Here is a 144,179-nt window from a genome sequence, read left to right as displayed (position 1 = left end):
TTCAATATATGCAAATCAATAAATGTGATATACCACATTAATTGAATGAAGGAAAAAAATCATATGATTCCCCACAATAGGCACAGGAAAAGCACTTGAAAGAATCAACCCCTTTTCATGATAACAGCCATTAAAAAGTTGGGTGTAGAAGGAACACATGGCAACATAATAAAGGCCATATATTACAAGCCCAAAGATAACATCATACTTGTTGGTGAAAGATTAAAAGCTTTTACTTCAAAATTAGAAACAGGACAAGAATGCCCACTCTCAGGACTACTATTTAAGATAGTCTGCGGGTGTTGGAGAAATTAGGCAAGAAAAAGAAATAAAAGGCATCTTAAAAAAAGGGAGGAAGTAAAATTGTCCCTGTTTTTAGATGACCTAAACTTATATAGAGAAAACCCTATAAACTCCATCAAAAAATTTAGAATTAATAAGCAAATTCAGCAAAGTTGAAGAATACAAAATAAATATACAAAAGTCAGTAGCATTTCTATACACTAACAACAAACCATCTGAAGAAAAAATTAAAATAATCCCATTTACAATGGTATCAAAAGAATAAAATAGTAATAAGTTTAACCAAGAACATGAAAGATCTACACAATGAAAACTGTAAGATATTGATGAAAAAACTGAAGACAGAGATAAATGGAAAGATATCCAATGTTCTTGGATCAAAATAATTAATATTGTTAAAATGTCCATACTACTCAAAGTGATACATAAAGTGTAATCCTTGTCAAAATTCCAATGACATTGTCACAGAAAAATATATCTTGAAATTCATATAGAACCACAAAATAATAGCATATAGACCCAAAAGAGCCAAAGCAATCCTGAGGCAAAAAAAAGAACAGAGATGGAAGTATCATACTTCCTTATCTCAAACTACATTACAAAGTTATAGTAATCAAAACAACATGGTAGTAACATAAAAATGGACACATAGCTCAATGCAAAAGAATTGAGATCCCAGAAATAAACCCATGCATATGCAATCAACTTATGTTTGACAAGGGATCCAAGAATACTCAATGGAGGAAGGTCTCTTTCATGAATGGTGTTGGGGAATCTGTACAACTTCATGCAAAAGAATGAAATTTAATCCTCATTTTACGAAGGACCATACAGTTGCCAGCAGAGTGGATGCTGTCAGCTCCTACTCTCAGTCTTGGCTACAAAGCAGTTACTGTTATGCTAGCTGTCTCATAATGCAATGGAGCTGAGCTGGACATGATGTTGTCCCTGCTAGTGGTTTTAAAAGCTCTTATATAGCTTCATACCAAAGGGTTAGAATATTTGAAGGAATTAAATTCTTAATGCAAGTTTTAGTGACACTAACAATTGGCCACTTCCATGGGGTCAGCCTACCCAGTCCTTTTGGTTCCATAATTTCTCTCCCTGCTATGTCTTGGATTTCATCAGGCATCTTGTTCTGTACCTAAGCCAATTGGCTGGGACTTTTTTTCTCATTCCTGCCAAGTTTTGTTTCCGTGGACTCATCTCTATTTTGAGTATTCCATGGTTCATCTCAGAGAGAGATTATCCAGGGCATGTCTCTGCTGTCTGGCTGCCATGTCTTTCTCTGCTCTGACCTCCTGGCATCAAACTTTTGTTTTGTTTGTTGAACTGAAAGCTTTGCTACTTGATGTGAGCCCTGGTGGTCACTCTTTCTTAGGATCAAACATTTCTACCCCTGGTGGTGTTCTTCATTTACGCTAATTCTCTTCTTCCTCGTAAGTCTTCTTGAATTGAGAGAACACAGGTGGGAGCAAGCAACTGAAGTGGTTAAAGCATGCTCTTAGCATTCAGGTTTTCTGTGGCTGAATACTTCTTATGTGATTACTTAGTTAATCAGTATTATTGAGCCTCTGTCCACACTGTGCCAAATGCCATGAAGGAGATGTAAGAAAGACACTCACAGATCCAGATTTTAAACAGTTTATGATCTAATGAATACATATGTAAACAAGTAAAAATGAGTGAAAAGTAATTACACTTTAGTTCCAATCTGGACGTCACTAACCGTGTGACTTTGTGGCATAGAGAGATGAATACTTTCCTTTTCTATAGCATGCAAATATAAAACCCACACCTTTGGAGTGTTGTAAGGATTCAATAAGAATGTGAACATATAAAGTATAGCACCTGACAGACAAATAGTGAAAAACTCCTCTTATTGCAGTACAATAAGGGTCCAACCAGATAAACAGAAACCACTTTGAGATTTTGGAATAGGAAATGTAATGCTCACAATTAGTTACTTAAGTGGGTAGAAAACCTGCAGAGACCATAGAGGGGAGGGTCAAGGCTGTCTAAAGATTAGCAGCAGCAGGAAGCCACTACCATTATTAGGCTGGAAGGGGAATGAAGGAGTCTAAGTCGTAATCAGGGTCACCCAGTGAAAGATGGAACTACAGTGGGCACAGGGAGCAGGAACTGGAGTCACAGAGAAGCTGCCTTTGATACTGGAGAAGGAGCCCTTGGCACGAAGAAAGGGAGAGAAATAACTTGGTCTCTCTTTTCCTCTACCAACACCCAAGTTTAGGGAATGCCTTTGCTTGGAAAGCTTCATTCCTCTTCCCCAGCTCCCCCAGGTAATACAGGCATATAAGAAGAAGGGTTAGAAAAAGATTTAAGGGCAAGCAAGACTTCATTGGCATAAGCGCCTGCTGTGAGTATGTGTGTGTTATGTGTCCAGTAAGGTAGGGACAGGTAGTGTGTGCTAGAGAGAGGAATGACATGGCTAGGGGCGCAGAAGTCCTGTGGGAGTCCTACGGAGAGTAAATCTCGGCTAGTAGCCAGCGGTCATGTATAAGAAAACCAAATTGAAGGAATGTAGATTGCTGAGCAAGAGCAGTGCCAGGGTAAGTACAGTGTGTATGCCAGGGCCTGTCAAGCACTGATTGCCTTTTAGAGCCCAGCGAATTTAGTACTTAAAATTTAAATGAGGTCTATTCTTAATAACCTACCTGCTGGTCTCTGGGTAGTAAGAAACTAAAACCCATACTTTTTTTTAAAGACAATTTTTTAAGAGCAATTTCAAGTTCAAAAAAAATATACTTTATATGGGAAGAATATATGACTCTTACAAGAATTTTCATGATTTAGCTATTATTAAAATTTACTGCCTTTACTCAGTAAATAATAGGACAGGATTAATTATTATTTTAATTAATAGGTTACTTATAGAACTTTTTATAGTTTCTTTGAAAGTTTACAGTATCATAAAGTTAAACTCTATTTTTAATGAATTTTCTTAGATTTAAACTGATTTATATTTGTTTAATATATATCAGATATCTCATATGGCAGACTATAAAGCAGAAAAACACATGTTCCTTGCCACACAGTAAATTGGTGGTGATGATTCATACTGAAGAGTGTCTGTGTTACTCTATGACAGCGATTTTCAACCAGTGTGCTGCAGCAGGCACACTGGCGTGCTGCAGAATTTTAAAAACATGCAATACCTGACTAGTTAGTTAGGGGCACTGACCTCTTTTCTCTTAGATTGTCAAATAAAAAAATGACAACAGCCAATACAACAATAGCTGTCTGGTGTGAATGAATCAAAATTACACCTATTTTTGTCAGATTAGCCAAAAATATAATATTTTTTGGTGTGCTGCGGAATTTTGGTAATTAGCTTAGGCGTGCTGCAAGATGAAAAAGTTTGAAAATCACTGCTCTATACAGGGTTGTCTCCTTAACATTTATGTTACTCATCCACTAGCTGCTGAGCTCCTCTGGGGATGGATGCATCTAATTTATTTTCTGATGCCCTGGACCTAGCACAATATCTGGCACACAGTAGAGGCCAATGAATACTTGCCAAGTGGCTATCATTCAATTAGCTGCTGAATATCCCTACCAATGAGGCCACAAGGAGATTCTGTTTCTGCCTCTTCTGTTTCTCTGATAATTACCCGAAAGGGACTTGAAGCAGTGCTTCCGACAAGGGCAGGCTCATGTGTCCTCTCATGCTCTCTGACCTGTGTTCTGATTTCGGCTGTAGCATGTGAAATTCATCTCTAGTCATGTGAAATTATCTTCTCTGAACCTCAGTTTTCACATTTATAAAGTGAGCTACCCATAACTACATTCAGAGAGTTGTAAAAGTAAAAGAAAATCAATTGCTGAATGTGAATAGTAATTTTTAAGCACCTCCTATGAGCCTGGCACTGTGTCACTTAGCCAATAATCTGCTAGAACACTGGTTATTCTTATTGGGGCTACACTTTGGATTGCTTTGTTCATGATGATATGGAAGTCTCACTGAATTTGAAGCTACTGAAATACACCCTACATCTCATCCCTTCTTTATATACCCTTTGCCACCATATAACTATCGAATCTTAACCCCATGCTGGTTACTGCAATAATTTCTTCACCATCTCTCCAACACCACTATTTCTGTCCTTCCATTTATATACATGTCTCTTAGAATTATCTCACTGAATCCTCTGCTCCCTACCTTATTTTGGTGAGAACTATGGTTATAAAGCTTTAGGATTTCAAAGTGTTTCCACTCAGCCTCAAAAACAAACAAATAAAAATAATAAAAGCTAAAAACTATTTTTGCTTTTTTTACTTAACATTTATACAGTGATTTTTGAAAATGGCAGAATAGACATCTTTCAGAATATAGTATATTCTACCTACCTGACACTTTTAGTTTAATGTAAAATTCATTAATGTCCTTATTTTTATTTCCTAACTGGGATCATTGAAATTTTTACCATACATCAGTATTCAGAAACTTTAAATTATACATCTTTCAATAGGTGTTTGGAAGCAAGAGCAATTTCTAAAGCCAAGCCACAATAAGTAGTTGAAGAAGAGGAAGGGGAAGGCAAAATAAGCAAAGGAAACAATCTTTCCTGTAAATTTTACTAAACTAGTCTCTTTGTCATCTTCCTCCCCCCACCTCTCAAATCTAATGAAATGTCCCATTTTGCCACTCACCTACTGCTGTTGGGAAGATTTCCATCTCTCGCTGTCCCTGACCATATACACCTTGCCTAATTCATCATTTGGATTGGAGTAAACAAATATGGAAGAACTATGGTTCTTCCCATAGTTCTATCCCAGTTTAGGGGCTTTGAACTCAAGTAGCTCTGTGCTAGAAATCTCAGGTCTACTGCTTGTCTGATAGGTAATTTCTTAAAATATCAGGGTATAAGTGTCCAGTACACATTGTTCCTGATAAATCACAATTGCTCAATAACTGGTAGCTCTTGTATCATGATTTTATTTTAGGACATGAGAACAGGAATGTAAAAGGGAAAAGTGTTGTTTCAAAGCTTTTTGGAGTCATGAACAAAATAGAATTAAAGATTCTGAGTCACCTTGTTTACTTTCTCTTAAACCATTTTGCTCTTACTCTGTCTGTTATTATACAGAGCAGAAATTGTATGTCCTCTCATTGATATGTAGAGAATAAGTTCCTAATTTTTTCTAACATCTATGTCATTAGAGCTCTGACTTGTTAATTGAATGCAGGGTGGGGTAAAAGCAGGTTTACAAGTTGTTCATATGGAAACTAATACAATAATTAATAAATAATAATACAAAAGTAAACTCTATTTTGCATACAACTGTAGACCTACTTTTGCCCCACCCTGTATGTCACATCATTTCTGAAAAACAAAAATTAATCTAAAATCCTCTCTTCACTATTAATGCCTTGTGTATGAAAAGACAAACCTAGGAAGATGGAAGCAGGTATGAGATCAGGATCAGAGAACTAATGGGGGAACATCCAGTAGGTCCTCAGAGGGAGGCTCAATGGAAACATGTTCTGCTTAAGCAAAATAGTAAAGGTCACCCTTGCTTATTTTTTTCTGCTTAGAGCAAAGAATAGAGGCAGACTTAAATATAGTTAAGGGCTTAAAACAGAATGAAGTTGAGACTATCTGGGTTATCTGACTACTGGAGTTTCTCAGTTCTACTGGATTCTAAACAGAGTCCATCTGTGTGAGGTGTTCAGAACTCATGCTGAGAAAACAGACAGAGGACACAGAACCACAAAGATTCATGAAAAACAAATGAAAATTTAAAAAGCTCACATGCAGGGTTTATGACCTGGCATATGTAAATATCATCTGTAAATGTCACAAAACAAGATACATCCTGAATCTGGCACCTTCTAAAGTTGGTTTAACTCTTTTTCTGAAATCTGTGAATATATGGGCTTCTGATGCAAAACCTAAGAAAGCAAATTTTAAAAACATGGAAACATAATATTAAATTTCTCTTTTAAATATTTTGGTGTGAAGAAGCTTGATCTGATATAATTGATCAGGCACAAATTTGTCCAATATGTAACTTGAGATATTTACATAATAGTGTATTTCTTTAAATGTGTGTGTATGTCCCATACATTACCAAAATGCCTGATGGTGAAGACTGGATGGTAAGGGAAATATTGGTGGCTAATTTCCTCACCAGCAGGAAAGCTACCAAGTATAAAAAACATCTCAGGAGACTTACTTTAGCTTTAAGGACAAATATAAGTTGAAAATGAAGGGATGGAAAAAAATATTACAAGCAAATGGCAACTAAACAAGAGCCAGAGAGGCTCTCTTATATCATATAAAATAGACTTGAGGTAAAAAGTTGTCACAAGAGACGAAGAAGGCCATTATATATATTATGATAAAAGTGTCAATTCATCAAGAGGATATAATAATTGTCAATATATGTACTCAACATCGAAAGACCTAATTAAGCAAACATTAACAGAACTGAAGGAAGAAAAAACAGTGGTACAATAGTAGTAAGGGATATCAATACCCCATTTTCAACATTGGCTACATTATACGGAGAGAAAATCGATAAGGAAACAACAGACCTGAATAACACTATAGGCAAAATGGTCTAACAAACATATGCAGAACAGTACATCCAACAACACCAGAATATACATTCTTTTCCAGTAAACATAAAACATTTCCAGGATAGACCATATATTAGACCAAAAACAAGTCTTAATAAAATAAAGAAGATTGAAATCTTATCAGGCATCTTTTCTGACCACAATGAAGTAGAAATAAATAACTGGATAAAAACTGGAAAATTTATAAATATGCAGAAGATCAACATGCTCCTGAACAACCAATGAGTCAAAAAAGAAATAAGAAAGAGAATTAAAAAAAATCTTAAGACAAATGAAAATGGAAACACAACATACCAAAACTTAAGGGATGCAGCAGAAGCAGTTATAACAGGAAAATTTATAGCTATAAATGTCTACATTAAAAAAAGATTTCAAATAAACAACTTAACTTTATATCTCAAAGAAATAGAAAAATAACAAACTAAGCCCAAAATTAAAAGAAGGAAAGAAATAATAAAGACTAGGGCAGAAATAAATGAAATAGAGAATAGAAAAATAATAAAAAAGATCAACAAAACTAGAATGGGTTTTTTGAAAAGAAAAAAATAAACAAAATTTTAGCTAGATTAACCAAGAAATAAAAGAAGAATCATATAAATAAAATTGTAAAGGAAAGAGGACACATTACATTTGACACTATAGAAATACAAAGGATCATAAGTGATTGCTATGAATAATTTTACACCAACAAATTGGACAATTAGAAGAAATAGATAAATTCCTAGAAATATACAACCTTCTAACTCTGAATCATGAAGAAATAGAAAACCTGAGCAGACCAGTAATGAGTACAAAGATTGATTTAGTAATAATAATAATTAGAAAAACTTCTCAAGGAAGAAAAGCAGTAAACCATATGGATTCACAGGAAAACTTTACAAGATATTTCAAGATGAATTAATATCAATCTTTCTCAAACTTTTCCAAAAAATTGAAGAGAAAGGAACACTCCTAAACTCATTTTATGAGGCCATGATTGCCCTGATACTTTTACCAGTTACCCTGATACTAAAGCCAGATGAAGACACAGCAAGAAATGAAAACTACAGGCCAATATCCCCAATGGCTATAAATGCAAACATTCTCAACACAAGACTAGCATACATACAATGGAATATTATTCAGCATGTGTCAAAAAGAAATTTTGACACATGCAGCAAATTGGACAAACCTTAAAGACATTGTGCTGAATGAAATAAGCTGGGCACAGAAGGACAAAAATTAAATGATTCTACTTATATGAGGTAACTAGAGTTGTCAGACTTATAGAGACAGAAAATAGAACAATGGTTGCTGGGGACTGAGGGATGAGGAGTATTTTTTTAATGAGCGTGGAGTTTCAGTTTTGCAAGATGAAAAGTTCTGGAAATGGATGGTGATGATGGTTGCCCAAGACAGTATGGCTAGAGTAGGCTGGAGTGGAGTATTATTCCCTTTTCCCCAGGTCAGCTGAGCTCTGATAAAACACCAGCAAGTTAAGCTCTAGTTAACTAGTTTCTCCTGAGCACAGACCTTATTAAGAAGAACAGAAGGCTCTGGCATATTTCAAAATGGTTCCTTTGCCTCTCCCTTTACAGGAATTGCTGGGTCATTTTTCTCTGATATTCACTGTGAGAACCAGGCAGAGTTTCAGAAGGTAAAATTTGCAAAGGCGTGGCAGCCCACTGATGACTGAGTCCCTGTAGTTTTTATCTCTCAGACTTGTCAGCACTGTGTCTCCAACAATTTGTTCATTGCAGTTCAGATTTTCCTACCTCAGCAGTGGTTCCCGTGAAGGTGTCTGCTCCAGTGAATTGTGACTCTGGTGATTTGTTCTCAGACCTCACTTCTCTTATGGATCAAAGAAAAGTTGTTGATTTTTCAGTTTGCTTGAACTTTTTTGTGAGGAAGATGTGGTAACTTCCAAGCTTCTCACACGCTGGGCCAGAAAATGGAAGTCTCAATACCTTGAAAAACATATATTGGATAAATGATGTTGGACTAAAAACCACCTGAACTTGGATTTGAGAAGGTAATCAGAATTAGACAGACAGATAAAATTTAAAAGATTTTTTACCAAACTGAGCCAAGCCAGATTTTTTGTTTAACTTCCAGATGCTTCATTTACACTGACATTCCTATCTATTTGTACTGCCTATAGCGAGAGGCGGTAGTCACACTGGAGAGGGCCGACTGGAGGAAATGTTGTATCATAAAAATAAACTTTCCACATTTTCATTTTCTCTGTGACTGACAGAAACTGAGTTATCTTTGGAACGTAAAGCCTTTTAAAATGTATTTCAAGAATATCTTGGTATCATTCAGCTGGGAAAAAAACAAATTTTCTCTCTTTATATTTCCCTTCAATTCCCGGGGGCCTGTTAGCACAGAATCATGGGCTAAAAATAGCTTAGACTGATTTAGGCTCAGTTAGACAAGCTATTTACCCTGTTGTACATAGTTGTTTTTTTTTTTCCTTTGCAAACATCTAGTCACGCTATTAATGCAATGAAAGCATCTCTATGGTATGAACAAGACGACTGTACATCCTGAGTCACTTGATTGAAAATAATTCCCAAAATTCAACTTTTGTTGAGCATGTATGGTCTGTCACTCTACTCGTTTTTTATTATATGCTGTTACTATGTTATAACCATAAATCCTTTATTATCTGCCTAATTACTGAACAACATATTCAGTTATGTAAGCATTATGGTTGTAACTAAAGAAAATCAGGTACTCTTTTAACCATATTTTAAGTAACCATTCCACCTTTTAGCAGCTTTTAACTCCCATCTCTCTCCATCACTCCCGCCCCTGAAGTGTCAGGTTCAGGTGCATTATACTTTGCTAAATTAATAAAGCTTAGAGTGGTTGAATCAGTAAGACCTAAGGTGTATTTTTTATGTTACAAATAATCCTTGAGTACTAACTATATTCTAGGCACTAAGAATTCAGTGGTAAGATAGAAAAAGATCCTGTACTCATGGATCTCATAATCCAGTCAGGAGAGACAACCAGTGAACAAATCAGCATTAGGTGCTCTGAGTTTCTTCTTTGTGGTTATACTACTTTAACAGGGATATTCAGGGAAGTTTGCTCTGATGAGGTGACAAGCAGAGACAGGAATGAAGGAAAGGGATTGGCTGTGCAGATAATGTACAGGGAAGATCATTCCAGATAGAGCAGGAAGGACAAAGGTCTGAGGGCGGAAGCACTCTTGGTATCTTTGAGGAACAGTAAGAGAGGAAGTGGACATGGAGAATCATATTTGCAAGTCTCTGAAGGAATCACATCTGCTAATATCCCCTGGCCAAAACAAGTCACACAGCCAGCCTCAGAATCAAGGGGTGAGGAACTGTGAAGTCACATGGCAAAGTACACACACAGAGAAATCGGTGAAAAATTGGGACTGTTTAAAAAAATCTTTACCCACATCCTTAATTATTCACGTGTAATACAAACCAAAAACAAGAATTAAAGGACAAATAAACTTTTGAGTTTTCTTATTTAAACTGTTAATGTGGAAAATAACTTGTTGGAATTTTTTAAGTTAAATCTCCCTTACATGTCTAGGATAAAGTGAATTTCTTCATTCTATGCATGACTTTTAGGTGTTTATGTATTTGGCCTGCTCATATGTGTTTGGGCTTCTGGGTGGACTTTAACAGATTCATGAGTGCATAGCAATGAGTGAGATTGGCCCATAGTTTTCTTTTCTTACATTGTCTAGCTTGTTTTGATATTAAGACTCAGATATCCCACGCAGCAATTTTTTCACCGATATGTCTCCTAAAGCAAGGCACATAAAGGAAAGAATAAACAAGTGGGACCTCATCAAAACAAGAAGCTTCTGCACGGCAAAAGAAAACATCAGCAAAATGAAAAGGGAGCCAACCCTATGGGAAAATATATTCGCTAATGATACATCAGATAGAGGTTTGATCTCCAAGATATATAAAGAACTCACTCCAAGGAGACACTCCACTCCACTCCAAGAAGACAAACGATCCAATCAAAAAATGGGCAAAGGACCTGGGCAGATGCTTTTCCAAGGAGGAGATACAGAGGGCCCAGAGGCATTTGAAAGGATGCTCAGCCTCACTAGCCATCAGAGAAATGCAGATCAAAACCACCATGAGGTACCACCTCACACCGGCCAGAATGGCCATCATAAACAGATCCACAAACAACAGGTGCTGGCGAGGCTGTGGAGAAAAGGGAACCCTAGTCCACTGTTGGTGGGAATGCAGACTGGTGCAGCCACTGTGGAAAGCAGTGTGGAATTTCCTCAGAAAGCTGAAAATGGAACTGCCTTTTGAGCCAGTGATTCCCCTGCTGGGACTATACCCTAAGAACACCAAAACGCCAATACAAAAGAACCTATGCACCCCAATGTTCATAGCAGCACAATTTACAATAGCCAAGTGTTGGAAGCAACCTAAATGCCCATCAGTAGATGACTGGATCAAAAATGAATGGTACATATACACAATGGAATACTACGCAGCAGAAAGGAAAAAAGAACTACTAAACTTCACGACAGCATTATGCTAAGCGAAATAAGCCAGGGGGCGAAAGACAAATACCATATGATCTCACCTATAAGTGGAACCTAACCAACAATACAAAGATGCAAGGAAAATAAGACCGGCAACACTGAAAGGAAAAGAAATCAACAGAGACAAGAGGGAAGGAGGGAGGAGGGGGTGCAGGGAAAGGGAAGGGAAGGGGAAAGTCAAGGAACATATAGCAAGGACTCATGGACAAAACCAAAGGGGAAGAGCTGAGGGAGGGAAGGAGGGAGGGGGCCGGGGACAAGGAAGGGAAGGGGCAATTCAAGGAACATATAGCAAGGACTCATGGACAAAACCAAAGGGGAAGAGCTGAGGGAGGGAAGGAGGGAGGGGGCCAGGGAAAGTGGTGCGGGGGAGGCAGAGACAAATGTATTTAAAAAAATAAAAATAAAAATAAAAAATAAATAAATAAAATAAAAATTGTTTTAGATATTCCAAAAAAAAAAGAGACTATATTAGTTATGAAAGTAATTGGGAAAATACATTTAAAATTCTTTTAATATTTTATGGATAAGTTGGTATAAAATTGGACTCTGCTTCTTGAAATGCTTGGTAGAATTTTCCAGTGAAGTCATTTGGTGCTGTATTTTTTTTTTATGAGACGGTTTTAAATGCTGATACTATACCTTAATAATATAGGATAAGTCAGATGTCCTACTTCTTCTTGTACTTTGATAAGATGCATTTTTTCTAGGATTTTTTAGCTTTTATATGGGTATAACTTTATTTATGATATTTGTCAATTATCTCTCAATGTAATGTGTACAGTCATATTCCTCTTTGCAGTTCTGCAAGTTGCTTTCTTTCACTTTTGCTCTTCTTGATAAGTCTTGTGTTAGGTTTATGAATTCCATTAATTTAAAAAATAAATTTTAATTGTTTGCTTTTAATGTTGAATTATATTTTTTATTTCCTGCTCTTATTATTTATTTTTTTCTATATTATTTGGGTTTATTTTGCTTTTGTTTTATTGCATCTTGAAACAGATGCTTGGATCATTAATTTCTCAACATTCTCCTTTCATGATACATGATATTAAAGCTAATTCTCCTCCAAATTCTGCTTCAGGTTCATTTCTAAAATTACAAAATGTATTTGTGACAGTAGGATAGAATGGACAATTAATCTGAATATCAGTGACTCAAAGCATTAAAAATTTTTTTACTTGTGTATCAGTCTAATATGGGTCAAGTAATTCTCTAGCCAAAGAACTTCTACAGGTGGTTTCCAAAAATCTAGGCTTCTTTGATCTTATCATGATGCCAACAAAACCTTCTGTTCTAGGAGACTCACTATGGAAGAGAATTTAAGAGTTAGAGGGCCTAAGCCTAGGCCTAGAAGTGGCATATATAATTCCCATCCCTATTCCACCAGTTAGTGTTCTAGTTACCATTGCTGCATAACAAGCTACCCCAAAACTTAGTGGCATGAAATCACCATTTTATTACATTCACAGATTCTGTGGGTTAGGTATTCAGATGAATATTTATGTATTTGCAATATTCACAATACCTGGGGCCTCAACTTGTAAGTCTTGATGGCTGGGAGTCACTTCAAGAGTAAGGGCTGATTTCACAAGAGTGTTCACACATATGTCTGGCTGTTGGTGCTGGTTCTCAGCTGGAATTTCAGCTGGAACTTTCAGCCAGAATACCTACATGTAGCCTTTTCATGGTCTGTGTTCTTCACAGCATGAAGGCCACAAGGTATTTGGACTTCCAATAGAGTGGCTCCAAAGACAAGTGACTCAAGAGATCGAAGTGAAAAGAGTAAGGCCTTTATAACTTTGCTTTGGAAGTTACACATTGTTTCTGTTGCATTTTAATTGTTATGAGTCATTATAGTTAATCCCAATTCAAGCGGAGGAAAATATTGACCCTGCATGGAAGAGTGTTAATTATTGTGCAGAAATGTTTAGAATTGATCATAGCCAGTTATATGTCCCCAGCCTAAATGCAGGAGAATCTGGCAAATATGTCTTTTTTTTTTTAGGTGTGACAGTGATATTGGAACTATTTTAATTTTTTTAATTAAAAATTTTTAAAAAGATTTTATTTATTTTCATATTTATTTATTTATTTCTAGACAGAGGGGAAGGGGAGAAGAAAGGGAGTGAGGGAAACATCATTGTGCGTTTGCTGTTCACACACCTGCCTCTGGGGACCTGGCTGGCAACCCAGGCATGTGCTCTGACTGGGAATCGAACTAGAGACCCTTTGGTTTTTAGGCCGGCACTTAATCCACTGAGCCACACCAAGTAGGACAAATTTTAAAAATTTTTGAAATACAGTTTATATTCAATATTATTTTGTATTAATTTCAGGTATACAGCATAGTGGTTAGACAATTGAATACTTTACAAAGTATTCCCCAGGATATTTTCAGTAGCCAATTGGCACCATACGTAGTATTATAATATTTTGACTATATTTTCTAAGCTGTACTTTACATCTTCATGACTATTTTGTGACTACCAATCTGTACCTTTCAATTCTTTTAGTTTTTTCACCCAGTCCCCTGTGCTCCCTCCTCTCTGACAACCGTAATTCTGTTCTCTGAATCTATGAATCTGTCTCAGTTTTGTTTGTTTATTTATTCCACATATAAGTGGAACCACATATAGTATTTGCCTTTCTTTGAATGACTCATTTCACTTATCATAATACCCTCTAGGCCCATCCATGCTGTCACAAATGGCTAAATTTTGTCATTTTTTATGGCTGAGTAATATTGCATTTTATATATGTACCACCACTTCTTTATCCATTTGTCTATTGATGGGTGCTTGGGTTGCTTCCATAGCTTGGCTATTGTAAATAATGCTGCAATGAACATAGGGGTGCATATATTCTTTCAAATTAACGTTTTGAACTTCTTCAGGTATATACCCAGAAGCAGAATTGCTGGGTCAAAAGACAGTTCCATTTTTCATTTTCTGGGGACCTTGTATACTGTTTTCCACAGTGGCTGCACCCATTTTCATTCTTGTCTGCAGTGCACGAGGGTCCCCTTTTCTCTACATCACAGCCAGCACTTGTTGTTAGTTGATTTATTGACGATAACCATTCTGAGAGGTGTGAAGTCATATCTCATTGTGGTTTTAATATACATCCCTCTGATGATTAGTAACTTGGAACATTTTTTCATCTATTGGCCATCTGTATGTCTTCTTTGTTGAGTGTCTTTTCAGGTCCTTTACCTATTTTTTAAAATTGATTTGTTTATTATTATTATCTTTTTTGGTGTTGAGTTGTGTGAGTTCTTTACAAATTTTGGATAATAATCCCTTATCAGATATATCATTGGCAAAAATATTGTCTCATTTAGTGGGTTATCTTTTTGTTTTGTTGATGATTTTTTTTGCTGTGCAAAACCTTTTTAAATTTTAATGTAGTCCCATTTGTCTATTTTTCCTTTTGTTTCCCTTGTCTGAAGAGATATATCAGAAAATAATATACTAAAAGAAATGTCTCAGATTTCATGGCCTTATATTTTCTTCTAGGATTTCTATGGTATTGAGTTCTACATTTAAGTCTTTAATCCATTCTGAGTTTATTCTTGTATATGGTGTAAAAAGTTGGCCTAGTTTCTTTTCTTTTTTTTGCATATATCTTCCAATTTTTCCAACTTAAACAAATGTTACTTTCTTACATGCTCAGGAGGAGAAAAATGAAACAGAGTTGGGTGAACACATTACATGTAGAAAAAGTATCATTTTTGTCATTTATTTAAAAGCTTATTCTAAATTTCACTATGGGTTCTTCTTTTGCATTTTAATAGTCCAGGTATGCTTATAAAGGGTGTATTGTACAGTTTTTTTTAGTGTAGGGGCCATCAAAATTTATGTAGAGCCAAACAGTAAATATTTTAGTAAATATCTTTACTAAATAAATAGTAAATAATAAATATCTTTAGTAAATAAATGGTAAATATATTTGTGGGCCACAATATGGTCCTTATAGCACATATGTCTTTACTTTTTTCATAACTCTTTTAAAATATAAAAACCATTCTTAGCCAACATTTCATTTAAAAACTGGCCACAGGCAGAATCTGGCCCACTTTGCTGGCCCCTGCTCCAATGAATTGTTCTATATTTGACTATTAGGTGAGTTTGCCAATTGCATTCAAATCTTTTATATCTCTCAATATAGATATAAAATATAGAAAGATTTTCCATATCAAATATAAAAAGAGGCATGTTAAAACCTCTGAGATTGTACATTTATTTCTACTTGTAAATCTATTAGTTTTTACTTTATACATTTTGAAGTCTAATTGAGAATTTTTATACAAGTAGTTTCTGCTTAACATCAGTAATAGATCCATGAAAAATAACATTATATGCAAAAAACACTAACGAGGAGCCTATTTATCATTATTTTAAATGGAAAAAAGCTATAGTGCATTTATGTCAATGCCAACCCCCCAACCAATCTCCTAAAACGTAACTAAAACACAGTAAAGAACTTATTTGCAGCTATCTATATGTTTATAAACTAACATGTTAGGGTAAAAAAATGTTCAAAATATCACTTCCTAATCACCAAACAACTTTTATTTGTTAACTGATATCTGCTTTATATGAAGTAACATAGCCTCTTTTGGCATCAACCGTGTCTCAAACAAACATCCCCTCTGTTGACACTCTTAATGTTTTTCAAGACATCTACTTTTAAAATCACCACCTCTTGTGAATATTGGTGCAAAAATCCTAAACAAAATATTAGCAAGCTAAATCCTGTGTCTTATTTAGAAAACAATATATAATGATCAAATAAGATTTATAATCCATTAAAATAATGGGTTATATTAATAAACATAGGGAGAAAAATAATGATTATCTCCATAGTTGTTTGGAAACTTCTTTTTAAAAAAGAATTAAAAACATCAGGAAAATAGGAACTGGTGGATATTTTCCTCATGTGCCCACACATTTGTATGTATTTATATATTATATACATATATGTACATATATTTAATCAACACACTGTTTTATAGTGTATTGAGGGTATTCATCAATGCAATTAAACAACAGGAAACAAATAGAGTCATAGTAATTTGAAAAAATAGAAAACTCTCTTAAGTTTAAATGATATGATGATATTCCCAGGAAACTCTAAAGGATCAATGATAAAATGAAACAATAAAAGAATTCAGTGAGGTATCGAGTTATAAAATTAACATATAAATTAATGGACTTCATGAAAGCCAAAATAACTATTTAGATAATAAAATGGAAGAAAGACTATGTATAAAATTGGGTGATAAAATTTTAAAACTTGGACATATACTTAGCAAAAATTTGTAAAAACTGTATAAAAACTTTAAAACAACTCTGCAAGATACAAAAATAGATATAAGCAAATAAAAAGGCGTTCCTTGTATTTGGATATGATATGTAAAGATTTCAGTTTTGCTTAAATTAATTTGTAAGTTTAATATGATCCCAATAAAAATTCCAACAAACATTTATTTTGGAGTTAGAAAAGTTGATACCAAAGTTCATATGTAAAAATAAGCATAGAGAATAACTAGAAAAATACAGGAAAGAAAAGCTAAAAGAAGGGACTAGTCTGACAATGTATTAAAATATATTATAAATCCTCTATAATTAAAACTGTTTGGAACTCAAATACTAATGGAAAAGAATAGTAATTCTTGTAATAGACCCAAGTACACATGGAAGTTTTATATATGAAACTTTATATATGAAGGGTAATAATATATGAAAACACTGGGACAAAGTGAAGTTTCTAATAAACAATGTTGGGATAAGTGAATAGCCATGTGAAAGAGGATAAAAGTGGATCCATATCTCACACCATACATGAGAATAAACTTCAAATGGACCAAATATACAGATTTAAAAATAAAATCATGCAAGTCCTAGGAAGGGTAACTTCCTCTACACCCCATCCCATCTAACTCTGACTCAAAATTCAGATTTGATAAGATTTAAAGATGTACTACTCTCCTATGACTCACTAAGGAGAAATCATTAGTTAATTGAACTATAGTTTCCCTGTGTATAATCCATCTTTTTCCATTGGCTTCTTTCAAAATTGCCTCATTATCTTATCTTTGTTTTTCAGTAGTTAAACTGTGATGTGCCTGCTTCCACATCACAAATTAAATTCCTATGAGACTCAAACCTACCATATGTAATGACTATGAATCTGGATTTCCTCCTCCAACAGAAGTGATGCCTTTTATTTCTGTCACAAAAATTAGTAACTAGAGAGCTGGTGGTTTTGTAAACAAAACTAACTAGTAAAGTAATGGTACTAAAATGTGTGACATTTTTCTCTGATGCCAGGTGGTGATTGAAAAACAATCTGTTATCAGATGCTGGAAAGAGGACAGTTCCATTACTTGGTATTACGTGGCAGAAAAAAATGGCAAAAACTATCATTTTCAATTACTTGGACGACAGACAATGTACATAATAAGGTTTTAATTGAATGGAAAAAAACAAATGTTTATAGCAAATGTTGGTTGCTGTTGGCTATATTTGGTAATTTAACACAAGAAAGAGATAAACTCCAAATAGTGTTGGAAAGTTTGCAAACAAAATGCAAGACAATAGAGAATTCTGAACTTCAAAGACCTTTAAGGGATGAAGAGGCTGCTGCTTTTCATTTCTAAATAGTAAAAAATAAAATTGTGAAATTATTTTAAGCACAAGCATCTATAGATCTGTCTCACATTGAAGGTCATATCAAAGATGTGGCCATATCCTGATAAGATTATCTGCACAAAATACATCCCTTTAAGTGAAGGGAATGGCTAAAGGTGTGGAGCTCCCACTGCAGCCTGATGTGGGCAAGGTATCTGCTCTTGTGAAATATAGTGAGGGAGTGGAAAAGAGCCATGGGGGTGAAGTATTAATGAAATATGGCAAATCTAAGACATGTGAAAAGAAAAAATGTGTTGTGATCATTGGCACATGAAGCTGACTGGAGTCAAATAGAAAGAAATTTTCTAAATTTCAAGAAGAGTGTCTTCCTGCCAAAAGGAACCATGAGCTTACAGTAAAGCTTGAACTTTCAGCTGCTTCTTCTTTGAATACCACTAGGGATAAACTGGTTTGGATGGGTGGCATTGCTTCAACTCTATGAGCTGTATATATTGACATATGTAAACTTTTGCTTTTATTAGTTGATTCTATAAATCTTTTCCTTTATTGTTTCATCTTTTGGTGACTGCCTAGAATGGTGCTATCCACCTGAAGATTACATTAAAAAATGTTTACCTGTGTCTTTCTCTAGTAGGTTTTATGGTTTTAAAAATTACATTTAATGTTCTGATGAATTCTATTTATTTTGACAACAATGGAGACAGAAATCTCTTAACCAGTTCCATTTATTCAACATTCTTTCACTGAATGTGAACATTCCTTCACATTCCTTTACTGAATTAAGATGTATTCTTTTAGAACAGTTTCCTTTTATTTTTTAATTATATTTTATTGTTTATGCTATTATAGTTGTCTGAGTATTTCTCTCTTTGCCCCCCTCCACCCAGCCTTCCCATTCCCTGAGGCAATCCTCACCACGTTGCCTGTGTCCATGGGTCATAGATATATGTTCCTTGGCTGATCCCTTCACTTTCTTCCATCCACTCTCCCCATCCCCAGTCCCCTTTGATAGTTGTCAGTCTGATCCATGTTTCTATGCTTCTGATTCTATTTTGCTCTTTAGTTTATTTTGTTCATTAGATTCCACATGTAAGGTCATATTTTGTCTTTTACTGAGTGGCTTACTTCACTTACCATAATAGTCTCCAGTTCCATCCATGTTGTTGCAGAAGGTAAGAGTTCCTTTTTTTTAACTGCCGTGTAGTATTCCATTGTGTAAATGTACCACAGCTTTTTTATCCACTCACCTACTGATGGGCACTTGAGCTGTTTCCACATCTAGTCTGTAAATAATGCTGCTATAAACATAGGGGTGAATATATTCTTTTGAATTAGTATTTCAAAATTCTTAAGATATATTCCCAGAAGTGGAATCACTGGGTCAACAGTCTCCTTTTAGTATTCAATTTGCTTTTCATTGTGTGAAACCTCTTGTGCCCTGACTGGGGATTGAACCTGCAACCTAGCTATGTGCCCTGACCCTGAATGGAACCCTCAACCTTTTGGTGTACACTCCAAACCAACTGAGTCACACTGGCCAGGGCTTAAGATGTATTCTTTATCATACTATAAATCTTTTTATCTTCTAAAGTCTCTGTATTATAATCTTTCAATGTTCCTATTTTGTTAATACCAATTTACTTATTGTGGTTTCACTAAATCATTTAATGTTTTATAAGGGAAGTTCCTTTCATTCATTTTTTAAAATGATTTAAAAAAATTTTTTTGCCTTTGTCACATTTTTTTTCCGCAGAAAAAATAAATAGTAGAGAAAAACCTATCAGTAGAGGGTAGGACAATATTAAAAATACTACATTCTACCCAAATTAAGCTATAAATTTAATACCCATTTCATCAAACTATCAAAATAGATTGGATAATCTGATGTAGACCTTTGACTTTAAATTAGTTCTTAGTAAAACTATAATTTCATTTACATAGATCTTATAATTCTTGGTGCAATTTGTTTGGTTTAAAAAAATTTTTTTTCATCATCTGAGGACATCTTTTCCATTGCTTTTAGAGAGAGAGGAAGGTAGAGAGAGGTACATCAATTGATTGCCTCCCATACATGCCAGGACTGGGGGATCATTTGTGCTTTGATGGGGAATCAAACCCTCAATCTTTCAGTTATGGGATGATGCTACAACCAACTGAGCCACACCGACTAGGGCTTGGTTCAATTTGTTTTTGTTTATTTTATATGTTGTAGCTCTTACTGTATTTTATTGGCTATTGCTGGTACATAGAAAAATGACTGAATTTTCCATTTTTATAATCTAACGCTGTTCAAACAGATTTCTTACTCCTCGTTCTAATAATTTCCAGTTTAAAATCTTGGATTTTTTATAATAGACAACTATATCATCTGTAAACTATTAACTTTTTCCTCTATCATTGTTTATTTAGGTTATTGTAGAAGTTCTTAGCTAATGAATAATAGTAATGATAGTAATATCTCTATTCTATTTTTACATTGATGGAAGCATCTGTAGAATTCTTCATGTCATTTTATATGAAATAGATCTTCCTTGCCATGTTAAAGATATGTCTGTTATTCTTAGTTTATTGAGATTTTTAAAAAATAAGTCAGGAATGGATATTTAGATTTACTAACAGTGCATTTTGGATCCATGGCAATGGTGATGAATTTTTTACTTCTTCTTAAAGGATCTTAGTGTTCATTTAATTTACCACCAAAAATTCATTCGCTTTATACCATGTATAGAAAACTGAGGTCCAGCCTGCCTTTGAATCTGTCTGGTGATAGGAAACTACCTATAAAGCAGCTCCATCCATTCTTCATAAGTCTCTAGTTACTGAGCCTGGGTGATACTGATCCATAGATCAGTAGTCTTCTCAACAGTGTTCTTACAATTTATGAATCAACCCTCTGTTACCCAGTCCATATTTTTCAATCTTGCTGACAAACTTATTAAGCGATGCCCTTGGCCAATTGTTTATTTAAAGCATTCTAATAATTCTATCAAAGAGATTAATTTATTCCAAGATAACTTATTCTAAGTGAAACCATGGTAATCACGAGTGCTTACAGAATACCCATATAATATTAGAATTTTGCACATATATGTTAAGTTCAAATTAGAAAAAAATTAAAATAGTTACTATTTAAAATTTATATTTTAGTATTTAACAAAGTTTCAGCTGCAACAGAGGTATTAACTGTAGCTATTACAACCCCTTTAAAAATTAAGAAATTTAGGTTCAAAGATCTGGTAGCACTGGCAACTATTTCTCTCAAGTCAGAATTTACAGGGGACCTTCATTCATTAGAAGATCAGGCCTCCTGAAGCTTTTGGAGTGTTTTGATTTTTTCCCTCCCCTGTGGATTCTACAGGACACATGTTGGGAGTTAGGGCTCAGGGTCTCCATGCTTTAAATTATCCAGATGAATTCCTGACTAAATTGCTATTTGTAGCTGTCAGCCAGCTAACCCCAAACTGCATTTCCCAGAAAGTCCCTGTGCCAGTGGCTTCCCATTATCAACAGCATCTCATGAACTGCAGCTGCCCTAAGTCTTCCATGTAACACCCTCTTAGCTTCTTCTTGAGTCATCAAGCACCTAATAATGCTTTCTCAACCTTTCAACCCTGATGCCAGTAGCAATTTTGTTTTCTTTCCTTTTGGGCCCCTAGTGTGAGACCTTGTAGAGGCCAACCCTTACTCTTTACTTTACTGCAACTGAATTTTCAAAATCCTGTGTTATAATAATAAACCAGTAATTGTAAAATCAAACAGTGCAGACATGTGTAATGAGGCAAAAGTCTTCTCTTAATGGCTTCCTTCCCTCCAAAAAGACCCACAGCTCACCTTCCTCCCCTCATCTCAGAGTTACAACAGAGTGCTCTTTTGTAATTCAGTACCATAAATACACTATGCAAACCTAAATAACATAAAATTATGTAACAATTTTTAACTCTGTGAAAATTATAATTCCTTCAGTCATCTACCCATGTTTTACTTTGAGAATTATAATTTCTTCATTCACCTAACTTCCTTCATTACTTCAGATCTACTCAACACTGCTGTACTTGATTTAAAAACATGTCAATCAGTTGAAAAGTTGTCTTCTTGTTTCACTGTGTTTTCAAATGTAATTGAAAAGATAAAACTGCATAATCATATAATCATCATAAAATGCGGGAAGGTAGAAATTGAGGGATCCTAATATTATATATCCACTTACTGGTGGATAAATGAGGTAGAGGGAGATAAAATGTCCTCTCTTAAGGTTAGAACAAGAATTCAGTCTTTCATATTTCCAACCTAATGCTCTTTCCACTTTGCCATATCATCAGCTTTCAGAATCCTCTAATTATTTGCATATCACCTTTTCTCTCTTGGGGGAAGTATCCCTGGGACTTATTGGTCTAGCACTAACTATATTTCAAATAATAGAGAAAAGCATGTCTTATCTTGCAAAATGATAAACTGATGTCACATTATAAATTTGCTATAATAATTTTTTCAGTGTAAATGTTGTTACCTGAGGAAAAAAAACCAGTGTTGTGAGAAAGGGTTGCAAACATTTCAATTAACTATCACAATAAAAAATTGTTTTGATTTTTGTTTTTTAAGTTACAGACTAATACTTCAGCTAACATCACAGGCCCTTTCTAACTGCTTTAACTCATGGAATTTGAGTCAGGTCAAAAACATCTGAACTGTTACTTTCCCTACTAAATTGTTTCCAATACTTGATTTTCCCAAAATGATTAACTTGGCACTACTTAAACACATATTAACTAATTCATTCAAGCATCAAAGCTGATGAGTCTGACAGACAGAAATTGCTATAAACAAACAAATTTCAAGCAGAGTATCTCATTGCTATGTATAATTACTAGGGAATAATAAGATTTTAAAAGCATGGCTCCACATGTTCAGAGATTAAAAAAGGAGATTCTTAAATCAGGGACAACATACCTTGGAATGATTAGTTTTAGTTTTTCAAGGATGTTCTTTTAGTGGACAAGATTATGTTCTCTCTCTCTTTTTATATTTCATCCATCCTTCCATCCACTCATTCCTTTCACATACCTGTGCCAAATATAGAACTAGGTTCTCAGAATACAATGGTTTCTGTCTTCTCTGAGCTTTAGTTCTCAGTACACCAGCTAAGTCACAAGCTCTAAATTTGTGACCTTTTTTCCCCTCTATCTAGTTGATTGCTGTTGCTCACACTTTTAACACCTATTTTATTGCCCACCCAAACAAAGTTACCTTAGGAAGAGGATTTTAGACAGTCTGGCTTTCTGTAGTCCATTTGCAACAGGGCTTCTGATCTTTTCAGGTCTGGCCCTTTGCCAATGAACATCACTTAAACTAGCACCTCTTAAAAACCTCTTAAAAAAAGGCCTCTTAAAAACACCTAATCTTAAGTAGTCAGTCCCCAGTTACTGTCTTATTTTCACTGTACCTTTTGACTCTGATATCTTCTCATTTGCTTCTTTAATCTCCGTCTCCCTCTCTTCCATGAAGACTGTGATGGCAGAGAGGAGCCTTATCTGGCTAGTTTGCCTCCGACTCCTAAAATGGTGCTTGACACACAGTTGGCATTGATTAAATATTTGTTGAAGGAATGAATGGATTCCTAATTGACTACTGTTTGTACTGCAGATATTGATTCATCTTTCTTGAGAAGTTTTTAAAACTCACCTTTAGGAAGATTAAATCAGAATTTAAAACTAAGTCTTAAAATTAAAAACAGTTTGGAACTGTGGGGAACATCTGGCAGAGAAATAATTCTGGTATTTGCAGTGATGGAAGGAAAGTTTTTCTTCCGATAGAGGTTGTTGGCCTCTGTTGGTATTAGTGGAAAATGCATGCCTATTTTTGTTGGTTTTCTCAGGGACTGGGAACATCTGGCACTGGGATCATTGAAGTTGTTCATTTTAAAGTGAAGAGTTGTAAGAACTTTGGAGGTTGGAAACGGGAGAGAAAATGCCTTAAGAAAATGAAAGCAGTCTAGAGAAAGGAGAGGCTCATTTCTCTTATTTTTTTAATTTTTAAACAGTTTATTTTTAAATTATAGTTTACATTCCATATTATTTTGTATTAGTTTCAGATGTACAGTATAGTGGTTAGACATACTTTACAAGATGGTCCCACGATATTTCCAATACCCACCTGGCCTCAGTACATAGTTACATAGTTATGATATCGTATCTCTTTTAAAAAACAGGTTTCCTTGGTTCTTCAAGAGTCTTACTTAAGGAAAGCTTCCTAGAAAGTTCTTCATTTGTATGGTTTCTAAATAAGCAGACTCTTGGGGTAGGGGGAAGGAGGGAGGGGCAGCGTGTGTCGCTCCGCCTTTTAGGTTCATCCTGGCCCAGAAAGTTGTGTTTACAGGACCGGCTTTGGAGGCTGCTTTCTAGAACATCGTTCTGATCCCTTTAAAGGTGGAGATCATGACGGAGGATGTGGAGGAAGAAGGCGGGAGCCAGCCGAAGGCTGAGAATCTCCGTTGACATAGTAACTCTTCAGCTCCAACTCCCTTGCTCTGGGCCCTCAGGCGCCGCTGCCACCCGCCGCTCCGCCTGTACTCACTCAGCCCGGGAGCCAGGGCCTCCTCCTTTCTGGGTCCCCTTTGTGGTTCCCTAAGTGGTGACTTCTCTCCGAATTAACATCAAAGCCGCTCTCGGAGCTCAGATCATCAGGCGTCCTCAACCCCTGCCTCACACTCGTCCCCTGGGCACCTGTGTGCCCCGGGACAGTCCGGCCAGTGACGCGCACACCGCCTAGGCATCCGCCTGGAACTGCCTAGGCGCCTCCCCCCGGAGCGGGACCTGGGGCCGGTCTGGCGTTGCAGCTATGAACCAGAGCCCAGCGTTCGGGCCCCGGAGGGGCGGCTCTCCCCAAGTCATGGCTGGGGCCGGCGCGCGGCGCAACGAGAGCCAGGACTATCTGCTCATGGACTCCGAGCTGGGAGAGGACGGCTGTTCGCAGCCCCCGCTGCCTCCTTACGGCTACTACCCCTGCTAGTAAGTGCGGGCCGCGCGGACGGGCGGGTTGCCGGCTGTGCAGCTGAACGCTGCGCGCTCGCAGGGGCGTACGATCCAGATCTGTGTGCGTCTGAACACGCATGTCCCTCCGAGGACCGCGAGAGTCTGGTCTGGGACCCCAGGGAACAGAGGGGCGTGTGCGGATCTAGGTTGCTCCTGGTGAGCAAGCATGGGTACGTTCGCCTGCGAGAGTGGGACTGCGGGCCGTCAGCAACACTAAGGGTGATCGAGTGCCTCGTCCATTTCTTCAGTTCGGGTGCCACCCGGTGCCCTCATAGACACTCAGTGTTGCTGCCCCAAAGGCATGTTCTGGGCAGGGGACTGATTCAAATTTGCCCCCCTGTTACTCAGCCTCTGTGGGAGAGATGAGTACAACACTAAAGGTCCTTGGTGCTGTCTTGGTGCGTCCGGGAAACTCGGGAACTAGTGCGCCCGTTATTTTCTGCACGCTCTGCCTGCTTTAGCCCTTCAGGTGGCGCGCACAGGTCCTTAGGGCCCCAGAAAGCGGGGCAGTTCGAAGGTGTGCCTGGGAAGGTATGGACTTGCCCTGGGGACATCCTCTTCCCCGCCTTGGAGTCACGGGGTTAAGTCTGGGAAATAGAACTCCTAGGCTTCCCTACCCGCAGCACTGAAGCTTTTACCAAAGGGGTCCAGTGGAGATGAGCCTGATAGGGTGCGGACCAGGAATCGACTGAATTGTAGAAGCGAGGGGACAGGTCGTTTGCAGTGTATTCTAACTAATTAAGAGATTTTTACTGGAGAACGTCGATTTTGTTTTTGTTTTTGTTTTTTGTTGTTTCTTTTTTGGAGAGAGATCGTTAGCAGAGTCAGGTAGAAGGCAGAATGAATGAGGGTGAAGTCTCCCCTCCCCCTACTCCTGGGCCCACACGTGCAGCTGGTAGATAGCATTTCTGCCCCATCGCTGGTTCGATTGGGTACCCTGGTTTCCTGATCTGTCACACAATCCATCCAGATGCGGTTTTCCTCCTGAGGAAAGCAGTTCTCAGTAGCAGTTGTGTAAGCAGCTCGGGGGGTGGGTGGGTGTGTGTGTGTGTGTGTGTGTGTGTGTGTGTGTGTCTCCGCCCCCATGGGCTCCTGGCAGACCCTCATGATAGATGAATGGGCACTCCAGTCTTTGGTCAGGACTGCTCACAGTCAAGTCCTGCTGTGGTTCCCTTTCACAGTAAGACGTGAACCCTAGGAAATTGAGAATCTAATTTTTTCGCGAAATAAAAAGAAATAATTGCAACTAGTTCCATTAATCTATGTGTTGTGCAATTTGAAAGCATTTACTATTTCTTATCTTTTTTTCCTTTTTAAAAATTAAGGCATACTTCACATCCCATACAATTCATTTTAAGTTGTACAGTTCAGTGATGTTTAGTATATCACAAAGTTATGAAACCATCATGTCTGTCTAATTCCAGGACGTTGCCATATCCCCAAAAGAAATCTTGTATTTGACTTTATACTGCAGAATATTCTTTTGTTTTACAGTACAGAGCTTCTCAAACTTTAATGGACATATGACTTACCTAGGGGTCTTGTTAAAATGTAGATTGATTCAGTTGGCTCTAGGTGTGGCCCAAGACTCTGCATTTCTAACAATGTCTGAGAAGTATGGAGACTGCTGGTCCATGGACCACACTCTGAGTAGCAAGAACATATATACCAAGAAAAAAACAGAAAAATAAATCAATCTTGGATATTATGAATACAGGTATTCTCAAATTTTATTTGAGAGTAAATATTTAAAACATAGACTCTTTTTATTGGCTTAGACTTGAGATTTACTAAGATGGCAATGTTACCTGTGGTTAAGTTAAGCAACTTGAAAAAGCTATACTGCTTTTTAAAAATTAGGCTGTCTCATAGACAAAAAACTTGTCTACTGTTTACCATCTGATTAGTCTATAATCACTTGTTACTGTCGGTGGGAAAAATAATTTGATTTATAAAACTTGTGGTAATATATTAGTAGTGAGAAAAACTAAAGAAAGTAGTAAGATCATGTCCTGAAATCTGTCCCCAATGCTTTCTTCAAATGTGGTTTACTGCCTTACTTATTTTTTTAGTTTTTACATCATCTTCTATTTAGAGGATATTTTCCTCCCTTAGTCCTGGAATTCCAGATCAGTCTTAATGGCTAGACCTGGGCAGCAGGGAGATGAAAACAATATTTGAATGAGCTTCTATTCATACCAAGCACCCTCTCATGTCATGTCAGAGGTACTAGATAATAAATTAAAGAGTGAGTCTTGTTCCAGGAGTAGAGTCTGGTCTTGTCTAAGTCTAGTATTTCCAGGAGGTTTTATAGTTTTTATTCTTTTTATCACTGTTTACTCAAAGGTTTTTATTTTCCACAGTTAATAAATCAAGTAACTGAAAAATTTTAATCAATAAACAACAGTGCTTCACACCTATGATATAAGAGAAAGAGCTAAAGAAAATTACTTTCCTCTGGTAGAGAGTACAAATAAACTCTTCTATATGCTCTTGATTTGTGATTTAAACAATTTCATATATTTTCCCAGAGTGGGAGGTGTATTATTGGTGAAAGCAATTTTTTTCAAATCACTGAGATTTTTGCCTTATAAGATCACAAAATGTTGCAAGTTGTCATTTTTGCGAGATAAATTCAATTACTCTTGCTAAAAAAATCTGTTTCATAGTTCACTGACGTAGAAAGATTTTTTTAGATATATTTATGAGGCTTTTACTATTGAAAATAGTGGCAAATTTTCTTGTTGGGGAACAGTAACATATTCTCAGAACTTCATAGAGTTAGCAGTAACATTTTAAAATGATGTCTAGAAGAAAAAGATTCAAATTCTTCCTTTTTCTAGTTTTTAATCAGAAATCAATGAATACACTGTATTTTGATCTATTTGTAAGGATGAATAGCATGAAATGGTCCATGTTCTGCCAGTATTTTAGGAGGTGTATCATTTAGAAATTAAAATTATGTCTCTTGTTTATCACTTCTCAACATGGGGAGGAATTCTGGCCATAAAAACAGTAATGTTAGGGGTTTCTAAATTCTCAAGACCTGAAACACAGTCAAACTAAACATTCTATTTGGGGAAGACTGACTAAATAATTAAGAATAAGACACAGTAAGCTGTTCGTAAACTAAAGCTCTGGTGATAGAGTAAACTGAGACAATTTAAAAAATTATGGTTACTATTACCTAGAAATACTGGATAAAGTATTTAAAATAATTTTAAAACATTACTTAGTTTTGTGAAAAGTAAAATGGTTTACCATGTGCCAAAAGCAAAGAAATTAAAAACCAGAGGATAGCTGATATTGTGGCATCCATGGGGTTTATGGATCTGAGTGACTAGGAGGCTGGAGCCTAGTGCCCGTATGAACTAGAGAGAAGCTAAGGCCTTGGCTCCAGATTAGGCAGAGAGTTGGGACTGAGACGTCTGTGCCCCAGCATAAATTCAGGATCCTTATTTGTATGAGAAGTTAGGTTAGAAAAATAGGCCACGAGCACAGAGTGAGAACAAGAAACTTTATTAGTAAGTGGAAAAGAAGTCTTCCCCTAAGAATTTCATTTTTCGGCTTGCATGTTATGTGTTTTTGTTTTTGTTTTTATTTTTTTACACTGCTTGCTGACCTGGAAGTCTTCAAGCTGAAAAATATTCTTGGTGTTCCTAGAAGAGTAAAACACAAAACTGTTTTGAAAGAATAGTATCAACCATCTCAACTGCAAGGATTTTCAAGAAAATGGCAAAAGAGGAAAGAGCACAGCTAAAGATAAGCTCACTATATAATACGTGACACAGCACATAAGGAAATAGTCAACCAAGAATGAGTGTCAGCAGAGGATACAATCCATGAGGGAGAGTCAGCATATGATACAACAGCCTTACTGGATCTTTAAGAATTTAAGATAGTGTCACAACTATCTTAATAGAATATAGAAGACTCATGAGAATATAGAAGACTCATGAAAGAGAATATAGTCTTCTTTAGATTTTACATATAAGTGAAATCAAATGGTATTTATCTTTGTCTGAATGACTTACTTCACTTAGCATAATACCCTGTAGGTCCATCCAGGCTGTTGCAAATGGTAAGATTTCATTCTTTTTTATGGCCAAGTAATATTCCATCGTGCAAATGTACCACCACTTTTTTTATCCACGTCTGTTGATATGCATTTAGGTTGTTTCCATAGCTTGGCTGTTGTATATAATGCTGCAATGAAAACAGGGTTGTGTGTATTCTTTCAAATTAGTGTTTTGAGTTTCTTCAGATATGTACTCAGAAGTGGAATTGCTGAGTCATAAGGCGTTTCATTTTTAAATTTTGGGGGAACTCCTGTACTGTTTTCCATAGTGCATGCACCAATTTGCATTCCTACCAATAGTGCACAAAGGTTCCCTTTTCTCTCCATCCTTGCCAAAACTCATTTGTTGATTTAGTACTGTTAGCCATTCTGATAGGTGTGAGGTAATATCTATCTCATTGTGATTTTAATTTATATTTCTTTTATGATTAGTGAAGCTGAGCATCTTTTTATGTCTATTGGCCATGTATAAGTCCTCTTTGGAGAAGTCTTTGTTCAGGTCTTTGCCCAATTTTAAACTGGGTTATTTGTTTTTTTTGGCATTGAGCTCTTTATAAATTTTGGATATTAACTCCTTATCAAGTGTGTCATTGTCAAATATGTTCTCCCATTCAGTGGATTGTCTTCTCATTTAGTTGATGGTTTCCTCTGCTGTACGAAAACTTTTTTTATTTTGATGTAGACCCACTTATTTATTTTTTCTTTTGCTTCCCTTGCCTGAGGAGATATATCAGAAAAAATATTACTACAAAGAATGTCCAAGATTTGACTGCCTATGTTTTCATCAAGAATTTTTATGGTATTGAGTCTTACATTTAAATCCTTAATTAATTTTGAATTTATTCTTATATATGGTATATGAAGGTGGTTTAGTTTCACTTTTGTCACTTACCTGTGCAATTTTCCCAACATCATTTATTGAATACTTCCTTTACCCATTGTATGTTTTTGCCTCGTTTGTCAAATAGTAATTGACCATATAGGTGTGAGTTTGATTCTTTTCCATTGACCTGTATGTCTGTATTTATGCCAGTACCATGATGTTTTGAATACTATGGTCTTGTAGTATAGTTTAATGTCAGGTACTTTCAATTTTGTTTTTCTTTCTCAAGGTTGTTGTGGTTATTTGGGGTCTTTTGTGGTTCCATATAAATTTTTAGAATATTTGTTCTAGTTCTGTGAAATACACCATCAGTATTTTGATAGGAATTGCATTGAACCTACAGATTGCTTTGGGGAGGATGGACATTTTAACAATGTTACTTTTTCCTATCCATAATGGAAGCACTGTATATGCTTCCATTAAATTGTATCAGTGTCATATAGCTTCTGAGTACAGAAAATTTGATTAAATTTATTCCTAGTATAGTATTATTTTTTGATGCACTTGTAAATGGGATTGTCTTCTTAGTTCCCTTTTTAATAGTTCAAATTTGTGTATAAAAATGCCACTGATTTCTGAATATTGATTTTGTGTCCCACTACTTTACTGAATTCATTTATTAGTTCTAGCAGTTTTGTGGTGAAACCTTTAGGATTCTCTATATACAGGATCATACCATTTACAAACTTTTACTTCTTCCTTTCCAATCTGTATGCCTTTTATTCCTTCTTCCTGTCTGATTGCTGTGGCTAGGACTATCAGTACGATGTTGAATAAAGATTGTGAAAGCGGACATCCCTGCTTTGTTCCCTATGTTAAGGGAAACACTTTTAGTTCTTGCCCATTGAGTATGATGTTAGTTGTGGGTTTGTCATACATAGCCTTAATTGCGTTGAGATATATTCTCTGTCTTCTTACTTTACTGAGGATTTTGATTATAAATAGGTGCTGGATTTTGTCAAAAGATTTTTTGTGCATTTATGGGTATGATCATGTGATTTTTATTTTTCATTTGTTTATGTGGTGTGTCACGTTAATTGATATGTCGATATTATACCAACCTTGCAGCCCAGGCATAAATCCTACTTGATTATGTTGTATGATCTTTATAATGTATTGCTGGATCTGGCTTGCTAATATTTTGTTGAGGATTTTTACATATGTTTATCATGGATATTGACCTACAATTTTTTTTACTTTGTAGTGTCTTTACCTGGTTTTGGAATTAGGATAGTGCTAGCCTTATAAAATAAGCATGGGAGTCTACTCTCTTGAATATTTTGAAGTAGTTTGAGAAGGACGGTGTTAGTTCATTTTTGAATGGTTGGTAATATTCACCTGTCGGTCCATCTAGTCCAGGACTTTTGTTCGTTGGAAGTTTTTTGATTACTGCTTTAGTTTCATTAGTTGTAATTTGTTCAGATTTTCTGTTTCTCCTTGATTCAGTTTTGGGTTACTGCATTTTTCTAGGAATTTATCCATTTCTTCCAGATAGTAAAGTTTGTCAGCATGCTGTTGTTTGTAATATTATAATTCATTGTATTTCTGTAATGTCAGTTGCTACTACCCTTCTTTATTTCTGATTTTATTTATTTGGGTCCCCTCTTTCCTCTCTCAATGAGTCTGGTTAAAGGTTTATCAATCTTGTTTATCTTTTCAAAGAACCAGGCCTTGGTTTCATTGATCTTTTGTACTATTTTTTAGACTCTATTTTGTTTATTTATGTTCTGATCTTTATTATTTTCTTTCTTCTACTCACTTTTGGCTTCTTTTACTTTTTCTTTTTCTAGTTGCTTAAGTGTAAGGTTAGATTGCTTACTTGAGATTTTTCTTGTTTTTGAGGTAGGCTTATAATGCTATGGATTTCACACTTATGACTACTTTTGCTGTGTCCCATAGATTTTGGGTTGTTGCATTTCAAGGTATCTTTTTTTTTTAAAAAAAATATACTTTATTGATTATGCTATTATGGTTGTCCCAATTTTCCCCCCTTTAACCCCTCTGCCTGGTACCCCCCATTCCCATCAGCAGTCCCCTCCTTTGGTTCATGTCCATGGGTCATGCATACAAGTTATTTGGCTACTCCATTTCCTACTCTGTTCTTATCACCCCCCTGTCTATTTTGTACCCACCAATTTGTACTTCTTAATCCCTGCACCTTTTCCCCCATTCTCTCTTCCTCACTTCCAGCTGATAATCCTCCAAATGATCTCCCTATCTGTGATTCTATTCCTGTTCTGCTTGTTTGCTTAGTTTGTTTTTTAGATTCAGTTGTTGATAGTTGTGCATTTGTTGCTATTTTAATGTTCAATAGTTTTGGTCTTGTTTTCTTTACATAGTTTCCTTTAACATTTCATATAAGAATGGCTCGGTGATGATGATGAACTTTTTTTTAGTTTTACCTTGTCTGGGAATCACTTTACCTGCACTTCAATTCTAAATGATAACTTTGCTGGATAGAGTACTCTAAGTTGTAGGTCCTCGCTTTTCAACACCTTGAATACTTCTTCCCAGTCCCTTCTAGCCTGCAAAGTTTCTTTTGACAAATCAGCTACCAGTCTTAGGGGAATTACTTTGTAGGCAACTCTGCTTTTCTCTTGCTGTTTTTAAGAAATCTCCCTTTATCTTTAACCTTCGTCATTTTAATTATAACATGTCTTGGTGTGGTCCTATTTGGATTCATCTTCTTTGGGACTTTCTGTGCTTCCTGGACTTGTCTATTTCCTTCACCAAATTAGGGAAGTTTCCTTTTATTATTTTTTCAAATAAGTTTACAATTTCTTGCTCTTCCCCTTCTCCTCTGGCACCCCTATGACTAGGATTTTGGTACATTTGGAGATGCCTGAGAGGCTCCTTAGATTGTCTTTGTTGTTTTGAATTATTTTTTCTCCTTGCTGTTCTGATTGCACGCTTTTTTATCCATCATGTTCCAAATTGTTGATTTAAAGCTTGACTTCATTCCCTCCACTGTTGGTTCCCTGTGGATTTTTTTTTTTTATTTCACCTAATGTAACCTTTAATTCTGCTTGGGTCTTTTTTATGCTATTGCAGTACCCAATGATTTCTTTGTGCATCCTGATAACCAGTGCTTTGAACTCTGCATCCGATGTTTTGTTTATCTCCATTTCATTTAGTTATTTTCCAGGAGTTTTGTTCTGTTCTTTTATTTGGGCCATATTTCTTTGTCTCCCCAATTTGGCAGCCTCTCTGTGTTTGTTTCTGTGTATTAGGTAGAGCTGCTTTGACTCCCTGTCTTAGTAATGTGTCCTGTTGTAGAAAAGGCACCTGTAAATTGTGTGGGGCAGAGCCTTAGGTAATTGCCAGGGTGGGGCAACCCATTTCACTGCTTTGTGGCCCTGTGGGCAGGTGGGCTCAGAGAGGGGACAACGTTGCTGCTGTTTCCCTGGCCTTTGCCCCTTTGCCAGTCACTTCACTTTCTCTCCATATGCCACTTGTGCCCCTTCAGTTGTTGCTCTGTGCTGATCCCATAGTGGGTGAGTCTGTGTGAGTCCTAAGTCCATTGTGGGCCCTTTAAGAGAAGTCTGTTGAGAATCCTGCAGTTTCTTCTATTGCCCCAACTCCCAGTGATTTTTGCAGCCAGAAGTTATGGGGACTTATCCTCTTGGTGCTGAAACTCTGAGTTAGGTGGTCTGGTCTGGGACAGGGATTGTTCACTCCCGAGGTATCTCTCCCAATTTTTATTCACCACATGTGACTGTAGGACTGCCCATTCTGCTGCTTCTCTGTGCCTCTATGTGCCTCTGCAATTCTGCCCCTCTTCCCTGTCTGAATGAATGTGGTTTCCTTAAATCCTTGGTTGCCAGATTTTCGTACAGCTCGATTTTCTGATGAATCTGGGTGATATTTGTTTTGTAGTCTAGTGATAATTTTTGCTGTAGTTGTGCACAGAGGTGAAGCATGTTTACCTATGCCTTCATCTTGGCTGGAAGTCTGAAGTTATCTTTTGATTTCTTTCTTTATCTCATTGTTAACCCATCATTGTTTAGTAACAAAATTATTTAGCCTCCATGTGTTTGTGTGGTTTTTTAGTTTTTTTCCTTGTGATTGATTTCTAGTTTCATACTATTATGGTCAGAGAAGATGCTTGATGTGATTTCACTCTTTTAAATTTATTGAGACTTGTTTTGTGTCCTAACATGTGGTTTATCCTAGAAAATGTTTCCTGTGCATTTGTAAAGAATGTATTTGAATGTTTTAAAATTGAAAATATATACAGTGAAAATATACTCATAATGTATCTTGAAACCTAGGTTATATAATGTGTAAGAACTATGTTTTTTGTTTTACATAAAGGTATTATTTACCCTTTAGGTATTGTAATGTTTTATACAACATTGGTGTTCCAGTGCTGATACAGTGTTTGTTTCTTTAAACAAAGATACAGTCAAAAAAAGAGATTTCTCTTTAAAGGTTGACTTATCATGAATCAAAGTTATAAGAAAAACCCAGAGAGACTCTCAATTCTATTCATTTGACATGATAAAAACAAAAACAACTTTTTTCATTATGTTTATTTTTTTAACCCATGAGTTCCATAAAACCTTTTAGTTTTATAAAATAGTTTAAGTTAAATAGTAATTATTATTATTTAATGATTTAAAAATGTTAGACATTCTCTGAATGAAGATTTTTAGATTATTTTTACTGCCTATTTGGAAGATAAAGTTATTCCATATATGTGGTTAAGCAATAACGAATGCATACTGAAGAAAGAGACTGTAACAGCATAACAGCTGTTTAAACTCAAAGTATATTACTTTATTAATGATCAAAGTTAAAAACTTGAATAATGTGGCATAAACATGACATTGAATTATAAACATTGTCACAATAATATTTCTATGATGTTTATTTGTAGGCCATAATAGTATTTAAAATTACATGTTATGGAGAACCTACTATTAAAGATACATGGAAAATTTCTTCAATATATGTTACTTCATTTTTTAAAACATTTTTTTTCAATTACAGTTAAAAATGACATTTTTATGGGTCATGGATTCTTTAACATTTTTTTGACATCAGGATAGTTTTCGATGAAACTTGTCTCTTCACCTTAGGGCCCAGACTCTTAATTCCTAATTTAAGTGAGGTAACCTAATACCAGAGACCACAGATAAATAAAATCTCCAAACATAGTCTTCTTTTCTCCAGACAAAATAAAATGTGTCTTCAACACATTTATGTATAAATAAGCTAATGAGAAATTCAGGTTGTAGGCTGGAAAATGTTTTGTGACATTAATTACTGATAGGGCACACTTACTCACTTGAAGAAGTTTAAGACTGAAGTTAGCATATGGACTCAGGCCTATGAAAATATTAAATTTTTATGTTTCTCCCTCATTTTGCATTCATATGTCTGATAAATATGTATGTTCAAACATCCATTATGGTTTTTACACTTACTTTTTCATATGTGTCTTTCTCTTTACTAGACTGTAAGCCTCTAGAGGTAGGGCGATCCTTTATCTCTTTACATGTAGCACAGTGTGTAACAAAGAGAAAGTACAAATTAATTTATTCCTTAATAAAGATATGATCTTTTATTACTGTATACCTCAGAGGTGTGGCTTCACTCCCTGACCCACAAAAGGACAGACACATCAGAACACGACACCCAACAGCAGTATAAGGGTAAAATCGAGTGGTTCATTTCCTTACAAAAATATATTTATCAAAAGATAAATAAAATCTGCCCTGGCTGGGTGCTCAGTTAGTTGGAACATCATCCCATACACCAAAAGGTTGCAGGTTCGATCTCTGGTCAAGGCACATACCCAGGTAGCAGGTTCAATCCCTGGTAGGGGTAGATATGGGAGGTAACAGATGGATATTTCTCTCTCACATCAATATCTCTCTCTCTCTCCCCCCCTCTTTCTCTCTCTTCCTCTCTCTCTATAAAGTCAATAAACATATCCTTGGGTAAGGACTAAAAAAATAAATAAATGAAAAAAGATAAATAAAATCAATCAAAGGGAGCATGTATAATACCATGATTTCTTTTTAAGATTTTATGTATTTCTTTTTAGAGAGAGGGGAAAGGAGGGAGAAATAGACAGAGAGAAGCATCAGTGTGTAAGATACATCAATCAGTTGCCTCTCGCATGCCCCCAGCTGGGGACCTGGCCCGCAAGCCAGGCATGTGCCCTGACTGGGAATTGAACCAGCGACCTTTCAGTTCACAGGCCAGCACTCAATCCACTGAGCCACACCAGCCAGTGCTGATTGCATGATTTCTTATATATATATGTAGTGGTTTAGAATTCAGAGATCATCCTAGTGTTATGTCCTTTGAAGTAATGTTTATAACCATAAAGCAAAGACCTGGACCTTGATAAAGAGTTCGCATCAAAGCTGTTCTCAGGTGAAAAGAACATGTAACTCACCTTTGAATCTGCTTCCCCTTCTTCATTTAAGAATCAAAATTTCCCCTAGTGACTTGGATTAATGGTGGGTCTCTTTCAATCGACCACTTTGGCGATCTGTGTTCTGCATGACAGAAAGCACCTATTTTGATTCCAAACCTACCCTGCCTTGAAGTAATCAACATCCACTGATAACAAATGATTATCAGGAAACATTTTTTTAAAGAAATAGATCCTGTAGGTTGTGGAGTTATCACAAGATGTGCCGAAACGTCTACATATATTCTATAACAGGATGTTGGTTTACCTCTAGGAAGACATTGCATAATTTTTTTCTCTAGGCAGTTAGGTATGTTCCTTGAGCTATAAGAAGTAACTCCATAAGGCAATTCCTCTTTGCTTTTTAGAAAGTAAATAATAAAAGGAAAACATTTTCTTAAAGTCCATTCTTGTTTTTCTCCCTCTTCCATAAAAAAATGCTAAATATGAGCATAAGCAGATCCAGTTGGGTAAAATTACCATCTGTGACTGCTCTTTGTTTAGGAATCATCTGCTTGCTCTCAGCACATTGAGAAGTGCTTATCTATATGTCAAATTTCAATTAAACTTTGGAACTTAAAATTTGGCATGCTGTCCAAGACTCTTAAGCCATTGGAATTGACTGAATCACATTTCTTATAGAATGTCTGTTTGGAACAGAATATAGAAATGAATATTACAGATACTCGTACAACACATATGAGTGTGGTGTAACTGTTATCTACCTAATTCAGATAACCCAGCCAGGACCAAGAGTAGAATTGATGTTAATGAGAGTTACAGTTCAATGCAAGTTGTTGTTTCTGTAGAGGACTCATCTAAACTCTTTACGTATATTTGTGGGGACTAACACCTTTTGAATACCTACTCTGTAGCAGGTCCTTTTCTATGTGTTATACAAATGTAATTTGCTCTTTAGAGCAGGCACTTGGCCCTGTTAAATGTCCATTTTATAAATGATAATACTGAAATTTAAAGATGTTAAGCAATGTGCAGAAAATGACACAGCCGGTAAATTGTTGTTGAGAAGACAAAAACCAATGCATCTCAGATAGCACAGGCTGGAACGCATGGGCAGAAGGGCTGGCAGGCTGCAGTTCCCTGTGCTTTCAGCGTTCCACACAGTCATGCTTGTCCTGGCACAGCTGGGTACTCGGTGGGATGTGCTCCTGGAGAGCATATTTGTTATTCCTTTTTCTCTTTCCACAGCTACTTGAGAGGCCACAGGTTGGCTCTGATCTACTGAACCAAGGTTTTTTGTTCTGTGCTCATTGTAACTAAGTCATACTCTGGGTGAGGGGAGAAGACACGAGAAAGGCTATGAATAGTAGTAATAAGTATGTTTAACCTCCACCTTCTCTTTCCATTGAAATCTTAACTATCTTTGAAGGTCAAGCCTTATATTGCACTTCTTTCACTGATTCACTAATCTACTTATTCCATTCTTCTTTTATATGATTATTTCCAGGAATAATAAAAATAATAGCTAGATTTATTAGGGGCTTCTCTGTAGTAGGCCCTCCTGTAAATGTTTTATAAATATTAATCATTTAATACTGCATGCCTTATATGAGGCATGCAATTTTATATCCCATTTTACTGATAAGAAAGAAAAATGTACCACAGCAACATGAGGTTAAGTGCCTTCCCAAAGATTACACAACTAGTAGTTGAGAGAAATGAGAAGAAAGAAAGGAAGCAAAAGACTCTGTTTTATCGCTTATCTAGAAGAACAGTGACAGGTTTTGAAAAACTTCCAATCTTTGTCACCAAAGGAATATTATGAATGTATCAAAACTAGGTAATCTGCAGATTATTTTATCAAGTAGTCCACACACTTTTATGACTCTAAGGATTACAAATGGTGAAGTTTTCTTTTACTGTTGATTTCTATCATATGGATGAAATTGCTTCTATGCTATAATGCAATTGTATCAGAAAAATGGACCTGACTCAAATGGTAGTGTGAAACTGGAGGATATGCATAATTTTTAAGAGCATTTTACATGATATTTATCTGAAAGTGTATATTGTCAGACATCAATTACAGTGTGGATAGTCATGTAAAGATTGATGGCATATACTCGTGGCAGATTTCATGCTATCAATTACAGCATCTCTGGTTTTGCAGCACAGAGAGCATTTTGGCTTGACATGTAGTGGGTCAGCACAAAATTCTCACAGAGAACTGGGAGAAGTTCTCTTCATGGGAATTACTAACAAAATTATATTGAGAGTTAAAATAAGAATTGGAAAAGACATGATTTCTGAAGCTCTTTTGAAAGACTTTCCGTTGATAAACTGTTATAGATAATCTCGTTTTTATTATTACTATGTTAATGTCTTTGAAACAGAATTTTGCATTGCCTAGGGCAAGGGTGGCAGTGGTGACTGTGGAAAGCTGATCTCTGAGCAATGTGACAATCCCCACTGTTGCCCAGGAAAAGGTGTTCTGCAGGATCCCTTTGCTGTGAGGGGCGTGCAGGGCCAGACACTATATTTCATCTTGAGAGATGCATTAATTGCTTTTAACAATATTTGTTTAAGCTCCTTTGATATGCCATGCACCATATTTGGGAATCACAAACACTATATTTTATCGAATCTAAGGTTCTATCCATTGTAACCTGCTCTGATATTAGATATATCTTAAAAAAGAAGCAAAAAAATGCTATCGATTAAATGATACCTTTGATTTTTATTTTTTACCTATTGAAGCAGCTCTTTATAGATAATTAGATACGGATTTGAGTCATATATAATTCTTATGCACATATGAAAAAAGAAAATCTAAACAAAATAAATTTGGTTAAGGTATTCCTAATGCTCCTTCACATTTAGAGATGGACTTTTCTGGCCACTTTTCAACTCAGAATCTTCAATGCTCATGTTTTTCCACATGGCATTGTCCTCCCTGCCAAAATGAACAGTGGTGATGCAGCATTTCTTTGGAGAACCCACGATACACACAAAGCTTTTGGTGCTAGGTAATTAAACTGACTTTGCAATTATGTAGAGCAAGATTATTTTGATTAACAGTTCCTGAATGTTGCTAAACAAATGATTCACCACTATTCCTCATGTATGTCCCACCCTCCCCAACACACACACACGCGCGCGCGCGCTCGCACACACACACGTATTTGTGTTTTAGGCTTGAAAGGAATGCTCAGTTACTGTTTCCAGGATTTATTTTCCAGCCTCTGTCATCCATTCTCAAACTTTGGATGCCATTGCTTTTAATGACTGTACATGCACTGTGAATGAAAACTATGTTACGGTAATGACTGACACTTGAGAGCAGCAATTGCAAGAAGCCCTAGATGGCAAGATACAGTCTATTCCAGACAAATTAAAATGGGAGAGACATGTGCTTAAAATCAATGAAATATGGTTTTTTTTGTGTGCTAGAGTTAAGGTAAATGAAAGAGAAGATGCAATATGAAAGAGTACAAGGCACACAGATATTCTTTATGATCTGTCTAGAATTTGAGATTTAAACTTTATTCTCTAGCTGACTTTAATACATAGATAAGACTATGACAGCCTTTTGCTTTATTTATATTAGCTTATCTGATCCTCACAGCAAGCCTGTGTGACATGTACTATTATTGTTGCTTATAAATGAGGAAACAGAAGTTCTGAAACACAAAAAGTAACTTGCCTATAACTTGCCCAAGAATTTATGGCTCTCGAGCATCTGCGCCAGAACTTGAACACATTTGACTCTTTGGCTTGTTTGCTGGCTTGTTTGTTTTTGACCCTCATTGTCTGTACTTTCTCCCTTTCAGTGGAATGACAGCTTCCCAAGGGCAAGGAGCTAGTCTGTAAACATGACTAGCATGTGGTGGGATTCAGTAACTGTCCGTTGGATGAATGAATCAATGTCTCCCTTATAAAAAGTGATTTCGGTGGATTGGCCTTATCTCTAAAATTCTTTCCTCTCTGGGACTCACATGGTATTGTTAGACTTTGCCTTTACCATGTTTTTATCATAGCCTTTTCAGAAACAATATTGGGGTTTTATATACTTTCATCTTAGGTCATTTAAAGAATGCTAAGAGCTTTCCATACATGCTTGATTCCTAAAATGGTGCTTGTTAAATATTTTTAAATAATTCTACAAACAAGAATATATGAATATACATTCTTTAGTTACATCATGTTGATGTAATATCCATGGGGATTTATCTTTTTTGTTGCTGTTTCTATTAAAATAACAAAAAGAAAGGTACTTTCTATTTAATAAGTTGAAAGAATTTGTGAAAGCTCATTATATCCAGGAAAGTCTTAAATATTTAAATGAAATTGTTTGGCTTAAAACCAAGAAAGTGAGAAAAGAATGTTAGGAGAAGATGGCTTAAAAGTTATGTTATATTGATAAAGTAACTTTGATTTGGACCAAGTTGTGCCTGGGTAAAACTTATAGTCAAAGTCATGCAGCTGATTTTCATTGTAATTTATCTTTCAGAAATTAATAATTTTCAAGTTGGATTACAATTTCTCATATACCCAGAAAGGCTTAGAAATGATCCCTTTTCTTACATGCAATAGTCTTATATACCATCACTGGAAAATTATAGTGAGAGATATTACTAAAGGAAAAGTGTTGCATATTAAATGGTATAAACATAGAGAAAATATTAGCAACCTCTTTTTTACACATGTACACCAGTAGATGACAAAAGTTTTTAATCAGTTATTTGCAAATCTGCTTATACACGGTGAGCAAAAGTAGGTTTTCAGTTGTCAGTATTCAAAACACAGAGTTTATTCTTGCATTATTATTTATTAATCATTGTATTATTTTCCATATGAACAATGGTAAATCTACTTTTGTCCCACTCTGCATATCAGAATCACCTGAATGATTTTTAAAAATATAGATTACCTAAGAATTACAAGAGCTTAAATCAGAATTTGAGGTTGAGATATGGCCTAGGAATAACATTAAAAAAAAGCCCCAGATGATTTTAATATGTAAGCAGTTTGGGAAACCTATTGTTTCAGATATTTTAGATTCACTATAAAAACCAGAGTTAGCAACTGAATCTAATTTCAATCAAGAAAACCATTACTGTATTCATCCAAGAATAAAAATATGAGATTAAAAACCTCAAATTTTTGGAAGATATAATCAGATAAACTGAGAAATAGTATATTTTAATAAAGAAAATTCTCATGAGATACCTACCACCACACATCTTTAACTTAGTATCTAAAGTTTTTCATCATAAGTGTAAAGAGTTGCAAAGGATGCCAATATATTGTGAAAATTAACATTTAAAATAGAATTAACCCATCACTTTTAAAAGTATATTTTATTTACTATAATGCTAGCAATGTAATATTCATCATCACTGATTTAAAAATACATAAACCCCTATAATATATTTTACTTCCTTTTACTTGAACTTATATTTTCACATAACTTAAATATCACATTACACAATATTTTTCTTAAAAGCTTTTTATTGATTTATATAGATAAGTTTCCTAAAACAAAGGAAAACCTATATAAGCTTAAAAATTAAAAAAAATTCTTCTGAGTTATTATTACAATTAATACAATTACAACAATACAACAATAACAATGATACCTAACACACAGAGCATTTCCTATGTGCCAAGCACAATTCTAAGCACTTTACATGTATTAGCTCATTTAATATGATAATTCTAAAGGAACTTAATATTATTATCTGAATTTTATAGAAGAGGAACTTGAGGCACAGGGAGATTAACTTTCTCAAGATTTCACAGCTAGTAAGTAGTGGAATCAAAATCGGATCCTAGACATGTTGATCCTGGACATTCTAGACCTTTTTGCATCAAAATCTCACACATTTTGGTCAGTTATAGTTTATTTTCTTGTTTAATAATTAATAAAATGTGTTTGTTAAAAAGGATGCATGGGGAGACATAGTACCTTGATTACAGGAAGCCTAGTTTGAACTTTGAGACATTTATTTAATGTTCAAGAGGCTTTTACACATTAGAGCAATGCTAGGGATGGGTGAGGGTTATACTTTTCTTTTGTAAAGTGAGGGAAGGGAGATTGTGAAATGGAAAGTGAGAAAGGGGAACCAGTTTGACCAATTGACTGCATGGGTGTTTTAAGGGAAACCGAAGGGAAGTTTTAGAAAGGAATACATATGGACATGGAGGACTTGAACATAGATTTCAGTGAAACAATTTCTGTCTATGTAATTCTTGCAAAGATGTGTGTGTTCCATGGGTATGGATTCTCCAATTTAAAGACAGTTTCCTTACAGCCAGGACTTTTCAAGGTGTGTGCCCCCAGCATCATCTGGGAACCTGCTAGAAACTTAGATCACTGCGCCCTGCTCCAGACCTACTGAATCAGAAACGTGGAGGGTGGAGTCCAGCAACCTATTTTCTTTCTTTCTTTCTTTCTTTCTTTCTTTCTTTCTTTCTTTCTTTCTTTCTTTCTTTCTTTCTTTCTTTCTTTCTTTCTTCCTTTCTTCCTTTCTTCCTTTCTTCCTTTCTTCCTTTCTTCCTTTCTTCCTTTCTTCCTTTCTTCCTTCCTTTCTTCCTTTCTTCCTTTCTTCCTTTCTTCCTTTCTTCCTTTCTTCCTTTCTTCCTTTCTTTCTTTCTTTCTTTCTTTCTTTCTTTCTTTCTTTCCTTTCTTTCTTTTCAAATGTGCATCTAGACTTTGAACAACTGGTCTAACTGCAACGGGTCTACACAGCTCCCTGAGCATGATGCTCCTTTGTGCTATTATCGCTATATTTTATCCAGTAAGAGGCATCATCATTGTTAGATAAAGTCCAGTTTTAAAGATATTTAAGTGTGAAAAAATGGGTGTCTTCCATTGAATGAGATATGGTCTTGCCTTGCCTACAAGATTGGGCCTCCCTAATGTCAAAGATAGGGCTCCCTCACCACTGTGTTCCTCTCAGCTTTCAGTGCTTAGCCAGGAGTGAAGTGTTTAGTAAATACTTGCTGAGTGCACATCAACATTGGGCTGCTTTGTTTATTGAATGTTCTCTGGGTTTTTCATTTTCTCTTCCCTCTATAGGGGACTCTAGCTGGTGAGGTCCCCCTCTTCTCCATGGATGGAAGAGTTGTTCCAGACACCATTTGCCTGTCAAGGAAAGGGGAAGATGATTCCTTCTAGTGGGGAATGCCCCAGGCCCCCAAGCTCGATGGCTTTTATTGAGAGGGTTACAAGCAGGGGATAGGTAGCAGGAATGTATAGGTAATCTAATTACATCAGTAACTTAAGTTTACAGAGAATAGGTGATGTTTAAAGAAGACAATGGCAGGAACACCGAATTGCTTGGATCCGAGATGAGCAAATATTATGGTGCCAGATGGGATTTCTGTCAGGGTCCAGGAGTTTTGTAAATTTCTGAACCAGTCTCGAGCTGGTTAACTGGTATATGATTAACAGACCTTGAGGGAGAAACAAAGCATGCTTCAAGGAGTGTAATTTACTTCTAGGCCTGATTTACCCCTGGGTCCCTCGGAGTTATTATCGACATCATTACCAGTGTTCCAGCCAAGTCTTATGGTTCCTCTCCCAGGCCCCAGCTTGCGCAAGACTACAGTCCCTGACACTACTCAAAGCAGCCACCTACATCCCTCTTTTAACATAAATACTCAGGAGGGCCAGCCTACTTTTATTTTTATTATTTTCCCTCTGCACAACCAACCCATGATACGCTCAGCACCGCCTGGCCCATCCTTTCCCTGCCCTTCTGTGAAGACTCACACCTACTCTACCGACTCACCTCAAGTCACATAGTTACCCTGCAGCCTCCCACTGTGCTCTGTTTGACAATCTGGGAAATCCCACACTCCACTACATGCAGACCATTATCTTCATTTTGCGGATTATAAAATGTAAACCCAACACCTAAAGTAACTTTAATAAAGTCTAATAGGTAATTGGCAGGTCAGGGATTCAAACCCAAGCAGTTGGACTCCAGAGTTTATATCCTAAATCCCTACTTTTTACCCTCTTAAGTAAGGCATTTTATTACTCGATTCCAGTATCGTATTCCAAAGGGACAAAAACAGAGACAAAGGAACTTTTCCCATTATTTTTTAACTCACAACTAGGTGGGTAGCTACATATGGGTATGAATCTTATTTTACAGTGTAAACAAGAATTTTTGATAGGACTATCTAGAACAAAATTTAAGTCACTTATTCTAAGATTTCAGGTTGTAGAGAAAGAAGTGTCTTCTTATAATGAAAAGAGTAAAAAGGAAGTATAGTAGAGAAGGAATTTTAAAGATGTGATTTGCAAAAGGATTTACCTTGAGGTATTTTGGGACTTGGGATGAAGTCATAAGCTTCTTGAATTTAGAGACTGCCCCAAAGTGATGGGTACTAAATATATAACTGGTCATTCAAATCCTGGCAAGTCCCATTGAAATAGGGTATGTACCCTGTTTTCTTCCGTGCACCCCTTTCTTTCTTTAGTTATGATCTTTATTTTTAAATCCCTTATGTGTATTTTTGTTCCCTTTTATGACTGGGCCTATCCATTTTCAGAAGGGTCAGGGGAAGAATAGAAATCAGAATTAGGAACCACCCATAGACAAAGCAGGTTTGGATTTCTGGTACATCAAGGTAATTATTTTACCACAGGTTACTTCACTCATCCCAGCAACTGAGCTCATCTTTTTGTGATGCTATGGTGTATGTTAGGCATTTGTGAGGTGTGCCCTAGGCAATTTATTAGTAACTAGAGTTAAAGGACGAAACTCTCAAAGGAAATTGCTTTTAAAAAAAATTAAATTTAGTCAATTTAATATAGCCCCTAGAAACCCCTGATATTGACATGTCTTTCTGTATGTTTTCCTGAGTGGAAGAGAGGAGTGGGGCGTGTGTGTAACCCGTCCTATACCACCTACATCGAGCCTCAGGTAGCTTCTCTCCCTTTTGACGTCCCCCTGAATCAGATGCAGAGTCGAGGGATAAAAAGGATGATGGCTGCTGTTCTAGGATGTGTTTTTGTGTGTGCGTGTTGGGGGCGGAGGGCTTCTGAGTTGGTGTGAAGGTTATGAATACAATTTATGAGCACTCATCCCAACCTAAATTAAAGAATTACTGTATATACTTCTAATGAGCTTGATCCTTTACTTTTAACTTATAGTGTATCGTAAACAACAAATGAGAAGTGGCAGACAGTACCTGAGATGTCTTACTTTTCTGTCAATTGCTGTCAGTTTGGCTAATGGCTTTATATAAAAAAGATGAGTTGCTCAAATAGAATATTATTAGTATAAGAGGAAATGTCCTATAACCCTCAAACTCACAGCATTGATATTTTATTGGCAACATGGTATAAGGATTGACATTATGGTGCCCTTGAGTCATTAAAAGAGACTTATACAATGCATTTTAGAAAGATTTTAAATCCAATTTAGTTAACAAAAATGTTCGTGCTGTAAGGCATGATAGTAAACTGGAATGGTCCTTTATGTGGATTAGCTCATTGACAACAATTAAATAAAATCTGAGGCCCTCCTGTGGGACAACTCAGAACACTGGCTTCTACAATCTGACTTCCTTCTCCAACATCCACTCTCCCCATCTTCGTCCTGATCTTCATGTTCTCACAATAAACGTAATGATGCTTTTGACTATTGTGCCTTTCTTTAGACAATTCACTCTGCCTTGATTACCATTGCCTCCTTTTTAATCAGGCACACGCATTCAGAGAATCCTTCCCTGGACCCTCCCCACCCCTCCAAGCTCCAGTTGCTTCACCTTAGAGCTCTCACCATGTTCTGAGCAGATTTCTCTCATTGTTCTTAACAATGCTGTCATTCAATGACTCATTTCTGTGACTGCTGTATGGGGCTTTTGGGTATTCCATGGCAGGGGCTAGGGCTTAGTAATACACTTGTTAGTTGCAGAACAGTGTGTCATACACAATAGCTAAAAATATCTGATGCGTGGAAGCATGGCTGAATGAATCAATCTTGCCAACTCAAATGCTTAGGCAAGAAATAAAAACAAGTAAAGGCAGGGTGAGTTGGGGATGTAGTGAACTTGAGAAGATGCCCTACAAAAAAATGGCAGTCTCCACTTTGCCCTGACCAATTATTAGCGGTGAGCACTAGATGGCTGTGGTCCTAAATTCTCTGATTTTTAAAGAAAAGCCGGAAGAAAGATTTTATATGTGAAATGTTCTGATTTTTAAAGCATAAAATAGTCTAAAAAGACTAGAGACCAGATCTAAGTCTTAGGCTGAAAATTTTTAAAGATTTAGAGTACATAAAAAGGTCAGTTTCTGTGATACCCTAGTTACAAGTTGAACAAAGTTTGTTCACTAATATACCATTATAATGAAACCTACCACTCTAAGGATGATATATATGTGTGTGTGTGTATACACAAACACACACACACACACATATATACAGAGAGAGAATGTTATCTTTGTCAAACAAGTATTAATTTTATTTCTGAGCTTGAGCTGGTAGATGTTACTTTTTCACAAGATAGTCAGTTATTGCTTTACAAAAGAAATGTAAAAAAGACGTTGATTTGATAGAGGACATTTTCATGTTTATAGAGAAATAAATTTTGAAAAAAAATTCACTGCAATAAAAATCCTTTCAAATTATCAAAAAATTCTGTTAATTCTCTCTTAAAAAGCAGTTCATCTTTACTTAGAAGTATGTGCATGATATGCCATGATTATTAAAGCTTAAAGTATTTGCTCTGTTAAAAAGCCATAGGGATAACTGTCTAGGGACTAGGAAGCTAACATACTGCTCTTCAAAGTTTTATAAATAAAATTTTATATAAGTAAATTTTATTTATATTTATCATATTCCAGATGCCAACCCCACAGCAGTAGGACATAGACAAAGGCAAATAAGGCACTTGTAGAAAGAAGCATTTTGTAAATCCTGTAAAGCTGGAAACTATTATAGGAACATCATCTAGGGGATTCTAAAGTATTGATCAGCAGTCTAGACCATACAGTCCAAAGGCAAAATAAAAAAAATTATTTATATAAAATTTTTAGCATCACATATCATGACCACAGGAAAAAAATGACTGGTTCTTACAAGTTCTGATACAGCCCACTGTAAACACAAATATTCTTTCATATCTGTCTTACATTAAAAGTTTGCATCCTGTTTCATAATATTCCCATGTTTATCTAAAAAGAAAATAGTTTCCCACCACCCTTTTCCCCAAAATATGTAATATGTTTACTTATAACTTTGCATGCCATTGCCATTAGGTCTTACCACATCCTTAGGATTACTCATCACAGGATGGGGAAAAGCTGATTCGCATCAGCGATTATGAGCAGAAAAAGTCCACTCAACTACTCCTCAAACTCAGATCATGAGCAAATACACTGAACATATGGGTCCTTCCTAGAAAGGAAAAGGTAGGGGAGCAAGAGAAAGATTTTCTTAAAACAATGGGCTAAAAGGAAGATTCATTTCAACACAGTGAAAGAGTAGGATGCCACGTGGCAATGTTGAAAACAGAGGTATTTGGAACGGAAGAATTAAGATGGATTCCCCCAATGTGTTCCATGACCAGTTGACACCAAGTCCAAAGTATGTTGCCTTTGAATAATAGGTGAAGAAAGTTTGTTTCACAAAAAAGAGAGTCAGTCATAACACCCAGTAAATGCACACTTCACATCCAGAACAAATCACAGAGAATCACAGAGAATTGGCCGTAAAGCCTGAACTCAGAAATATCTCTATGGCCTAGCATAGGGGTTGGTACAGCATGAGGGCTCAGTGAATATCAGGCCACACTGTCCTGGCAATAAAAATCATAAACAGTAGGAAGCAACCACTAATACAGCCTGGAGCAACCTGAACCTGTAGAATAGAATCTCTGTGGTCTGTTTTTAGACCCTGAAGTACAGAGAACATGGCAGGCTTGGGGAGGACAGTGAGGGGAGGCAGCAAGGGGGCTAGTGCTCACACCTGGGCTGAGGAAGTAGGGCCGGGACCTAGGGAAGGAGCATCGAGCTCTGAGAGCTGCTATCTGTCTGAGCTTGAAGAGTATAGTAACTCTCTAATTTTTAGTTAAGAAAGAATTTTGTTGATTGGTTGTATTTCATTTTTGTTTTTTAACTTTTTCCTCATTATTTGTGTAAAACAGAAAAAGGGATGCAGTGAGATGGATAACTTACGTCTTCTTGTTGCCTGGCCGCGGGCAGCCACGGGTGAAACTGGCCAGGACTCTGAGGGGTACTGCAGAGGTCAGTGTCTCTCTTTGGAACCAGGGAGCCTACTATATTCCCAATCTATATGTATTTTACACACAGAGTCATGCAGGCATGGAAACATGAAAAATTTCAGAATAATAGGTTCATGTTTTTATTGCTTCATTGCTCAACTTTTGGAAAAGATTGAGTACCTAGTTAATACACCAAGCATACCATAATGCAAACAAAAGTTTAAAAACATGAATATATGCAAATAAAAACTTTTGTGTACTGCATCTGTGAAACTGGTCCCCTAATAAAAGAAACAGAAGTAAAAAGGAACAATTTCACTTTCCATCCTTCCTTTTGAAATGACACAGTCTGCAGTCTCATACATCCTTTTCATTGCACATACTGGTCAATCTGCCTGGAATGCAGATTCTTCCTTCCTCTTCACTCATGGAACCTCTTTGCATCCTGTCAATGTACTTTAAAATCACTTCCCTGTGAATTCAGATCCGACACAGACCCAGTTCCGTGTGTCTGTTTTTATATTTTCATGTGCATTATACATACCTCTAATATGGCATTTAAACCAAATGTGTGAAGTGTTCATATGAACATTTCTCCTGCCAAACTATGAACACAACAGTATTTAGTGTAGGGGAGGGATTTACAAAATGCTTCTTTCTACAAGTGCCTTATTTCCCTTTGTCTATGTCCTACTGGCTGGAATATGATAAATGTTAAGCAAACTTTTTTGGAGAGAATGATGTATGGGTGCATATACTTTTCTATAACTCATTATAGTAGCCAAAGGAGATATAAATAAAATAAAGGAGCTTTTCCCTATACATGTGGTGGACTATTTTATAATTCTTAGTGGACTTGATCCATGGTAAGTTGAGGTCTCCGCAGTTGAGTTGGTTGAGAACGGAAGAGAGCTGGAAACTATTATAGGAACATGATCTAGGGGATTCTAAAGTATGGATCAGCAGTCTAGACCTTACAGTCCAAAGGCATGAGACTGATATTACTTGGTTTAGGCTTACATTGGCATGTGAATGACCTGATCAGGTAGGTGGCAAGACAGCAGGAATTAACTGGTAGTGAGATACCGGGATTCATCTTATGGTGTCATCTGAATTATTTTTTATTTATCCAGTTTGAAATAGGATACCAACTGTATATAATAAAGGTTCAGAGAGAGGGTTACAAAACCTAGTCAGGGAGAAACGAAAGCAAAAAAATAAAAGGCTAGTATCAGGGCTGGCAGATGTAAGATAGGTTACAGGGAAGGGTACAGCTCGGGAAGATTTGGTTTCTGTGCTAAGTCTGTTTCAATTCTAAACTTGTCAGTCTAGCATAATTGCATTGGTCAAGACTAGCTTAGGGTCTTGGTCTTGAGCTCCCGCTGCTGACTCAGGCACAGGAAGAAGGGACTGACAGTCTCTTTTTGATTAAGCTTAACCCTATGACCTTATCGTACTTCCTAATAATACCACACTTCCCGAATTTCTGCAAACTCAGACTTTAAGGAAGCTTCTCTTTTCACATTAACTGAATACAACTTAGTTTATTCTCCAGTTTTGGAGAAAAGAGTAATTTCCCAGTGCTGATATTTTCATTTCAGTTTTGCCATGCAAAACAGAAAAAACACACTAGATATAGTCCAACATTGTTTGTTACTATCATTCATGTTCATACCATCGCATTTACACATGTCTTTCTAGGAGCTTTCCAGAACTCATAATTAGATCAGATCCCCATTCACTGTGGTAAGCTAAATACTCAGTGCTAATAGAAAAATAATAATGCAGGAATTATAGAAAAAATATGCAGAGTTTGAGACATTTATAATCTTACTTAGACAGAATTTTAAAAATTAGGTTATCTGATAGCTAAAACTGAATTTCTTTTAGAATTTGTTTTTGTACTATTGGCCATTACTCTTTTTGTGTGGGACAACAAATAAACAAACCTAAATGGGCAGAAGAGAAGGTGTCTCAAAAGCAAAACGCTGTTTCTAATTCAACTCCTTAGTTCCTGTTTTGTGCTAGAATGGGTTGACTAAAGTTTTATTATTTGGTCAGAATGCTTCCTGGACCATTCTGGTTCTTGATATGTAAATCGCAGAGACAGAAGGTGATAAAAGCATTTAGAGCCAAGCAATTTCAGATAATTAGAAAATTCTGCCTCATGTGGCTTTGTAATTTTTTTTCAAATATAGGTCATTGTGTGTTTCGAATGTGGGTTATGTTGATTTCTCTTCATTATCTATTTCTCTTGTCTCTTTACGGCTAAAGGTGATGTGGTCAATGGAAAACGAGCAATGAGTGGCCCTGGCTTTACTTAGTTAGAGAAAATTATAACCCTAGGGCCTGGAAATAATTTATAAATTGTAAATAAATTATAAGATGTTATTGCTGTCCAGAACTGCGAAGGGTCTAAGACTTTACTTCACCTGCTAACTTACAAGATAGCCTGTCACAATTTCATGGATACTGGTGGGAGACACAAACCTCCTGGGTCAGAGTCAAAGAGCAGTTTATTACCTTAGCAATAACAGTAGCCACTCTATTCTTATTTTTGGATCAGTTCCCCAACCCACAGTTTTCATAAGGAGGCATGAAAAGATAAGGTGGCAGTGCACTCACAGTGAACTGTGTTATAGGAGAGCAACTCTGAGTTTAGGGAACCTAAATCCTTTGTGATGGGGCAATAACCAAGCTGGCCCTGTGTTTGGGAAGGAGACGCTACCTCTGTCTTTCAAGGCTGTTTGTTATACTAACATCCTTGAAATTATTGGTTGGAAAAAGGACAATCGTTGCCTTGCACATGAGAAACTTTAGACCCATCTGTGAATAATTTGATTTTAGGAGTTTTTCTGTGTCAGTAATTGGTAGAGAAAATATATTGAAGGAAAAATTGATTTAAAAATTATTCACAACTACAGAAAAATAGCAGAATATGGCTGTGTGAGGAAGTAATGAAAAGCAATTTAACTAAGGTTTCAAAATGGTAAACCAGGTTTTTCTAAATGTTATTTCTTGGGAGAGTAATTTAATAACATTACTTATTTTTAAAAAAGAGAAGTTATGCCAAAAAAGAAAAATAGTTTAAATGGTCATATCTAACATATTTTTGGCTTTTTTTGATAAAGTGTTTATAAAAATATTTATGTATTAAGGTTGTCACTCTGAATTGGCCATAAATAATTTAAAAAAATATGTAATCTTTATTATATTTTTTCCATTACCACTTAGTCCCCTTATACCCCCTCCTCTGTAGTCACCACACTGTTGTCCATGTCCGTGGGTCCTTTTTCCTTTCTGCTCATCCCCTCCACCCTCTGCCCTCCCCATTCCCACTAGCTGTCATCTGTTCTTCATCTATGAGTCTGTCTCTGTTTTGCTTGTTATTTTAGTTTGTTCATTAGATTTTACATATAAGTGAAGTCATGTGGTATTTGTGTTTCTCTGACTGGCTTATTTCACCTAGCATAATGTTCTCCAGGTCCATCCATACTGTTGCAAAGTGTAAAATTTTCTTCTATTTTACAGCTGACTAGATCTATTGTAAATGTCCCATGATTGTTTTATCCACTGATCTATTGATAGACGCTAGGGCTGCTTCCATATCTTGGTGATTGTAAAGAACACTGCACTGAACATGGAGTGCTTATGTCCTTTCAAATTAGTGTTTTGGGTTCCTTTGGATATATTCCCAGAAGTGGGATTGCTGGGGAAAAAAAGGCAGATCCATTTTTCATTTTTGAGGTATCTCCATACTGCTTTCCACAGTGGCTGCCCCAGTCTGCATTCCCACCAACAGTACAAAAGGCCTCCCCTTTCTCCACATCCTTGCCAGCACTTGTTTGTTGATTTATCAATGATAGCCATTCTGACAGGTGTAAGACGGTATCTCATTGTGGGTTTTTTTTTGCATTTCTCTGATGATTACTAATGTTGAGCATCTTTTCATATGTCTATTGGCCATCTCTATGTCCTCTTTGGAGAAGTGTCTATTCAGGTCGTTTTCCCATTTTTTAATTGGGTTGTTTGTTTTTTTTTTTTGGTGTTGAGTTTTATAAGTACTGTATTAATTTTGGTTATTGATTCTTTATCAGGTGTATCAGTGAATACGTTCTCCCATTCTGTGGGTTGTCTTTTTATTTTGTTGATGATTTCCTTTGCTGTGCAAAAACTTTTTAGTTTGATATAGTCCAATTTATTTATTTTTTCTTTCATTTCCATTGCCTGGGGAGGTATATCTGATAAAAAAAATTTCTATGAGCAGTGTTCAAGATTTTGCTGTCTTTGTTTTCTTCTAGAATATTTATATTTTCGGGTCTAACATTTAAGTCCTTGATCCATTTTGAATTTATTCTTGTGTGTGATGTGAGAAGGTGGTCTAGTTTCATTTTCCTGCATATATCTGTCCAATTTTCCCAACACCATTTATTGAATAAACTATCTTTAGCTCATTGTATGTGCTTGCTACCTCTGTTGAGTATTAATTCACTATAAAGGTGTGGACTTATTTCTAAGCTCTCTATTCTGTTCCATTGATCTATGTGTCTGTTTTTATGCCAGTATCAGGCTGTTTTAATTACTATGGCCTTGTAGTATAGTTTGGTATCGCCTCCAGCTTTATTCTTCTTTCTCAGGATTGCTGTTGTTTGGGGCCTTTTGTGGTAACATAAATTTATGAAATATTTGTTCTAGTTCTGTGAAATATGTCATTGGAATCTTGATAGGAATTGTGTTGAATCTATAGATTGCTTTGGGCAGTATAGATATTTTAATGATGTTAATTTGTCTTATCCATGAACATAGTATATGCTTCCACTTATTTGTATCTTCTTCTATTTCTTTCTTTAATGTCTTGTTATTTTTAGAGCACAGGTCTTTTATATCCTTGGTTAAGTTTATTCTTAGGTATTTTACTCTTTTTGAAGTAATTGTGAAAGGAGTTGTTTTCTTAATTTCTCTTTCCATTAGTTCATAATATAAAAATGCAACTGATTTCTGGATATTGATTTTGTATCCTGCTACTCTGCTGAATTCACTTACCACTTCTAGTAGATTCTTTGTGGAATCTTTGGGGTTCTCTGTGTCAGTATCATGTCATCTGTAAATAAAGACAGTTTTACTTCTTCCTTTCCAATTTGGATGCCTTTTATTTCTTCTCCCTGTCTGTTGTGGCTAGGACTTCCAATACTATATTGAATAAGAAAGGTGAAAGCAGACACCCCTGTATCGTTCCCAATTTTAAGGGGAACATTTGTAGTTTTTGCACCTTGAGTGTGATACTGACAGTGGGTTTATCATATATGGCCTTTATTATGTTTAGGTATATTCACTCTATTCCTACTTTGCTGAGAGTTTTTATCACAAATGGGTGCTGGATTTTACCAAAAGCTTTTTCTGCACTATTGATATAATCACGTGGTTTTTATTCCTCTTTTTGTTTATGTGGTGAGTCACATTCATTGATTTATGAATGTTGTGCCATCTTTACATTCCCAAAATAAATCCCACTTGATCATGGTGTATGATCTTTTTGATGCATTGCTGTATTCAGTTTGCTAATACTTTGTTGAGGATTTTAGCATCTATGTTCCACAGGGATACTGATCTATAATTTTCTTTTTTTGTAGTGTCTTTTTATGGTTTTGGAATTAGGATAATGCTGGCCTCATAGAATGAGTTTGGGAGCTTTCTCTCCTCTTGAATTTTATGAAATAGTTTGAGAAACAGAAATGTTAGTTCTTCTTGCAATGTTTGGTAAAATTCACTTGTGAAGCCATCCAGTCCAGGGCTTTTGTTTGTTGGGAGTCTTTTGATTACTGCTTCAATTTCATTGGGCGTAATCTGTCTATTCAGGTTCTCTGATTTTTCCTGATTTAGTTTTTGAAGATTGTATATGTTTAGAAATTTACCCATTTCATCCAGGTTGTCCAGTTTGTTGGCATATAATTGTTCATAATATTTTCTTACAATCCTTTGTATTTCTTTGGTGTCAGTTGTTATTTCTCCTCTTTCTTGGTTTTATTTATTTGGGGCCTTTCTCTTTTTCTCCTGATGAGTCTGGTTAAAGGTTTGTCAATCTTGTTTATCTTTTCAAAGAACCAGCTCTTGGTTTCATTGACCTTTTGTATCATTTATTAGACTCTATTTCATTTATTTTTGCTCTGATCTTAATTATTTTCTTCCTTCTACTCACATTGGGCTTTGTTTGTTATTCTTTTTCAAGTTGCTTTTATTGTGAATTTAGATTATTTATTTGATCTTTTTCTTATTTTTTTGCGGTAGGCCTGTAATACTATGAATTTTCCTCTTAAGATTGCTTTCCCAGTGTCCCACAGATTTTGGATTGTTATGTCCTAATTTTCATTTGTTTCAGGGTATATTTTGATTTCTTCCTTGGTCTTGTCGACCCGTTCATTGTTTAATGACATGTTATTTAGCTTCCATGTCTTTGAGTGTTTTTCACTGTTCTTCTTGTGATTGATTTCTAGTTTCATAGCATTGTAGTCAGAGAAAATGCTTGATATGATTTCAGTCTTCTAAAACTTACTGAGACTTGTTCTGTGTCCTAGCATATGGTCTATCCTAGAAAGTGGTCCATGTGTACTTGAAAAATATGCATATTCTACTACTTTGGGGTGAAATGCTCTAACAATATCAATTAAATCCATTTGATTTAGTGTATCATTTAAGGCTGCTGTCTCCTTGTTGATTTTCTGCCTGGAAAGTCTGTCCATTGAAGTCAATGGGGTATTAAAATCCCCAACTAGGACTGTATTTCTGTCTGTCTCTCCTTTTATGTTCACCAAGATATGCTTTACATATTTAGGTGCTCCTATGTTGGGTGCATAAAAGTTTACTAGGGTTATATCCTCTTGTTGGATTGTTCCCTTTATCATTATATAGTTTCCCTCTTTGTCTCTTACTATCATTATGTAGTCTCCTTCTTTGTTTTTAAGTATTAAAGTCTATTTTGTCAGATATAAGTACTGCTACCTCTTTTTTTCTTTTCTATTTGCACGAAATGTCTTTTTCCAACCCTTTACTTTTAGTCTGTGTGTATCTTTCAATCTGAGATGGGTCTCTTGGAGGCAGCATATATGTGGGTCTTATTTTCTTATCCATTCAGCAATCCTCTGTCTTTTGGTTGGAGCATTTAAACCATTTACATTTAAGGTGATTACTGATAGATGTATGTAGTGCCATTTTATTGTTAGACTGTTTTCCTCTGTTTTTCTTTTCCTTTCTCTTTTTTTCCTTCTTTTTCTTAAAGCAAGCCCTTTAACATTTGTTTCAGTATTGGTTTGGTGTTAACAAAATCCTTTAGCTTTTTCTTGTCTGGGAAGCTCCTTATATCGCCTTTGATTTTAAATGATAGCCTTGCTGGGTCCCTTGATTGAACACCTTGAATATTTCATGCCATTCCCTTCCAGCCTGGCATGTTTCTGATGAGTAATCAGATGACAGTCTAATTGGTGCTCCTTTGTAGGTAACTACTGTATTTTGCTGTGTATAATGGGAACCTATGTTTTTGGACCAAACTTTCAGGAAAAAAAAGTCTTTTGTTTTAGTTTTAATTCAATTATTTATTTATTTATATTTAGATACTTGTTTTGTTTTTTTTTTGTATTATAAATGGTATTATTTTGCATATGGATATCATTTTACTTTATAGAGTTATACATTTAATGCATAAGCATAAACAAAATAATTAAAAATATTTATATAGATACAGAATTAGTACTACCATGTATAATGTTCATCCTTAATTTTCCCTCAAAAATTTGCATAAAAATTGTGCATTATGCATGGTGAAATACCATACCTGCCTTTCTCTTGTGGTTGTTAGGATTCTTTCATTACCTTTAAGCCTTATTATTTTAACTATGATGTGTCTTGGTGTAGGCCTCCTTGGGTTCCACTTGTTTGGAACTCTCTGAGCTCTCTGGACTTGTGGAACTTTTTCCTTCACCAGATTAGGGAAGTTTTCAGTTATTATTTCTTCAAATGGGTTCTTAAACCTTCATCACTATCTTCTCCTTCTGGTATTCCTATGATATGGATGTTGTTATGCTTCATGTTGCCCAAGGTGTTTCTTAACCTCTCCTCATTTTTAATTTTTTTTTTTCTTTTTGCTGCTTGGCCTGATTTTTTTTTCTACCTTGTCTTCCAAAACACTAATTTGATCCTCTATTTCATATAACCTACTGTTTATTCCATCTAGTGTATTATTTATCTCAGATATTGCATTCTTTATTTTTGACTGATCATTTTGTGTGGTTCCTCTGTCTTTTTTCATGCTGTTGAATATCCTTATAATCATTACTCTAAACTCCCTATCTAATAAATTGCTTGCCTCCATTTCACCTAGCTCTTCTAGAGAATTCTCTTGTTCTTTTATTTGGAGTCTATTTCTTTGTCTTCCCATTTCGGCTGCTGCTTTGTATTTTCTGCCTTAGATGTTAAACTACGCAGTGATTAAACTGATCAGTTTTTAAACTAATTAAGCTGTAATCAGCAGTTTGGTTTAAGTACCATAGGGTGGGGCAGAGTAATTCCTGTGAGTAGGGCTCTTGCTTCCCCTCAGGCTGGTGCCATTCAGAGAGGAGTGTCTGCCTGAGAGCAGTGGCTCCTACAGCAAAGGGAATGACTCAGCACAGGGATCCTGGCAGCTCTTCCTTCAGTTCTCTCCCCACAGCCACTAACCCCAGATTCTCCTCAAGCATCAGCAGTCCATTCTGCCTCTCCTCTGTGGGCATCCAGGATAAATGGCTGCCAATGAAATGTTGTGTATTGGCCCTTTAAGAGGCTCTCTGCTTTTCCCCCTGTCTCTCCCTACCAGAGAGAACCCCTGCTGCTTTCCACAGGTGGATGTTATCTGGGTTCCTTTATGGCTATGGTGTTGTAGTCTGGGGAGCCTGGCTTGGGGTTTAGACCCCACACTTCTCAGTGGGCATCCCTGGGCCACTGAAATATCCCTCCATCATTTCAGCTGCTGCCCTGTGGGAGGCTAGCCAGACCTCTCAAGGTTCTGCAGTCCCTACCAGTCTCATTGTGGTAAAGTGTTTCCTTCTGTCTGTCTTAAGGCTTTTAAGGCTTCTCTTCAGTTAGTGTTCAGTTGGTTATTCAAGATGATTTCTCTACAATTTAGTTGTCATTCCAGATGGTCCTGGGAGGAAGTTAGTGTAGCTTTCACTCACTCCTCTGCCATCTTGGATCCCAGTTTACCCTTTAATGCTTTAAAGTATGTCATGTTTAATGAGTGCCAATTCATGATTTTCATTTAGTCATTTTAATTCTTTTAGTAGTTTTGCTGAATGTATTTAATGATTAAATACAAAATGCTCATTCCCAGGAAATTTAAAATTGAAATATTTTTTTAATTAATTAATTAATTAATTAACTTATTTTTTAAATACATTTGTCTCTGCCTCCCCCTCACCACTTTCCCTTGCCCCCTCCCTCCTTCCCTCCCTCAGCTCTTCCCCTTTGGTTTTGTCCATGAGTCCTTGCTATATGTTCCTTGACTTTCCCCTTCCCTTCCTTTTCCCCGCACCCCTCCCTCCTTCCCTCTTGTCTCTGTTGGTTTCTTTTCTTTTCAGTGTTGCTGGTCTTATTTTCCTTGCATCTTTGTATTGTTGGTTAGGTTCCGCTTATAGGTGAGATCATATGGTATTTGTCTTTCGCCCCCTGGCTTATTTCGCTTAGCATAATGCTCTCCAGTTCCATCCATGCTTGCTTCGTGAATAAGCATTTTCAGATTTTTAAGTGGAGACCCTGCGAAGGATTGAGAGATCAAATGGTAGTTCTAGTCTTAATTTTTTGAGGAAACCCCACACTGTTTTCCATACTGGCTGTACCAGTTTACATTCACACCAGCAATATTCAAGAGTTCCCTTTTTTCCACATCCTCTCCAACACTTATTGATGTCTTATTGATAGTAACCATTCTCACAAGTGCAAGGTGGTATCTAATTGTGCTTTTGATCTGCATTTACCTTATAACTAGTGATGTTGAGCATCTTTTCATTTATCTGCTGGCCATCTGTATATCTTCCTTGGAAAAGAGTTTATTTTGGTCCTGTCCTCATTTTAAATAAACTGTTTGTTTGTTTTTATTGAGTTGTTATTAAAATATATTTTGGATACTAGGCACTTTTTGGAGTTATCATTTGCAAATATCTTCTCCCATTCCTTTGGTTCCCTTTTTGTTTTGTTTATGGTTTCTTTTTCTGTGCAGAAGCTTTTTAGTTTAATATAGTCTCATTTATTTATTTCTTGTTTTACTTCTCTTGCTTTTGGGGTCAAGTTCACAAAAACTTCTCCGAATCAAGATCTATAAGTTTAGTGCCTATGTTTTCTTTTATGTGTTTTATTGTTTCAAGTCTTATATTCAAGTGTTTAATACATTTTGAGTTTATTCTTGTGTATGGTGCCAGATAGCAGTCTAGTTTCATTCTCTCTTTTATTCATTTTTTTATCTCTCCCTTTTTCTCACACTCCAGCCTCTGGTAAATTACCATTCTACCCTCTGTTACTATGCATATATCTTTAAGAATAAATATTCCACATAAGTGAGGTCATGCCTTTTGTCTTTCTGTACCTGATTTATTTCACTTAGCATAATGACCTCAAACTTCATTCATGTTGTTGGATTTTGTTATTTTTTAAGGTTCGATAACTTTCACATATATATTTATATCTTTATCCATTTATCCACTGATGGGTATAAAGGTTATTTCTGTATTTTGGCTGTTATAAATAATACTGCAATGAACATTGAGTGCAAATATCTATTCCAGGTACTGATTTTACTTCCTGTGGGTATATAATCTGAAGTGGGATTGAAGGATCAACTGCTAGTTGTAGTTTTAATTTTGAGGAGCCTTCATAGTGATTTTCCATATGTCTGTACCAATTTTCATTCCCATTAGCAACTTACAACGGTTTGCTTTTCTTCACATCCTCAAGAATTCTGTTAACTCTTGACTTTTTGGTAATAGTTATTCTGACATGCCTGAGGTAATTTATGATTTTAATTAGCATTCTCAAGTGACTAATGATGTTGAGCATTTTTTCATATTGTCTCCGGTGGCTATTTTATGTTTCCTTTGGGAAAATGTTTATTTAGTTCCTTTGACCATTTTCTTTTGCAATTGAATTGTAAGAATTCCTTCTATATTTTGGATTTTAACAATTTATCAGATAGATGGTTTTCAAATATTATCCCCCTTTCTGTATGTTCCCTTTTGTATTCCCACTAGTTTATTTTTACTTTTGTTGCCTGTACTTTTTGTGTCAGATCCAAAAAATCATTGCCAGTACCAGTGTCAGGGAGATTTACCCTGTGTTTTCTTCTAAAGATTTTATGGTTTCAGGTCTTACATTTAAGTCTTTAATCTACTTTCATTTGGTTTTTGTGTATGGCATAAGGGTCCGGTTTCATTCTTTTGTCTGCAAATATGTAACTTTCCAACATAATTTACTGAAGAGAGACTATTCTTTCCCCATGTGTATTCTTTTTGAAAATTAGATGACTGCATAGAATGGGTTTATTTCTGGGGTCTCTATTCTGTTCCATTGACCTATGTGTCTGTTTTTATTAAAATACCATACTGTTCTTTTTATTGCTGTTCAATTACAATCGTCTCCATTACTCTCTCCTGCCCTCACACCCCACCTCCCACACCCAGTCCTCCTCCCCCGATTGTCCTTGTCCAGGGGTCCTTTATACTTGTTCCGTGACTTGACCCTTCCCCACCATACTGTTTTGATTACTATTGATTTGTAATATAACTTGAAATCAGGAATTGTGATGCCTCCAGTTTTGCTCTTCCTGCTCAAGATTGCTTTGGCAATTTGGGGTTTTTAGGTGGTTCCATAAAAATTTTAGGATTTTTTTTATTTCTGTGGAAAATGCATTGAAATTTTGATAAAGATTGCACTAAATTGATAGATGAGTTTGGGTATTATGTAAATTTTAATAATAAAATTCTTCTAATCCATGAATATGGGATATCTTCCCACTTATTTGTGTCATCTTCAATGTTTTTCATTAATGTTTTATAGTTTTCAGTGAATAGGTCTTTCTCTTCCTTGGTTAAAATTTTTTCTAAGTATTTTATTCTTTCTGGTGGAGTCTTTAGGGTTTTCTACATATAAGATTATGTTTAAGTTAATTAAGAAAATAAAAAAGAAGACTCAAGTAAATAAAATTATAAATAAAAGATGAGACATTACAACTGATACCACAGAAATACAAAGGATTATAAGACACTACTATAAACAATTATGTGCCAGCAAGTAGGATACTGTAGAAGAAATAGATGAATTCCTAGTAACATACAACCAAGTCTAAATCCTGAAGAAATAGAAAATCTGAACATGCTGATAACAAGTCAGGAGATGGATTCAACAATCAAAAATCTCCCAAAAAAGAAGAGTCCAGGACAAGATGGCTTGACTGGTAAATTCTACCAAACATTTAAAGAAGAATCTTTACCAATACTTCATGACCTTTTCCAAAAAATTCTAAGGAACACTTTCAGACTCACATTTTCAGGCAGATTTACCCTAATACAAAAGCCAGACAAGGACACTACAAGGAAAGAAAATTATAGGCCACTATATGCCTGCTGAATGTTGATTTAAAACTCTTTAATGGAATATTAGCAAACTGAATTCAACAGCAAATTACAAAGATCATACACCATGATTAAGTGGGATTTATCCCTGGGATGCAAAGATGGTTCAACATATGCAAATCAATAAATGTGATACAACACATTAAAAAAATGAAGAATAAAGTGATCATCTCAGCAGATGCAGAAAAAGCATTTGACAAAATTTAATATGCATTCATGATTTAAAACTCTCAACAAGTTAGGTATAGAAAGAATATACCTCAGCATAATAAACACCATACATGACAAATCCAATTACATCATACTCATGGGTGTAAAGCTGAAAGTTTTTTTTTTTTTAAGATCAAGAACAAGACAAGGATGCCCACTCTTACCAGTTCTATTAAACATAGTTCTGGAAGTTCTAGTGATGGCAATCAGACAAGAAAAAATATAAAAGGCATCCAAATTGAAAAGGAGGAAATAAAATATCCTCACATAATTTCAGTAAATAAATTTTTGTTTTAAAATCAAACTGTAAGATAAATCAGTTGTGCTTCTAGGCTTAAGTTTTCACCTAACATTGGTGTTTCACTTTTTATCTTGCTTGCTCTTTGATCATTTCAGGCGATTAAAACAGCCATATGTAGTATTCAGTTCCTCCTACTAGTAGACCTATCTCCTGATATGAATATAACACCATTTAAAAAAAAATCAGGTTGTTCTTTAATAAAAAATTGATATTTGAGCCTGAAACAAACAAACTATAGAAAGGTAAAATTTAAATCTCCCTGTATAAGCCCTATTCTCAGTACTGCTTCCCAGTTACCCTGATACTTTTCAGTTACACTGATATTTTCTTATATGTACTTTCAGAAAATGTCTATACATATGCAAGCCTATATGTACATGTGTTATGTATTTATATATAAAAATATGTATGTGTTATATTTATATAAATCATATTATTTTTCTTACCTTTCTACACCATATATTTTAACTCAATTGCATGTGTTTTGTAGATTCTTGCATTTTAGCAACTTTAGATTTCTTCCCTTCTTTCTTGTAGCTGAATTGTATTCCATTGTATGGAAATAATTTCTCAAAAGTTTGAATAGTTCTTTCATTTCAGTCTTCTTTTTATAAACAAGCATGATTCTTCACAAATGCAGCATATCCTGCAATAGAAAGTATATTGGCTTTGCTGTCACATGGAATTGAAGTCTAACCTTGATTAAATGGCTTGTCTCATCCAGGGACAAGCTATTTGATTTATTTAAATTTCACTTTTCTCATCTGTGATATAAGTATAAAACCCATTTTTTAGGCTGTTGGAAAGATTAAATGAGGTGATAAGTTTTAAATGCCTGATATATAGTACAAGATAGGAGAAAACTGTATAATAGAAAGTCTACTTTGTTGAAATTTACTTGGATTATGGTTGGTTTTATAGAAATCCTATTTTAGTCCCATTATTGAAATAATAGCTTCGTTATTGCTTTTAATAATATAATAATAATAATAATAATAATAATATAATATAATAGCTAAGTATATGGCATAACTTTAAGGAATCTTAAAGTCTTAATTGGCATCTGCTAAAGGCAGTTTATTTTTGAGAAACATGTGTGAATATATTTGAATGTAGCATACATATTGACATAACAGTTACAGTTTGGTGTCTGAATTGACTAATAGCCTCATTTTCATGTTCCTTAGTTTGCTTGTAATCCTGAATATTGGAAATTAATTAGGAGGAGAAGAGAGGCAGCAGGCTAGGACCATGCGGTGCCTCCTGAGACCAAAGGAAATATAACCATATCTACCTGTTTCATTCTCCCTCTCCTCTGTTAGTGTATCTCTGGTCTTTGGGCAGTCTCTGAGGACACAGGTCAGAAACACAGAAATAGCAGCACCTGGATGCCTGTTAGGAAGGTCTGTTTTCTGTGCAAAGTTTCAGTACAAACTCACCACTTTCTAAATGACAGATAGGAAGAGACCATCTGAAGACTGAGCTATAACAGAAATTGATGAATCCCTCGGGATATGCTTGAATCAAGGAGGCTTTGGGGATTTCTAAATCACGTACTAGGATCCAAAAAAATGTTCTTGGCAACAAAGGTTTTTGCTGTATGCCGTTGTTCCCATGCACACTTTGGAAAACTTGAGCTGGTTTAATATCTCCCATATAAGAAAGAAAAATTTTACTATATTAATATTTGTAAGTACCTGAGAATTTTAGGGTCCACCTAGCTCCTAGGTATAAAAGATACTTTGGGGATACCGAGTAAAATCCTGGATGTAAAATCCTGATTAGAATACATCAAGGAGAGTATAGGGTTGAGAAGATAGAGACAGATCTATACAAGACTTTTGAAACTTTTGCTATCTAGGGGAGTGTTTTTGAAGCCAACTTCCAGTGCCCTTCTCTTACACCTTTTTGCATACACTAACCTATTGAAAATATAATACAAATACTCTCTTATCTGATCCTGTTGGGACTAGTAGTTAATAGTTTAATTGAAAGAGTGAATTGAAGCACAGAATTATGAAAGATGTTTTACCCATGGCTTAATACTTTCGGGTAAAGTTTACATTAGGATTATATGGTCACCAATATTTTGATGTAGTGCTAAGGTTTTTCCTGAGCATATGCAAGACTTAGGCCCAATGATTGCTGCTTCATGTCTTTCTCCTATCAACCACAGTACAATGCATACATTTTGATTTACAATATCATTTTTAAGTGTAGAATGACAAGGTAAAAATTCCAAAACAATTGCAGTATAAAATTTTTAAGATTCCATCATTATAGTTGCTTTGCTCAATCTAATTATAGAGCATTCTTTTCTTAATAGACTCTCCCTTATCAAGTTTTCCCAAAGAGTACAATTTACTCTTCATAAAATTGACAAATCTCATTTTACATTCTTACCCTATTAATAAAAATACATAACTGATTTTTGTTGAAGCTGTTGGAGCAGTAGTGTTGTGTACAGTAGCCACAAGCACTCAGCGTGGTAAAAGCATCAGGGAGTTTGTTTTCTAAATATACCATATTGGTTCATCTATGGCTTAGGTAAGAGGAAGCATATGAAGTGTGTTGTATATGGTAATATTGTGCCTTTAAATTGAAGAATTCAGATATATTAAAGAACTTAAGGATTTGGATTTCTACTAAAAATATCTGACTATGATTTCATATATACATATTAAATATGTTTGGGAAAAAAAGCAACATTAAAACAATGCCTAAGAGTAATGATAATTAATTTTGTTCTCATTCTTTATTGAGGAACATTGCATATACAGAAAAATAAATAAAACATACATGGTATAAGTTAACTAATAATTGTAAAATGAACTCTTTGTAACCAATGCCATGGTCAAGAAAGACATTTGCAAAACCCAGAAGACTCCCAGGGCTTCTTTCCAACCTGACTTTTGTAATGATCATTTTTTTGTTTTTCTTTATTGTTTACCACCTATATTTTATCCTGAAACAACATACTGTATGAACTTTATATAAATGGGTTATTCCCTTTGTATTTCTTTTTAAAAAGATTTTATTTATTTATTTTTAGAGAGAGGGGAAGTGAAGAAGAGAGGGAGAGAAACATCAATGTGTGTTTGCCTTTCGCTCACCACCCACTGGGAACCTGGTCCGCAACTCAGGCATGTGTCCCAAATGGGAATCGAATGAGCAACCCTTTATTTCACAGGCCAGTGCTCAGTGCACTGAGCCACATTAGCTGGGGCCCACTTGTATTCTTTTATTTCTTACTTTATTTAATCATATTATGATTTTGAGAGTCATCACTTTGGTGTGTAGCTCTAGATCATTTGTTTTCATTACTGTACAGTATCACATTGTATAAATATACCATAATTTATTTTATTATCATATTATTGATAGACATTTGTGTTCTTTGTAGGTTTGGACTATTATAATCAATACTACTATAAACATCCTTATATGCATGTTTATTTGAGTTGCTGTAGGGCTGCATCATCAATCATCACAAGAACTAGACAGTGACTATTTAAATTTAAATTAGTCAAGGTTAAATAAAATTAAACATTTACTTCTTCACTTGTGTTAACTGCATTTCAAGGGTTCAACAGCAACATGTGACTTATAGGGATAATATTGGTCAGCACCAACTACAGAACATTTCCATCATTCCAGAAAGTTCTATTGAATAGCCCAGCTCTAGGGCATGTACCTGAGTGGAATTGTTAGGACCTGATATAAACTTATCTTCAACCTTACCAGATAAGGCCAAACTGGTTTCAAAGTGATTGTACTAGTTTATATTCCATTCAATTAGACTTGAGTGTCCTGCTCCTATTTAGTCTTCTATAGCCTCAACAACACTTGGTTTTGATATTGTATTACTTAGCTAGGGTTGCTGAACAAAGTACCACAAACGGAGCTGCAGAAACAATAGGAATTTATTGTCTCACAGTTCTGGAGGCTAGTCTGAGATTAGGTTGTCAGCAGGCTTAGTTCCTTCACAGAGTTGTGAAAGAAGAATCTGTTCCAGGCTTCTCTCCTTGGCTTGTCAGTGGAGTCTTCTCCTTGTGATTTACATTGTCTTCCCTTCATATGTATTTTTGGGTCCGAATTTTTCCTTTTGATAAGAATAGCATCATATTGGATTAGAAGCCCACCCTAATGATGTCATCTTGACTTGATTACCTATCTCCAAATAACATTACAATCTGAGGTCCTGGGGTTTAGAATCTCAACATATGAATTTAGAAGGGAGGGGTACAATTCAGCCAATAACACATATTTTAATGTCTTAATATTTGTGAATCTGTTAGAAGTATAATAGTGTTGCATTTTAATATTAATTTTATTTTATTTTTTCCCTTAATTATTAAAGAAGTTGAACACATTTTTCACATATTTATTGCCCATTTGTTATTTCTCTTTTTTTAAGTGCCTGGCCAAGGTTTCTACCTTTTTTTTCTCTATTGGGGTGCTTACTTTTGTTATATTGCTTTATAGAAGTTATTTTGCTCTTCGGGACATGTGCTTTTTTTTAAGTGTTGCAATTATGTTCTATTCTGTGGTTTGCCTTTAACTTATTTTTTATCCTCATCTGAAGATATATTTATTGATTTTTGAGAGAGAGGAGAGAGAGAGAGAGAGAGAGGGGAAACATCAAACATGTGGGAGCAGGGGGCATGCTCCCCATCATTCAGGGATCAAATCTGCCACATTGCGGTGTGTGGGATGACACTCCAACCAGCTGAACCATCCAGCCAGAGTATCTTTTACTTATTTTTTACTAATAGTTCTTAAATCTAACATTTCTAATTTAATAAACATTTTCTTTGTGCTTGGTACTTTTGTGTTTTTTTAAGAAATCCTTCCTTATCCAGAGGGTATGAAGATTTTTTTTCTATATTGTCTTTCCATAGCTTCATAGTTCTGTTTTTCTCATTTAGGTCATTTTTCTACCTGGGATTGTTTTTTATTTATGTTAGGTAGGGATAAACTTTTTTTTTCAATAAAGAAAACCAATTTTCTCAGCATCATTTATTGAAAATTTTATTCTTTCTCCATGAATCTGTAATATCAGCCTGACTATATAAAAAAGTGTCTGTATGTCTGTTAAAGCTACCATATTTTTAAATTTTCTTCTGTTTATCTACCACTATGCCAATGTTATACTTTATTTCCAATGCCTTGTAATAAGTCTTATCTAATAGGGCAAGTCTTTTTTAGTGGTTCTTTTCTTCAACAATTTCTCAGCTACAATTGGCTCTTTGCATTTCCTAGTTTTTTTATAGCTATGTTTTGTCAGACTAAGTTCCCTTCTATTCCTGGTTTGCTAAGAGACTTCTTTTTTTAAATCATAAATAGAAGTTGAATTTGGTCAAACATTTTTCCTGCAGCTGCACTGTACTTTTTTGAACATCCCCTGCTTCCCAAATGATGTGCTGGATGCTTCATGTACATCATATCTGATCTTCAGATCAGTTTTGCAAAGTGAGTATTATTATTTCCATCTTATAAATGAATAAAGCAAAGCTCAGTAAGGCTGTATAGCCTGCCCAAATATTTAGGTGCTCAGTGGAAGAGCTAGGACTCAAACTCAGGTTTCCCTGGCCACTTCATTTACTTGTCCATTAATTTATGCATGTATTTATTCAATAAATTGTTACCAAGGAACATTTATGTTCCCTTGGAATCTTTGTAGTTGCTATCTTTCTCTTTTTATCACCTGAGTCTGAATATAAAATCCTCTAAAATGCAATCCTAATCCATCACTTTTCTGTTTCCTGGAAACTCAAATAATTCATCTTCACTTTCCTCTCTTCTTTATTGCCCTATTCATAGAATGGAACAAGTGAGTAGTCCTATGCGAAACAAATAAATGGAAGGCCTTTCTGTGTGGAAACTAGATGGTGCTGGGGATTTTACAAGGACAAATGGGTCAGGTAAAATTGATGTCTATGTTTAGCAGCTGATGTGAAAAATAAAGTTTATCTCAGTAGAATAAGGCAAATGGAGAAATGTGGTAGTCAAAGGAAGAAAAGATGATAAAGGCCTCCAACATCTGCTTAAACATAATTTTAAGCATTGGTGAAAAACTTTTAATGTGTTAACTAAATTATAAGAAAGGTGTCAGGGCTGAATGAATGTTGAATAAATAAAGCTAAATAAATAAAGCTAGATGAGTGCTCTATCTGACTGTTGGCTTTTCGTCAAGACACTCTGTGATGGTTAACAGAGTTAGATTAGCAGTCAAAAGACCCAGGCACACTATTAAACACTAGGATCCAAGAAAGCTAGTTTATGGATTATAGACAGAGGCCAGTCTCCCTTGTAAACATATTAATTTTGTTTTCTGTCAAATATGGTAGCAATATTATGGGTACAGGTAGGTACATGATATGGATGTGTGTAAAGACTAGTACAGACCTATTTCTCATTCAGAAGCACAACTCTTACAGGAGTCACATACTTAAAAGTGATCTTCATGAATCCAACCCAACAAATTCCTAAGATACTGATAGGGCAGAGTTTCTACCCTCAGAAGATTGCTGGTGCTTCCACTCCATTCCCTGAAAGTTCACAAAGTATGAAGTAATTTGAAGACCTGGGCAAATATCTGTTTTCTATAGTATTATATGGCACTGGGCATTGATGTGTGAGGTCTAGACAAGCTAATAATTTGAATTTTCTTCAAAAATTGTTCTTAAATCTAATAAACATGTCATTTATTGAAATTAACTGTGTATGGCTCATTGGATACATGTTAATTTACAGCAATATTTGAACAAAGTAAATCCCCATGGCATTTAAAAAAATCTCAATGATTCAGTTGGCATGAAACCTAATTTTTGAAAAACTTGTACAGAGTAATAAGTTACATACAATAAAATTCACCTCTCTTAAGCATACAGTTCAATAAGTTTTGGAAAATGTATACAGTCATGAAACTACCACCAAAATAAAAATATAGAACATTTTATCACCCCCAAGTTTTCCTCTCTTGATCCCATCACCTTTTCATCACTGACTTATTTTTTTTGTTGTTCCTGTAATTTTGCCTTTCTTAGAATGTCATATAAATGGAATTACATATGCTTTTTTTTTTCTCGTTCTTTAACTTAACAGAATGCTTTTAAGGTATATTCATGTTATTGCCTGTTTCAGTAGCTCATTCATTTTTATTGATGAGTAGTATTTTGTTGGATAGATTACCATAATTTATTTATTCATTCACAAGTTAATGGACATTTGGATTTTTCCCAGGTTTTTTTATTGTGAATAAAGTTACTCTGAACATTTGCATACAGATATTTGTGTAAACGTATGTTTTCATTTATCCTGGAGTAGGATTGCTGGATCATAGGGTACATGTAGGTTTAACTTTATCAGAAACTGCCAAAGGGCTTTTCAAAATGGCTGTACAAGTTTGCATTCTTAACGACAATGTATGAGTTCTGGGTTCTCCACACCCTTGACAAACTTGATATTGTCAGTCTTTTTAATTGTTCTTTTGATGATTGCTTAAGCTGAGTTTTTCATGTGTTATTTGGCCATTTGTATATTTGCTTTGTTGAAGTATCTTTTAGCCCTGGCTGGTGTGGCTCAGTGGATTGAGCACCGGCCTGCAAACCAAAGGGTTACAGGTTCTATTTCCAATTAGGGCACATGCCTGGGTTGTGGGCCAGGTCCCCAGTAGGGAGTGCATGAGAGGTAAACACACATTAATCCTTCTCTCCCTCTTTCTCCCTTCTCCTTTGTGTAAAAATAAAATAAATAAATATTGTTATTTGTGTCTTTTAAATCTTTTGTCCTTTTGTTTCTGTAATTGTCTTACTGAGTGGTAAGAGTTCTATATATGTATATTCTGGATATGAGGCCTTTATCACCTGTGTTTTGTAAATATTTTCCCCCTGTCTGCAGTTTCTCTTTTCATTTTCTGAGTGTTTATGAAAGAATAGAAGTATTTCAATTTTGCTGAAGTATAACATATTGTTTTTTGATGGTTTCAAGCTATTTAAGAAATATTTGTCTAATCTAAAGATATAAAGGTTTTCTCACATGTTTACTTTTAAATTTTTATCCCTTTCCATTGAGGTCTAATATCCACAGCATGTAAATCTGTTTAGATTTATATTTAATTCCCATTTTTTATCATTTAGAATTATACCTATATCACATTGACTAAGCATAGTGGTCGCATATCCAAATCTAGCTATTAAGACTTGTTCAAAACATTTGTTTAGATACTTTATTTCATGGCATCAATGGCAAAATATTACTTTTTGGTAGATACTATTCTCTCTTGAGTTTTGTTTTGTGTTTTTCTGAGAAGTGTGTTTTTTAGGACTCATCAGAAAGGGTTTAAATTTTAGATAATGAAGTACTCACCCATGGTAAAACTATGATACAGGAATCATTTGGTTTCTGAATATCAACTGAGCTTGACTGCTGACTTTAATAGTGGTTATTAGCCAGTTGAAATATGTGTTCACACAAGACAAACTTGCAAAACTACCTAAGACAGTTAGGTCTGTTACAGTAAGATGTGGTTTAGATTGTCAAGTAAAAGCACTGTCTTCATCAGTGGGACTGAGTAAGTGACCAGTTTACACATTTTTTTCAGTCATGAGTTTTTTGGCACCCTATTTATGATTGATTTTAGCATTAATTTATTACCTGCTTAGACAGGTGTCTCAGAAGGGTGCCAAACAGACCCTGCATTTCCAATTGACTCTGTATCTCAGATTGTGCCCTTGAATTACAAGGCACTAGACACTGGAGAAAATCAATAAGCTAAAGACAATAATGCTTTCAATTTTAATTATTTTAAGAGTTTATCTAGGGCTGTCTTCTCTTTTAATAAGAGCATCCAACAGCTAGTCTACCAGTAACACTTTAGACCTGACAATTGCTGATCCTAACCTGAAGAGTCTAAGAATGGCCTGGTATTTTCCGATACTCCAGACTTCCAGACACAGTATATTTTTCAAGATAATGGAAACTTCATGGATAGTTCCTGGTTGGAGTTCTGCTTTACATCCTCACTCTTGTCCACTTGAGAACACATTGTCATTAACAGTGATAAATATGCATGCATGTTAGCGCTCTCTGATATTTAACCCTTGAATTATTGAGAATACTACTAGGGTAATTTTGTTTTTTTTTTGTCTCTGAGTGACAAATTCAAACACCATCCTTTAGTCTAAAATCCTTCGCGGTGGTTTACAGTCCTTGGCAAAGTAGGCATGAGTGGAACATCTAATCAGAACTTGTGCATGAAGAATTCCCTCATCATATGCCATCCATTCAGCTTGACCCTGGCCTTAGTTTCCTGTTTCATAGAAACTATGAGAAATACAGTCATTTTTATATGTGAAAACTCAGTTAAACAAGAAATGAACTTCAACATATTCCAGGCATGTATGATAAATGCAGACATTTAACACTACATAAGCCTTGGAAAATGCATATAATAATTCTTAAAAATATATGTACTGTGTATAATATCACCTTTTCCTTTATTTCATGTCTTTATGAATAATAACAATTAAAATGATAACTGCTTTGAGTGCCTAAATCTACTCAGTTCTCAAATTATTCTTTAGACCCTGCATTGCTTTCCATCTGCTGTTGATCACGGGTTCCCTTCCGACCGCAGCTGTGTAACAGAAGCCTTAGGCAGCCTTTCATGTGTCAGCCCCCATGGTGTTACCTCATTTCCACTGCTGATAATTGTTTCAGCATTTCCTAGAAAATAGTAAGTTTTACAAATATGCATTGCTCAGTGTTAGGAGGAACTAAAAAAGTTTTGAATAACTTTTTAATCTTCTTATATAACTCATTCAATTTCTTGCTGTATTTTGACATACCTGAAAGCTTAAAGAGCAATTTCATAGTTCAAATCTACAATTAATAACAGAGAAAAATAAATGATCATATTGAAATGGATCCATGATTGACTCCAAACGGTTGTTGCTTCCTCACCTGCCAATTTCTCAGCATTGATGCACCCAGTCTGTATTATGCAGGTTAGCCTCACTTTCAAACACCTCAGATTCATACAACGGAAAGCCTAGGACATCATATATTTTAGGCAACCCTCTTTAAAGAGAAACTTATTGCTAAATTCACTTACAAGAGGAGATTCCATTAGGTGATTGAAATATGACCCAGTTGTTAAGAATAATATTTGAGAGCAATTTTTTAAAAATATGTCTAAATTAGGCCCAGGATTCTGGAAAGATAGTGACAACAGAAGCAGCAATTTTTTTTTAAATGTCTTCAAATTCCCACATATAAACAACTAAAGCAACTATTTAACAAAACCAAAAACCAGTGGCCAATATTTACAACAAAATTGGTGACAGAGTATCACCACAAACCCCCTGAATGCTGTCTGATGGGATAAGCCAGCAGTAGCCATAAGGCCTGCTTGCTGTCAGCATCTGAACTGCAGAAAACAGAGGGATGCTCAGTGTGGTATCTGAGAAACTGAGAACAGGTTAGCTCACAGCAGCCAATAGGTATTTACTAGAATACCTATTGTTCTAGGTCCAGGCTGATCTGAGAAAAATAGCTGAAACTGGGAGGGTTTTGCTCACTCCAGTAGCAAGAGCGTAAGGCACTTATGGTAAATACTAACCTTTAGAGCAGCCTAACCCTTGTAAAATCTCAACACTGAGCTTTTAGAGCTTCTTTCTGGGAGCAGACCTCAAAATAAGCTGTGGGGCCAACACTAAGAATGGTAAGGATGACAGAGAGAAAGGAAAAAGAAGGTTCAACTAAAAGTGGGTGAGCCATGAAAGACATGAAGGAAACTTAAATGCATATTACTAAGTGAAAGAAGACAACCTGAAATGATTCCAGCATTATGATATTTTGGAAAAAACAAAACTATGGAGATAGTAAAGAGATCAGTAGTTGCAGGGGCTGAGGTACAGCGAGGGATGAATAGTAAGAGCACAGAAGACTTTTAAGGTAATGAAACTACTCTGTATGATATTATAATCATGGATATGTGTCATTATGCATTTATTTAAGCTCATAGAATGTACAACACCAATAGTGAATGCTAATGTAAAGTATGGTCTTTGGGTGTCAGTGTAGGTTCATCTATTGTAATAATTGTATGGCTCTGGTGGAGAATGCTGGTAATTGAGGAGGCTATGCATGAACGGGGGTAGGGAATACATGGGAAATTTCTGTGCCTCCCACTCAATTTTGCTGTGACTCTAAAACTGCTAAAAATAAATTCTATTTAAAAAGTGGATTTATTTGTTTTCAATTACTACTGTAAAACATTGCCAAGAATTTAGTGACTTAAAACAACTTTAATATATTATCTCATGGTTATATAGGTCAGAATTCTGGATGGTCTTGTATGGTTCTCTGTTCTGAGTCTGAAACGAAGGTATTCAGCTGTCTGGGCTTTTATTGGGAGATTCTAGGAAGAATTCACTTCCGTGTTCATTCAGGCTGTGGGCAGCATTTAGTACCACGCGGTTGTAGGACGGAGGTTCCCGTTTCCTTGCCATCTATTCTGAGGATCATTGTCAGCTTCTAGAGCCTGCCTGCATTCCCTAGTTCAGGGCCCTCTTCATCTTAAATGACAATAACAGTGGTCTTTCCATGTAGGTTGAGTCCTTCTGTCTCACATTTGTCTGAGCTCTGGTTCTGCTGCATCTCTCCTGCCTTCCGCTGGAGAGAGTCCTTTGCTTTTATAGGCTCACAGGTTTAGACTGGTTTTATACAGATAATCCAGAATATCTCCTTGGATTTTATATTGTGGTCCATAACATCTGTATTTTATATTATGGTCCTCGATTACATCTGTAGAGTCCCTTTTGCTATGTAACATATATGTTCACAGGTTCCAAGAATTAGGATGAAGACATTTTAAAGGACCATTTAGCCAATCCCGCTGTGGGAGGGACTCAGAAAGGAAATCTCAGGAAGCAAGGCACTGCACAAAAGTGACAGAAGAGGGAGCTCTGTGACATTAGAAAACATCCTCAAAGAACATGTATAAAGGACCTATGTATGGACAAAGCCAAAGTAGAGAAGGATTGAGGGCAGGAGGTGGGGGTGGGAGGGGCAGAGGAAAGTGGTGCTGGGAAAATGGAGACAAATGTATTTGAACAATAAAAAAAAAAAGAAAAGTTATCCTCAACTATGCCTCCTAAAAGCACAAAGAAACCAATTTTACTTAAAAACAGGAAAGAGCAAAGCATAGACATAGTCATTTATTTAAAAAACAAGCTTCAAGACAGAAGTGTGACACGTGAAAGAAGAATATGCATCAGAATGAGAAAAATTCAGAAAGAAGATAACAGCACTAAGATATTAGAAATAAAAGAAAAAAATCGACATGAGAGAATGAACATAAGTGAGTGCTTTAAGAGAAACAGCAGGTGGAAAAGTACAACATGGTGAATATAAAAATGAAGAAATTTAAGGAAGGATTAGAGAGAAATTTAAAAACATTGAGAATGGGTAATGAATATTCAACAGTTATATTAAGTTTTCTGGAAAAAATTAAGAACAAACAAAGAGACAAAAAAAATCACTAACAACAGTAATTTAAGAAAATTTTTCTATGAATATGAGTATTTGAAATTATATATGGAGAGCACCCTGAATACCTAAGAATATAAACCAAGAATGACCAACATTAAGATATATTCTAGTACAATTATTGCACTTTAAGTATAAACTAATTGAGCATCTGGGAAAAACCAGCAAGTGATTAATAAAGGAAAGAAAATTATATTACCTTCAGACATTTTTTGATAGCAATATTTTATGCTAGCAGAAAATGGAGTAATATATTTAAGATACTCAAGGAAAGAAATTTTAGCCAAGGCTTTTATATTTAGCAAACTAACCTTCAAATATAAAGAGTAAAGATAAACTGAATAATAACAAGAACTAAGGGAAATAGTTCTCAAGATTCCTCCCTGAATATGTTTTTAACTACCAAATGACAGAGAAACATCAATATAAGGCTGCATAGTGGCATTAAATTATAATTATTTAAAGAACTCAGACTAAATAATATTGAAGGGGAGAGAGTATGATATACAATGGCTCTTTGCTCAGAAAAAATATAGTCCAACGGCTACAAAGTAGAAGTAGAATGAAAAGCACATATGCAAAAAAAAATTTAACCCATTCACAGTAATTACTATATAAGAGATAGTAGTAGCAGTAGTATTGTGGGACCATTTTTTTGTATAATGTGTAATAAAATAAAAATAATATATATGGGATAGTCTGTCATTTCTTGTATCCTTGAGACATGGAGTCATTGGTATAGATAAAAGAGATATGGATATGAGAGGTTAAGTAAAAAACTCTGTAGTCCTAAATTTGAATTCAAATTGGAACTATCAGTATGATTTTATCTTAAAACATGAAATCAAAAGATTTCCTAAAAGAAGTGACACTTAGTGACTGCATTATGTTATACCACCTGCTGTTTCTCCAAGTATAGATTGTAGCCTTACGGCCCTTGATTTTCAGTCCAGAGACTTGATAAGCATACTTATCCCTTAAAATCCTCTACTCCTCCCTCATCTACACTGTTAAGCCATTCAGCCTGCCAATCCTATCAGTTCTACCTTTCAAGTGTTTCTCAAACCTTCTCTCCATGCTAGCAATGTCATTGTCTCTCACCTGGAGTATTGCAATAGTCTCCTACCTGGTCTCCTTGCCATGCTCCAATCCATTCCTTACACTGACAAGTCATCTCTATAAACAAGCGTCATCCATCACACCACTCCAGTGGCTTTGCAGAGCCCTAAGAATGGCTGTAATGTCCTGCAGGATAGAGCCCTTGGCTAAGGCTGGAGTTCTCAGGGGCGCCATTCTCCTCTGGCGCTCTGATTCTCTCTCCCTCCTGGTGTTCTTGTGGCTACTCAAACATGCCAGAGCCTTAAGGGTCATCACTTTGTTGTCTCTTCCTGAAATATCATTTTCTTCCTGCTACTACATCTTATTCTTCCATCAGGTTTCAGCTTAAATACCACCTTCTCCAGGAAAACACTCCTGATCCCTACCCTCCACCAGAGAATGAACCCCGAAGTGCATAGCACACTGTGCTTCTTAGTAACACTCTGAGCACTTGTACTCAAAATTTCAATGCTGTTTTTTTCCCCATCAACATGGAAGTTCCATGAAGAGAGAAATCTACCTATTTCCTATATCATCCCCATTTCCTAGCAAGTAACAAATATTGATTAAATATTTAGCAAGTGGATAAGAGAATGTCTAAATATATTGGATTGAAACATAAAAGAGGCTGCTATCTTATTTGCTCTAATTTTTGCATTTATTAAAACCAAGTGTGATGTCATCTGTTTTTATATTTATAGGGATATTATCTATAGGATATTCTCACATTCCACAGCCACTAATCTGGCTATCGCTTATTTAATTAAAACGTTTCCAGGCAGGTCATTTATCTGCAAAATATTTCATTCTTTCTATCTTTACTTATAAATACAATAAAAACTGATTAATTTGTTCCCCCAATTAATAATGATTTTATTACTGTTAGTAAAGAGAATACAAAATTACAAATGCAAACTTACTAGAGTTCCTTGGAAGTGAACTTGGAAGGCCTGGAAGGGACCTGTGCAAGTGAGAGGCTCTGAAGGCTGAGCTTCTCAGCTTTGGGCTGAACATGCTCTGGGTTCAGCTATACAGTGTGGTTGCTTAATGTGACCTCTGACTTTGCTTTTGCTTTAACGCCATGAATGCTTTGTCTGATACTGGTTCTTGTCTATCCAACTATGTCTCTATCCTAGGATAGAGCTTGTTTCAACTCCAGCCTGCAGAGCTGTCTCCTTCTTAGGTCCCCCTGACCAGCCCACCGCCTGTATGCCTCAGACAGGCAGGCAGGAGGTGGAGAGGTCACTTAGGACACTTCTGCAATAATTTGGTGATAAGGGAGTTTGAATTGCAGTGGAACTGAGAATATGGGGAGAAGAGAGAAGGAACTAGATCAGTTACAAGAGACAAAAAAAAGAAAAATAGTACATAATGCCAACACCAATTAATGTAGAAAAGTTGCTGATTTGGTCCTGCATATTTAGATTCATTGTAAATATGACAGACAGTAAAATTGTGTTAAGAACAAAAAGCCTCAAATTCTGCTTATTTTATTCATCAGATCTATGGGATTCAGGAAGAGTTATTGGAAAATAACTCTTCCTGAAGTACAACCAAACAGGTTTTTTTAAGAATCAAGATTATAATAAAAATATTTCTTAGAATAGAAGCTGTGTATGTTGCCCATCACTCTGTCACAGCCTTTCAAGCTAGAAAAAGTAATGCTGTGCGCCTACCTAGACAAAAGACATTGTATTAAAGAGGTAAAGGGTGCAGACGCTGGGGCCAGACTTCCTGAGGTCAGATCCTTGCTCTGCCACGTAGGAGCTGTGTGACCAAGAGCAAGTTACTTATGTTCTTGTTTCTCAGTTTTCCCATCTGTACAAATAGTGTGTACCTCAGAGTATTGTTCTGAGGATCGGGTTACTATTTATAAAATAATGTTTAGAATTGCACCTATCATGTACAGAGTAAGTGGTATGTAAGTATTACATAAATGTTTTCTAAGATCCCTTCTAATTGTGAGATTATTCAATTCTATAGAATAATCTTGACTTCCCAGTCTTCAGCATTGTTTTATTTTGCCTTCATATAATTCTGTATTAAGACAAACAATTTGAAAAACACCATGTATGTCAGAGGATCTTACTAAAGGACACAAACTGGTCAGTGCACACTCCTGCTTCCACCCAGGCCACTTAATTCCTTTAAGGAGGCAGCAGCCTGTGGGGCTCCTTCAGGACAGCACTCCCAGTCCGGATGCTGCCCTGCCCTCTTTAGCCACGACGTCATCTCCTGGGTGTCACTCCATCCTTCCCTAATCCCATCTTTAGCAGTATGTGAACTCCTTTAATCCTTCCTGATTTTTCTAGGCTTTTGGAGAAGTTTGAAGCCTTTTCTAATCTTTTGATCTGTAAACCTCTGTGTTACAAAATAAAGTTTTGTGGCTCCACAAGTCTGGTATTTAAAGTACATGAGAATTCTTTAGAAAATGTACTTGTTATTTCTTACTTTCAACTGAGGTTCGGTTCATTAGTAGTTAATCAGAGGAAAATGGTGTCTGTCCATGGTTCATGTCTCCCCCTTGCTAAAAGGGCTCTTCATTCATTTGCTGGAAATTCCAGGATATATGGCTTGGAAATAATGTTTAATACTTTCAAGATTCTAGATACCAATTGGCCTGTGGCATTGTTTTGTAATTATTGTATGCATTCTTAGGGCAACTTAGTCTTTCAGAAAATATCTAAGACAGTTTTTTGTCAAAATTCTGCTTGGCTCAAATAAATTTTTATTGATACATTTACTTATGACCTCACACTCCTAAGCATGTTTATATTTTTCTAATATGCGCAGGCTAAGAAAGGACAATCGGGCAAAGGCAATGGGCCTGCATGCTTATAGATTTCTACGATAAGAGAAAGCAGAATACATATTAGTTAATAACAATTATAAAATAATAGTAACAGTATTAAATTCATGCTTATTGTGTGCGAAGTGCCAAGCTAAGCAGCTCTTTATGATATGTTACTCACATACAGAGGTCAACAACATTCAAAGGTAATATCGGAATTTTAAAGATAACTTTTAACCAAAGTATTTCATAGTCAATTTATATTAGTAAGTAAGATCATATTGCCTATATTGCTCTGTGACCTGCATTGTGTTTGAAGGTCATATATGGTTGACATTTTGGCATGTCAGTATTTCAGGATCTAATATTTGGATAATACTTCATTAATTTGACTTTTACCTTTTCCATCAAACATGCTTAAAATAATAAAGAATACATAAGTATAACAAATTTACTTATTTAAACAGATATAAATCTGGCTACAGATATAACAGAGACAGACATAGATAAAAATATTTTACATTCTACGGCCTTTAAGAAAGGATTTAGGGTGCTGGTAATTTAAACAAAGAACTTAAAACAACATAAAAGGAGTAACTATTTAGTTACTTCATTTTAAAACATATCCTTTTGTAAATAAATAATTTCATAAAGTTAGTTAATTAGTAAATTTCAAATTGTGTACCATTATTCTTATAAAAGTTGCAAAGTGTCCATAAAAATAATCAATAAGGTATTACATATTCACACATACTCTTACACATATACACTGTACTTTACAAATGCATATAGTGTCTGCCTAACCTAGTATGTAACACTGGAACTGTTTCATGAAAAAATGTAAATTGTGAAATCCATGTTTTCCCTATGTTATATAAGAACACTTGCTTTCTCAGTCCAATTATTATGAACATAAAATGATAAGCCAAAATACTTTGGAGGATCCAAGATGGTGGAAAATTAAGTGGAAGTTATACTAACTTCCTCCCAGGACCAATCTGGAATAACAACTAAATTGTAGAGGAAGCATCCTGAATGCCTTCTGAACTGATCACTAGCTGGAGAGAAGCCTTAAAACCACAGACAGACAGACAGAAGAAACCACTTTACCACAATGAGATGGGTAGGAAGTGTGGAGCAGCTAGAGGGCAGGCTGGATTCCCACGGGCAGCAGCTAAAGTTCTGAAGGGATATTTCAGCAGCCAGGGGGTTGCTCACAAGAAGTGTGGGGTCAAAACTCCAAGCTTGCTCCCTAGCCTACAGTACCAGAGCCAGAAGTGAACTCAGATAACATTCACCTGTGAAAAGCATCAGGGATTCTTTCTGGCAGGGAGAGACAGAGGGAGAAGCAGAGAGCCTCTTAAAGGGCCAACACACAGTTTCATTGGCAGCCATTTATCCTGGATGCCCACAGTGGAGGGGCAGAATGGACTGCCGATGCTTGAGAAGAGTCTGGGGTTAGTGGCTCTGGGAAGAGAACTGAAGGAAGAACTGCCAGGATCCCTGTGCTGAGTCATTCCCTTTGCTGTAGGAGCCACCGCTCTCAGGCAGACACTTCCTCTGAATGGCACCAGCCTCAGGGGAAGCAAAAGCCCCACCCACAGGAATTACTCTGCCTCACCCTGTGGAGCTTAAGCCAGACTGCTGCTTACAGATTGATTAGATTAACAAACTAATCAGTTAAATGGTTGATTAACAGCTAAGGTGGAAAATACAAAGCAGCAGTCAAAATGGGAGGAGAAAGAAACAGACTCCAAGTGAAAGAACAAGAGAGTTCTCTAGAAGAACTAGATGAAATAAGACATAGAAACCATAAAAAAGGATGATTCAGAAATAAAGAATGCAATATCTGAAATAAATAATATACCAGAAGGGATGAACAGTAGGTTAGATGAAGCAGAGGCTCACATCAGTGATTTGGAAGACAAAGTAGGAAAAATCACCTGGGCAGAGCAGCAAAAAGAGAAAAAGAGTTTTAAAAAATGAGGAGAGCTTAAGAAACGCTTTGGACAACATGAAGCAGAACAACATTCACATCATGGGGAAGGGGAAGAGAGCAAGCAAAGGATTGAGAATTTATTTGAAGAAATAATGACTGAAAAATTCCCTAATCTGGTGATGGAAAAAGATACACAAATCCAGGAAGCTCAGAGAGTCTCAAACATGTTGGTCTCCAAGAGGCCTACTCTGAGACACATCAAAATTAAAATGACAAGGCTTAAAGACAAGGAGAGAATCCTAAAAGCCACAAGGAAAAGCAGAGAGTTATCTACACGGGGCTGGCCACCTATTGGACTGTCATATGATTACTCAGCAGAAACATTATAGGCCAAATGGGTGTGGTGTGAAATATTCAAGGTGCTGAAAAGCAAGGACCTATAACCAAGACTATTTTACCCAGCAGGGCTATCATTTAAAATCATAGGAGAAATAAGGAGCTTCCCAGACAAGGAAAAGCTAAAGGAGTTTGTTAACATCAAACCAATTCTGCAATAAATGTTGAAGGGCTTGCTTTAAGAAGAAAAATAAGAAAAAAGAAAACAGAGAAAACAATCTAATAATAAAGTGGCTCTCCATATGTATCCATCAATAATCACCTTAAATGCAAATGACTTAAATGCTCCAACCAAAAGATATAGGGTAGCTGAATGATAAGAAAAGACCCATATGTATGCTGCCTCCAAGAGACGCTTCTCAGATTGAAAGATACACACACACTGAAAGTAAAGGGCTGGAAAAAGATATTTCATGAAAATGGAAAAGAAGAAAAGCTGGGGTAGCAGTACTTATAACTGACAAAATAGACTTTAAAACCAAAGCTATAGTAAGAGACAAAGAAGGACACTACATAATGATAAAGGGAACAATCCAATATAGGATTTAACACTAATAAACCCTAGTAGGAGTGTCAGAGACCCCGCATACATGACAAGTTCAGAGACAGAAAGGAACATGGATGTATAAGACATTCTGAGTTAGGGATGAGGTAAGGGGTTCTGGGGTTTCAGAAGATTACTGCAGGGAGAGCATATGTTCAGAAATTATTGGTTTGCCCTTTCATATAGATAGGTTAAAAGTCATTTCTGGTTATAACTCTTATCATCGGCCAGGTTTCTAATTTAAATTCTAGATAGCTAAGGTAAGGGGTAAATGTTTCTCTTGAGCCCCCAGGGTCTCAGTTGCCTTTAGCTCAAAATAATCTTCATACAACTGATGCACATCTTGGGGTGGCTTGCTCTGACCCCCTACACTTCATAAATACAAGATGCACTTTATTTTTTTCCAAAATGTAACTCTCTGACAGAAGAGGGAGTTGTGTAGTATGGTTGGTAAAAATTAGTAATTGATGATAAGTGACATTCTAACTGTAGTAAAATATAGGTTCTTGATATGGAATATAATAGTTTGGGAAACTCCTAAAAATGTCAAACCCAAGGTTTTCTCTATTCATTTTTCTATTCGAACCCTTTTCTTTTTATTGCTTTTCATCCATTTACAGATTCCTAAGACATTTTATGCTTGGCCTTGTATTTGGTACTGGAATATGAAGATGAGTTCAGATTTTAAGAGCCCATGCATACAGGAAGGGTCAGGGAAATATTAATATACAATCAGGGGATGAAGAGAAAAGAGAAAAGAGTGGAACAAAGTTTAAGAACAATGCTAGCAAGGCTGAAACACAGAATATGCTGAAGATTTTAAAAAACACTAAGGTAATGAAAATTCCTTTTTAGCCATGTGGATGTACAGAGCAAAAAAAAAAAAAAAATGGAAGTCAATCTGTTGTTTTAGGCACATGGTACAAATGTAAGAGATGGTGTTGCGGAAAGAGAAGCTATTTAATAGCTACTTAGCTTTCGTTTTTTTATTAAGAAGAACACCTTCAAACTGGAAAGCAGCAAATAATTATGATTTAGGAGGATTTGAAATCCATAATAGATGAGGGGTCGAATTACTTTAAGCTGAATTTCAATAAATCACCAATTACATAGTAACCCTGCAAAGTACTATCCCTTCCCTGCCTCACCCATCCATTTTACAACTAAGAAATCTGCGGCTCAGAGAGATGACACAGCTCATTTGTGGCAGAGTCAGGATTCCCTATAAAGCCTGTCCTTCTTCAAAGCTGTGTTCTTCCCAATATTTCCCATGGCTCCCCAGAGTTGCCTCAAGTCCTAATCCCTAAGGACTCAGTTCTCAGCAACCCTAAATTTATTCTTATTTTTTTCTAAACTTAGGACTTTGAATTATATAAGCTCTAAAAAGCCTCAGAACATAACTCCTTGAGCCGAAGACCCAATGCTTGAGTCCTGAAGCTTGAATCTTCTAAAGTGGAATCTTTAGCCCTTTGAGAGTTACCTAAATTTTCACATCTCAGCCCTAAGGTATAAGTCATAAGTGCTGAACTGAGAACAGCAATGGAATTCAGAATCCAGCTTCTAATCCTGAGCCTTCAACCTTCCATTAAACTGAGCCAGGAATCAGAAGTCCCTCGTGGGAGGGAACTCCTGTACATTCCAGCCATAATGGACATCTTTCTGTTGTCTCTGGATTATCGATTTACACAAGTGTGGTTCTCTCTGCTTAGAAGACTTCCTTTCTTCTTTCCTCTGTGCCAACTTCTCCTTCATTCTTGGAATAAGAGACATCTATTTAAAAGTCTTTCCCTGACCCATTGACTGTGTTGAAAAGTATTTGTTATTCATTTATGTAGTGTATTTACACCTTTCCTTTGATAAGATTTACTGCCCTGCAATCTTTTGTTTACTTCCTTTTCTGCTATACTTAAGTGTCTTTTCCTGTTATATTCATCACTGTGCCTAGTGCAGTGCTTAGAACTGTAAATATTTGAACTAATAAATTAGTGAATAAATACATGAAAGATTGAATGAATGAATTGTTAAGTTTCTGATGATGGATGTGAGATTTGATAGTAGTATCTAAAATCATACCTCATCAGCAAAGAAAGGCACACCACAACTTTTATTTCTGAATAAATTAAGCAATGCCTTGCATTGTCCAACCTTCTCTTTCTCTGCATCTGTACTCTCTTCAACATGACAGGCTCACATAGACTTAAACCTGCACTGTGAACAGTTGGATCTAGCCCCTGTGCTAGAGGTTGAGAACATGTTCCAGAGCTATTATTTAAACCCATTTCTTTAGCAACATTATCTCTAACAGCCAGCAGCTTCGGCTTGTACTATGTGCAGTTTCAGTAATTCTGAATGTTTCTGTGACATCACACCCTCCTTCTCACCCTCAGAATCAGAGCTGTTCACTCTAAGTCTCACATGCATTTCAACATAAAATGCAGATAGATAAAATTTAAAGGTGCATTATTTAAAGATAATGGACTGCCTCAAATTGAATGTAGGTGTCTTTCTGACAGCTTAGAGATGGGAAAAATAAGCTCAGAGAGGTGAGAACTGATGATGCATTAGTGACTCATAATAAAAAATAATATACACTTACCATTTTCTCTGTGCAAATGTTTCATCCGTGATTCTGAAGGGATTAATCATGGCAGTCTAGTCACTAATAGATCATGTGCTGGATTTTGTTTTATTGGTTTCCTGGTCCACTCTCCAGCATTTGCATACTGCTCTCTGCCTGGGTGAATATTAGTGCTGCCTTTAAGGACAAGAAAATCTCCATTTCTGGATCAAAGACAGCTCATAAAGGTGTCATTAAAAGAGATGCCTCTTACATCTGTATGGACTATGTGAGTATACTCCTCTGTCCCAAGATTTTGGTTGGCTGCATACAACTCATGGGAGGCCACTGTGGGATAGTAGAGGACAGGAGAATGAGGCCAGGGCGTCACTTCCCCTGGCTGTCTCCTTGAGGGTTGGCTGTTACCCTCTATTAAATATCAGACACTTTGTCAAGTGGCCCTTGCCTTGCAGTTATCCTGTTTAACTTCTGGCAACTGCTCCCTCCTTATGCCTCTTTAGGTCTAGGCTTATACTGGCCTAGACCTGGGGATTGCAGGCCACCACATTGAATTTCCCTAACTCCTGCCCTCATATTCCTAGAATCTCTTCAGTAAACTTCTCAGATTACCCCATTTAAGTGTGCTATCTTTTTCCTGCCTGGAATCTGTCTTACACAGAAGTTGTTTGTGGAATGGGAAAATATGCTTTATGATGGTTGATGATAATAGAAGGAAAGCATTTAAACTTCTTTCTCTGATGCTATAATTGGGATATATTTTGATTGTATTATACACAAACTTTTTAATATTCCTAAATACTTTATTAAAATAGATTAAAATAAATGCACACACCTGGAGATCTACTCAAGAGCATTTTAAAGAAGGAAGATGTGACACATGAAATAAATTAAACCACAAACAGCATACCAAAAAGAAACAATGATATTTCACACTTAGTTGTTTTATAAAAAGCCATGTTTCTATAACTGTTCCATTATTTACTCATGTTTTTATTCTCTCACATAGTTAGGTTTCTAATTTATACATGAATTGGTGACAAAAATATGTAACATGCACAAGACATTTTTCAGTCACACTTCTGCTGGTTCCCAACTAAAGGTGACAAGCAGTTCAGGATCCTTTGCTTGTGAAGTAATAAGGCAATGGTGCGATGTGTGACTGATCAAATGGAAAGTTAGTCTTTGATGAAATGAGAGGAGTCCATTGGGAAAACTCAGGGCTAATTGAATCAAAATAAAGGATTGCTATCAAGAAAACCATCTGGAGGTTAAAGGGGTTTAGTAACACATTGTGAAGATGGGTAATTATGCTCTAAATGCAATGTCAAGAGTAGGCAGAGAGGGCAGGAGAAATGAGAGAATATTAGTGCTGCCATTAAGGACAAGAAAATCTCCACTTCTGGATCAAAGACAAGTCACAAGGATGTCATTAAAAAATATGCCTTTTAACTTTCTTTGTTCCCTGTTGAGCTTGCTACCTATTTGAAATGAATACAGAATACTATGTATACATCAGGAAACACTATGGTTCAAACTTTATGTTTTGTTTCTTTTTGTTTTTATGGTTGTACATCGTAGTGATTTGCTGTTGGCTTAATAGGGAACAAACAGGCTTTGAACTTTATTCCTTTGACAAGAGGGATCCATACATTTGACAGTTATATTCAAAGAGCTTGCAACATGCTTTTCTGCTGAGCACTGAGGATGCAGTGGTGAGTAAGGTAAAATAGTCCTTGTTCTCATGAGATGAAGGAAAACCACTTTAAATGGTTAGTGCCCACTCCACCCTGGAGGAAGGGAGATGAGTATGTGGCCAGAGATTAAGTAGACAGTAATAATGGTCTCATTTTTATAAAATTAGAATAAAACTCTTCTTATCATTCATCCCCCTAAAGCAGCCTATGAAATTGCTAGATGTACTGATTCTTAATTTCTAAATAAACAAGTCCATTCTTTTTTTCCCATGGAAGATTGTGTATGTAATAAAACACATATTCTGGAGTTTCCTTTATATTTCACTTTCCTAGGATGAATTTAAAAGTCTACTCTTCTGGCTTTTCCACGCTGCCTGGAATAGTTACATGCCATACACGTTTCTAACACTTCTGATTTAGTAGAATTGTGGTTTGACTCAAATATTTTTAAGTATTCTTGAGGCAAAGAATAAAAGTTAAGATAGATGCTTCACATGAAGTTTAGCTTGTACAGGAGCAGCTCCATTTGGTAAAGGTGCTTCATGTTTTGAAAAGGAAGTACAGGAAATTACTGCACACGCTCTGGACTCAAGCTCGCAGTCCATTTGATTTAGAAGCTAATTGGTATTGCTGGCATTTTCAAGAGAGATGGATTATTCCGTCTCTCACTATCTCACCAGCAAAAAGATTCGGGAAAATGAGGTATGTAAAAACTGTTGATTTCATGACCTAATCAATACTTAAGTACTATGGGGGCAGTAGCTAGTGACTCTTTGTTCTAGAACTGGTATTTATTATATATATTTTGTGTGTGATTAAACAAATTTTAAAAATACACACATGAAAATGTAGGTGACTAAATATTCAACCATACCAAATACGGCTAAATGGAGGAAGAAAAGTTCTTTGTAAATACTTTTCTTAAATAGAAGTGTGGACTGCAAAATTGTGCCTTTAGCTGGAATGACATTACCTCTTTTCTTGACATAGTGCTTTGTATAATTCTTTCTAATAGAAGATTTTCTAGGTTACAGAGGCTATTAATGTAGGATGCTATAATACATAGCCTTTTGAAATCCATTCTCAAAGAGATAATATAACCTAGTGACATCTAGTATTTTTCTTGAAAGGCTTCAAATATTTGTTACTTAAAAAGTTGTTTTATACATTTTGCTTTTGCATCTGAAAGTCATGGATTAAGCAACAGCACTTGTGACAAATAATATACGTGGAGCCTTTTGTTCTTCTTAGGGAAGACAAGGAGGCAGCAAAGCATGCAGCTTGCTCTGTCAAATGCCGGCAGCTTTGCTGTTCTCTCAGTACTGCCTTCACTGTGCAAGCCATAGTCCTTTTGCAAACGCAATTGTAACTACCCCTATAAACACTCTGCATCTTGCTTTACTGTTGACAGTGCTAAGAAGAGTATGATAATCTGGGCCTGTAAAGAAAATATCATGATGTCTGTGCATGAGATTAACACTTGTGGTCCCAATGAGAGAGACAGGAGATGCTTTATAACTGGATAACATTTTCTATGGAAATGTCTTTGCTGTTCCTTCAAAAAGATGCAAGTTATAGATATGAAAGCCATGATAGTTTAGAAGGAAATAGGAAAGACCATTAAGATTAGTGGCTTGCTAAAATAGAACTTGTCATTATTCAAATAAATAGGCATTTAAATCATAAATTTTTACATTAAGATTTTAGAGTTAAAGATGTCACAACTCAGGCATATTCTATCTCAGTGTAAATTTTGAAGCATTATATGAAGAAATAAAACTTTGGAAACCAGATTAAAAATTGAGATAGTAGTAAAGCTACTGATTATACTTGTTCTCTCTACAAAAAGACAAAAACAATTTACACCAATTACCATTGCAATTCTTGCCTTTTCATGGGTTTTCTAATTGAATACCAGCTAAAAATGATAAAGCCAGTGTCTTCTTGTTTATATAAATGCACATTCTCTTAGCTATGAAAAACAATGAAATCTAAATTTAAGCACTTTCTGTAATTTCAATTGATCCTGGAAATAATCCTGTGACATAGGCTGGAACAATTATTTCTCCCATTTTTAGCAAGAAAGGGAGCAAAAAACAGGCTTGGTTTTTTTGCATCTGATTTGGTCTTTTGGTACATAAAATTTTGTGTCAATTTTATGTCTTTTTTTTTTTTAGTTACACAAGAACACTTCTTGCAAGTTCTCTTAGCACTTTCTTCTCACTTTTATAAATCTCCTAATACTTGCTCTTCTCTCCCTAAATTTTTTATAGTTTTTTAAAGCATTATCTGTTTAGCAGACACTTCCCCTCCCCCTAATTACTGAACTTCCTCTTGTGTACAACCCAAACTATAGAATATAATATATAGAGAAGACAAAAAAAGAAGTGAAAAGCTAAAGAGGTTATCAGAAGTCAGAAAAGTGACTGACAGAGAGAAAGGAAGAGAGCTCAGAAATTCAGAAGGAAGATGATGGATGGTTGCTCATGTAAGGAAATTTTGGGGATCTCTTGTCTCTTCTACCTCATCCATCCTGCTAATTCAGAAAGAATGCTGCCATTCCAGAAACTCACCGCTAAGAATCACCTTCTGCTAAAGTCAACACTACAGTCTGGCTAATTCTGAGGGAAAATTTCACTGTCTTTGAAAAATATTAGAATTAATAATTATTTTTTTATAAATGGAAAGAATAGTATAGAGAACAAAGGAAACTAACAAAAAAGGAACTTAGGAGTAAATTCTCTGAAGTGTTCTGATCTGTGTAGTATTTATCACAATATCTCCAGAATTAGATAAGACAAGGTACTATGTTTTTGAAGGCAAAAAAAATTGTTATATTAGGAAACATTTGAAGAACAAAAAGATGTTTTTGAAAATTAAAAACAACAGCAGAAATATTTTTCAAAAGATATATTAGAGCATAAAATTAAAGCAGTACTCCAGAGTATAATGTAAACAATAATTAGAAAATAGAAAAAAAAAGATATAAAATTAAAAAATAAATCCAGAATGTGTGACATCCAAAAGGGAGTTCCAGAAACAACATTGAAAGCAGGAAACAAAATTATTATAAAATAAGCAAAAAATGTTTCCCAGAAAAGGACTCACTTTTCTAGATTAAAAGGCTTACTGAATGTCCAGGACTATGGGGGAAAAGAGATTTCCTCCAACAAAAATTCATGTAATTTTTGATCAACACACAAAAAAAATCCAGAATCATATTTCCCAATAACAACTATAAAAACAAGAATCTAGCAGAACAGGACTTTCAAAGTTATTGTCAACCTAGAATTCTCTACCCAGCCAAACTACTAATTAAGGATGGTAATAGTACAAAGTCATTTTTAGACATGCAAAATCTCAAGAAATGTACCCCACCCCCCATGCATGATTTCTCAGTCAGCTACTGAAGGATATGCTGGACTAGATGTGGGAATAAACTGAGAAAAAGGAGGATCTGGGATACAGAAAACAAGAAACCCAACATAGAAGCAAAATAATGAGAATTCTTGGGATGATGCCAAAAGGAAGATTCAAAGAAAACATCCACTCCTCAAATCTAGACTGCAACAGTCCCAATTAGAGGCAGATTAGCAGATTACAGAAGAGATCTTTCAAGACGCTAAAACTGAAAAAACACAAAGTATGTGGAATGTATTAAAAGATTTACACTGACGAAAAGAATTTTGTTGAATTCATCATAAATATCTAGAACATTAAGCATATCAGTATAGAAAGAGAATTTTTAACTACTGGGTTTCAGGACATAGGGAAGCTATACAAGAAAAGACATAGTATACTACTTGCTATGACTAGCATTTGCATTGCCCTAATGTAAATAGTTATCTAACAAAAGTTATAATGTGACTATACTGGAATGGTAAAGGACTATGAGGTTGGTTTGCGTGTGTCTATGTGAGTCTGAAGGCATGGTGGGAGATTGGGAAAGTGAGCTAAATCCTGAACTTTCATAATGGGAAGTCCATAGATAATGCCAAATCTAGAAAATAAAGAAATAGCAATATTAGCAAGTCATGTGTGTATAAGGATTTAAATTATCAAATAATCAGCTAAAATAGTTGAAATTTATTGTTACTGGGGATCTGGAAATGGAGAAAGTGATGGACAAGGGCCTGGCTGGTTTTTGTAACAAGCTTATAAGTCCTTAAACTATGCACATGCATAACTGATAAAATTAAAAAGGGAATTGAAAACAAAAAATAGCTAGAGAAAGCAAAATAGCTGTAGAAATTATTCCCTTTTTACTTAATAAAAATTACATATACATTATCTAAAGATCCATCTTCGAATTCATTAATGTCTGGCTGTAGGCCCTTCATGTCATTTATAAAGTTGTCTCTTTTATAAAACATCAGGCCTGGTTGTTTTTGAAGAAGCCTGGGATGGCTAAAGGATTTAGTGTTGAATGAAAATCTATGAAAAACATTTGTGAATATGGCAGCATACTCTTCAAGCTCCCTGGAGAACCATAATTTATTTCCGAGTTGCTGAAATGTTGCTAACTTATTTGTGCATCACTCTACCCTAGACAACGTTGCCTGGAGATTTGGTATCAAGATGGCCTGGCCACATTGTATGGGAATATGGTTTATGGGGTCTTTGGATCTAGTTAAATTCTCTTCATACTGGGGAGTTTGCGAGTATCTTTAAAGTGAACAGGCTCTTATAAAGAGAGGGGGCATTAATCACATCAATAATCAATCACAATTTTTCCTTCTTTTCAGTCTCCCCTAAAACTGGATATTTTTCTATTCTGTAGGAATTTGTCCTTTTTGGGTTTCCAGTTAGTGCTAGTGATAAGCCTTGAGCCCTTCAAGCTCAAAAAGACATTAAGACAAAAAGTTATGACTCAATAAGAAAAAAATTGTAGAATTTTGATTACAGGAGAAATCACTTTCTCTTCATATCACAGACTGAAGGACCACTTTGAAGACTGGCTACCCCTTTGAAAACTCTCTCCATCACAGAAGAATTCCTTCCCACCTTCAATCTTGATCACAATTGTCTTAAATTTTCAATAATGTTTAAAACAACACCTGGCAGAGTCAAACATTAATATTCCCTGTTAATGAAATCTATGCAGTAGCATATAGTTGATCCCTCTCCTGGAGAAAGCGCTCCATCTGCACCTGACCCCTGTTTCACCTTTCTGAACACACTCTCACCTGACTCCTACTCATCTTTTTATTTTTGGCAAGTTGTCTTCTCCTATAAGCTAAGATAGAGGACCCTGCTATAGGTTTATCATGACAATTAAACAGCTGATAACAAGGTATTGTGGTAATTGCCCATTTTCCCTTTAGACTACAAGAGTTAAAAGGTCAGAAAAATTTCTTTTTTTCACATTGGTTGTTCTGGGCCTTATATATTGTCTGGCCCTGACATAGGGGGGACTCAATAAGTATACGTTGAGTTGAATGGAATTGTTATTTTTTGACATTTTAAAAAATATTTTCACACTCCATATCATAATGGTGACTGATCATGGGTCTTTCTTATGTCTATGCCATCTGTGATTGAAAAACACATATTAATCTCTATGTGAATGGCACAGAGAGATTATGGGAATTGCTGGTCCTCACCCTAAATTGAAATGTTAAAATGCTTGGCTTTCTTAAAGGAAATGTTCTTGGAATCCATTAACAAATAAATGCATCTTCATTTTGTATTAGAGTTGGTCTAGAGACAATGAGACAACATCTAATATACTGGAGGATTGCATTAGATGGTAAGTCATTTGGCACACTAAATTGTTCTTAATATGATTTGTTAACAATTTTTCTATTTTATTACAGTCGAGGCGCCGACAACAGACTGGCCCACCGGGGGCAGACAATTCTCCGTGAGAAGGGGAGAAGGTTAGCTAACCGAGGACCAGCGTACATGTTTAACGATCATTCAACAAGCCTATCTGCTGAGGAGGAGCGCTTTTTAGATGCAGCTGAATATGGCAACATCCCAGTGGTGAGGAAGATGTTGGAAGAATGCCTCTCCCTCAATGTTAACTGTGTGGATTACATGGGCCAGAATGCCTTGCAGTTGGCTGTGGCCAATGAGCATCTGGAAATTACAGAACTTCTACTCAGGAAAGAAAATCTCTCTCGTGTTGGGGATGCCTTGCTTCTAGCTATTAGTAAAGGTTACGTTCGGATCGTGGAAGCCATTCTCAATCATCCAGCTTTTGCTGAAGGAAAGAGGTTAGCAACCAGCCCCAGCCAGTCTGAACTCCAGCAAGATGATTTTTATGCCTATGATGAAGATGGCACACGGTTCTCCCATGATGTGACTCCGATCGTTCTGGCTGCCCACTGCCAGGAGTATGAGATTGTGCATACCCTCTTGCGGAAGGGGGCTCGGATTGAACGGCCTCATGACTATTTCTGCAAATGCAGTGAATGCAACCAGAAACAGAAACATGATTCCTTTAGCCACTCCAGATCTAGGATTAATGCCTATAAAGGTCTGGCAAGTCCAGCTTATCTGTCATTATCTAGTGAAGATCCAGTCATGACAGCTTTAGAGCTTAGTAATGAGCTAGCAGTGCTGGCCAACATTGAGAAAGAGTTCAAGGTACGTCTTTAACATAAGGACTTCACCCTTCACAAGTCAAAGTCAAGGTATATTTACAAGCTTCCACTGTGTGCTCAGCACTATGCTAGTTACTGTAGTTGGGGAATTTTATGTTTTTTCCAACAAGCTTTTTGTTATAATTATATGTAGTAAAAGTTATGACTGTTACCATTTAGAGATATTCTAGACATTTTATAGTTGTTATTTCCAATCTTTATCACAACCTTGAGAAGATATTAGTTCCTTTTCAGTTGGAGAAATGGAGATATAGACAGGTTAAATAAGGCCAAAGATCAACAACTGGTAAATGACAGAGCTGGGATCAGAATCCAGGTATGCTGTACTCTAAAACCCAGGTTCTTTCTCCTATAAAACACTGTGTTTGTATTCAGAGGATGGTGATCCATGATGTTGAGGTCAGGAAGATGAACAAGCTGAGGGAAGTCACCATTTGATTAGAGAGGTGCATGCATACTCTCTGCAGGGTATAAATACTAACATTTAAAGATAAAATTCTTAAATTGCTCTGTCAGATATATCCAGAGGCCTCTAAATGCTGTAATGGTGTGATGTCCTTCAACAGCTATTTTAAAAATAAGTGAACAACCTCTAATTTAACATTCAGAATAGCTACATCTTTCCTTTTTCAGTCCAACTTCCTCCACAAATGTGATTTCTAATGTAATAGCTTTTACTGTAGTCTCTCATAATCAGTACATATACACAATTTTATACATGTATATACCTATATATGTTTATGTAAAATATGTATATGAAATATATATATATTTGACTTTTTAGTTTCCTATCATAATAAGGCTCTGGGTATTAAAAATATTCTGGAAAGAGTTAATTTCACATCTATTATTTGTGCATTTGAACAAAATTACATAAATTAAACATCATTGTTTAATATAACAAATACATGCAACTTTTGAAAAATAAGTTTTACTATATGACACAGTTCTCACTGGAAATAAATTTTTAGTGGGATTAATCATGTCTATACTTTTGTTATATATTCAATGAAAGAAAAATGTGTATCCTGCTAAAAATATCTTGGTAAGGAAGCCAGCATGTTACTTTAGTTTTTGTTAATAAGCTATATAAATTATTAAAGATTGTATGGAATAAAATTAAAAGATGGTTGTAGGTGGAATAAATATTTCTTGATATGGTTTGATAACTACCTTAGTCAATTACACATACTGAATCTGAAAAAAAAAATCACATAAAAGTTTTATCCATGTGTGTAAGCCAATGTCCTATGGAGAATTTGAGTCCTGGAATCCATTCCAAGTTGTATTAAAAAGAATCATCCTCACTAGTTTTTTTGTACCTTGGTCATTTCAGATGCCTTTCATTTTAGCTAATGATATATCCTAAAGATGAGTATTCAGACTAGTTTAAAAGAATCACACATTTAAGTACATGAAAAATTTATTTCTGTATTCAGTAGTTTCTACTGAAGTTTTCTTTTCCTTTGTTCTCACTGACTGTCATTCAAGAGGGTTGTATTTTTTGATGATTTTTGGATAATGAAGAGGGAAGTATATTAAGCAAAAGTTATTATTGTTCCTATCACTACACTGTAGCATATTTCTAAATTCATAACATCATAACATGAATCAGCACATTGTATTTCTATTACTAAGCCTCATCTTCAACAGAAATGTGCACTAGGGCAGGGCAATTCAGGGACCCCTCAGGGTCTATGGTACCAGGATTAATCATTAAAAGGAGATCCCTTATTGCTGGCTACATGGGTAGGCAAAAGTGGAGAATTCCTTTGTAAGAGGGCAAAAGACATATTTTTAAGGAAATAGGTTTTAGGAAAGTTGAGGATCTGGAAATTGATTCCCTAAAGGCTATCAATATTCTGTGGCCCCTTGGAAACACTCTGCATCTCTGTTTCAAGGCAAATAATCTATTTTGTGAGTCAGAGAATGTGAACTTTCACAAAAATTTCTGTAAGATCTGACATATAGCTTCTCTAAGCTCCTCCCAGTTCCTCCCCTTTCATTAATAAGGGGACGGATGAATTGCTACTGAGTTCCATGGGCAATTTTAGGTTTGCTCCTTGAATCTCCTAAACCAAACAAAATGCATTTATCACCAGGTCTGTAGCTGGCCCCATGCATAAGTACAACCAGACCAGAGCACAGAAATCTAACAATTAGGTGAAGTCACAGGAATAAAAAGAATACTAATAGGCCTGAATAACTGCATGTCTTTAAAGAGAATGGGGAGAAACCAGATTCAAAATTTTTCACCCATTCAAATTCAATTTTTTTATTTAAATTTTTTCAGCCACCTTAAACTTTGGCTAAGCCTAATTTTTGCAACAAATATCAAGTCAACAACAACAACAACAAAATGGAACACCCAGAACTTAACTTTTCGATGTCAAGAGAACATGACTGCTGGCTCATCTCCTTGACTCCAGATGAAATTCAGACAAGGTAGAATAATCTTACAGACAAGGAGATCAACACCAGGGATGGTTTTGTCGGCAAATATGTTCTCCCAAATTTCTAATTTCCTTCTAGTGTCTCATTACATGCCTATGACTTATGTCTCTAAACCCCTTTTGAACTTACTGATATTTTAGGTTGCTTGTGGCAACAAATTTTTTTTACCCTAAAGTAACCTCTTTTATACTTCAGGGATTGTCATCTTCTCTGTCACACTGGAGAAGCAACTTTTCTGGAGCTTCTGCAGATCCTTCATGTCTTCCCAGGGATCTGTGCCTGAACATGTACATGGCCCTCCAGACGCCTCTGCTGTTGACTTTGAGAAAGGGGAACGCAGAGCAACTCCTGCTTCATCTCTTTTTAAACCATTGCTATGTTCTGGTGTTCCGATGCTCAAAAATGTCTGGCATTGTTTGAAAGAAATATTCTTTAAGAAACTGACTGGTCTGAAAAATAGTTTTTGTTAGCAGAAAGGCAGTGTGACTGTTATCAGACCTTAGCAGAGTGACAAAGGATGTCACTTTGTAATGAGAGTGCTAAGTAGCCTACAAGGCAAATTACAGTATCAGAAGCACAGGGCTGGGATCAAGACCAAAGAGGAAGGAGGACAGGTACCATTATTGAACTTTATGAATTATTCTAAGTGATTTACACTCTAACTTTGTGATGTAGCAACATTTAAGTTCTCCATAATTAGGGGAAATTAGCAGAAAGCTAGAAAATACTGTGACCTTTCTAAGGTTACATAAATATTAAGTAGCAGAGCAAAAATTAAAATCCCAGGTATGTTTTATTCCCAGCCATGTTCCTATCTTTACATCAGTCAATAACATTTTTGATTATCTACCATGTGACACACTCTATGCTAGGTTGTAACCACTCAGAGATGAGTAAGATCCATAGTAGTCTTTGCTTTGAAGGATATTTGAATCTACTCAAGAGAGGCAGATACATAAACAAATAAATGTTCTAAAGCATATGAGTGTGTATGTATGTTCTTGCCTTTGAATTCTGATCCCAATTTGAAATAGATGGACAGAGAAAATCTCATTGTGGCAGGATTTTAGATCTAAGGCAAGTCAGCAGTTAGGGAGGGAAGTTCAGTGCAGCAATTTGCATAAGAGGCCTCAGCCCCTGGAGCCACCTGTTTGCTTCACTGCTGCTTTGCCAGCTTCAGTGGACCTGAGAATTTCTATGTAAAGGGAACAATAAAGGCTGGTTATCAAACACTGTGTTAAATTAAATATGTAGCCACTGATGATGGCCAACAATCAACATGAAAGTTAGTAGTATCTCTCATATCTAAGAAAATGTCTTTAATTTACATTTGAAATTGTATTTCATCTCTTTACCTTTTCTGAACAGTAGCGTAACTTATATACCCTTACAATCCTACCTAGTAGGTTCTGTGTAAATACTTGTAAATCATCACATCTGCTTTAACAGATCTCAGTGATCAACATGACACTTAGTGACAGTAATTCTAAGAACAGGAAAGACCCAGTGTTACATGTGGTCCCAAGAAGCATGGCTGGCTAACAGATAATAATATTCAATATTTACCTTAATCTTCAAGCATATAATGACATTTTACAAAACAACTGTCTCAGCAAGACTATGGTATCTCTCACACAACTGGTGCATAGAAAGTTTGTTAAAGAATGTATGATGCTGCCCAGGAATCCCAACGTGCTTTGTATTTGTTAGCACAACTTTGTGCTGAGGGGATGAGAACATCTGAATATTGTTTATGAAAACAATAATCCTAATAATTACCAAGAAGTTGGCATTCATATTTAGTAAAATCTTCACAACAACCCTGAAAATGGGTACTGGTATTATCTTCATTTTATACATGAGGATTTTCAGGCTTTTATGGGGGTAAATCATTTGCCCAAAGCCAACACAACTAGTTTCAAGGTGATTGCTCCTAATTTTGAACCCAGGTCTGCCCTTCTCCAAAGGCCAGACTGTTGATTAGTAAAAGAATTAAGGCATGCTTTTTCTCTGTTAATTTCTATGACTCAAACTTCATTCTTTGTACAGACAGAAGAGCCAGACATTACAGTTACAGATCTTAACATCTCTTCTACTTTGTAATATGCAACTAAGATGACCCTTTGAAAAGATAATTTTAACAGGGACATTTTTATGTTTTATAATCTCTAAACTCTGTCCTATTAGCCCATTATCAGTTCATCTTTTTTTCAACTCAAATATTAATAGGCAAGCACTCACTTCTGATTTTATACTGTATTGTACGGTGTGGGTATGTGACACAGAGACATGACCCAGAATTAAATCAACATGCCAGTTTCACTTTTCTTTCCAAGGAACCAAAACACTGTTGCATCTGGCTAATGAACTGCTGCCAACATTTCATTGTAAATGAGTTTACATGTCCATTTGAGAGATCTTAAAATATGAAAACCTTTGTAAATGGATTCCCAAGGTGAAAAAAAAAGCATGTATTTCTAAAAGCAGAATCTTATTCTTTCCTTTTTTTTCCCTACTAAAATGGGTTTTTAATTTCCTTGAGAATTAGCCATAAATTGGAAACAAGGTATGGAACAGCACAAAATATTTTTACTTGCTTTTTCAGTCCATGTGGTTCACAGTTGATGGATCATACTCTCTTTTTCAATGTCCTCATTGATTTCAACCATCAATGATGGTTACTGTGAGCCTTTTGAGAATTTTACAGAGGATTGATTTTGATCATTACATTTTTGACTTTAAAATGACTAAGGATACATCCAGGATTGAGCACTACAGAAGGGAGAGGTTAGGTGCATTAGATTTTGTCACAGCTCCACAAGTTCTTAGGAATGTCAGGAAATGGCCTGTTTTCAGATCTTGCCTTTGATGATATAAAATAAAATAATTATGTTTTATTGAATGTTTGCTAAATGCTCATCACTATGCTATGAGCTTTGCATGTTTCATCTTGTTACACTTGTTTAATTTCACTAAGCCTTAGTTTTCTCATCTTAAAATAAGACCAACAATAGCACCTGCTTCATAGCATAATTTTAATGTATTTCAGACCACATGGCTAAAAAATGGAAGATCTGGGATATGATTAAAGGTACACTTAGTTCTAAAAGTCCAAGTTTTGACTAGGATATAGTAGATCCATAACATCTGCACATTCACACCTCAGTGTTTGTCCCCATGACCTTTACTGATTATTTTACAGATAAACGGTGAAGCTGTTTCCTTGTAACTCTGCTTATACTAACTGACCAGATACTTTTTTAGAACTGGTTTGAGCCATTTTCAGCTAAGACATAATTTGTTTTTATCAGTTTGTTTTTAAAGAAACAGTTTAGACTTGCAGTTAGCAAAGTATAGCCTATTTATAAGTTCCTAAATGCATTGAAAGGTCACTTGGCATGATTTACAGAGAGGAGCCTTAGTAGGTACTCTACACATACCGACTATGTGGTTATTTTCTTATAGCCTTCTCCAAAATATTACCATATTGACCGATACCCAGAGCTTATCGTATTTCTCCAACATACTCTCTTGATCTCTCCAAGGGATCTTTTTATTCCAAAACATATTGGTGGCTTTACGATGGAAGAGACAGCTAACTGTGAATCTGCAAAGCTGGTTTTCAGAGAATACTCTGCCACTGAAGCTGTAACACTCAGGAGGCCTTAGTTTTTTCATGTGCAATATGGGAATAGTATTTGTCCTGCTTGCCTCCTAGTTTTTCAAGATAAAAATAGAAAATATTTTATAAAGAAGAGGCAAAGTGGCATCATTTTTAAAGGCAAAGGGTTTGGGCTCAAACAGGCTTAAAACTTGATTTTGACTCTTAGTGGCTGCAGGGTGTCGGACACATTATTTAACATAACAGAGCAAGAGATTATGAAGATGAAATGAGATAATATAATCCACTTGCAATGCAACAAGTGCTAACTCGTTGGCTGTCTTGATTAACACTGGGTTATAAATGGTCTTATTTCAATGTAAGAGAGTAAAGAGGAAGGAAATATTAGAAAGACCTGGGTGAATGTGTGAATTCATGCTGTGTATAAGTTTGACATGAGTTTTGGTGTTTAAATAAGATCTGCAGTCTCTAAATCTTGCTAGCATTTACTAGAACATCAGTGATAAATTACAATGAAAGCATTTTCATTAAACTTTCTTTTCTCTGAAGAAAAGAATCTGTAGACTTTATATTACACTTGCCTTTTGGCTCCATGTTTGGCACATGAAGTTCCTCAATAACTATTTATTAAATATATAAGCGATATGTGTTTGTTTTTCTCCAGAACTTCTCCAAATGTCCTCTTTCTCAAGTTAACCAACACGATTCACACAGTCTTCCAAAGATCTACCAAATGTCTATTAAGTGCCTAGCTGATGAAGTATGAACATAAGAGATACGATGTATGCAAAGTAGTGAGAAAGTTGCTTATTTTATTTTTCTCCTGAATCAACAGGTGAATTTGATCATGCCTTAGACAAATTTCCTTTTTTAGAATATGAAGAAAATATTTATGGTGCTAAGATATTTCAGAGATCACTCAGCAGGACAGCAATTTAAGCATATTAAAAGAAGAGTAAACCTAAAAAATAAGTTTGCTCTCTGTTTCCTCTGCAAACCAAGTTACTGTTAAATTCCCCTGGGGATCATAGTAAAAGGTGCTACTTCTACATTATTTTTTTGTTCTTTCTGTTTCCTAGAATGACTACAAGAAACTGTCAATGCAGTGCAAAGATTTTGTTGTCGGACTCCTTGATCTGTGCAGAAATACTGAAGAAGTTGAGGCCATTCTGAATGGGGATGTTGAAACACACCACAGTGGTGGAGAGCATGGTCGACCAAATCTCAGCCGTTTAAAACTTGCCATTAAATATGAAGTAAAAAAAGTAAGGTCAGGCATGAAGCCCATTTACATTATTTTGGTTTGTATTGGTGTTAAATAAGGATGAAGCTTTGGCACAGTTAAATGAACTGGGTTTTTCTAATTAACAATTGCATCAGACAGACGAATCCTAAGGGCCTAGTTAGGAGGTATCTCACCTGCACGGAATGCCAGTCTTTAAAATCTTGATTTCCTCATGCAGTGATGTCACTCCTGTCCTTAACTAATGACATAACCATGACTTTTGTGCATCTAAATTTCAAGGCATTTGTTATATGATGGGAACATCATTATTTAAGACTCAACTGCATTTGTTACATTCCAATTCCTTCTTCAGTGCAATTGAATCTCCTCCAACTATGTCTTTATTTGTGGAATATTTTTACTCTGTCTCTATATAGTTGCCCCCCGCCCATATCCTTTACTGCTTTCTTAGGTTATACATGATACCTTTAAAAATTTTTTTGAAGCTAAGTTTAGTAATAAAGGTACTACATGCTTATGGTAAGTTTCCAAACAGTAAAGATATACCTCCTTTCTGTCTTCCCAGGTCTTATAGAAAATAGTCAATCACTAGTATATTTTTTCCACAAATTTATATCTTAGACATCTTCACAGTAAATAAACATCCACTTCATCTTTTCAAAGGATGCATCGGTATATCATTCCAATCATTTAATCAGTTTATTGTTTAAGGAAGTTCATTATTTTCTTTAGGTTGGTTATTGTTATTACAGGGTGCTACAGTAAACATACTTGTTTATATAGCTTGCTCACTTGCATGAGTTTTATCTGTAGAAAAAATTCCCAAGTGTGCAATTAATATGGCAAATTTCTATTTTTAATTTCAAAGCATCTGCTAAGTTTCTCTTCAGAAAAGATGCACCAGTATACACAGGCCAATAATGGTGTATAACAGGGCTTATTTCTTCCCCTCCCAGCAGGTATTATTAAACTTTACCATTCTGAGAAGATAAACATCAGATCTTGTATTATCTTCAGGGTTAACAACATCCTTAAGAATCATTTGCAGTTCCTTTACGTAACTCATCCTTTATTAATCCTTCAATATTCTTTATCAATGTTTTAAATTTTAGATTATTGCTTTTTGTATATTAAAGTTGTCCCCTGTCCTATGTAGAGATCATTTTTAAAAATAAATATGTAAAACACATTCACAGACACAGATAACAGTATGATGGTTACCAGAAGGGAAGGGGGTGGGGAGAGAATGAAGGAGAGAAAGGGGGCCAAATATATGGTTGATGGAAGGAGTCTGGACTTTGGGTGTTAAGTGCACAATGCAATGTACAGAGGGTGTATTATAGAATTTTACACCTGAAACTTACATAATGATATTAACCAGTGCTACCATGATCAATTTAATAAATTAAATATATGAGAACTAAAAAAATCTGAAAATTTTTTTTTGATTGAAAGCGTTTATGGCACAGAAATAGAATAGGCAGTCCATAAACAGACTCATATATACAAATGAGAATTTCATATAAAATAACTTTAGTGTTTTATGTCAGTACAGAAAGATGGTATACTTCTTTTAAAAAGTATTTAAACATCTGGACTAGCAGGGTCTGTATGTTGTTCTTCCTAGATGGAAAAAAAACACATAATTATAAAAGTCCTTGTATAAAACATTGATGAATCTTTTTATAATATTAAATTTCAAAAAATGTTCTTTGCTTTGAAAGAAAGCCCCTTTGTTATAAAGCAAAAGTTTAATAAATTGGAATCTTCTAATTTATGTAATACGCATTAGAACACCCTGCCATCCTGCTTGGTGCCTATCAACTATAGGCACCACCTATCAACTAGATGTCTTATGTTTGTTCTTTAATTCTAATAATATTTTTCATGGGAAAGCACAGAACAAAATATTAGAAAAAAATAAAATAGTTTATATTAAACTTTTCTTTAATTAAGCTGCTAAATGTTTTGTCATTTTCTTGCTAGTTTGTAGCTCATCCAAATTGTCAACAGCAGCTTCTCTCCATATGGTATGAGAACCTTTCTGGTTTGCGGCAGCAGACGATGGCGGTCAAGTTTCTCGTGGTCCTTGCCGTTGCCATTGGACTGCCTTTCCTGGCTCTCATTTACTGGTTTGCTCCATGCAGCAAGGTATGTCTGTGAAATCTGGACCTCTGTTATCTGCTAGAAGCATGTCTAATTGCATAACATAGAGTCAGTTATGCATGGAAAGTTATATTCCCCAAATGAAAATTTTACAAAGGTCAGATTTGGCTTAAATAATCTTATTATTTTTAATGTTGCAAAAATAACATCTATTAACTAGGAAATTGAGAAAGAAATGGAAAGAATGGAAAATTCACCTATAATACCATCATTGTTAACATGCAAAAGAAAGACTCAGTTATTATGTTAGTGCATTTCCCTTTTGTCTTCTCTCTAGTTATGTCTATGCATATGTTTAAATGAGGTTATAGCATGTATTGAGCAGATATTTCAAATAACATTCTAAAAGATAAACATGCTTTCTCTCTTTATTTTTTCCTCTGGCAAAATTTGAGATAAAAATTTTTGTTTTGCATTTGTTTTTGCTAATATGACCAGATAAATCTTAATTTAAATAAGGGGCAGTCATAGTAAAACTAAAGTAATGGTACTTTCAGTGAAGAATATTTATTTTAGGGCTGGCATACATTGTAACCTGACAGCAAAGACAGTCTTTTTTTTTTTTTCCCCAAAATCTGTCTGCCCAGGCTTTGGTGAAAATATGTTCAAATGGACCTAGCCTTTCATTAGCATGACAGAACAAGTCTGAAAATGTTCAGGTGTTTGAATTCTGTTAACAGGCACAGACATTTGTCTGTCTTGCACTGCCAACAATCTTATTTTCCATGCTTTTGAAGCCACATTTCTGGACCTATTTAAGTTATAATTCTGAGAGTCAGACTGAAATAGTTCTAAAGTTATATGGCGAAATGTCTGATGGACCATCTGAAAGTTTCTGAATTATGTCATCCTGTGATCAATTACATTATAATAGATTTTCTAACCGAATAATTGTCCTTTCCCCTATCCAGTGAGTTCAAAAGCATAATGTCTTCCAGAGTGTTTGGTGTTTTGACAGAGATTATTTTTAGCAGTCCTTAGAGTTACCCGTTTCCTAAATTTGTATTGAATCCTAATTAAACTGATTTCCTTCACTAGTTATCCTTCCCTGGCCATGTTTCTTTCTGGCAACTGTTTCCCATCCTCATTTATGGACAGTGAGGCAAATAATCAAATTAAAAGGACACTGTCAAGGTATTTTCTTCTCATAGTAAAATCTCTTTCACTGACTGTTATTTAGCCTTTGAAGCATGATAAAAAAAATCCATTTTCTAATTTTTCCATTTAACAGTGAACATAAAAATTATTTATAGTTTACAGAATTGGTTTTTTATGGAGGAAGATTGCTTAAGGTATAGTGATGCTTTTATTGGAAGTACTATTTTAAATACTTAAAAATTTCTGATACATCCATTCAGGTTTAGTCAGATCAAATTGTAATCCTGTGCACCTTGGCAGTCTTCTTTCTGTTTGGAGTTGGTTTTCTTTCTTCAAATTTGCTTTATTCTCCTTTCAGAAACCTTTTTTTTGCCCTAACTTGTTTTCATTTTCCACTGTAAGCCAAATATCAATTACTTTATGCTCATTATAATAAAATAGGTCATGCTATGATTTCAAATCATTTTAAGTTTACGTTAGTGTCAGCCTTTTTTCTTATTTGATAGTTACGTATTTGGTCATCAGTAAGTAATTCAAAGAGTATGATATACAGTATTTAAAAGCAAGTATCTCTTTCAATGCTTCCACTCAATAATTTGCCAGGTACATTAATTGTTCATCTTGTTCAGTTGATGAATCCCCTCCTTTACAGTCATTTTTCAGAAACTTGTTTACATCTCTGAAGATACAACTGAGAAATTTTACTAAGATGGGAAATCACTTAAATTCCAAAAGTCCATGAAATGGTACCAAAATCTGCCATTGTTTAAAGAAAAACACTACTCTCAGTGATTTTGTTAGCAGCAGAAAGATGGTACCAAGTGTTAACTTCGGTCTAGCAACCTCAGTTCTTGAGTTCTGGCTGAGAAGAATCATCAGAGCCAAGACTCAAATTATAAGAGAAAGTTTATTTAGGGATGTCACAGAGGTAGAAGAAGAGAGCCATAGAAGATTTGGGGGGGGGGAGTGAAGAGAGAGAAAGAGAGAGACAGACAGACAGAAACATCGATATGAGAGAGAAACATCAATTGGTTGCTTCCCATACATGCCTGGCTGGGAATTGAACCTGCAACCTGGGCATGTGCCCTGATGAGATTGGTCTATGGGACAACACTCCAACCGACTCAGCCACACCAAACAGGGAAAACTTTTTCTTTTTTATTTGTTTGTTTGCTTTTTTTTTTTTTTAAACTAGGATGTTTAATAAGCTGCAAAAATACCTGGTTTGATTCTCATTTGTCTCTTCGGAATAACATAAAGGAGTGATGTTACATAGAGGCCAGTAACTTGATGAAGAAGGCAGGATGGCCAGGTTAGGAGTGAGGCACAGATCAGAGGCCCTGCCCTGGATAAGTGAACATCGACTCTGGATGTGTCCAGGATAGCAAAACTCAAGTTCCAGAGTTTTCAGACTTGTGGTGTACTCTAATGTAGATAGCTTTATTCTCAACCCTGTTGTATGTCCCTAACCTTTTCTTTCTTTCTTCTCTTTTGCTTTCTCCTTCTCCTATTTTAATTTGTGCTCTCTTGTGTTTCGGCTAACTTTGTACAATATTTTGAAGGCAGCCGCTGATTCTTTCTGGAACAAGGCGGAAAATAAATAAATTTGCCATGGATTTCACTACTATCATTGCTCCAATCACAGCTTTTCACAGCAGTCAAATAAATTGAGAATTTTACAAAATTGGTTTAAAATTTACAAAAGCTGGGTAAGATGGCAGCATAGGTAAAGACGATACTTGCCTCCTCCCACAACCACATCAAAATTACAACTAATCTACAGAACAACATCATTCAGTACTGCCTGAAATCTGTCTTAATGGAATTCCTACAACAAGGGAATTAAGGAAGAAGCCACATTGAGATTGTTAGGAGGGATAGAAACATGAATGAGCTGGTATTATACCTACATGTAGCAGATAAAAATTGGGAAGGATATCTTGGCCACAGAGGTCCCCTCTGAGGTGCGAGGGGTCTCAGCCTCACACCAGGCCTCCTATCCCAGGAAGAGAAGTCTTCATAACTTCTGACAGTGTAAACCAGCAGGGATTGTAGCTGAGTGAGACAGAAGGCTTCTGGAGTCCCAATCTTCTCTCTTAAAGGACCCATGCTCAGACTTAAACTCACTCCCTCTGAGCTCTAGCCCTAGGGCAGCAGCTTTAAAACCATCAGAGACATATGGGGAGGAGCTGAATTATCTGGCGTCAGGGCTAGACTAGGAGGCAGCTTTCTCCCAGACAGAAGTGTTGGCAGAGGCCACCGTTCCTTTGATGAGCCCTCCCTGTGTAGACCTGGCAGGCAAGTGCCATTCCTGAGACTCCATCAACCTGGCTAACACCTTTGGCCTTGTCCTGGTGATTCCCTAAGATCCCATGCCACCCATCTTTCAGGCTTACCCAAGCTGTTTCCAGTCATTTTTCCATACAAAAGTCTGTCTTGGCTCATGCATCAGATTTTACTAAAATCTCTTAGACAAATAGCATCTGGCCTCAGCATATCCCATACCTCTCATTCAGTGGCTCCAGTCCTGTCACTAGCACACTTGACTCATAGGTTGGCCTTGCCTGGGCACCTCTAAACTCAGCACATGTAGCAGCCATTTTCAGTTTCTTTTGTAGCTCATGCTGGGTGGCCCAGGGCAGAATACAGTCCATAGCTGACCTTGGCCTGTACCACCCAGGAGTCCCCAGAGCCAGCACACCCAGCAGACAGCTTCAGACCAGGCCAAAGCATCACTACCCAACCACTTCAACAAGCACGCACTCAAGGGGCAGACTCAGCAGGTACTAGAGTCCCACTGAAGTAAATCCTGCTCTGTAGGGTGGGCCTCTGCATCACTGATCCTTCTTGGTGGTAGGAAGTCAGTGGCCATTGGTTGCAGCCAGTCCTTGCAGCTGACCAACCTGGGGTAAATCCCTCCCATTGACATGCAAGTAGCAACAAAGTAGCAAATACAAGAGGAGGATATACACAGCTGATGGAGGGCATACCTTAAGTGCCCAGCTTGAGTCATAGGGGAGGCTGTTGCACTGGACCTTACAGAACACTTACTACATCAGGCCACTCTACGAAGACTGGGAGATGTAGCAGGTTTATGTAGTAATACATAGAAACAAACACAGGGAGGCTGCCAAAACAAGGAGACAAAGAAACATGGCCCAAATGAAAAAAGAGAACAAAACTCCAGAAAAAGGACTAAACAAAATGGAGGCAAGCAATCTATGCAATGCAGAGTTCAAATCACTAATAATGAGGATGCTCAATGAACATACTAAGAATCTCAGCACCATAAAAAAGGGCCAGTAAGAAAGAAAGGATATACTAACTGAAATGAAGAATAATTTATAGGGAATCAACGGTAGAGTAGATGAAGCCAAGAATCAAAACAGCGATTTGGAATATAAGGAAGCCAAAAACACCCATCCAGAATAGCAAAAAGAAAAAATTTTTAAAGAATGAGGATAGCGTAAGGAGCCTCTGGGACTAATATTCACATCATGGTGGTGCCAAAGGTGAAGAGAGAGAGCAAGAAATTGGAAACCTGTTTGAAAAAATAACGACAGCAAACTTCCCTAACTTGGTGAAGGAAATAGATAGGCAAGTCCAGGAAGCACAGAGTCTCAAACAAGATGAACCCAAAGAGGCCCACACCAAGATGTATCATAACTAAAATGCAAAGAGTTAAAGACAAAGAGAAAAATCTTTAAAGAAGCAAAAGAAAAACAGTTAGTTACCTACAAGGCACCTCCTGTAAGACTGTCAGGTGTTTTCTCAACAGAAACTTTGCAGACTAGGTGGAATTGCCAAGGAATAGTTAAAGTGATGAAAAGCAGGGACCTACAACCAAGATTACTATACCCAGCAAAGCTATCATTTAGAATTGAAGGACAGAAAAAGAGCTTCCAAGACAATAAAAAGCCAAAGGAGTTTATCATCACTCCAGAGTTGATCTTAAACAAACCAGTATTACAAGAAATGTTAAAGGGTCTTAAGAAGAAGAAGAGGAAGAAGAAGAAAAACATATGAATAATGAAATGACAATAAATACTATCTATCAATAATTGAATCTAAAAAACAAAACAAGCAAACAAGTAGAACAGAAACAGAATAGATATAGAGAACATTTTGACAATAGTCAGATGGGAGGGCAGTTAGGGGGATGCATGAAAAAGATGAAGGGATTAAAAAGTACAAATTGATTGTTACAAATTAGTAAAGGGGATGTAAAGAACAGCATATTGAATATAGTCAATAATCTTCCAGTAACTATGTAGGTGTGAGATGGGTGTGAGATTTATTGGGATGATCACTTAATAAGTTATCCAATGTCTAATCACTGGGGTATACACCTAAAACTAATATATTGTATGTCAATTGTAATTAAAAAATAAAAATAATTTTAAAATAAAAAATGTTTTATAATAGTTTTTCCATTAGGAACTTATTAAATCTCATGCTACATTTTTAGTTTGATATAATACATGAATAAAATAAATCATATGCAAAACATTGTAGGATTAAAATTATACACGTGATACACCATAGAAAAAGAAATTAAAAACATATTTATGTTCATTTGTTAACAGTCTGTATTTTAAAGAAAACATAGCTAAGGACAACATGCAAAGGAAAATGAAGCCTACTTTGTTTCCCATTTGTTTTAACCTTGCCCTCATTGGATTTTTTTGAGAGTTCTATTTAAACAGGGTCTACCAAAAAACCCCCCAAAAACCCAAAACCAAAAAATACTCTTTGAGTCAAATAACAAGCATTCTTATGGAAGTATGCTTCTTAGACATGATTTTTATAGTGGATTTTCACAAAGCAAATTTGGATTGGTTCACAATATATCTATTTAGATGGACCCATTGGCTTAAAACTATACAAGATATAGAAAGATATAGATACACACATGTACATGCCCTTGTGCAAATATTCTGATGTCCTGTCTGGCCTAAGATTCTAAATTCAAGAGACAAGGCACTGAACCAGTATTACAAGACATGTTAAAGGGTCTTAAGAAGAAGAAGGATGAGGAGGAGGGGGAGGGGGAGGAGGAGGAGGAGGAGGAGGAGAAGAAAAAGATCAATGTATGAATAATAAAATGATTTATTTATGATTTATTCTAGAGTTAACTTTCAAGACTTTGAAAATAATATAGACAAATAAAACAGGAACAGAGAACATTGATTACATTCCTTCCATAATAACATTTAACTTTTTATAATCTTTTAAATTTTTAAAATTTTTTCTATTACTGTTAACATTCAATATTTATTTTAGTAGTGTCAGGTGTACAGCATAGTGGTTAGACATTTATATAACTTACAAAGTGATTCCCCCCAGTAAGTCTAGTACCCACATGGCACCATAGAAAGTTATTATTCACTGAAAAAGACGTTCTTTCTTTTCTCTAAGACTTTCCATATACCTATCTTTGTACTTTAATGATAAAATAATAAATTATTTTGTAAACCAAATTAACTCTGAAACAAGAATTCCTGGGTTCAAATTTCAGCTCCAGCATTTTGTGTTATGTGACCTTTAAGCGAGTTTCTGGACTTCACTTTCTCAGTTTTTTAATCTATAAAATATGCATTTTATTATCATGTACCCCTTTGGATTGTTATGATTACATGAGTTAACAGTAAAACACTTAAAACAGCACTTGGCACATAACAAATACTGTGTTGTTGGTATTTTTATTAATTTATGAATTTTTCTGTAATAATAAACTCTTTTGGAAGGCTGTTGAAAGCTATGGGCCCTCTCCTATGGAAAAAACAGCAGGCATATACGGTGCTTTGCTTATCATTTCAGGGGATGCACAGAGCCCTTGAGACACATCCTAGACACATACCATCCTTCTACCCCAGCTAGAGTCTGTGCATCTCGGATGGAAATGAATCCTGTACTATAGAGGCACAAGAGCTTTTACTGTCTCCATATTTCATAGGAAGAATTTGATTTGCACATAATTTAGGAAATTCCCTTATTACCACTTAACTAATGAAGGAATAAAACTGGAACTTGAACCTAAAATGTTGGACTTTAAATCCAGTTCTGATACACTATGGAACTACCCTGCTATCCTCTCCTCCACTGAAAGTTTTTTTTGGTGCTCATGACTTCTACTCCATTTACCACATCACCAAAATAGCAACATCACTTGAGGCCTGATTGTACCCATGTCAGAGAAATATACACATGAGGACAACAAGCAAGGACAATATCCAGCCAAGGGTCTATGCATTGCAAAGTAGACTCAGTTTAATATTTTTATTGCTGCTTCCTCAATACTTCATGCCCACTAAATTAATTTGCTTTTTATGAATAATGATGATACTATGCTCTGCTTTTTGTCATTATTACATTAATAAAATATTATTTTGTCAGTACTATGTAATGTAAGAATTTAAATATCATTGAATAGAAATGGTAACTTATTTAATTATCAATCCAGAACATCAACATATGTAGATGAAGAATGTGATGAAAAATTTATAACAGCATAAAGAATTATTTTATGACTAGTTACGTAAATATATATCATTACCTTAGGAGAATATTGGGGTACACATGTGGTTATTCTTGTGTATATGCTTGTATACTTGTGTGTTTTGCAAAGCATAACAAAGCTAAAATTTTCTTTTGGTGTGTGTTGTGGCAGATGGGGAAGATAATGCGTGGACCGTTCATGAAGTTTGTAGCACATGCAGCCTCCTTCACCATTTTTCTGGGACTGCTAGTCATGAATGCAGCTGACAGATTTGAAGGCACCAAACTCCTTCCTAATGAAACCAGCACAGATAATGCAAAACAGCTGTTCAGGATGAAAACATCCTGCTTCTCGTGGATGGAGATGCTCATTATCTCTTGGGTAATAGGTAAAGACTGATTTTGTGTCATCATGTATTTTTGCAGCCTTAGCAGTTGGACTGAATGACACAGATTTCTTCCTACATCAGTTATACAAATGTATACAGCGTGACACAATGCACCACACACCATGATTCTCTTTGCATTTTTAAAGCAGAGTTATCTTGGGTTCATCAGCAGGGCCTAATCTTCTCACATGCCCCAAGAAAGACCCAGGAAGAAGATAAGCAGGATGGCAGTAGTCAAATACTATCAGTGATGAAAATGCACCATTTATATTTTGGGAGAGCTGTTATTTAAAGCTTAAAAACAACATGATTTTACATTAAAATCTAATAAGAACTGAAGCTAATAGTCACTCATTTTTGGAAGATTACATACCTGAAATTGTTCAAGGCACTTTATATCCATCAAATCATACAATCTCTCTGCCTCTGTTTTCTGCTCTGTACCATGATAATCTCACCTACCTTACAGCATTTGTGTGAGGATTAAGTAATTTGCTTTGGTGCTCTCAGGTGCTAAGTGAAACAGAGGGAATGCAGTGTTAACTACCACACTATTTGTCAATCAGTCATACATATGACTCATCATTAAATATAACGCAAATGGAAAGATATTCCAATTGGATGCTTATGGATGAATAAATTCAATAGCTATTAAGTGTCTTTTAAGTGTTGGGCTACTAAGGTGAATGAAGCACAGTCCTTGTACTCAAGGAAGTTAAATCTGGGGGCAGGTCAATAAGTAAATCAGTAATTAGAACTTATGTGATACATACTGTAATTGAGGATCTGTTTGGATGTTGTGAATGTATACATATTGGGCATCTTGGGCTGAGTGAAGTGGTATGAAGAAGGGGCAAAGAAGGCCTCCTTGGACAGTACTTTGATCTGAGACCTTGACGATAAGGAAATGTTAACCAAGTCTAGTGTTTGGGGAGAGTAAGGATGCTACAGGCGTGGAAACATTGGACGTGAGGATGTGGAACTAGGACTGCACCTGGCGCACGTGAACTGTTATGAGTTCGGCCCAGCGAAGCACAGATGCTTTTGTGGCTGTGGAGGATGGGAGATAAGAGTGGCACGATGGCTAGAGGGGGATCTTCAGCGTTTGTGATGTGATCAGATCACTCACATTTTAGAAAGGTCACAGTGGTTGCAAGGCAGAGGGTGGCTTAGAGGAGGTGAGAGATAATTGATTCCTCTGAGGAGGATGAGGACTGGAATTGAGGGGATGGGGAAAGGACTTGAGAGCTTCTTAAAAGAGACACTTCAGAAAACTCAGTGGAAAGGGAGAGCGGTGGATTCTGCTTTGCAGTACGAGGTGGTGACTGTAATTCTCTAAGAGGGGGAATGTGGCAGAAAGATCATGCTTGAGTCTGGCAGGAAAAAAAGCTATTTGGTTTGGGTTGTGATTGACTTTGAAGTGCCACGGAATTTCCATGTACAGATGGCTACTAAATAATAGAAATACAACCCCTGGGAGAAGTCTGTGTTGTGGATAAAGTTTCAGCAATTTTATTTCCTGGATGGTACTTAAGGCCCTGCTTGTGCATGATATGACCTATGGTGAAAATATATAGGGTGTAAAGAGAAAAGGACTCAAGGAACCTTCATTCAAAACCTTTAGTTAATTAAACCATGAGCTTGGTTCTCCTCCAGTGGTCTCGAGAAACATCTACAGTCAGTTGTATATCACTTATACAGGGGTCCCCAACCTCTGCGCTGTGAGCCGGTACAGGTTGGGCCTGTTAGGAACCGGGATGCACAGCAGGGGGTGAGCTTGAATGTAACTTGCTTGAATCATCCCAAACCCATCTCCTGCCCAGCCATGTCCGTGGAAAAATTGTCTTCCACGAAACTGTGGAAAAATATCTGGAGACCACTCCACACTGATTGGGTCTCCACACTGATGGGGCAGGGGATGTCTTCTTGGCTTCCTCACACTGGAGTCTAATAGGATGATCAATTGAAGTATTATGAAGTACTACGCAAATTACCATATGATCATTTTAAATGCACATGAGGTGATTTAACAGCATTGTTATTCAAAACTTCTGAATCATCTTATTTCTTGGCTGTGTTTCAAAGACAAAAATGGAGAGTGGCTTACAATGTAAATTGTATCTTAGATTAAAAAAAGGACATTGAATGTACACTATTATTTTTCTAATTTAATTTACATTTACCTCCCACCATTAAACTATAACATATATTACATTTCATCTCCAATACTTGATTTAAAATAAGAATAAACAATCATTTGGACATTGCCTTGATCTTATTAGACTAAAAGCCTATGTGTTATAGTTTGTCTTTCTATGTACTAGTATATGCAAAGTACATGATGCAGTGTTTAGCACACAGCGAAAGTTCAATAAATTTCAGATAACTATTATTAAACTCTTAACTAAGAATTCATATTCTACTTTTATATAGGAGTGGTAGTTCTTACTAAAAACATACCAAGCAAGATAGACTATTTCAATGTGAAACTTTGAAAAATTCTATTTTATATAAGGAGACTAGGTCTAATAAATGTCCATTTTATTCTTTATCACGCATAATTCATTCTCCTTATACTAATATTTTATTATAAACACTAGGCATTTTTCATTTTTTTTAGACACCTAAACCAAGAATACCAGAATAACTTGCAATTTTATGAATAAACACATTTTTCTTCAAATTATTGGCTGCTAACCTTTGTATTTGATTGCAGAGATTTTTCTTATGGTGTTTATTTAAAGGGAAAACAATTAACAACTCAGAACAGACAACTGATACTTTATAGCATATATTAGACTTCTGGTTCAGTTTCTGACATGGGTATTTTCTTTTTGAAGTTATTCTTAAAAGAAAGTTGTACCTTCTGGAAATATTCATAAGTGATCTACTTAGGTCAGGTGTCTTGCGGGAAAAGATTCTTATTATTGGTCACAGAAAGCAAGTTTATCTAATTTTTTGTTGATAAAAGTCAAAAGGCTGAAAGACAGACTTGAAGACTTGACATTCCTGGAGATCTTCACAAAGCTAAACCCTGAGCTCAAACCAGGGAGAGGAGGTGAAACAGGGGCTCGGAGGGGGGACACGCTCGATGCCACTTCACGTGAAAAGGTCCAGAGGAGCACTTTTTACTTAATGTCCAGCGTGAGCTGCAAAGGAAGCAAGTGCCATGCTGGGCTGACCCTTCAACCAAAGAACAGAACTGCAGTCAGGGGCTATAATTGGCCCACTGGTCCACGCTGTGGCGGGGCCACAGGTGCAGGGTTGTGTGTGGCTCAGGGAGCATCCAGAGAAAGCAGCCAGAAGAGTGAGCGGGCCTCCACAGGACTGCACTTGAGGGGACTGAGGAGGCTTACTCTGGAGGGTGGGGGAGGGGTGGGACCCAGAGCCTGCGAAGCCTGAAAATCATTTGTTTGGAGAGCCCCACTTAGAGGAAAAGAAGACAACACTCAGCTTTAGAAGGAGCCTGGTCAAATAAGGCATCTTGAAACTTAAATTTCATTAGCTTCATGGTAAACCTGTCTCTGCTGGAGAAGAACAGAGCACACAGGTGTCTTTGTTTTATTTTATTTTATTAAAAAAAGAAAGCAGAGAGAGCAGACTTTTTCTCTACTGTCCTATAGAGCAGAATTAACACTAACAGGGCCACACGGAACAGATACTACCTGCAAATTCAGCGACGGGATGAGCAGCCTTCAGATGTAGTAAGCACCTCGTCTCCAGACGGGTTCCAGCTGAGGCCTGGCCCCTACCGAGAAACCCCTTGGTCGCAAGAGAAGTTGGACTAGATGGGGGACTTTGAATTATGCTTGGCAGCCCCCGAGGGCTCTCAGGGAAAATAAAATGAATTCTTTCTTTAGGCTGAAGAGTTGGCTGTATTTGTATTGTTTTTTGTTAAGCTTTGTTAAGATAGTTTTACCAATGATTTTACGAGAGAGAGAAGATGGAGAAATGAGAGGATGAAGGAAGGGAAGCTTTGAAAACAACTAGATGTGTTCAAATGTCCCATTAATCCCTGTGCTTCTGTTCCCTAAATCATCCTTGTCTCCTATCGAGGAGGCTGACAGGAACCCAGAGGCCGCAAAACAAAAGCTGCCTTCAGATATTTTTCATTCCTGCTCATAGTTTTGGGAGTTGGGGGAGGAGGTGTGTATTTGAGTGTGCAAATGCAGTATTTCCTGTTTTAAATTTGATCCACTAAAATATGTATGAATCTAATCCTAGTCCCCTCTTAACGTGGAAAAATTCAAAATAGAGTAATGAAGTTGTCCTCTTGTAAAATCATGTACTCTGTGCTGCACTGAATGATAGTTTTGAGAAAAGTGCATAGTAAATTGGCTAGCAGAGACCATTTACATGCAGGTTGTCTGTTGGAGGTTCATGACAAATGTGAGAATTTGGGGCAGGTGGTTGCTGTAAGGAAGGGGAGGAGATTCATTTCAACTAAGGGACTATGAAAGACTTCTTGCTGGAGGTAGGTTTTGTTTGATTGCTGGAATCTAAAGATTATATTCCTCCACATGGCTCCTGGAGGAAGCAGGGTGTCAGAGAATGGGGTATCTTAAAGGTAGTAGGGGTAAAGTCACTCTTTATAATAAAGTGAGTTTCTTCAAATTAAGAATATATGTGCCAATCATAGAAATTTAAAAATAAGAAGTGCTCAACAAATGTTAGACATTATTTTTCACAATTGCCAGACACTGTGCTCTGCAGTTTACATGTATGATTTTGTTTCATGACAATTCTATGAAATAGGTGCAAACTACTATCATACCCATTTTACAAATTGAGTTTGAGAAGATTTAAGCAAGTTGCCAAAGATTACACAGCTAACAAGTGGAAGGATAAGTTCTCAAATCCATGTCAATCTGATCCTAAAACCTATGTTCCTAAGTACAACACTAAGTTTTAGGAGGAATGCACAATAGTGTTAATAAATCTACCAGAAAGAGACAACTACTATTAATAGGACCCTGAAATCTTTCTGGTCTTTTAATGTGCTTGTTTGAAGCATAAAGCCAGAGAACACATAGCATATTTGACTTTCTTACTTAACATGTTTAAATGTTTATGACAAATATCTGTCACCATGTTAGTCCAGGTCTTCCAAGAAGCATGTGCAAAAACTGTATTAAATCTATGAAATTTGTATTAAGGGAGGTTGGAATTCTATTAGGGGAAATTTCATGTGAGAGAAAATGGGGAGGAAGCGGAGGAAGGGTGCAAGGGCTCTCCGGGGCATGCAAGTCTGACCACGAGGGAAGGAGAGAGGGAAGAAAGTTGGGAAGGAGCATCTCCAGTCTCCATGCGGTTCAAAGAAAGTTTGGTAAGGCTGTCAGGAAATCCTTGATTAAAAAATCAGCCATTAGAGGACTCCCATGTCTCCCCAGAAGAGGTGTCCTCAGCCATTAGCTGGGAGCTGCCCATGGGAAGCATGGTTGTAGGACAAAAGTGACCATTGTTTTCAGAATGCAGTAGCTGAGGCCCATGGTCAATTGATATCTGTAGTTGGCGGTCTGTGAGTTACATTCTCATGACCACTACTCCGTGGCAATTAAAATATCATACCAACTGTTGGCATAATTCTCTACTTGTGGAAGTCCCATAATTCTATTTTGAGTGTGTGTGTGCATGTTTGTGTTTTGGTTATAAAGAATCCTACAGTGAACATCTTTTAAATGTATTTTTATGTGTAGAATTAATGGATCAAATAATGTTTTTAAGTATTTTTATGAATATCATCAAGTTGACTTCAAATAATGCACTGATATTGCTGGACTATGAGATTTGGGGGGACATGGGAATTATGGATGAGTGGTTGATATGGGACCAAATGTTGAAGGGTTTTGAATATCAGGATGAAACCTTTCAAATTTATTTTGTTTTATTGAATAGCTAGGGCTGGAATAAAATAGAATTAATATTTTAACCCCTTTCCAATGCAGGCATGATATGGGCTGAATGTAAAGAAATTTGGACTCAAGGCCCCAAGGAATATTTATTTGAATTGTGGAATATGCTTGATTTTGGTATGTTAGCAATCTTTGCAGCATCGTTCATTGCAAGGTTCATGGCATTTTGGCATGCTTCCAAAGCTCAGAGCATCATTGATGCAAATGATACTTTGAAGGACTTAACAAAAGTCACACTGGGAGACAATGTGAAATACTACAATTTGGGTGAGTTTACAGTACACAGTGAATATATGGTAATAAAATTGTAGGATTTTCTTATAAAAATACGTCAGTTGAAGTTTGGTTACTGTCAATTCTCATTGAATTATTGACTAGTTTCCAGCTTCTTCAGGGTATCTGTATCTGAACAAGCACATTTTTTGCTTCTTCCCTTTACTTTTCTTCTGGCTAGAAACCTCTCTTAATTACAGAAATTATCTCACTTATCTTTTAGATCAATTGGCTAACTACCAAATTCTATTGAGAGTGCCTGTTTTATGTCTTGGATGTATTTTTATCCTCTTGTCTATTAAAAGTACACATTTGAGTCCCATTTCCATTTAAGACATAAAAATTATTTGAAAGCAATGGAATTATTGGAATTTCTGAAAGGGCCCCCAATAAATAACATCACTATTTCCCACTCAGGCTTTGAACTAGTTGAGAAATAAAACAAAAGTTAATGTGGAGGCCAAATCATCGCCTCTTATCTATTCTGATAAAGTTCAGGGTAAGTGACGTAGTTCTGAGTCATTATTCAATGGGCTCAGCAGTAGCAAACCCCAGAAGTAGGCAGACAATTGGAAATCCTCCAATTTTCAGACAGCAGAGCACAGGGCGGTTGACCCCTAGAGGAGGGCGGCAGCACAGGCCTGACCATGTGAGATTCCTCCATGGAGCGCTAGAGGAGAATTCTCAAGAAAAAGAGGGCAGAGCTGAACCAGATATGTTCCGTTATCCATCCCAATTTAGCAACCTGATAAGTCATTCTGCCTCCCCAGGAGGAAAGTGACTAAAGGATTGAAATAGGTTCAGTTATTTGCTGAGGGAAAATGCCTTCTTGTAGAAACCTGGAGTGGGAGAAATAGATTCCCTCAGAATATTTATTTTAAACCCTCTGATAAGAAATCAGTTAACACACTCAACTGACATCTCTACAGGTTTATTTGCCATATCACATAAGAATTTCTTTTTTGTTATTATTTTTAGTATTTATTTTAACATTTAATTAATTTTTTAATATACAGAATTTTATAAAGTCAAAGCTATCTATCTGTTTATATATAGTACTTATCTCAAAGCACTATAAAAAGGTAACTTCTTTTGTTTCTTGTATCCTTTCCTAATTCCACTTCTCAGTAAATAAGAAAAGACAAATTTATAATAATATCTTTCCTTTTTCTTACACATTGTTTTTGGATTTTATTTTCATGGTATTTTTTATTGGGTATATAATATAGTAATTATATCAGGTCATCAAAATTAGTAAATGAATAATTGCTTGTTTTTATGATAAAAATGGGCTTGAATGACCAAAAATTATTTTAGTAAGTTTAAGTAACTGCAAGTATTTCACAAGCCCAAAATTACATTATAGCATAATTATGTTTAAGATTAAATAATAAATGCTACTATTTATTTAGTGTCAAACACTTTTTATCCACAGAATGTATGTTGACATTAAATTCTCACAGCAGATGAAAGAGATAGGAGTGATATTATCTCATTTTCAAGGATGGGAAAATAAGGCTAAGAGAAGTTACATGATTTGTACCAGTTTTTCCAGTCTATCTGCTGAAATTTTTATGTAGACTGAGTTCATAGTTTGAGCCCTTAAACATTATGCTATAGTCAGCGAACCAGGGGGGTCATTTTCTCAATAAATTTGCAAGCTCAAATATACCTGATACTTAAAGAAACCCTTTAGGATCAGAGAGTTCCAATGGGAACTAGATTGCTAATGTAATTACATTCTTAACCAGAAAAAGTTACCTAAATAGTCAACTTAAAGAAACTCACCATAATTCTTGTCTTTCCTTTCTTCTAGCCAGGATAAAGTGGGACCCCTCTGATCCTCAAATTATATCTGAAGGTCTTTATGCAATTGCTGTAGTTCTAAGTTTCTCCAGAATAGCTTATATCCTACCAGCAAATGAAAGCTTTGGACCTCTGCAGATATCACTTGGAAGAACAGTAAAAGACATATTTAAGTTCATGGTCATATTCATCATGGTGTTTGTGGCCTTCATGATTGGAATGTTCAACCTCTACTCTTACTACATTGGTGCAAAACAAAATGAAGCCTTCACAACGTATGTGATCTCAGATGTTTTGATGATGGTGATTGTGGATTAAATAAATATGAGCTTAAATGATTACAGATTTAATATGTGTGTAAAACAAAATGAGAACTTCATGATGTAGGTGCTCTCAGAAATTTTGATGGTGAAGATTGCAGATCAAATAAATGTTAGCTTAACAATGTTTGTATATGTCCACAAGATAAATAGTGCTTTGATCAAGGTTAATTTGCAGGGTTTTTTTGTTTTGTTTTGTTTTTGCAAAATGACAGGGCTTTTAAAGGAGTTGCAAGAACTAAAAAATATAGGCACCTCCCTAATATAAAGTAATAGTAGCTAACACTTTTAGAGCCATGTACTATAATAAATCACTCACATGCATTACTTTATTACCTCCATTTCACAAAAAGAGGAAGCTGAAGTTCAGAAAAGTTAAATACTTTGCTGTGAGCATTTGGAAAAGTTGGGACATAACCCCTTGCCCATGGACTTCGGCATCTGTGCTATTAATGGCAGCGCCCGTCTGCTCATACGATGATGCCTGGGGTGCTGTGCGAAGAGCTGTTTTCCTAATTCACTTTGTCAGATCTTACTGAGAAGACCTGAGTTATCAACAGTGACAAAAGTTTGGATTTATGTTTTCCATAGACACGTGTTTTTTAATAAGGTATATTTGGAATTGATTACTTAAATATTAGGTCTTCAGTGTCATAATCAGAAGCATTAACTGAAGCATAACATATTGTTACCCATATTTTTTGTCAAGTGCAGTTTATTAGAGAAACGAAACAATCTGGGTTAAGTTGCGGGGCTTAGCTTTGGTCAAAAATTATGCCCAAAGCATTGAAATAGCTACCAAGATGTGTCAGCAATTTTACTAACAGTTTATATATATAACAGTCTATGTTTATATTGCCATATTTTTCTTAAGACACATACCATTATATAACTGGAAGTTATATGTATATGTACATATATATGCATATATAACTGGAAGTATGTATAGATGAGCAGGAAACCTAAATGGACTCTAACAAATTATATTATTTTTATTAAGTAATACATTTAATACTTCCATTGCCAAAGCTATAGATTATTTAAATGTTAACATCTGTAGTTATGACGTTATGTTAATAACATTTATTAAGTGCTTATTGTGTGCCAGATACTGAGCTTTGTGTTTATATACACAATATTAGCTCATTTTTGCAACAATCCTGGAATTAAAAGTACCTATTTTATAGAAAAAAACCTGAGGCTCAGGGAAGTAAAGAATTTTCTCATGAATACTTTGTAATTTGCAAAAACATTAATATATATCTTATATATAATGTTTTATATATATAAATATATAATGTTTTGCAAAATATATGTATAAATAAATATATAATGTGATATATATACACACACACATATATACACACACATATATAAATATATATATTTATATATATATAAAAAAATGGTACCATGGTCATTTATTTAGGCACTTCATTTTTTCCTTTTTCTCTATTTTTTCCCAGAGTCGAGGAGAGTTTTAAGACACTGTTCTGGGCTATATTTGGACTTTCTGAAGTGAAATCAGTGGTCATCAACTATAATCATAAATTTATAGAAAACATTGGTTATGTTCTTTATGGCGTCTATAATGTTACAATGGTCATTGTTTTGCTAAACATGTTAATTGCCATGATCAACAGTTCATTCCAGGAAATTGAGGTATAATCTCTATACTTTTGTGTACTCTGAGCCTATATGTTTTAACTTTTCTAAGGATCAGCTCAGCAGTGGTGATGAAAATGCAGGCTGTTTTCCCTCCTTTGTTCTTCCCCTGTTTTATATAATTGTTTGACTAGATAATTTTAACTCTTTGCTTCCAAATGTAACATTGGTGGGTGTGGTGGAGAGCAAGGCATGAGGAGGAGAAATGCTGTCTGATTTTATATTGGTAAAAAAAAAGGAAACATTGTATTAGTTTTAATTCATTTTATCCAAAAACATATTGTTTATGAATCTGACTTCTCAAAATCTTTTTTGAGTGATGTTCAACACTGACTTTTTCTCATATTTAGAGTGATTTATAAATTCGTATTCCAGAAACCTCACTCTTTGTCCTGAATTAATCAAATAAGTGATTTGTTGCAGAATAAAAGAGTGAATAATTTGTATAGAGTTTTCAGGATGCAGGAAAATATATTTGTATTTTCTAGGGTAAAACTCACAGGCAAGTTTTGAGATCTGTAGTTCTGTAAGCCTGATAAAAGTTTAGACAAATTTAGGAAAGAGTGTGTGAGTAGAACCAACATTCTGAAAAAATCTTGGCGCAGTCTTAGGGCTTCTGAGAGCATTTGCAGCGCCATTACTTTCATGTAGGCTCACAATGTTGGAAGCGTTCCAGTAATTTTGTTTATGCATTTCCTTGCTGAACTGTCATGCGTATTTGTATAGGGTGATGCTGATGTGGAATGGAAATTTGCAAGGGCCAAACTTTGGTTTTCATACTTTGAGGAAGGAAGAACTCTTCCTGTTCCCTTCAACCTGGTGCCAAGTCCAAAGTCTCTGTTCTATCTCCTACTGAAGCTAAAAAAATGGATTTCTGAGCTGTTCCAGGGTCATAAAAAAGGTTTCCAAGAGGATGCAGAGATGAACAAGGTAATTTGATAATTTTTTAGTACATTTTTAAATGATGTGGCTGCCATAACCACTGTACTACATCCCTTTAAAAAGAAGCAGTTCATTATGACGTGTCCATTCATCCCTTATGTAGTCAGTCAACTCAGCATGGGCCCTAGGCCTATGTCTGTCTCACAGGAGCACATAGACACGTCCTACTTACAGGAATACAAGAAAAAAACTACAAAATGTAACAAGGGTAATACATTATTTGGAGCAGATACTGAAAAGGAGAGCTATTCTGGGACCCAGTTTTTGCTGTTGTGGCTACATGACTCTCACCTTACGTTCAGTTTATACAGCTTGGCAAAGCATCAGTAGCCGGTTATGACTTGGGAGAAATTGACTCTGAAGTAAATTCTACATTGAAAAGTTCAGAAATCAACTGCTCACCTGCATTATGGGAGACTAGGCTTGGCAATATGTTATTTTAAGGAAAAAATATCTAAGGGTACTAATTGGAAACAGAATCCTGTAAGGCCGCACAATCTCAAGAAACCATAAAAGAGGCATTTTGCTTAGATGAAGATATAGAATGATCACAGTATGTCCAGAAATATTTAGAGCACATGTGAAATGTTGTATGTACCTGTGTATGTGGGGTGCTTACTCTATGCTACAAAACCCTACTGGATGCCGAACTCTACACCCAGGAGGAGCAGATGCCTCCAGAGGAGGAACACGCTGATGGGAGCAGGCGTGGAGAGGGTGTGCTGTGATGGGGGACTGGAGGAGCTGGCTGTTTGACCTGAAGGAGGAGGATTGAAGGGGAACATGAATATCTTTAGAATTCCCACTCTTGACTAAGAAGTACAATTAATTGTTTTTGTCCCTTCACAAATAGGAAGAGAGGCAATGGGTGAAAGTTGCAAATAATTCTATTTTAGTTCTACATAAAAACCTACTTGTAACAAAATGGTACACAACAGGGCAGTGGGCTGTCTTATGAAGCAATAAGCTCCCCATCATTAAAAGTAATCAATATGTTGGATGGCCAACATTGGAATGTATATAGATCTTCCTACACTGGGTGGGCAATTAAGCCAAATGATTATAAAAGTTCCTTGCAGTTAATTATAAGATTCTATCATTGAATAAAGGAGAAACATTCTAATTCCTGTTCCATTTGTCCTTACTACTTGGGGTTCTCAAGTGAGTGATAAACTCTCTGGGCTCTAGTTTTCTCAGCTGCATTAAGGGAATAAAAATTATATTTACATCTTGAAGATAAAATAAAATAAATATGTAAAAGTATGCAAATTCCAAAGTCCTCTTTAATATCATTATTATTATGAGTATTTTGTGTTGGGATTTTTAGAAAATATACCATTTACAGCATTTTTTTAGATGCATAATATGGAACTCAGTAGGTTGAATAGCAAAAATTTTCCTTGCTTTACTCAATAAAATTAAGTATCTAGTTTACTTAATAAAACTAAGCTGTGATTAAAACTCCAGTCTGAGAGAATTGAATGTCCAAAGGAAATGTCTAAGCACTTACGAAAGGTAAGATCCCAGTAAGAGTATTTTTCTCTTATTGAAACTTGCTGGAGAGTTAGACCTCATGACTTTTAAAATATAGAATAAAGAAAAAATATAATTGGTTTTGTAATTATAACTGTACAATCGGCAATTATACTCATTATCTCTCTTTAAAAGAGAAACAAAGAAAAGAAATTTGGAATTTTGGGAAGTCATGAAGACCTTTCAAAATCATCACTTGACAGAAAACAGGTAAGATCATCTTCGAAAATATGAAGTCGTGTATATGATCAGGCTTGTCTTTTCAGAGAAAAGAACACATGTTCAGAAGCAGTTTTAAGAAACAGAAATTGGACACAGGAAAGAATTTAACAACACCCAAAGAATCTATCTATTCTATCTATCTTGAGAGGTAGAAATAAATCTATGTTCAAATAATCAACAAAAGGAATTATGTGTGTATTTAAGACATATTAAATACATATTTTTGAGAATTTAGGAATGATGGAATATAAGAATAATATGTAAAGAAGGAAAAATTAAAATAATAGAGGAACTAGTCAGGGATTGGCAGAGATATAATTCAACTATTGGGAGCTCAAGAACAGAGTATGCACATCTAGCAGAGCCTCCTTATTTGTCAGTAATCAAGAAGCTCTCAAAGCATGGTGAGAATTCAATGGCTATTGTGGTTGGCATAGTTCCTAATGAGCAACGTTCCTTGGAAATGTATCAGCTGCCTAGTTTGGAGTGGCAAAATCCCCAATGATGAAGGCATTTGCTTCCTTCTTGTAGCATGCATATAGAGGCACAAGAAATGCTTATTGATAAAGGGAAATTATACATGAATTAACTATGAGAAGGCCAATGTATCGGGTAAGACTTGCATTCAGTTGGACATAAAAAAGCCAAATCATGGTGTTTTACAAGACAGCTTTTTTCCCCCATTCCATTCAACTCTCCAGAGTTAGGCACTACAGGTCTGTTGCCAGGGGTGGGTATCTGTGATTTTCTTGGATTATTTTTGTGACAGTAAGATGTAAGATGAGAGACAGCTTCCCCTCCAGCCATCACTCCCACTATTTATAGACATGAAGAAGGAATAAGGGCAGAAGAGAAGCGGGGCATGGCACCTGAATCTGCCACCACTCTCAGGAGTGCTCCCCAGCAGTTTCTGTTGTTATGTCTCATTGGCCAGAACTGTGCTACAAAGTCACTCCATGGGACTCCAATTCTGAGGGGAATGCTTTTCTTGTTTTGTTTTTAAGCTATCTTACCTCCAACACAATATAAATTCTCCTAAGTGTTGATATACTGATAGTAAGAACAAGAATTACATTCTCAGAAGATTGGGATCTCATCTCACCTCTGCCCTTTTAGCAATTTGTTTAACTTATTTGAACTTCCATTTCCTCATCTATTAAATAGAGATGATAATTTATACAATCCATCACATAAGACTGTTGGGAGGACTAAACTGGTGCTTTGTAAATTACAAACACTGTACAAATGTAAAGTACTAGTGAAAGAGAAGTGGTTCTTTTTGTTATTTGGGTATAAAGAACTCAATAAAAATTTTTCAAAAATAGGTCAGTGTAAGTTGGATTTTATAGTTTTCCAATAAGAAACTACTTGTGCTGAAATTGTGATGAATGCATGACACCAAAAACCATTAGACAAATATAAGAAAAATTCTAGGGGAATCGAATGCCTTTTTAAATGATAGAAACTATGGTATCTCTCAAATCAAATAACATTTTTTTTTTGTAGTTTCTCTAAAAATGTAGAAAATTAAAATTTATTTTAATCATCTCAAAAAATACATTTTATACCTTTTAAATGAGGTTTGAATCACCTTATACTTTTCAATAGGACACACTTAATCCTAAATTAAAACAAGCTCTTTAAGAGCAATACAAAGCATGTGGTATCTGACCTTGGGTTGTAGATCAACACAAGGTTGATTCTAGTCAGACCTTTCTTAATGATGTAGAGACCTTTCTGTGTAACTGTTTACTGAGGCACTATGGAGATGTCCCATTCACTCCCTCTTGCAGAAGAGCGCCTGCTTTGGGTGTGGTCAGCTGGCAGCCTTCAGCTGCAGCACCGTTGGAATGCCCCCCGGCTTTCCTACAATGGCCTTGCTCTTCATGTCCTGGATGCTTCTTGCCATCACAGGACACTTTGGGAGCAGTCTTGGAACTGGAGCTCCCCACTGGGCTGGCTGACTTTCTCAGATGATGTTTTTAGCTTTCCCTCTCTCCCAGGGGAGCTGAGCCTCACAGCCTGGAAGCATTTTCTGCCTTCTCCTGCTCCCACTCCCCCTTATCTTTCATAGGCAAAATTCTAAGTACATTTTACATTTCTAACTTCGTCTTGGAGTTTCATTCCTGGAAGACCAACTCAACACAAGTGTCTATTTTCCCTTGCCATGTAAGCTTGTGATGGACAAAAGTTGCACGTAGTTCGCTTTTTTGGTGATACACCAACTGTACCTATTTCTGAGACAATGTTTTTTAAAAGCAACCATTTATATTTCCAAACATTTTTGCCTGTTGTTACTGAGATGGGCCCTGATATGTGCTAAGAAAAACTCTCATGGTTCAGTCTTCCTTACCCAATTCATGTGGCTTTTGCTCATTCCTTTTCATTAAGCCTATGTCTAAACAACACAGTTAAGTTTCTATTTCACTCAGTTTTTCCCTCTGACTCCTTGAAGGTTAATGTGGTTAGGGTGCACAAACACTTCCTTCACATATGATCAAGTATACCATAGAAATCAGCAGGATGAGCTATACAGAAATACTTTTCTTTTATTTTTAAAAATTTATCATCTGTTTTTTGAAAAAAATTTTTTATTGTTCAAATACATTTGTCTCCATTTTCCTGCCACCACTTTTCCCTGCCCCACCTACCCCTACTTCCCACCCTCAATCCTTCCCCACCTTGGCTTTGTCCGTGGGTCTTTTATACATGTTTCTTAATTTGACCCTTCCCCTTCTTTTCCCCATTACCCACCTCCTGCCTCCCCTCTAGTTACTGTTGGTTTCTTTTTTCTTTCAATGTTGCTGGTTATATTTTCCTTGCTTGTCTGTTTTGTTGATTAGGTTCCATTTATAGGTGAGATCATACAGTATTTGTCTTTCACCACCTGGCTTATTTCGCTTAGCATAATGCTCTCCAGTTCCATCCATGCTGTCGCAAAGGGTTGTAACACTTTCTTCCTTTTTGCTGCATAGTATTCCATTGTGTAAATGTACCATAGTTTTTTGATACACTCATTTACTGATGGGCACTTAGGCTGTTTCCAGCACTTGGCTGGAAACATTGGCTATGAACAGTGGCGTGCATAGGTTCTTTTGAATTGGCGATTTGGGATTCTTAGGGTATAATCCCAGCAGTGGAATTGCTGGGTAAAAAGGCAGTTCCATTTTTAGCTGTTTGAGGAAATTCCAAACTGTTTTCCACAGGGGCTGCACCAGTCTGTATTCCCACCAACAGTGTACGAGGGTTCCCTTAGAAATACTTTGGAAGCAAAGCAAGCAGATTTGTTTGTAATTTTTTCATCATAACCTCCCTAAGTCACTGACTTTGGTTGTTGGTAGCATTAGCTTTTCAGATGCACAGTTTGAAAGGACAGCATAGATTAAAAGTTGATCTCTGCCATACTGTATTATGTGTGTAAACCTGAAAATACCAAATAACTGCTTGAAGAGCTGCTGTGTTCCAGCTCCACAACAGATCCCTCTCAAGTTGTCAGTGCAAGAGCAGTGTTTGCATCTTACACGGTAAGCCAATATGGAGCATACACACTTTATTTTAGCATTTTTGATCTGTTCTTCACTGGATTGAGTGAGATATAGACATTTTAAAAAGTCAGTTACATATCCAGGAACTATATCCTTTAACTTTGAATCAAATCAGAGGCTATCTATTTAATCCTCTGGTGGAATAAGCACATAAAGTAATGGTTTCAATTTGTCACCATCCCCAGGACCACTTCTCCGGGTGATTTTGTTCAAATTCCCAGTCCTTGTCAAGCCTACTGAGTTACAATCTCTGGCAATGAAGCCTGGAAATGTATATTTTAATAAGATCTCAGGAGATTCTGATGCTCATCTGGGTGTGGGAATCACTGCATATTTCCTTCCCTGAATAACGTAATCATGAGTTTGGACATGTTAGTAAAAAGCAATATTTGCAAAATATCTCCAGAATAAATAAACTAGATTGAAACAAACCATGAAATAGACCTAAAGCCACATAGTAGATATTTATAACTTTTGTATAACAATAACAGCTACTGACACTTGTAGAATACCTACTGTACACCAAGCTACATATTCTACAAACCTTTTATCCCCTGTTTTATACATGAGGAATGTGAGGATTACTAGAGGTTAAATGATTTGCCCAAAGTCACATTTCAAACAAGTGGCAAAACTAGAATTTCAATTCCCATCTCCTTGTTTCCAAAGCAGGAGGTTTACAAGCACTGTACCACATGGCTCTATTTCACGTCTGCATTTCCTGCTGCCTCAATATATTGCTTATACTTTTTCAGCTCATGGTTTTACTCTTGGCCTCAGGCCATTTCATGCTGTGGAGAGTGGGAGATTCTCAAAACTGTTGCTATGTCCAGCAGCATAATAAATTCCAAAGGCTGAATGAAGCTTACTTGTTCCTCTTAATGAAGAACAAACAAGTTAGTGTTCCTCACTCTAATTTCTACAATGAAGCCACAAAGAGATGGGGCATGCTAATAAAGTAATTATTAGAAAATGAAACAGAGAAAAAACATAAAGAGTGAAGGAAACGTAGAAGAAGGTCTATTAAAAATAAGAATAGGCAATGGGTCATTCTTATCCCTAGATTTTTAAGTGGATATTTGTGTGTTAATCAGAAGCAAAGCTTATACCCAGTCCTTCCTGCTTCTACTCAGCCAGCTTCCCCTTCCCACTCCCATCACATTATATTAATACTTGTTGATATGATCTATAACTACCAATTCCCAATTCCCTTTTTCATATTACAAGTAGAATTCCCTTGCCTTTCCAGTTTATTTTAGTAGTGTACATAGAAACAATTATATATTAGAATTTTCTGCCACCAAGTGGTAATAATGCTTCTTTGCACCATTGGGTAATTTTCTCCTTACATACTGTTTTTGTATTATTCAATTTCAGCATGTATTTACTGAATACCTATTATAGGTTAAAAAATGATTAGAAATTTTTCTTTAAAAATGTTACATTTGCCTCCAAATTTGTTTCTCAGATTTAGAGCAGAACTAGTCACGCAAAAAGTGTTCCAAATAACTTTACAACTGTTTAGTCATATACCATTTCCCTACCCCCCGATCCCCAGCCAGGGTTTGTGTTGCACTCCCCCCACCCTCCCCAGCATCCCCGGGGTGCGTTTGTAAGAGCTGGAGACAGTTTTGGTTGTCACAGCCAGACAGGGTAGCTGTTACCGGTATCGAGTGGGTGGAGGGCATGGATACTGCTAAATAGTCTATAATATACAGAACCACCCCTCCCCCCCACGCACACAACAAAGAATTATCTAGTCTGATTGAGAAACCTTGAACTCACACACATGGGAGAGCTGCTTGTTGGGCTGAAACTGTATGTACATGCTGTAGCTGTGGCCATTGACATTTTAATAACTACACTATAGAAAACCCACAATCATACCCATTCTCAGATGAACAGAATACTGTTTCCTGGCATTCCCAACACTGCTACTTCTTCTGTGCCACCCAGTGTGTTATTTTGAGAGGCATCTGCCTTATGCCCTAAAACCAATTCACCATGTTTCTGACATATTTTTAGGATGTAGCTGAGATGCAACCAGCTGGCTCATGAGCCTGGATTGCACGTGTCTTGTACAACAAGGTGTCCAGAAGCCAAGTGAGATCAATTAGTGACCCAGGAGCACGTCTTCCTTCACTTAGTTCACCGGCCAACAATTTTGAGCAGTCGCTGCATGCTGGGCAGTGCTAGCAACAGGGACATTGGGATGAACTAAACGAAGTCCATTCTTCCATGTAGCCTGGAGAATGTAGACAATAAACATGTAACTAAGGTAGTAAATATAATAATTGTCAGTTGTGAAGTATGTTATAAAGGACACAAAAGGCCTAGCTTGCTCAAGAACTGTTTTTCATGGAATGGGCAGGAAAAACTTTGAGAAACTTATATTTTAGGAAAAATCCAAAGGATGAGACAGAGCTAGTCATCTAGGCAAAGATCCAGGAGAGGAGGGTTTCGGGAATTGGAAACAGCAAACACACAGACCTTAAATTAGGAAAGATCCCTGTGTGACATTACTATAATACTGTTACAAAAAGAAAGGATTATCTCCACAGGCATGGTATGTCATGGAGCTGCTTTAATTGGGGGAGACTGGCATATCGAGTATTAAGTATCACACATTTGCCTTCAAAAAATCCCTAGGAAGCAACATTTTTCTCTTTCTATTCTCATGAACACTTTTGGATGTACTAGTAGACTCTAATAAAAAAATGAGACATCACATTAATGATTCTCAACCATGAGGTTGTGAATTCATGAACGGGTAGTACAGGATGTACAGATTCCATTTGTCTGGGTCTTCTCTCTCTGATTATGAACCTGTTCTCACCCTCCAAGCTTTATCATAAAATATGGGATGAAAGTGAGCTTGAACCTGGTCATCACATTTAATGATGCCCTTAAGGTATAAATTACAGTTGGAAAGCCAGAAATAATTATAGCATTATAAAAATAAAAGAGTAGTTACAGCATTTTAAAATAAATTATATTTTATTAAAATATGTTTAAGTTTGCATTAATTTCACAAATTCATAAATTAGAAGAACTCAAAGGATTATAGAGGTTAACTAGACCACTCCCTTCATTTTTAGAAGAGATAATAGACACTTCTAGCTTCTTGCCTAGTGTTTTACAGTTAACTTGTGGCAGAGCCAGATTTGAGTCTTCAGGTTTCCAGTCAAGTGCTCTTAAAGATCTAAGCTGCCTCTCTTTGGTTAATTTGGTCAATTTTATAATTTCATCTTAATGCTGTTTAAAGTTAATATAAAATAAAGTAATGTACATTTTGCTAATGTTTTTAGAGAGGGTGAAAGAAAAAGGGAAATTAGCTATGTGAAAAATGATGCTATCTAAACAATATTATCAAAATTATATGTTTTTATGGATTTTGTCAGCCTTGCCATATTTTCCTATTATTATAAATCAGCTAGACCATAATTGTTCATCTCCTTCAGTAGTACTGTAACCTAGCACAGCACCTTATGTATTGAAGACACTTCATACATACTAATTCAGTGGATGAATGTAACTTTTCATTCAGCCTGCAGGCATTTCAAGATCAAAATATTGACATCAAGGATTTTATTTGAGTCTCGCTGAGCCTCAAGTAATATATTACTTGAAAAGTGCTTCCCAAATTGGGTACTATACAGATGCTAAAAGTCAAATGGATTAATTAGTGTTTTCTTGGAATTTGAATTCCATCTCACAGCTGTCTCATCCTGATGTAGCCCAGTGTCGGCATGGATGTTGTAGTCAATCACACTGGCCTGTTGATCCTTCATCAGTAGACTTCTGAGGTCATCCCCATTATTTTCCCAACTCATTTGCCTCTTCCTCTATCACAGATTTGTCTGTGGGAAGGTTAAAGTGTGACTGTCATGACAACATGATTGATGCCACAAAGTCTAAAAGGCTCCTCAAACAAACTCTAATAGCCATTGAGAGACTGAACACACCTAAAGTGCCTACGATTTGTTTTGGAAGATAGAATGTTAAGCAAGTGAAGTTAAAATGGCACCTTATATGTATGTATATATATACACTTATATACACACACACACACACACAACTACTTACACATACTATATAAGACTATATATACAGTAAGTATATGTATACATACTGTATATATTCGTTCACTTTTATAACTAATCTCATCATATTTTTAAAAAATTAGATAAAAATCAGTTTCTAATTATTTTCAAATTACAGCTTGGGCACAATAAACAATCAAGTATAAGAAGCTCAGAAGATTTCCAGTTAAATAGTTTTAATAATCCTCCAAGACAATATCAGGTAAGAATGATTTTTTTTTTTTTAACAGAGAGAGAGGAAGGAAGGGAGAAAGAAAGGGAGAGAAATATCTACGTGAGAGAAACATCAATTGGTCCCCTTCTATATATACCCCAACTGGGGACCAAACCCCAAACCTAGGCATGTGCTCTGACAGGGAATTGAAACAGTGACCTTTCAATTTTCAAATTTGGTTGGGGATGACACCCAACCAAATGAGCCACACCAGCTAGGGCTAAGCACAAATACTTAAAGAAGTGAGGCTAGTTATTTGTAACATATAGAATCTCAAACTATGCAATTCTTTAGATGAAAATAAACTTCTTTTTTAATATCAAAATGAATTCAACAAATTTTTATTAATTACCATGTGCCAAGCACTTTCTATTTTTTTAAATCTTCACCTGAGGACATGCTTATTGGTTTTTGAGAGAGGGGAAGGGAGAAAAACATCGATTGGTTGCCTCTTGTATGAGCCCTGACCTGGGACCAAATCCACAACCTAGGCATGTACGCTGGCCAGGAATTGAACACCACAACATTTTGGTTTATGGGATGATGCCCTAACCAACTGAGCCACACCATCCAGGGCTAGGCACTTTGTAAGTACTAGAGATACATAGGTAAGCAAAATAGATGAAGTCTTGGCATCATGGAGCTTAGAGTCTCCATGCTCATTGCAAAAAGTCTATCCTTACTAAAAACATAAAAATGAGAGTAAAATTCACCTAAAATTCTACCACTGAGGAGTAAAACCTACTTCTTTTAGTGAATATTCTGCCAGATGATTATGTGTGTGTAGAATATTACATATATCAGTATTATTATATAAATGTATGAGATCTGTCTGGAAACAGTCCAGCCATTGTTAATAAGGTAAGAATGGTTTGCACAACATCAATGTAACTTGGCAGCCAAGGAGAGTAGACTGTGATGCGCATGTGGGAACCATGACTTCATTGTACTGGTCAGTGGGGGTGGTAGACACCACTGAGTGAGCACATGTAGTGCATGGCTGTCACATTCAAAATGACTGAGCAAGTAGAACAGTGAATCTGCATCATATTTTGTATTAAGCTTGAACATTCCTTCATGGAAACTATGCAGGTGATTCAGCAGTCCACAGCTATGGGCAACTCATGATTGGCAGCTTCATCATGATAATGCATCCACTCATGTGTCATGCATCATGCAGAGTTTTTTTGGCAAAACATCAAATCACCCAGGTGACTCAGCTCCCCCACAGCCAAGATTTGGTGCCCTATGACTTCTGGCTTTTCCCCAAACTAAAATCACCTTTGAAAGGGAAGAGATTTCAGATTGTTGATGAGATTCAGGAAGATACAATGAGGCAGCTGATGGCGATTGGGGGAACTGTGTGAGGTCCCAAGGTACCTTTGAAGAGGACAGAGGCATCCTTGTCCTATGTGTAATGTTTCTTGTATCTTGTATATTCTTCAATAAATGCCTTTTTTATGTTACATGGTTGGATACCTTATGGACAGGCTTCATCTATATAAAATATAAAAATAAACTAATAATACTTATATGATGAGCAATAGTTTTTCAACTTCAAAAAATATATTAATATTAATATTAATGAATGTATAGTATTTCTTTGTATAAATATATTATAATTTATTCAGATAATACCTTGATGGACATTTAAGGTTTATTTTTCTACTATTATATAGTACTATTATGAACATATTTGTCCATAAACCTAATTACATCTTTGGAATAACTTCTTACAATTGGAATTTTACTGTCCATCATTTCTTTTGGGCCAGGTAGTAAGATTTGGTCTAGCTATATCTTCATTCAGGACTTCCTGCATGTGTGCTAACATCCTACTTTTCATGAAAGGTATGTTATAAACACATCCTTATGGAAGAAACCCTGGTAATGGAGGAACTGTATTATACTGTAACTGGCCATTCATAAATTACTAGCAAGCATAAAATCAAAGCTGGTTATATTTCTTGGTAAGGGAGGGGAATAAACATAAATGAGTCTTTGCTTGTTTGCTTAATTTTCCATTTCCACCTGCAGTACTATATACCTTTAACATTTCCAGCGAAAATGCTGTGTCTTGCCCTAATACTTTTCAAATAAAATACAAGGAATGAATCAAGCATTAGATATTTGTTCTGAATTTGCTGCTTTCTAAAAGAATTAATTTTTGAGTCATTATCCCAGGTGATGTGAAAAATGCTCTAAAAACCTGGAGATAGTATGCATTCCCTGGTGGGTGGATCATCTTAATCTTTGCTAGCCATCACTTCAAAAATGCTCACTAAAGAGAGAATGACCTAAGTTTGTTCCAAATGAGAGATTTGTCATGAACTGAAGTGGATTTTTTTCTCTTTCTAGAAAATAATGAAGAGGCTCATTAAAAGATATGTCCTAAAAGCTCAGATGGATAAGGAAAGTGATGAAGTGAATGAAGGTGAGTTGAAACTGGGGAAAAGTTGGCCCTGTGGGGGAGCCGGGATGTGGGCAGAGCTCAGGGGGAGCTGAAGAGAAGGGCCTGGGACCATGAGCGTCAGGGGAGGCGACAGGTTCTCACCCATCCTCAATACCATTAAGTTCTCAGGAAATAGGCTATTTCTCCAGAGTTGGGGGCAGATGCCAGTAGTTAAAGTAACTATTGTTTTTATGGGGGGCTTCAAGGGAGGAGGAAGTGGTGGGGAAAAGTGAGGGGCTGTTCTTCGTAATTGCCAAAACATTTGCCACCTGTGTTTTCCTTTAAGTTACTTTTACAGGACTTCTGTTATGTTTTTTCTATCATCTTTTTATTAACCAAAGTACTTAGCTGACAAAATAGAAACTGCTCATTAAGAAGTTATTTCTTTCAGGAGGATTCAAAATACAGATGTGTATGGAGTTAAGACTGATTTCACTCTATCGCAGAATCTCTTAGGTTCTCTGCATTATGTATGTACAGTTGACTTTTTATCACTCTTGTTTTTCACAGGGGAACTGAAGGAAATTAAACAGGACATCTCAAGTCTCCGCTATGAACTCCTGGAAGAAAAAACTCAGAATTCAGAAGATCTAGCAGAACTTATTAGAAAACTTGGGGAGAAATTATCAATGGAACCAAATCAAGAGGAAAGCAATAGATAATGCAAAGACTCTCCTAAAATCATATTTATTTGTTCACTTGAAACCATATTATTTTCTGATTTATTTTTTTAAGTGCCAATGTGACCACCTTTTAAACCAGAAAATGTGCAAAGATAACTTGGGTCATACTATCATCTGGGACCCTAATATTTAATATTTTTCATAGCTAAACTTCATTGCTATGGTTAAAGATTTCAGATTATGATAAAAATTATGCCCAGTTGATTGGTGCTTGTTTTATGGACTGCTTTTGGGTATAACTATTGTGATGGTGTGATTGCTATGTAGTATCTGCCTGGGAGTCAGCTCTGCTGGCAAGGGACATGCACACCATTCTGTGATGGTGGTTTCAGTCACCTTTTTGCCTGCTCTGTGGATCCCCTGAAATCTAAAGGAAAAAAAATCTATAGTAATTTAGAGAATGCCATTTAATCATCTATCCTATTTAGCCCCTACAGAATATAATTGATAATGTCTGCAAAATGGGATTAAATCTTTCCTAAATTTTTGATTCATCTCTTTGAAAATATCATACTTACAGGCAGAAAGTGTTTCCTCTACTGACCCTAAAACATGCTTCAGAGCATGTGTGTGTGTGAGTGTGTGTGTGAAATGCTCACTCTATTTTATTTTGCAGCCAATATAAACCCTCCGAAGTTCTATATGTTATAATTTCTATTGTGACTGAAAAATTATTGGCCAAGTGAGAACTCTTTATGGAGAAGTATCAAAGCCACAAACAATTGTGGTCTTTTGGTCCAATTAGAGCACAATTTTGTGCCATTTCTCAGGGGCTTTACAGGTGAATTTCCACATTTGGCATCAGATATGAAGAAAAGAAGTATTGAAGGAGCCTGGAAATACTTCTCTCTTATTGTATGTTCTACCCTCCTCTCAAAATACTGAAAACAGAAATTTGCATTTGTGTTAATTCACCAAGAGGTTGTTACTTTGACTGATGGTGTGAGGCAGTAGCTAAAACAAGTAAGAGAGAAATGAAGGTTCATCTGCTCAATGACCCAAAGACCATCAATATTTAGTTGATGCTGGACATTAACTGAAGGTGCAGCTTTAAATTCAATAAAGAAGGGCTTAAAGCGTAAAAATATAACTTCATTTTAAAGATAAAATGGTTATAGAAAAAATCTGTTTAGCCTCAAATTTGACTGAATTTAAATCAAAGGACTTTTATGTAACCAGCAGAAAATATAGCTGAAATTTTGTATTCAGTGAGTTTGTATTTGTGGATATTATTTATTAAGTTATTTAGTGATACAAGAAAAGGCTTGTTTTCAAATATTTTGTGACAATATTTGAATCATAAGTTGCAAAAATCAACCTCATACCAAACACATTATCAGCAAATTAAAATAATCAAACATCCACAAAGCTTGTGCATTGAGCCATGGGCGAAATTGGCCTCCACGCCAAGGAGTCAGCGGATTTTCCTCAGAGTGCAGCTGGACTGGCACCTCGTCTAATTTCTTTTTAATTGAAAGATAAAAAGCATATTTTTAAGAAAGGTTTCTGGAGAGCTTAATTAAAGGTATAATGTCAAAGAATGGTCATGAACACCACCATCCTTCATAAATCTCAAGACCACTTGCTTTAAATCCTGTATAAATGTTGTAGTCAGCTTAACCTCTTGAAATAAAGTGATTAGTAAGTTGAAAGGTATTTATCCAAACTGCTGTCTTTCTGTCATATTTCTCCTCTCAGATTTGTTGCTCTCTGGAGGCGTGGCTACCAAAAGGAGGACACAAAAGATACTTATCTCTTTGGCCACTTAGCTGCTCCCTGAAAGACAAGCCTTGTTCACTGCTCCTGGCAGACCCAGCACCCCGTTTTTGCCTAGTTTTGCACTCTGCTGTTCTCATTACTCTGAAACTGAGAAATAACACAAATTCAATATGATTTTACTAGGCATATGAAATGAATTACCAGACCCTATTGTCTGCTTAAAACTTTGCCAGGTATTTAAAGGAATACATAATGAGTGTCTGACCCCAGTGAACTTGCCACCAAGTAAGGAAATGGGAGTTAATACAACTGTAAGACATGTTTACTACCCTGGCCCAGGTACTCTGGTAAATGTTTTCCATGTATTATCTAATTTACTCTAACACAATGCTTACCAAACCTGAATGAGGTAGATACCATTTACCTCAGTAAATAGAGAAAACTGAGGCTTTTAGAGACTAAGCAACTTGTACCAAGAGTTAAGTTCAGAGCCAGGAACAAAACCTGGGCCTGCCTCAAAGCAGAGACCTCATACTTACTTGGAGTCTTAACTGATCACATTGGAGTGTGGTTGTCTCATTGTGAAACTTATATTTCCCTGGGTGAGAAAAATGTGGACCGTACTTGAAAACCCTAGTTTCCATTGCATATCTAGTCCAGACACAGACCATAACATTAATCAAGGCTACAGGTAAACAAGATTTGGCTTCAAAGGGATTGTAGGTATAAGAAAGAATGAAAGATGCACATGTATAATGAACGGATGGGGATAGTGAAAGCCAGGCCAAGAGTTGGGCATGAGTAAGGAAGCTTTTCAAAGAGGATAGTACATTCAATGACTGACTCATTGAAGAAAGCAGATCGACTCTTTGAGAAGTCTATCCCACCCATCCAAGATTACTCCAGTATGAAAGAATTTTATCTCCATGTAAGTAGTAAAAGCAAACCAAATGTTCAATTAAAATGGATACACTATATTTGTATTTTCCAGGTAGACCAACAGAAGAGTTCCCTAATAGAATCACTGTCAGGACCGATTTCCAGCTTCAGGCCAAGGAGGAGCTGTTCTGACTGTAAAAGCAGATACAGCCTCCTTCATTACTCTGAGAGCTTCCTTTGTCCTCATGATCTGGGGAGGCAATTAGAGTCACATCAGTTTTCCCTACAACTCTGCTGAATGGTGCTGGATATGAATTCCTATGCTGTCATTAGAGTCTCTACCCTTTGATGTAGAGTGTGCAGATTGACTCCAGAGGAGCAGAAAAGAATATGAATTTCTGACCCAGACCTTTGTATTTTATACAGGAAACATCTAATTAGCTTTCCAAGTGAGCAAATTAATCAGAGGTTGTATAGGAGTGGAGCCCAGCTTCCTATCATGGATGGAAGTTGAAAATTATCATATAAAACATTAACTCATAATCTGAGTCCTAATTTTTTCTTATTTTTAATCCTCACTTGAGGATATGTTTTAGAGAGGGGAAGAGAGAGAGAAAGAGAGAGAGAGAGAGAGAGAGAAACATTGATTGGTTGCCTTCCACATGCACCCATACCAGGGATCAAACCTGCAACCTAGATATGTGTCTTGGCTAGGAGTCAAACCCACAACCTTTTGGTTGCAGCACTCTAACCAACTGAGCCACAGGGCCAGCCAGGGATGAGTCCTCCTGAGTATAACTCGCTGAGGTGAGAGATATATCACAAACTCTCTGAAAGAACTGGAAAATATTATTTTCTTGAATCATTAGAGTGATTGCTTGTATTTTCTTCTTTACTCTGTATTTACAGCTACAGCCATAAAACTGTCCACAGAAACTCTGTAAAACATTTTCCCAGGATAAACTTGATAATAATACCTCTTCTCAAGTCAGAGAAGCCTTTCATTTTGGATTCAGTTTTTGCAGTTCTGTATAACTAAGTAAATAGCTAGAGACACTGACCAGCTATGTGATAGTTTTGTTTTCATATTAGTATCATTTGATGGACAATTCATTTATCTAGTGTAAGTGGGTCATAGGGATATTGATTCATGGTTTCCAAACTCGTCATGAAAATTATGTATCAAGTTGTCATGTTATCCAAGGTAAGAAGAATTATACCTACTAAAAAGGTCATATATTCATAATAGTCATAGTATTCCATAAGTATAACATTAGCTAGGACATTGAAGTAAAATCCAGAGAAAAATTGATATATATAGAATCCAAGAATTTCTCACATTTGTTTTCTTTTTCTAATGTCCACTCTGTAAGCCATAGGCTTTTCCCACCATCCACTGAAGAACCATTAGAACAGTATATAATAGGTAAACAGCCAGGCGTGTCCTCTAGGAAAGGCAAGGACATCATGAATTTTGTTTCCCTAACTCATTAGAGAAACCTTGATGATGGCATTGAGGAAGTAAGTTTTGAACTTCACTACCCAGCATTTTTGTCCTAATCATTGTTCATAAAAATAGACTTCCATGGCACAATAAGAACAACCTCAGAACAAAATAAGTTTACATATTATCACATCTCAGACTAAAAGAACGATGGCAAGGCTCTGCTTTTGCCTTAACCTTTTCAGTATTCTGTGATTCAGCCATCTGACATTTACCCTTCACTCTTTTTCAGAAAATCGACTATCCCTCAGAATATTTGGGAAAGGTCAATTTTAGTGTTACTTTGTATTTCAAAAAGTGTTAACATTATATTGTGGCTATTTGTTGACATGTAGAAGTAAATGCACATATATACACATACAGTTTGTCATGATGTATAATATATAACCATATAATTCATATATAATATATGCATGTTATATAATCAAAGATAGTCCTCAAAGCATTGTTATAATCCTAGGGGGAAAAAACATTGTGCTACAAATATTTTTTTTTGTTTTCTTATTTGTCCTTTTCTTTCTTTTTTTTAAATTTCATCGATTTCAACTTTTTTCTAGGCTTTATATAATATCTACCTCTTCTGCTAAGTTCTTTTCAGCTTTGTAGTATAGAATCGAAGCTTGAATCCCAGCTCTAACAATTACCATCTGCACATTCTCCACTAAGTTTCTTAACCTTTCTGTACCTCATTATCCCATTCTACAGGGGAAAAAAATGACATCATTTTCTGCATAGAGTTTTTGTGAGGATGAAATGAATTAGTACATCTTTGGATCAGAAAATAGTACTTGGCATTTATTATATAAGCGTCCAGTTAATCTTAGCAATTGTAGAGAAAAGATGTGGCTCTCAAGTTCCTTTTTCTACTCTGTCTTAAACCTCATAAAATCTAATGAAACTTAGGTTTCAACTCATGTTTCTCTGGTTACTTGGAACATGGTGTCTGGACCACTGTTTTAAGAAAGAGTCCCAGGCCCCCATCAGGATCAGTGATCCAGTGTAAGTGGATCATACGGATATTGATTCATGGCTTCCAAACTCTTCATGAAAATTAGGTATCGAGTTGTTAGGTTATTCAAGATAAGGGGAATTATACCTACTAAAAAGGTATACACACATATATACATATACGGTCTGTCATGATGTATAATATATAATTCATATATAATGTATGCATGTTATATAATCAAAGATACTCTTCAAAGCATTGGAAAAAAGAAAGAAAGGAATGATATAGAGACAATTAACAATGCTTGCCATGGATGTGGAAAGTTGGCCCTGGGGCCACATATTCTTCATCCTTGAAGAAAATGAATCATTTGAACAATATTTGGGAAAATTTCAAGACACATTTATTGCTTTTGATTGTAATAATTTTGTATCATTTTGTAATAGTATCATATGCTCGGTTAGGGCGTATTAGATCCCACTTACAAATTTTTTATTTAAAATCTATTCTAATACACAGAGACACACAATAGTGTCACCTATCAAGTACACAGACCACGGCTAAAACCCTGTCTCCAGGAACTGTGATCTGGTTTGTGTTCCTATTGATGGCGATGAGGTTAAACAGGGCTGATACCTCATACGGATGTTGTGAGGATGGTGAAAACACACTAGTAACTACAAATAAAGTTTGCATGGAGGCAGGTATGGCACTGAAAGGAAAAGAAATCAACAGAGACAAGAGGGAAGGAGGGAGGAGGGCCGGGGAAAAGGAAGGGAAGGGGAAAGTCAAGGAACATATAGCAAGGACTCACGGACAAAACCAAAGGGGAAGAGCAGAGGGAGGGAAGGAGGGAGGGGGCAAGGGAAAGTGGTGGGGCGTAGGCAGAGACAAACTTATTTGAAAAAATAAATTAAAATAAAATTTTTAAAAAACCCAAATAAATGGGTATAATCTCACATTAAAAAAATCTATTCTAGTTATTGCAATATGCTAGGTGATGCTAGTAGCAGTACTAGAAACAGAATACAAGTAGTTAATTTTTAAGCCACAGACCTAATTCATACAAGCTAGTTCCATTAGTCCTATTTTAATTTATTCATTCCACAGAGGCGTACAACACTTAAGAAGAAATTCTTCCACATCTGCAAAGTGAAAAGTCAAACCTGGACTCATTTGTTAGGTTTAGTTTACCTGCTATGATGTGCAATTTCATCTTATTTCTTAGAGAATGAACCAAACCCCCGTAAGAAAATTTGGGCACTGCCTAGTCATTGGGTAGTTTCTGATAAATTTTCATTTTCCTCTTGGAGAATAAACAACTTGACTCATTCACTTCATACTTGTGTTTAATGAGAAATTTATCATTTGACTCAAGAAGTAATAGTAAGTAATGAATTAACCACACACCAACTTTCTCTTATTAATCATTTGTGTGTCTAGCCCAGTGATATTCAACTGGCGTTCTGCAAGAATTTTTAAAACATGAAATATCTGACTATTTAGTCAGAGGCACTGACCTCTTTTTCCTTAGATTGTCAAATTAAAAATAATGACAACAACCAACACAATGATAGTTGTCTGGTGTGAATGAGTCAAAATTACATCTATTTTTTTTGTCAGATCAGCAAAAGATATATATTTTTGGTGTGCTGCAGGATTTTAGTAATTAGTTTATGTGTGCCATGAGATGGAAAAGGCTGAAAATTGCTGGTTTAGCCTATCAAGTTGCCTCACAGATATGATCCAGTCATCTTTCATGATTGACTAATAGGATATAATTAACTCTTGGCTGGTAGTCTAAGTTCATTTAGCCTCATTAAGGAGGAAGACATAAGGTGATTGACTCAGTTTGTTGCTTCTGCCTGATGCTGTCCATTCTGAGACTTAATTACTTTTTCTCACAAATACCCAAGTCAGTTAAATTTGACCCTGAGGTATGTATAAGATTTTCTCTCTTAAACCCTTGACTTAAGAGCTCAGAGAGACTTTATGAAGAAAATTTTGGTTTGGGGAGTAATTAAGGTATCCTGCAGCCTTTTGAATGACCATCCCTCAAGACAAATTAAAAGTCCTGAAATCTTGTTGTGTTTAGTAAGAGCATTTAATACGTCACAGGATCAGCAAATTTTTTTTTACAACTTTCTCCCCTAAACAGTGGGTTGAGGTTTGACATTATGGTAAAGTAACAATTTCTTCCAACAGTTCACTAATGCCCAGTGTTAGAGAAATAATCTAGACATTAACTGTTACCTATCTGCTGGTTGCAACCAAGGGGCAAATCTGCATCATCTCATTGCCCCTCTTCCTCCAGGCATGGACTAGGCCTGCAGCTTGCTAGCACTTTACAATATCTCATGAAAATTGGAAGAATAGCCTTGGCAGGTGTGGCTCAGTGGATTGAGCGCTGGCCTGTGAATCAAAGGGTCACTGGTTTGATTCCCAGTCAGAGCACATGCCTTGGGTGCCAGCCAGGTCCCCAATAGGGGGTGCTCAAGAGGTAACCTCACATTGATGTTTCTCTCCGTCTCTCTCTCTCCCTTCCCCTCGCTCTAAAAATAAATAAATTTTAAAATCTTTTAAAAATTGGAAGAACATTCATATAAAATGTGTTATCAGAAAATTGATGCAGGACTCAGCGTGTTTTGACCTGTTTTCCCAGAGGAGTATTTAGTGTTACGTTCATCCTAATGGCTTATCCATGCCCAAAGGAGCTCCTGGGACATTGTGGGTGCCCAGCAATACATGGTTTATTCAATCATTGCGCTTAAAATTCAAACAATAATCAGTACACTGTTCCTACCCCCAAGGAGTTTTGTGTTAGACACAGGAGTCAGCCGTATAGCCTGTAAAATGCTGTAAAAGTCCCCAGGACAAGCAGCAGGAGGGGGCGCACGTGTATTTCAGGTCAAAGAAGCTTCTGGTTGGAAATAACATGCATTTAGGAGAAGCCGGCACTTAGACTAAAGTGTTGTTACTTTTTCCTGTGGGATAAAGATTTAACATGCTGCTTGTCTTCATGTACCCTCTCTTAAATAGAGTTCCGCAGAAGGAGACCTGGAATGAGGACGTGGAAGTGATTTATGAAGAAAGTACTCCCAGGCCCAGGAGAATCTGATGAATTGCTGGGAGAAGCAGAACAGTGATATAGATTGCCAAACAACTTTGTGATTCAGGCAAAATTCTGCTAAGGGTAACTTCCACCGAGTCCTGCAGAGGAATTCTGAAATTCTGCCTCTGAGCTGGACTTCCATACCCCTTGCTCATCCGTCCTTGGCTAGGGGCCACCTGGGGGGATGTAACCTTCAGGCACTTTCACGAAAGGCTCTGGCAGCCTGAGGGCACCCTCCAGAGAGAGCAGCAGGGGCAGGCACTTGTAAGCAAAAGCACGTTGACGCCAGGGAGGTTCACGCTGTATAGGGGCTGCTGGCATCTGCAGACGTCACAGACTTAGTGTCCAGCGCCAAGGACAGTATTCATTGTAGCTGTCGATTGTGTCAGAATTCTAAAATGCTATTTGGTTTTCTAATAGCATTTTAGACAAATTTGCGAAATAGATTTTTTGAATCTGTAGAGAAGTTGGGTGGGATCCTCTTAAAATCAAAGAGCATCTGGGTTACTTGGGGTTAAGCCAGGTGATGAATGTACCCTCCAGAAACGGGGTTGTTTTTACAGGTGGCTGCTCACTCCATTAAATTAAATGATATGTGTTGGGAGTTACACATACATCCTGGACCAACATACCTTGTGAGGCAGCTAGGCCCTTCACATTGCTCATCAGTTGTCATTTCTTTAAGTGGAGATATAATATGTCGCTTTGAAATGTAGTTTTATTAAGGGTCATATAGTACTCTCCAGTGATGAATTGTATCTTGAATAGATTTATCTACTTCTAAGTAGTGAGACCCAGAACTGGTAACTTTAGATGAGATGGGTCTAAGAAAAAATCCATAACAGGTTAAAAAATCCTTTTACCCCTTAAGGGTTGTCATTTGCTTGGAATAATGAAGATTATCATCTACCAAAGTCTCATTTACAACTAATGGTGAGAGAGCAAATATCAACTCAGTCTTTGACTGGTTTCCTGGAAAGAGATATTTTTTAGGTCCTTTGACCACTTTGGCTTCTTCCTCTCATTATTCTTCCTTCATTTAAAAAAATATATAATTTACAAATTATATTAGTTTCAGGTGTATAATATAATGACTTGATATTTCTATATATTGTGAAATGATCACATAATCAGTCTAATTAACCTCTGTCACCACATATAGTTACAAATTCTTTTTTTTCTTATGAGAACTTTAAAAATATACTCTCTCAGCATCTTTCAAAAATACAATGCAGTATTATTAACTATAGTCCTCATGCTATGCATTTAAAGGGACTTGGGCTCTTTTTGTTCCATTATGCCTGACTGCTGGCCAAACCATACGGTATTCTATCCAGACCTGGGCAGTCACATTGACACAGTTCAGGCAGGCTGATGACAGTACCTGCGAGGAACCAGGCAGGGAGGGTCCTGTCCGCTGGCACTGATGTCACGTGGCAATGTGGTTCAGAAAAATGCACATAGCTTCAGAGACAGATCTGGAGGAAAACTCCCATACTGCCACTTGCCACTGCTCGTTTGAGCTTGGACCAAAGCTGAGCTTTTCTGTGGCCCGTTTTCCTCAGCTGTTCAAAAATGTCTCAAGAGGTCAATGTGAGGATACATAAGAATTGTACAAGAAGCACTTGGCCTTTGATGATCTTATAATTGAGCATCTCTTTGAGGATTGGTTGATACAGTCCTCAGATATCTTTTACCTCTTGTCCGTCAGGATAGTCAACTTAATTTTGAGGCCATCTGTGCTTGTAAAAAATAATCCCAGGACAAGCCTCAGGATGTGTATCTGGACCAATGAAGACCAAACTGAGATGTGAGCTGACTTTTGCCAAGCATTTGGGGGCGGGGTTGGTCTAGAGCCACATCAAGGCACATACACCAATCTTATCTATAACCCTCAGGTTTGCTGGATGCTAAGGTTTGCCTCCAAACCACACATATGTTGCTTTCAACGTATGGCTGTTCTCTCTAACAGAGACAGAGCTTCATGCTGGGCTTTATTTTCTGATACCCCTAGGGTCCCGATGGTAGGAACTTGGTCACTGGGCTCCCAATCTTATGCCTATTCCTCAAAGTCAGTTGGGTGACCACCCTACAGACCAGAAGGACTCCATTGTTGAGTCTTAAACACAATGGCACTCTGAAGCCTGCTGGATTAGAACATCTACCTTGATTTGTGAACCTCCTGTGTCCCGGATTTAGTACTTTCTGGAGCTTCTATGACCACAGATATGGTGCTGAGAACAGTAAATCCAGCATTTATTGTCGTACAACAAACAGGTACCAACGGCCTAGTGTATGCTAGGCTCCGTTCTGGGTGATGAAGAGTCCAGGGCAAACCTCTGCCTCCTCATGGAACTTGCACACTCACGGAGGGGGAAAGCAGACTTAGCAAAATATGTAAGTGAAGCATATGGTGTGTTAGAAGGTGATATGTGCTATAAAAAAATAAAGGAGAGGCAAGGGAGTTGCAATTTTAAATGAAGTGGTTAGAAAAGACCTCTCACACACACACCGAAAGCCCTGAAGGAATTAAGGGGAGGAGCTGAGCAGATACATTAGGAGAAGATTCTAGGCAGGGTGAACCTGAGCACAAAGATGTTGAGGCAGGCAAATGTCTGATGTGCTTGAGGAACAGAGAGGAGAAGACGAGGAGAGTGGGACTGGGACAGAGGGAGGAAGTGGGGAGCAAGAGGAGATGAGATCAGACAGGAAACAGGTGCCGGCCAGGTGCTGGTGGGCAGTAAAGGCCACAAAAGGCTGTGGCTTTCACTCGGAGTAAAACTGGAAGTCAT

At 36.2% G+C, this 144,179-nt stretch overlaps 1 protein-coding gene across 1 annotated transcript; it reads left to right on the top strand.

Moving 5' to 3' along the window:
* Positions 1–24,937: 24,937 nt before the first annotated feature.
* TRPC6 (transient receptor potential cation channel subfamily C member 6) lies at positions 24,938–133,203 on the top strand. Its single transcript, XM_054592541.1, has 13 exons — positions 24,938–25,107; positions 91,290–92,064; positions 99,237–99,422; positions 101,390–101,554; positions 109,338–109,554; positions 115,500–115,733; positions 117,556–117,820; positions 119,332–119,527; positions 120,257–120,460; positions 122,141–122,215; positions 129,994–130,077; positions 132,448–132,523; positions 133,052–133,203. Exons 1-13 carry the CDS (start codon positions 24,938–24,940, stop codon positions 133,201–133,203), a joined length of 2,799 nt encoding a protein of 932 aa, XP_054448516.1.
* The last annotated feature ends 10,976 nt before the right edge of the window (positions 133,204–144,179 follow it).

Source organism: Pteronotus mesoamericanus, unplaced genomic scaffold (assembly GCF_021234165.1).
Source record: "Pteronotus mesoamericanus isolate MK-2021 breed Mesoamerican mustached bat unplaced genomic scaffold, CSHL_Meso_final scaffold_36, whole genome shotgun sequence".
Taxonomy (NCBI): Eukaryota; Metazoa; Chordata; class Mammalia; order Chiroptera; family Mormoopidae; genus Pteronotus; species Pteronotus mesoamericanus.
The sequence above is the reverse complement of the archived record's forward strand: the minus strand, read 5'-3'. Positions and strand labels throughout refer to the sequence as shown.

Coding starts and splice junctions, on each gene's coding strand:
- TRPC6 (XM_054592541.1), top strand. CDS start 24,938: ATGAACCAGAGCCCAGCGTTCGGGCCCCGGAGGGGCGGCTCTCCCCAA. Junction 99,423..101,389: donor TTAAATATGAAGTAAAAAAA/GTAAGGTCAGGC, acceptor TTTTCTTGCTAG/TTTGTAGCTCATCCAAATTG. Junction 120,461..122,140: donor AGGATGCAGAGATGAACAAG/GTAATTTGATAA, acceptor TCTCTTTAAAAG/AGAAACAAAGAAAAGAAATT.